The sequence below is a fragment of the Rhea pennata genome, chromosome 20, assembly GCF_028389875.1.
Source record: "Rhea pennata isolate bPtePen1 chromosome 20, bPtePen1.pri, whole genome shotgun sequence".
NCBI lineage: Eukaryota > Metazoa > Chordata > Aves > Rheiformes > Rheidae > Rhea > Rhea pennata.
Window position 1 is genome coordinate 1,304,712 of NC_084682.1, and position 108,753 is coordinate 1,413,464.

Below are 108,753 nucleotides of genomic sequence, written 5' to 3' on the forward strand. Positions count from 1 at the left end.
CAGCAGGGCACAGAGCAGCATACACGAGCTCCCTAAGGAAGCAAAATGCATTTCTTCATCCAGAAGCATAAGAAGTCGTTGGCATGATTTGTCAGACTTAGCTGCAGCAAAGCCAACAGGAGCAGAAGGTGCCTTCAACTTACAAAGTAAAGCTGTAAGGCATCGCTACGGAGGTCCCACTCCCTCTTGAGGCCAGAAGAGAATTTAAGGTAATTCCTCATTCAAAAGCTATCCTTCCCCCCCCCCCCCCCCCCACTAAAAAGCCTGTCATTATAGTCTTAATCCTGTTACTGGACTACAGGAGACAACATCTACAACAGCTTTTATTGTGATTTCTGTGCAGAAAAGGCCTTGACTCTGTCTTTTAACTGAAATCTAGCCTATGTGATAACAAACTCTCTTATCAGCAAATTTGCACTAGAGGAACTTAAACTGAGGCAAGCCAGAGCTTAGACCAACCCTTCTGAAGCAAACTGCAGAGCTCAATGTTTGGTTTGGGCACAATGCAACAGATCACTTTTACCTTACTAAAAGAAAAAAGTTGGTAACTACACCCCCTTACACTAGCACAGAGCCATTCGGAAACAAACTCGCTCTACTTATCTTACAGAAAACAAATGCTTTGGAGGCAGAAGATAGCTCCTATTTATACCATAGATACAACAAGAAATTAGAAAGTTCTTTTTTCAGTGCTGTTTGAATGGCTGCAGTTAAACTTGATTTGCCTTTTATTATGCTTAAAAAAATAGAGTTCACACAAGCATAATGTAAACATTTTTAAGTAGCTGCTGGTGCTCAGGCAGAATTCAGAGTTTGCAAACAACACAGGACTGAATTGATGGTTGTGTGGCTTTCAGGTGTGGCTGCACCAGTTTCATAGCTTGGAAGATTCTGTGAAGACTTCTGATGCTTTGTGGTCGTAGTAGGTAGACAACATTATCACAAGACATTTACACACCATGCTATATCTTTTGATTACTTGGTTCCAGGATTCCCAAGCCAAATCTTTCAAAACGCAGGACAACTTTGCTACTGTTAATGCTGAAACGAGTGAGGAGGGAGAGGAGAAGGGAGGGGGAAAGAATTATTTTTAATTCCTTTTACAAAGCTAGAGTCCTATAAAAGGAAATAAAATGGGTTAGATTCTGATCTTGAACAACATCTGGTCATCTGGCAAAGAGGTTTAAGTAATCATACAGCAAACAACAAACTTATTCATGCTAACCTTTCATCACTGGAAATGCAGCACAAATCTGTTTTGCTTCAAACTGGAAAAGTACAGCCTGGAAAACCAGAGATTTCATTGCAACTATTTTCAATGGGCACTGGATTCCCTTGAGGTAGAAGGGAAGGAAAAAAACTTTACAGAATTTCTTTAAGGGAGAGGAACATTTTGACAAGATGCATTAGTTGTTTAAAAAACAAAAAGGCTCCTCTTCAGACTGTAGCAAATGCACAGAGATGTCATTTTTCATCTTAAAAAAAAAAAAAAAAAAGTGCAGGGCTAGAGACATTTTCACTTGCGAACTGCCTTTCTACTACATGAACTCAGGTGCCAGCAAGGCAGATGGCCTGAGTATGAGCTCTTGCAGGAGACTCTTCTCATTGTGGCATGCAGGCACCTGATTTTCTGAGGGAGTGAGTATGGGTGTATTTGTCCTTGCTAAAGTCAGTTAAACCAAACCAAACTGCTTCTTGTTGCACTCTCCTCTGTCCCCATCCTTTTGCCTCTGAAAAAAGTTTTTTTCAAAGTCATGAATCAATAAAAATGAAAAAAGGTCTTTCATAAAGGCACATGTTTGCTGTGCTACGTACAATTCTGCAAAGCCCCTAGTGCCAAGTCAGACGTTTTGCTGAACAGAAGATGCAAACAAAAGCAAATCATAAAATACAAATAGCTGGATTTGCAAGGAAGGGAGAAAGAGTAACAGAAAGGAGCTCTTGCTTTATTCCTCCTTTAAACAGCAGTGTAGCTGGTCCTAACTGACCCTCATGGGGCAGAACGACTCTCCTGACTGTTGTCGCTCCGACTTTGGAGCAGCACTGGCAGCCTGGCCCCAACTAGGCTAAGGGACTACGGGCTGCCCCCAGCAGAGCAAAGACCACCCTCCTCTTCGTGCATGAGTCACTGATGCTTCATCCAGCCCCTCACAAAATTGCCACTGGCTCCAGTGTAGTGCCAGCCCTGCTCCCAAGGGAGATGTGGCATCATCCAGCCCTTAACTCCTGTTGGTTTGCAGTTCAAGGTGTGCTCAGTTATCAGCTGTGCCCAGGGAAGTGCACCTTTTATCTTCTGTCACAAGCGACAGTCTAGCTCTAAGGGTGACAGGCATAACCTCAGACAGCAACTAGAAACCGTACCCTCTGCTACACGAGACTTGCAGGACATCATAAACAGTCATAACAATTTCAACCAAACCCCCGAACTGCTGGGCAGGACACGTGCAGCACTGTCGCTTACACCTTACTAGTTAGAGAGCAGGTTACTAGAACATTTTCAGGAAGAAGTTACAGCCCGCTGAAATGCTTCAGAAGTTAAAGATGGCCACGTCGTTAGACAGTAACTTCTTGCAGACAGTTGGTTATTCAAGCTAACAGCCCACACCAAGCAGAAAAAGGCGGAAAGGAGAATTCAGATAAAGTGTTGATTATGTCCATGGGTTAATTTGGTTTGTTTTTGGTGAGTTTTTTGTTTGTTTTAAATGGAAGGTGATTGTCCAAAGTTGCCGATTAGGATACAACACATGGAAGCATGCAAGGTGGAGCCCATTATTGCACCAGTAGCTACAACCTACAAAGAAACATGGGAGGGAAGGGAAAAAGACACCGTGAGAGTTAGTTTTCAGTTATTTAAAGCAAGCCTTTGAAAACTACATATTATAAAGTTTACAGCAAAATAAAATGCAGGGTTAGTGCAATGTCTCTTGAAGGATTTATCAGAGGGGATGTGAACGTATGTCTCTAGCTGTGTTAGCCAGAGACCTAGTCAGAACAAAGCTATCGAGAACCACTCATGTGTGACTTGACTAAAATACAATTTGTGGGGGATGAACAGTGAGCTGCCTGCCCTTTCATTTCAATGGCTGCTAATTCAGCTGTCAATGTTGATAATGAATACTGACATTTAAAATATTTCTCTGCTCAAAGCATACAAGAGGGGGGGAAGTATTAATATATGCAGATTTACATGACCCACTGGCAGGGAAAGAGTATCTGTCTACCTAGGAAAAATAATCAGGATAGCTGCTATGTTGGACATGATCCCACAGTTCCACAAGCTGTTCAAGAATAATTCCCTATAGAAACACTAATCCGAAATAATCACTTGGCAAATTACTCTGGAACTGAGCATTCTCGTGAATGGATGGCCCAAAGGGGAAGCATTACTTCAAGTTGATTTCCAATGTGATGTTAGAGGACGATGCAAGAGTATGACTGCCTACAGGGGAAAGTGTTGGCAGTCTGGGCTCTGTCTGCTCCGTAGTGTCTGGTTAGGCAGGTGAAAAGGTGCCAAACCAGTTGTCAGAGTTAATGACCCAACACAAGTGGCTCTTATTGCGTAGGGAAATGAGGGTGTGAAAGTGTTGGCACACAGAGCACTGGTCTTGCAGCACAGTGTGTTTCTGTTGCAAGGAAAAAAGGCTTCCAAAAGGACTCTAACATACTACATAAATCTCCTAGCAAAAGAATTGTTGTGTAATGTTTTGATAAAAACTTAAATACAATTATCCTCCTTTGAAAGAATGGAGGATTATTAAAAAAAAAAAAAAAAAAAAAAGCACAGGTGAGGCTGAATGACTTATGTGACTCGATAGTGGAGCTGAAAAGCACGTACTGAAGGTAGCTGGTACAGATATGGTCAGTGCAAGTTGTGTTCAGAAATATGGTTTAAGCGCACGGGCTATGTGGAATAAGCGTGCCTAGGGAAAAGCCAGGACATGTCTTCTGCTTCTTCAAATCCCCCTCAGCTGGCAGACCCTGCCGCCTTTTCACAGCCAGGCTGCACCCGCCTGAGGATGCAGACCAGGCAGGGCCCCCCATTCCTGCAGCTGCCTCCAGCCATGCAGCACAGCCCTGTCTAACCTCCCGCTGCAGAGCCACGCGTCGCTCCTCGGGCTTGCTCCTAAACCTGCCGCTTGCATCTCTGCTTGCCAGCAGTTGCCATTAAGGGCTTTTGCCTGTTCCTAAGCTAAAGGATGCAGGCAGGACTCAATTACTCTTCACAGGTGAAAATGAAAAAAAACTTGCTGATCATCACATTTTGCAGCCTATAGGTTGATGTCAAAAGGTCACAGTAATTCATGTTTTATTCTTACATTTAATCTTGTTTAGCCTCATTGGCATATTGGACCAGATTTTGTGACTGCTCTGGGTACTTCTTTCCTTCTAAGTGCTCTGAGTGTAGCATCACTTGCTCTTTAACCCCACTACCTGCCTGAAAGACTTAAGTTCAAAATGCTTTAGGCCAGAAGAAGAAAAAAAAAAAAAGAAATGTTTCTTTTAAATTACAGCTGAAAAAGAGATGAGAAGGAGCAATTGCAAACAGCTACAGTTTTAGCTCAGGCTTTGCTGGTTTCTCTTCAGGTTTTATTTATTTTCATCCTGACAACTGAAATCACAAGGACTGACACTGTAGATACAGTCTTGCTGAAGTAGTAAGTATTCAGGGTACAGAGAAACACCTTGCTTCTCAATTATATGCTACAACATAGAAGCAATAATTGATGAGGTAAATAACTACTGTCAAATGTAAGAATATTTTACATCTCTACCTTTTTGATACATCTTTTTAAAAGGAGTGTTATGATTTGCATATGCACTTGTCCACGGCAAGGAAAATATCTAGTTCTATTTATGAGTGACTGGATAGTAAATGTTGAAGCTTTTGCCAACAGTAGTGCCCTTCTGTATAAGGATGATGCCATGGTCTTAGAAGCATTCCCCATCTTAAAATTATTAGACATCACAACGTAATAAGGATTTAGTAATAGTGTTAGGGAAACTGCACAGGAGACAGAAGGTGAAATTTTCAACCAAGGCTCTGGACAATCCACATCTGCTAAAGCACAAAATGTCATGATAGTTGCCATACAAGTAAACAAATGTATTTGGGTAGTTATGGTAAGCTATGCAGGAAGATCATGAAGTGTTATGGGAATGAAAGGGGTAGATTAAACATCAAAGGAGAGAAAAGAGAAAATAAGCATTAGAGGTTATGCTTATATAAACACTGAGAAAACTATTCAGTAAACGTGCACTGGCTGCAAACATTTCTAGTTTCCTATAGATCTTACTTTTTAAGGAAAAAATCCACTGAGGTCACCAAAATGTAACATTGTGCCTAAAGGAAATGCTAAGGTGTTCCTGAAACTGGACAGGCTTTCCTATGCTGGGGCTTGAAGGCCCAAATCCAAAACCTCCTTGCAGTAGTGTAGGGTGTCGGCAGCAGAGACTAGAAAACTGACACAAAACTGGTCTGGAGTGGGGTGTGGGTTTCAGTCTCCTGGCTCCAGGACTGTATCTGCTCTGCTTCTACTTTAGTCAATAGACAGACTTCTGCTGATGTGAGTAGAAATAAAAGTGGGAATCAACTTTGACTGGGAGACAGGCAGGCTATCCGTGAGAGAGAGGCTGAAAGTTATAGGCCCTCAGACTTCATGTTAATGCAATCTCAACTAGAATGCATTTTATATCCTGATCTGATCTATCATCACACATGTTATAGGATGCATCAGCCAAGTGTTTTTGAGGAGTCTCTTCTAGTTTTGACAGTTTACAAATGCTTGATCTTATGAAACCTTTCTTCCCCAATTGCAGCAAAGAACCTGACTTTGAAAATATAGTGAGCTGACATGAATTTATGCTGATGTTTCAGTATTTATCTTTATTTAGTCCAAATCTTGATATGACTCCAACTTACATTCAGTCCAAACACTGCAGCTTACTACTAACTGTCAATTTACTATGTGTGTCAAGCAATTTAGAGATTCTGAAGATAATTACCACTTATTTCAGTTTTCTCCAAAGCCAATTATTCTGCATCAGCAATAATGCTGCATTTATTTATCTGCCTGTGCAAACTAGGCATTCTTCTATCTTCCATAAAAAGGAGGAGTTTTTTTTTTTTTTGCCTACATGCACCTTGAAGAAGGCTGCAAACTTAAGATTCTTCTGCAATTTGGTAGCTCAGGTTCAAAGGCAAACAGTGGCGTGCTCTCTAGCCCTTTCTTTTTCTCTGTCTCCACTAACAAGGGAAATTCTAACTACTTTGGGGTCAATGCAGGTCATTTCCAGTACTGCTGGTAAATATTCTTTTGGAAACCAAACATGCAGCTGAGCAAATAACTTACTGAAAGAGGGAGGTGAATATACTGAAGTAGAAATTTAACTGCGTGAACTGCGTGCATGTTTTATTGCATAATCTCGTATTAACTAGAAAAGCAGAACAGTACACTATTACCTCCCACCAGAGGTTTAGTAACTCCCAGGAAAGCAAAATAAAGGACAGACATGATTATTTAGCAAATTCTGAGCAACCGGAGCATTTTAAGTAGTAGTGGATACTCACTCTGCAGATTTCCAGAAGTGCCCTGGGTGGGAGAGCCGGCGATTCAATTTTGGCAGTTTTTCAAGCATATCCATAAGGACAGTGAAGCTTGGTCTCTCACTGAGATCAAATGACCAACACGCTGACAGAATTTCCTGCAAAGGATATTTGTGACCCATTTATCTTCAGTCATTTCACAGGTTAACTAGCCAGACCAAGCAACTGCTTGAGCACTGTGATTTGTGGCAGCCCAGCTAGGGATACCTTTTTTAAAAAAAGGTCTTAGACATTCTTATTGACAAATATCCTGGGTACTTGTGGATGTTCACTTCTGTATGACAGTTCTGGGCAGAGGCTCGGTGCCAAATCTCGTATCTAGCTCTAATACACTCTCTTGCCCTTTGAGAGTTGTAGTAAGATAAACCTCTTTAAGCAGCTCCCTTTTTCCCAGCATCCCTGATAAATAGCTATCTGTAAGGATTCCTGCAACTGAGGTACTTACATTGACTTCTTTCCCCAAACTAACTGTTGAAAGGACTTGTTTCACTCCTTCACCACTCCCGATTTGCCAGATAAGTGCCTCTGCAGGCTGGTTTTTGAAAGGCCATTCTCTTGCTTGGAGCTCATACCACACAGTCCTGAAACATCAACAGACATATCAAGGCTTGGTCTGCTGCTAACAGGAAGTTAGGAAACCCTGAAACAGCTGCAATTGCTTCAGATGAGCTCTGGAAAGTGCATAAAGCTGTGCAGCAAGTCTCTTCTACCACACCCCCTCCAACAGACTGTCATGGCTGTGTTTTCTGCAGTAGGTAAGGAAAAGGCATCCTAGCTAGAATACCGAGTCTGTGAGAAGACCACCAGTCACCTGCACAGCTCAGGCCTGTAACAAATCTAATTTAGCAAGCTACCATGATACTCTTGGCTGTTTCTTACCCAAAAGCATAGACGTCTGCAGCTTTGGAGAAAGGCAGCTTGTCTTCATCTTTCCCAGGGGCCATCTCACGAACGATTTCAGGGGCTAGGTAGCATAACCAGTCATGAGGCAGCTTCAATTCGTTCTCCCTCCTGAGTTTGAGAAAAAGAAGTGGTACTGGAAAACTACTTCAAGTTCAAAACCCATATCTGTGCCTCACCTAATACCTTGACTTTATTTACTCGAATGTTTTGCCTGAAATTTCTTTCCAAGTTTCTTGCCATATTAAACAACACACACAACTTGGCCTGACTCTCCAGCTCGTTCTTGGGCTTATAGTCATCTTTGTTCTGTGTTTTGAGCCTTAGTCCATCTCTAACTTTCTAGCCCTGTCCTACTGGAAGTGTAAGGAGGATTGTTTTAAAGTGCGTATTCCAAAATGTATGTATATAGCAAACTAATTGACATTCCTTACTTATAGCGTGCAATGCATCCAAGTAAGATCCCGTTTGTTCACTACTTATCATTCTAGAAGTGCACCAGTCATTGAAGTCTCTGCTTACCTCCCTTCCTGAACCACACCCGAAATTCCAAATAATCCAAAGTCAGTGATCACAACTTTCCCGTTGTCATAGAAAACATTCTTGGATTTCAGATCCTTATGTACAATCCCCTTTGCATGAAGATACCCCATGCCCTGGAAAAAAGTTTATATTTAAAGACGTAAATTTTTACTCCCAGCCCAACTCTGAGTGTGCCTTGCCTTCAGATTGCTTTTACAAATTTACCCTCATTACTTGCGCATAAGTGATTACTTGCAAGTGGGAATGCAGCAGCTGTTTGGTTTATGCAGGGTGCAAGGGAAGTCTGCAAGGAAGCAGATCTTAGTTCAGTGCTTAACCTCTGACTTGTTTTTCATCCCCTGCATAGTAGGGCTGCTGGAAGGCTGAGGAGGGACCCTTAAAGGACGCATTAAGTGGCTGCAGACCTCCCAATTCCTAGGAAGTCTGTATGTATAAGAACAATGAACTGACACAAGCTTGTTCAGTACTGGACTAAATTCACATGGTGTTTCTGCCAGAAGAGGAAACAGCAGTTTTGAAGATGCTATTTTAATTGAGCAATATTCAAAGTGAGCAGAGAAAGCACTGTGCAAACATAGGAGAAAATGGCCTCTAACTCAGAATGCATTAACTTAGTGGCAAGTAGTTATAAACAGCAGAAACTGGAAAAGTAACCTGTCCTGCATGCATTTATTCATGGTTCCCTTTATCTAAATTCTTCATCCCCAGCCCCTTACTGACGAGCAAGAGGCCTATTTCTGATCCCGACAGCCCCTTAGCTTATTGCCCACTAAATTAGCACTTTTCTTTCAGCCAACTTCAAATTTCTCCTGCTGCAACACCCTGTTGGGCTGTTGAGACTTACAGACCCCCTTCCCCCCAGCTGAGGCAATGCCCAGAAAGCAGATGCCTCCTCTGTTAGCATAACCTACTCTTACCTTAATGATCTCCTGTGCTATCTGCCTGGTTTTGTTAATATCCAAGGATATCTTGGGATCCCTTACAAATGAATGGAGGGTCCTTCCTTTGCAGAAGCTATATGAAAGAGAAAAAGAGGAAAATAAAAAATTAACAGAAGGTTCAGTTGGTTTTCTTGTCATGCTGATGGAATCTCATCCCTCTTCCACTGCTAAGAAATGCCCCTTTTAAGAACTTTAAGGACCTGATCGATTTACAGCTGGTGGGGGGGAGGGTATCTGTGTGTGTACACATGTACAGGACACCTGTCAGAAAAAAAGCATTCAGGGATATGTAACATGCTCAAGTATTTCTTCAGGGGCCTGCTTCTCATGCCATTCTGACTACTGAAGTCCAGTTTTCAAAATCTGAGCACCAGACCCTGCCTTTGGTGCTAGTAGTGGCTTGAGCAGGAAACCAGTTTTGGAACTGGGACCTAGAAATGACTAAGTACTTCCTTCCCAGATCACAAGATAGTTGCCTCCAGCCTTAGTTCAGTTCAGCCTGCACATGAACATCTCAAAGCTGTTACTTGGAGGCCAAATGATGCTAATACTGAAAATGGAAGTTAGGAAGAAAATTGTAACACTTTTGCCTGATCAACAGGTGTCCCCCAAGAGGAACAGAAAGGAAATGCAGTCAGATATTCTCAGCCCTTGGAGCTGATGCTAGCAGTGTTCTGCTTTTGAGCATCTACTTCCCCAGAAGAAGAATGGCTTTCTGAATGCAACAGGATGCAAGAGATTAATGACTTTACTCTGGCTTAAATTTTGTACACTGGTTTTAAAACCTACCAGACGATCCACAGTTGGTGTGGGGACCTCAGCTCAGTTGCAAAAGAAGGCCCAAAACTAAAGTGTTTAGTGCTACATTTGCAACAGAAACCTCCTGCAGCCCTAAGGGCTGTAATAGGATGAGAATTTATTGGTTTGTTTTGTGTTAGTTATTCTAGAGGCTCCCTCAGTCCCCTGCCCCTCTCAAAATACCATCATGCATAGAGTTGTTTTAGCGTTCGACATAACTGAAGGGCAAAAAGCCCCTATGGGAAACCTCCTAGAACAAACTGGCAACAGATGAACAGAAACCTGTTAGCAACAGAACTGCTGTGTATATATCCTGCTGAGGCAGTGACCTCAAGCAGGGGAAGGCTTCATGGTGATAATTTGCATTATCAACCTCATGCGTATTGCTTTATTGCTACCGGGCTGAACTGAATGACAGAAATGCAGCCTACTCCAGCTTTTTCTCTTCCTGTTAGGATTGCTTTTCTTTCTTTCTTTTTTCCTTAAAAATTCATAAATAGAGGGAAATTCTAAAAATTATTAGGTACTCCCTAAAAGGAGGAAAAAGATCTTACAGAACAGTAGTGCAAAAATAACATGGTTGCAACAGGGTTATCCCCTATGATGGCTGTGTCTATTCCACTTCTAGTATCTGACCCTCTGACCAGCTTCCAAGTGTATATGTGTGTTTTTTTAGGGTTTTTTTTGTTTGTTTCGTCAATTTACGTCATATGGCTTTTCCACTAAGCATGAAACAGTTCCCTGCAGTTCATGGTCCGAGACCTAGAAAGCCTAAATTAAATGAGGCAACGACCCTGCAAGTGTAAAGAGCATCTGCTCTGCCACGGTTACAGCCAGGTGCACAAGGCTCTCTTAGGAGAGCCAGCATTCCTTTGGGAAAGGGCTGTCAGGCCTCCACTGGGGGTGTTCTCAGAAATGCTCTGTGTAAATCATTTCTGTAAGGGCCAGGGTAGTTTTGTGTTTCAGTATCTCAACACCTCAGTCTAACACAGGAAATACGGAAAGGGGCTCAGGAACGCAACTATCACCACACAGCTTTTCATTTCTCTAATTCAGACCAGGATCCAAACTGAGGCATGCAGCCTGTACAAATGCTTGAACCTATGCTTTCTCCACTCTTTTTGGTGAGGGAAACACACTTCGGTAGGGATTCGTTGGTAAGCCTGTCCTTTCTATAGTCTTCAGTAGAATCAGCTGGCTTCTGTTTCAGCCCAGAGTGCATTCCTGTCTGCCACCTCCTGACTACAGTGAGACATTTATATACAGTAATAGTGAGATAAATTATGTCTTTACCTGGTAATGATTGCTAAATGAGGAGGGTTCATGCATGCTCCCATGAAAAGTACCACGTTCTCATGTCGAGTCTGTCTGTAGTTCATCACTTCCTTTTTAAAGAGCTTGAGATGATCCTGATTGTTCCCATCTATCTCCAACAGCCTGATTGCCACTTCCCCATGCCATTTTCCTTTGTAAACCTTCCCCCATCGTCCTTGGCCAATAGGATCCCCCAGCTCAATCTGCTCAAAGGGAATGTCCCACTCTTGCAGGTAGACACTGGTCTGGCTGGGTTTGCGATAGATCATCCCTTGCAAGTGTGGCCGTCTGTTTGGCAAGTCTTCCACCTCATCCTCATCATCTTCAGGTTCTGATTTATTTGTCTCTGGTTCTTCCACCTGCTTGCAAATAATAGGAAGGAAAAATATGTCAGAACCCTATCGAAGGGGCAGGATCAGCCTACAAGCCAATAGCAAAGGCTGTTTTGAGAGAAGGACTTTAATGGGTTGGTTGTAATGGCTTGGATGCTGCAGGAATATGCCTCATATGATAAGGTTATCTCAGAAGGCTGCAAGATGTATATCATGCATGTCATTCCATGCAGCTGAAGACAAGAAAGGCTTTATTCCCCATAGAGCTAAACTTGTAGAACAAGCACTGACATCTAGGAGCCCAGCATCTCTCAGGATTTGGCCTTAAATGTGTGTGAGGGGGAATCCTATAGATCACTTCAGAAGGAAGAGTCAAGAGCAACCGAATTTCTTTTGAGGTTATTAAAATTCTTCCTTTGGGCTTGATTCAAAATGTAGTAATTTCTGCTGAAATCATGGAATCTACCTTTCTTGGTTCATCCATCCTAACAGAAATCCATTTCAGTGTTTGATTCCAGTAGTGCCTAAGCACATGTTCAAGTTGCAGCATGAACAGTCTTGTGGAAAGCTACAAAAAGCTTTTCTTATGCAAAACGTAAGCATATATTTGCAGGTGTTGCTTTGTAGGATCAACCATGAGCCAGTCTGACCACTAGTAGCACCTACACATGCATTACTTGCGGACTTTGAAGTCTGCAAAACACTTAGACTTCATAACTACAATAACAGGCCTACACCTCTTGTAATATTAAAGATGGCTGTGCCAAACTGAATGAGCTAGAAGTTTAAAAAATATCATCCTGGCCCAATCAGAAAAAGTTAATTGTTAAAAGTACTTCTTTGTTTCAGCCTACCTTCTGAAATCAGAAATTTTCAGTTTATCTTTGCAGTACTAAGAGTCTGGTGGGACTGAGGTAAGGCACAGCTAATCTGCACTCACCATGAACTTCGGCTGTGTGAATCCACAAGTAATTTCAGGGCCACGACTTTTTTATTGCACTTTTAGCATGGCATTTGTGATTGTACAAAAGAGTAAACCAGAAAACCTACAAACCTACCTCTGCTTCACAATGAACTCCATCTGTGTCTGGCTGATCATCAGCACTAAGAAGAGAAGACAGGTTTACAATAAAAACAGTACTTGCATATACACCTGAGTTAGAAAAGTGGGCTGCTGCATATACCACTAGTGGATTGGAAAGAAGTAAACAGAGAACAGACAGTGACAGCAACACACTAAGTCAGAGAAAAATACAATGACTGCTCTGCTTAACAGATAAGGACTTTTTAAGCATTCTTTGCTAAATGAAGGACAAAGACTTTGAAGTGATTTTCAACAGTTAAGTGATATGAATTGATTTGGCAGCAGTATGGCTACAATATTAGTCTATTCCAGTAATGGATACTCCTATTTCTACTGCTGAAACACCTACAATGGGTCAAGCAATTGTGAGTGCTAGCAATGTAGGCTAAAAACTTTTGCGTGTGCTACAATTCAGACTCCTTAAAAAGATGTCTGCTTGCAGCTGAGTACACTATGCTCTTTAAATTTTAAGAAACTTGTAACTTCTATTTCCTTGGATGGTTTTGATCTGGGGAACTTGCACACCAGCATAACAAGGCATTAAAGGTACAGACTTCTCTCTCATTTGAAGCAAATATCACATTCAGCTTTATAAAACTGGCAATAGCAGTATCATCTCTGCTCACTAAAATATAACCCCTAAGTCTTCAGAGGATAAGTTCAACAGGCTACTTGATTTTTGGTCAAAACATACTGTTTTCATGAAATGATCTGAAAATTATCAGTTAAATGCTATGCAAATAAAATAATTAATACTTACTTAGCATTTTCAGCTGCTTCGGGATGCTGTGCTACTTGTGCAAGACTGGGAATTTCTAAGAAAATTAAAAAAAAAAATCTGTGAGAAAGACTTTATACTTTACTCCCTTACAGATCTGAAGTTTTAACACTTAAAATAATGATTATTTGCTTATTATTCAGGAATTACAAAGTAAACTGAACTACAGACTATAGGATTTTATACCTTTATTCATTTAAAACTGTGCTTTATCTTTCACAGTACTTACATGTCTGTATATTGACCAAGCCTAATCTTCTTCCCATTCACTGACTTATCTGTAACATCTTGCAAAATCAGTCCTTGTCTATAATCTGCTTGTACCCCTTTAAATTGCCTTAGACAATCAGAAATATTTAAATCCTCACAGAACTGGGACATCATCTATGCTGCAGGTTATGTATTCCAACTTTATCTGGCGTGAGTGGTGTCATCAGTGTACAGGAAGTTCAGCTTGGGTTGCAAATCCACCCAAAATTCCAAGCAAGTGTTCTGTACCTTAAATTCTACATCACCAATTCTCAAGTGGGAAACAAACGGTTTCCAAAGATTCCTGAGCAGTGACTGAGAAAAGAGTTTGTACTGCCGATCCACCTATGTGACGCTTCTAAAAAGATCACACTTCTACTGGCAGCTTTTTTAGGCATTCACATTGAAAATCATGAACATTGCTGCTTTAAATGCATTTTCATATGGCTTCTAACTGTCTAAATGAATAGATTTGCATCATTCTTAAATCCCATAGGCAAGAATTTCAGTTTATATAGGTTAGCTCAGAATTCCTGAAATTTCCTGAATTAAAGAGTGGCCATTTGTACTAGCTAAGTAACATGAACCTCTAGAGGCAGGAAAACTAGTTTTTTAAAGGAAGAACATGGTCGTATATAGAATCCCATAGCAGAAATCTGCTGTTGCACAACTGAATGTTATTAGGAGTTTCATCCTAGTACATAAATCACACTACATTAGGAAAGAGAGGTCTGAATGGTTATAATTTATATGCTGAGATCAGGGAATGCTTGCTTTTAAATATATTTTTGTTTGAAAGCAGCACGCAGAAGTTAAAAATAGGTTTAGCAAATAAGCACAAGTTATACAAGTTACAAACAAGCAGCCTAAGCTGTTAGTAGAATTAAAACAATCAACTCACCTGGGAATATAAATTGTTGTCTATGCTGAATGTAGTAGGCAGCTTTTCCAAAAAAAAAAAAAAAAAAAGGTGTTGGGGGGGAAGGCGGGGAAAAAAAAAATCCAGAGGGAAAAAAAACAAGTTAGAGGGATCATCAGCAAGTGCCCACACGCATTTAATGAATTAGTCCCAACTCTGTGTTGGGAAACAGATTAGTAGATTATCAGCTTGCTTGAGGGGTGAATTTCAGCACATGCATTTTTGGAAGACTTAAGATGATACGCAACCATCAAATGAAAGTTATATTACTGATAAACAAACTGGTGGGAAAAACAATGCATTCAGACTTCAGTACATAGAGAACCCAGGGATGCTAAAAGGCAGATCCTCATTAAAGCATTTCTGATTCTTCAGTATTCTCCCTTGCCTCTGGTTTCAGCTATTCCAAAATAAGAGACTGAAGCTCATGAGCCATCTGCAAGCATTTTTTATTAGGCTTCACTGTTAAAATTCAGTGAAATAAAGTGATTTCAGTACAATTCTTATACTAAACTCAGGCACTAATTCTGCTTCATTTGAGGGAGATAAAATAGTGACTTTCACTCACAGATCAAAGGCTTGATGCAAACTACAGCTACGTCAAAGGCTGGATGTGCCAGCTGTGGAGCAGCATGTGATTTAATTTCCAGATAGAAAGAATTAAATTATTCTCATTATGTAAGTCTTTGCCCTTGTCAGGGATCTTTGCCTCCAACAGCTTGGGGCTGGTGATGTACCTTATCCCAGTTCTTTTCACATTTTGCTCTAGCAGCCAACTTGCTCATGATTTAAAGCCACTGGTGACCAAACACAGCAAGCAGCATGCACTTTGCACTACAATGAGAAAATGGAAGTGTATATAATTACAAAGGAGAAATTTGGAAGATCAGATCATTTAAGAAAGGTGCTAGCACTCCTAAGCTCTCTCCTGGACAGGTATCTTCTATCGTTGATACCACTTACAACTTTAAAATTTGTAAGAATAGACTCTCTTCTTTTACCAGATAACTGAATCACCTTCATATACATTGCATAAACTGCAACCAACTTTTCAGAAACCTACAACTACCTAGGAGGTCTTGATCAGCCTCTTCTTGTACAGAGGCCTTTCTGATGTCGGCAGTTCTCCTGAAAAGGATGGGTTTACCTGGGAAGTTAAACCGTCCATCCCTCTGGCCCATGGGAGATGGGTTTGGGGGAGGTGTTGCACTTGGAGGGTTGGAAGACTGAAAAGGTGCTGGGGAAGATGGTGTGGAAGAGGTTGTAGAAGAAGGGTTACTGCTGGAGTCCAGATGATTTATTGCTGGTGGATGCTCCTGCAAAGCAATTAAAGTCACTGATGAGTAAAGTTCTCCTCAACATTTATTGAGCAGAGAAAAGAAGGCTGTTGCTAGCCTGTTATAGCATACTTTTTCTAAGTGAGCAGGGGCTAGAACTGTGCATGACCTATTTTTTTACATGCAGAAAATGTCACATGTCAAAGTCTCTTTGCAAAGTGAAGGCTCGCAAGCCAGCGTGTTAGTAACAGTGGGGTTCTTGCTCCAACCAGCAAGGTACTGCTGGCCACCTGTCCTTATGGGAGCTCCTTAGTCACTTACAGACACAAGACTTGCTTCGGTCACCAAGTACCTTTTTAGTTAGTGCTTTGGGAAGAGTTCCAAACTGCGGCTCTGTTGGTCTGTCTACTGGGTTATTGATATCAGAAGGGACTGACTCTGTCCTCCTTATTTTTGTTACTGAAAAAACAGGTTAAGAGATGGAAAAAAAGTTTTAATCAGGCTTATTATTCTTATGGTACCATCAATTATACTGAAATACTAAGACTTTGTAGAAAGCTTACTGGGAAGGAAGGATATTCTACAAGCAGGTGCCTCTTTAGTGCATTTGTTATGACATTTTAACCTGAAAGAGAAAGATTACATGTTAAATAGCCAGTTGTTCATTCCCCAAAGGAAGAAGCCTAGCCTTCACTTGTTGTGCTTATGCTAATCTCAAAGAGAGTTCTGGAAAGCTCTGGGGCTCCACTGCAGGCCTGTGCATTCATGACAAGAATGCTACTGTGTATGTCACTAGGCTAAATAAAGACAGGTATGTATCTTAGCATCTGATATATTTTTAATACAGTTTCCTTTACTGATTCCTGTCATGAGACGGAAGATTGACAAAAATCTTAGTGCTATGGACAGACAATCCAGTTAGAGAATCAAAAATTAAAATCCTCACAGCTAGTTAGGTGTCAAACTCCCACTAAGAGAGTTGCCCATGACCAGGTAGAAGGCTTGTGGCAGGGAACTAAATTGGTTCCTCTGTATGTCAGGCTCCATTCTAAGTACAGGTCATGCCAACACATCCCAATGCCAGTTCAGGAGCTGACTGAAAAAATGATGGCACTGTTAAGAATGCATCACATCAAGAAATACATTTGGTACTGGGAAACTTTAATGAATCAATTGTAAAGTGTGCTCACCTGCAGTATTTACACTTCACCCCGAACATCATGCTTTTCTGACAGACTTGGCAAATCTGAGATAACCAAGACTTTGTAGAGAACCTAAGCAGAAGAAGGGGGGGGGGGAAATGATGTTAAATAGTATGTACAGAAAATGCAAAGTTTGTAGATAGCTACGAACACGCTATCCTTTTCTAAGGAGCGTAAGCAGTATTGTGGAAAGGGCTTCTCGCTTTTCTAATTAAGAGCGATTTGAAGAAGGCTGGCACCTACTCTGGCCTCCTGCTAGCTCCTCAGCTCTTGCAAGAGACCTGAAAGGTGTTCAGAGGTGATTCTGGCTATGGAGACTGGATATGCATGAATAAACATCTCTAGAAGGTCCTCAACACTGTAGATTAGCAAGATGCAGCAGATTACAGATCTGAAGCTTTATGCAGTCAAAGACACCTGAGTGATAGAGGATCTCTACACAAAACAAACTCAACCTGGAAGTGACCTTCACCTCGTGCAATAAGCAAGTGCTCTGAAAGGGAGCAGCCAGGACATACTCCAAGTGCAGATCCAGCCTGCACATGTGCTGCTGCTAATCAGTCATTGGTGTCCCTCTTCAGGGCAGAGGGACAAGTCATATTGTGCATGTTAAATGCACCTGAATGTTTCTGTATAACTGAAACACAATTTATGGTTGGTGTGTGTGTGTGTGTGTGTGTGTGTGTGTGTGTGTGTGTGTGTGTGTGTGTGTGTGTGTGTGTGTGTGTGTGTGTGTTGGGGAGGAATGGGGATTTAGCCAGTTGCAAGGACAAAAAAAATGAAATATATGCCCTTTCCCCACAGGGAGGAGTAGCTTCCCTTTTATCGGTATCAGTCAAAGTGTTTCAGGAAAGGCAGTGTTACACATCTGGGGGACTTAGTCCTATCACCCTGGACGTGACCGCCATACAAAACACTACTACTGCTGACAAACTAGTCATCACAGAATCCCAGTCAAATGGCTTTGTAAAAAAAAGGACTACAGGTGCTGGACTCATCAGTGGCAGGTTAAAAACAAATGAAGCTGAAATATGAAATTAAAGCTGAACTTCACAAATGAGGTACCCAGCCTAGCATCAAGCCCTTCCTGAGTCACCACTACTCCAAACAGCACAACAGGGTGCAGTCCTGGTCCAACCTGTTTGTTTCTTTTTGTGGCTCACAGCACATGCTGCTTACCTGTGTGTTACAGCTAAGCCAAAGTCTCTCCGTACCATTTGAGGGGATCCGTGGGAGAGTTCTGATGGAGAACAAAAGGATGTTTTAGGGAAGCTTTAGTAACAAGTGTGCTTACCAATCTAGACAGAAACAAAATGATCACTATTACAGCTCAGGACTAGTAGCTATTACACTGTTAGTAGCACAGCTGAGATTAGTTTGCCTTCCGCTGTAAAGCTACCAGATATTGCTCTTTTATTTGTTACAGAAGCCAAGTAAGATAAGATTTGGTGGTGGAACCAGAATCCACTCTTCTTTTTGTTAAATGATGTTCTTTTTGCTTTATGTTTATGGGTGACAGAAGGTCTACCCCTCTCAGAGATGCAGTCATTCCAAAAACAAAAAGCCTAACCAAACTTTAAACTGATGCTGCCCAATAGGTACTTCTATTTCTCAATCTGTTACTCTTCAAGGAAACTAAATGCAGTACTGAGACTTACTTTTAGAAAAAGAGTTAATTTTTGATAAATTAGATTTGCAAGTCAGAATAGCTCTAGCCATATATCTATGCAATAGTTTTAAAATCAGACTGAATGTGTGGCTGAGGAATCAGGAAAGAAGACTGCAGAAAAGAAGGTAAACTCTGTTGCTTCTCATCAAATATGATCAGATGCCCATTTAAGAGAGCAGATTTTAAAAGCTGGAAGTCAGACAATTGTTTACTCCAAGTTGGTTTATCACCAATACTATCACTCAGTTTTCAGGCAATGTCAATAGATTTCGAAGTATTTTTTAAGATGAGAACTGTATTATCTCTATTTTATAGACAGAGCCAGTGTGACCCAGAAGAATAGACACTTGTGTGGGACCACTTAGCAAGCCAATAAAAGCAGAAAAGGAGATCTAGACTCCAAATCTGTTCAGTGCCCCAGTAGTTCCTAAAAACCTCACATACTAAGATTCCGTTTCTGTATTAAATTTACAGCCATGCTGCAAATCTGGAAAACACCCAATCTGTAGGCACTAACACAGCTTCCAGGCTGGACAGTGTCACTATTTACAAAAGGCCTGTCCCTCTCTTTGACCATAGATGGCACCATTTCTTTTTTATCGTTATTCCAGTGAACTTTGTATGGCATCTGTGGTCTTTAGCATCTTCAAGTAGGCTGTAATATTGTTTTTCAAAGGAATATATTTGCATGAAATTGATCTAGTTTGACCATCCAAACCTACACTGATTTGATCATATTAACATCAGTTAAGACTGCTAAACCCTTACTGAAGAATTCTAATGAATTTAAGAGAAAAAATAGAATTGAATGGGACTTCATTTTCGTTTGAATTCTTTATGCCTTTTTTATTTATTACATAAATTATATCACTCTCCATAGAGAAATGTTCAGGTTTCTCCTTCCATTTTCATTTTACTTTTTTTCTTTATACTTTTTCATTTTTCCAAGTAATTCCCGAGATTTTTGTTATAAAGGGCATTAAATATACATGTAGTGTATAATGTCCTTACAGTTTTTTATACTTAAGAGGAAGGTGAGAAGCTTTCAGTAAGCCCATAGCTCTTCACGTTAGCTTCAGAGTTACATGTTCTGTGTCTGAGATGGACACACATAATCATATTAGGAGAGCTAAAATACTAATACTAATATGAGTCTATTACCTTGATAAAAGCACAAGTCTTAGTCCTGCAAGCCCTTAAATATATGAATAGTCTCATTTAAGCACATGCTGAACTGTTTCTCAAAAGAGTGCATGCAACCATCTGACTTCATCATGCCAAAAAACTTAGCATCGCATATCCAAAGAACTGAAGTTACAGTATTTCTAGTACTAAGAGATACAAACAGCTGTCTGACATCATAGACAATCAATTACAACCAAAACCAAAACCTTGCTCTAATCCTTAAAATATCTGTATTCCTTTTTGTTGCTTTAGTCATCTGAAGAAGTACCAGGTCAAACAAGGACCTTGTAAGGATCCTGCAGCTTTCCAACAGGCCAAGCTCCTGTTAAAGTAAACAGGAGCCCTGTTGAGGACCTCCCAAAGTTGCAGAGAAGATGATCACACTGCAGATGATTGACAAGGATGGGTTCCTCCCTCTCAGGCAATGAAATGAAGACAGCCCTGTAAAAATCTCTTACCGAACCTAGAGGACAGAAAAAAAAATTTTTTTTAGACATTCATATTCATGTGACAGGATACAGACTTTGTTAGAACAGAAACTCTTTCCTGCAGCTTTTGATGTCAGATTTACAAACATCTCTGTTTTTGCACAGGCTCCTGAAGTCACTATAGAGCCAGTATTTCTCTACCTACAAACACTAGACTTTGCTAGGTAGCGCTCCAGCCTGTGAGTGGAGCATACAAGATAACACAAGAATTCTGGCTTGCAGACTAGAACTGTTAATGGAGCTGAGAACCCCAGTCTGCTGGAAGGCTCCACAAAAGCATCTGAATCAAGGAAGTGCTATATTTTGCCCTTTCTAACAAACTCATTCAGTAGGAGCTGGATCACAGCAGGACCAGGTCTTTACCACTGAATTTCAGAACAAAGATTTGTTGGCCACAGGTCTTTTCAGTTCAAGGTCACCCTTTTTACTCATTCCTAAATGGAAACTCCTTACTTGCTGCATTTAGAGGTCTAGCAGTTTGCAGGGTTTAGTACATACTTCATATGTATTCACAGTGTGAAACAATAACGTACCGCTTACAGGGCGACACATTTATAATGAACTCTTTCACGTTCATCAGCAAGCAGTGCAGTACTGCAGCATCAAAATTACAGCCCTTTGTTGTTAACGTTCACACCCAAAATCTCAACTCCATTCTGAACTGCGCTAGTTTCCTTTATGTATAACAATGTAATTTTTGCAAAGAGGTCCTAATCAACACGCTCTTTGAACACTTCTAGGAGGTCAGAGAGTTAGTTAAGATACAATGGTCTTGTGCCAGCTACAGAATTTGGATGCTGATCTAAGTTTCTGCATTGTTTACGGAAAGCCAGGATCTGCGGAAGGCAGATCTCTCCCAGTTCCACTTGTTACTTAGATGTTAGATTAATACCTTTCAGCCCATATTCCCCCAAAAAGCGTATCTCAAAACCTGCATCAGTCCAAACAAAGATAAAGCCTGAGACTATTTGTCTTCTTACGGAGGTGAAGTTGTCTATACCATAATAAATGATGGCCGTTTTAAAGCTCATGCTAGCAGCTAAAATACGTCTTAAGATAAAAAGAAAAAAAAGTAACAGCCACTTGAACAGTGATAAACACGAAAGGATAGAAGAGAACTGTTGTAGGTGAAACTGATTACTAACCACTCAAGGAAAAGTTGGTCAGAGCCCTTTACTAACAGCAACTATCCCAGCCTCCCCAGCAGGTGCAATCTTTAATAAAGTAGACACTCTTAACAAGGAGGCTTTGTGGCTATTCTAGAACATCGTGCTGATACAGGTTCTTAGACTACAGTGAAACCATGACCAGGCAACTAGACACTGGCTCTTTTACATGGCATCAAAACTGGAGCATTGAATACCCTTTCATACGAACACAGCCCACCAATCCCCATAGGGAAGGAGAAAGTGTCATGCTTACTTTATTGGAGGAATTTCATCTATCCTGTTTCCCAACTGTGATTCATGGGACTTGCTCCTTGTGAGGGTTGGAAAATTAGGTAGCAGCTGAAAAACCTTCCGGCAAGGGGGAGGAGGAGTCCGTGGTGGCTTCAACTTATGTCGTCTCTTGGCTTGAGGAGTGGTTGGTGGAGTGATGGTGATGCTATGAGGAGTCCTTGGTGTTAACCTTCCACTGTGTGCAGGGAAGGCAAAAGGGTCCAGGAGGTTATCTGCATAGACAGAGGGTCCGTGATTCGAAGTAAGAGAATCTGAAGATGGGACTGTGGATACTGATGCAGAACGTGCCTGCTGGCTGGTACCCTTGGGAAGGTGCAATGCAGTGGGAGTCCACGTGGGTGCAGAGGAGCAGGGGGGTTCTGTCGGGTTTGTAGAGCTGCTCTCTCGGCTTGCCTCTGGTAGATTCATCAGCACATCGTCTTTTAACTCCCCCCCTGTTCACAACCATAGCAGTGTTAGTGAAAACGGCCACCATATACAAACACACCCCATGATGCAGTTTTAGGCCGTGAAGTGGGTTTTTTCTCTCCTTTGCACCAAGCAAAGCAATTGTTTCTCCTCCTCTAGAACCCTTTTAAAACATTAGTGAAAGTTACCTTTAAAATGAGGGCAGTAACTACTCTTCTTCCCGATCTGTAGCCATGTATTTTAAAAGCTAAAATCAGGTCTTACATTCTATAATGGTTTGAGTTTTACCAGATTGGGCTCTATTGACAAATATGGAATATACTTAAGTGCACAAAACAGGCACCTACATCCTACTACAAGCCTATGTGGTTTTGCTGCCAACTGGTTTAGACAAATCTGTCACTCTCTCTATTTTTAGAATGGTCCTCGGTCAGGAGGGGGAATTTTATTTTACTAGCCAACTGAACTCCTAAATACTACCTTATGGAACTAAGAAAGGTCATGGAATTGGGTGGGGTGGGGGGAGGGGGGAGAAGAAGGGTGTCTAGAAGTTCTCAGGCACTGATTTGTGCACTTCTCTCTCTGACATGTAACTGCTGCCTAGAACTTACCCGATGCTTGAGTACTGGGGCACTGCTGTTCAATTAGAGACAGCAGCAGTGCTCAGCACAAAATCGCTATGTTTGTTCAGACAGTTTTAATTGGAGCTTTACCAGGGAGAGGCAGCTGGACAAAAAGATCACTAGATCACTGTGGGAGCCCAGCATTGCTCTCTACAATGCTTATCACTGTAGTTCAGAATGGTCCTGTAGAGCTGGCACAACAATTCTGGGTTTAAAAGGGGAAAACAAGTACAGATGCCTGCAGACAGTAGAGTAGGAATGCACAGATTATTGGAATAATCTCAGAGGCATAACTCAGCAGAATAACTTTTTGGCTTAATTTTAAGTATGTACTTAATCACTTAAAAAAAACAAGGTGACACATCAAGGCTTCAGGCCCTGAAGTCATATTGACAGTCAGTAGTTGAACGTACACCTAGTTTTAAAAATAGTGATCAGACCTCTAAAAACACAAAACATTTTTTTTAAAGGAAAGGAGACAAACAATAATATATTTACTTAAATTTGAGTCAGATGCAGTTTCCTTGTAATAAGTGAATGGCATGCCTCCTGAACAATGGCTGGTTTTGCCACAGTACCCCTGGAAAATATTTGACAGGCCAAAACAGAAAGATTACAAAAAGGAAATATGAAATTGAGCTGTTTTGCTGGCTTTTCCATTAACTAGTCTTTATGATTTGGTGATGATATGAACTGTTATAATACCAACAGAAAACATTACCTTTCAGTAACAGATTGGTAACTTCTACAAAGAAAGATCCAATGCACATTAATGCCAGCATGTTGTGAGAAACACTCTCATACAAGCAGAATTTACAGTACATTTGAAAACAGCCTGGGAAGGAGGATAGGGATGATGGTGAAACAGCATTCTGAGAGTCTAGAGTTTATCTTCTAAAATAACTTGTTCAGATCCACATGCATGCTGAACATGCACATTTCTAATTACACAATCCTCTTTCTACAATTTCAAGGTAAATCGGGGTAATTTCTAGCTCTTATATCTGCTATTAGTATTTGTCTAATGATGCTATTGATTCTAGCAGCGTGTAGAAAAAATAGCAGGTGGCAAATTGTTTTAAACAGGAGTGAATCAACTGGCATGCTACAAGCTATGCAGTGCTAAAGGGTTGTTAGTGGAATGTTTTGTCCTTCCAAGGCATAAAGATGAACAATACTCAGACTTCTGAGTCAGGGAAAACAGAATTACACCTTCTCTCTGGGTTGGCAATATTTGGGGAAGAGATTATGAGAAATCAGGTTCCATTCATTAGGGCAAGGGTGTACTGAATGCAGAGTAGTAACTGGAGCATCAGACCCAATTCTTAACATGGAATAAAGAGTAACTCTTTTGAGCTGGAGGGAATATTTCTGTATATAGTTATTACCAGAGCTAAACGTGTTGTCAAAACCAGATCCTATCCACAGCTCTATGTGTGTCTGATCACTGCAACTTCATGTATATCTAGGAGTCATAACCTAATATGGGTTACAGAATGTATTTAATGATAATTTTCAGAGGTTTTTGCAGATTCTGTCATATGAAAGGAAACAGGATAGGTGCTGAGTTACTGAAAAGTGAATCCCATAGAACAAGGCAATTGGTACCTGATTCAGTCACCTTCCTTAAGCAGCTCAGTGCCCCATTGAGTCTGGAGCACTCATCATCTCTGGCACCACATCTCTTCATGGTTTCCTTTACCTTTGACTCATTCATTTCTAGTAAGGCATCTAAGGTTAGCTCCTCTGGTATTCTCTGCAGAAAAGAAAAGATGATGCATAGTTATATATACACACACATACATATCTATAAATATATATATACATACACATATATACACATACATACTATATATATGTATATATAAAACCACTGCCATTTATTGTTCTGATGTATTTTAAGTAGTGCCACTGTCTTACTGCCTAGTCTGACTCATGATTTACTCATTTTGATAGTGCCTCTCTCTTAAGGGTCACTAGGTTAGTCGTGACCGTGCAGCAGACGACAGCAGGGCTTAACAGCTGCTCTTGCCTCTCTACACCATGGGAGAGCAGGTGTACACTGGAATGTGCTCTGTACCACAAGCATGTTATGGTCGCTCCCCACCACTAAGTTATGATTAGTTGTGATTGAAGTGGAAAGCTTTACATACAGTATTTTTTGAAAAGTTACTAATGCAAGTTTAACTTTTTCATTAAAAATAACAATCGCAAAACAAAACTGGTAAGAAAACAGAAGTCAGATAAAGAGTTAGATTTTCAGTAAAGAAATGAAAAGTAAAAACAGTAAGGGAAATGGCTTCTTTCATTGAAAAAATTAAATGTTTTGACACAGAGTTTCCTCCTTGAGCAATTTTTTCTCCGCTAGAGAACCAGCCTTACCCATATCTTGCTTGAAAAGATGTTTGTGCAGAACTCTATGTACTACTTCATATGCCAGAGTCCCAAAAATAAGGTTTAAGTCAGGCAGACACAAAGGATACAGGAGACGAAAAAGCATGAAATGATCTGGTATTTCTAGATACAGAGTTGAGCTGTGTTGCCTCCCTCCTCCCCCATTCAAATGTTTCCAGTACAAGTGTGCAGCAATTGTGGTTCATAAACAAAACCAGGATACCCAGGAATTTCCCTGAAAGTTTTGCCTAAACAAACCTCACTGCTGCCTACTCTTGCAATGAGATCACAAATTTCACAATATTTGGCCTCTTTCCTGAAGTTCCAACTCCCGGAATCATAGTATGTAATACAAGTTTTTAGGCTTTTAATTAAAAGGGGAAATATTGTCTCACTGGCAATAAGAAGTTTGAAATCCTACAGATACTTAGAACTCCCTTCAAACTCTAAAAGGCTATACATCAAATTTGAATGAGTGCCGCTGAATGTCCTTTAAAGATTACATCTTTCTTAATACAACTGATGCCTTTGAGACCTGGCTCATAACTTTTAATTTCAGCTGTGACTGTGCTACAGACAGACACCCAACCTTTGGAGTTTTGCATGAGGTAATACAGAGTAATCACACAGTTTCCATTTTAAGTGACTGTTATCATGGAGCAAAGAAAAATAATAAAGCAAGAAAGGCCCAGAATAAAGTGTAAGAAATGCATCCTGTATCTTCGGTCACATGTCTTGTCTGGATGAAACACAAAATGCAGCTGACTCAGGAGGGCAAGAATTTACAGGCTCAGTAAACATAAAGTAGTTCCGTAGAGCCAGAGTTCAGAAGTTGTCAAAAATTTTTCTTTTTCTTTTATAATCGACATTAGTGGAATAATACTGGTACAGACAACTTTCCTGTACATCTGCACTTCCAAGATGCAAGAATAACCAAATCCCCCCAAGAAACCTTGTACTTGAATTACTTCCACTTGGATAAAAAGCAGGAAGCACTAAGCTTCCAGTGAGAAAACAGTGTGAATTCTGCTTTCCTGAGATTCCTAACCTGGTATTACATACTCCAAAAGGCCAAAGAGAAATCCAGGAGTTCAGAATATCTGAACTGGAACTAGAATAATTTTATTCAAATAGAAATATTCTCTGAGAATAGAAGTAAGTCTGGTTCCTAAAATGAAGAGATGAATCAAAACTGATTTGGTTGCTTTCATACAGGTAACTTGATCTCAAACATTCTGAAATGCTCAATAGTTACATTGAGTACACATAACTAAATTGTATTGTAATTTAGTAGTGGTCTACCAAAGTGATTGAGGGATAGAAATAACGTACCCTAATTCAGGCATCTCAGTGTTAAACACCTAAGTTTGAGCTAATCATCCTAAAATCCATAGCTGAAATTTTCCAGCATGAAGACAGCTCGCAAAAAGCCTCAATCAAAACTGGGCTGATAACAGCCAAGTTAAGCCAAATCTATCTTAGAGGTAGTTCTTTCCTCGCCACGCTCTGAATTCTTCTCCAGTGCACACAGACTAGCAGTTCACAGAGGCATCTTTGTTCAGCAGCATCACAAGGGCAGCGCTAAGATGCAAGTCCGCTTCAGAAGTCAACAGTCAAAACAGCTGTGGGACGAGCAAAGTGACACCACAGTGCAGAAGTGTACACTGGGTTAGCCAGTGTTCACAGGGGTACGGAGTCAGCCACTGACATCCTTCTACTGCCTGCCCCGACCCACCTCCCAAAACGGTTGTTATAGCACAAAACAGAAGAGGGCCTGCTAAACCACCGCTGGTGCCCTTGTGCTCTGAAGCATGGACATTTATGCTTCCTTTAAGCATATGGGAGAGCCAATGTTTTTTACAAAAACATTTTCAAATGTTTTTTGAAACATTTACAGAATGTTTCAAAACAAGAAAAATCCCATTTCATGTAGGTGTTGCTTTTATAGTTTTATAACAACCCGGATTGCAACTATGTCACTCTTGAATTATCTTGAAACATTTCCCCACCACCACTCTACTCCAAGAAAACAACCCGGATTACTGAGCCACTGCTCTAGGTAACACTGTCATTCCAGATCCCAGTATCGCAACAACTTCCTTATCCTTTGCACAACACAAGTGTAACTGGTAACCTATTAGAGCTATTAGAAAGTGAGTCAGTCAAGTGAAAGATACTGCGGTTCCCTTGGCAAGTAACACACCTCAGCCCCAGCCAGTGCCATCCACCCAGGCTTAAATGGTGAGCACCAGCAGCTGGACTGCAGGGGCACCTGGGATGGGCTGCTACAGCACAGCTGGGGATTTGGTTTCTTTACTGCCTTCTCTGTGGCAGGGTCCAGAACAGCCAGGTCCCACTGATCTACAGCATTAATGCTTCAGGTCAAGATTGATACAGGGGATATCCCGACTTGGCATCAACCAGTATTTGGGCTGGCAGAAAAGTCAGCCACAATGCTTTGCAGAGGCAGGTGTGGTATCAGATACTGAAAAAGGTTCTGTCAGTGCAGCTTAAAAATCACAGGATAGTCAGTAAACCAAATCCTAATAAAATATTTTTTTCTTGAAAATGCAGAGATCAGGAAAAAAAAAAGAAATCAGTTTGCTCTGCAAGTGTGTCTACTAAAGTAGCTAAGATACAGTTAGGTTCTATCTGCTCACCTTTTTACAAGAAAGGCAAAGTACAGCAGTTACCTAGTAGAATAAAATATTAGGCCTTCATACTGGAAAAAAAAAAAAAAAAAAAAAAAAAAAAAAAAAAAAAGACGATATAGTGAGTGTGTGCTTCAAGCTGCATCAATTTTATGGACTATTTTAACTTGCCCTAAGTTAGCTCTCCAGGTTTGACTAGTATAGACAAGGCTTAACCAGGGAATTCTCACTCCCTACTGGAAGGGATATATGGAGCGGCATACAGACTTAACTCCAGACTGTAACAGCAGACAGATCAGCACACCCAAGGGACAATTCACAAGCACAAGATTCTTGCACTCATAACCAGTGCAGATGCCTGAGAATGACCAGGGGGCAATAGTCACGGAGCAGGGCTGGGCCTTGCTCAGGAGCGTTCAGAGCTTCACAGGCCTTTCTCGCATTCCCAGAGGTGAGCACAGGCTTGCATTTTCCTGAGAGAATTTAGCTCTCATCCTCATCCCACGGCAACCTGACGGTTAAATGGTTAAACTCCAGGATTATCTGTTCTTGTAAGTCTGAAAGTATTAAGTGCTTTTCTGAGTTTTCTTTTCTTTCTTTTTTCTTTCTTTCTTTTTTTTTTTTTTAAGTTCAAACCCATGTAACCATAAATCCCTGACTTTCATTTTAATTCAAGCCTTCCTTATTGCAGAGAAAGACATTGAAAACAGTTAAAAAAAAGAAATCCAAACTAGTGAGCTTTTTAGAAGTGTCAGGACATTTTTTTCCTTAAGTCTCATTAATTTGCCAGACAATTCTACGGGTTTCACTTCCTTTAAGCAGGTCTGTTTGTTACCGAACCCAGTGTGTGGCCTGCTATGAAAGGCTTTAATGGCTCGCACCAGCCATAGCTGAATAGCGAAGGGCAGCCCCGGTTCTTGAGTGCTAACTTTGCTCTGCATCGCTTGCACACAGACACGCACCCTGACGAAGGGTCCAACCTGCTGCTGGCTTGCCTCCCTCCTGGACCTGCACAGAACATCCAATCCCAATCTACTCTTTCACTCAATAGTTTAATTTTAGAAAGATGGAATAGCAAGTTGTAGGGAAGTATAAGTACAGAAAAGGAGATTATATTTAAACAATCCCAGTGACCTTGAGCTGGAAGAGCTCAGACTTTCTGAACCTGCTGCCAGCCCCTATGACACGCGACAAAAGAAATAAGCTGCTGAAGAAGGGGAAGGAGGGGAAGTAAGAGGCTTTCTTTAAACTGCCACTCAAGTGCAGCACATATGTGGTGGCTTAATATAAAATTGCTCAACCTGATCTCTGCAAGCCTGGCTTGATACAATTTATCTCTGTATTAGACCCTGGCCAATGCGATAATGATGAGGGTCACTAGTTTAAGACAGTTCTTTAAACTGTCTCGGTTGTGGCTGGTGCTCTTACTCAGCTGCTGCCCTGAGAAGAACATTCCCTGCAAACTTCCCTGCCTGTGGCCATCTCAGAGGACCATGTGGAGGGCTCCAACCTGCTCAGTGGGCTGCAATTCTGGGCTCTTGCAAGGCAGTTACTCCCAATCTTCAGCACTGATGGTGAGAAATATGGGTCCAACAGACCTCTCTCTACCTGCTTCTCCTTGAGTGCTGTGGCTTTAAAATAATGCAGCTTACAGACTTGCAACACGGCCAAGCTAAGTACCATCTCCCTGGGTACACCTTGCCTTAACTACAGAATCATGTGGTAGGGACCAAGATATTCAGATACTACAGCAACAACAAGGACTTGGAGGTGGGGGGAAGTAGCTGCTGAAATACTGAAAGTTTGTCTCCTACCAACAAAACCTAAAGCCTTACTCACCACATGTTGCTCAGTAGAAATGATGCTAAAAAAAAAACCCACGCCAGGGAATCATTCCTTTTTAGAAAAGGTGAAAGGACTTTTCTACAAAATCCATCTGCTCATCACACATAGAGACTGTGCACTTCACAGCATGCATGTTTAGAAGAAAAGCAAACCACAGAGTATCCAAGAAGCCATTGAGAGGGTACTCTGAATTAGCCATGAAGAAGGGTTCATAGTAGTGTAAGGGCTTTAATCTTGTCTGGTATCCAACTTAAATCCTCAAAACGAGGCAAAAATGCTGCTATCTATCTAGCACACCAGATGGGATATTTTTGGTAAAGATTCATTCCTGCAGATAAGCCTACAGAGCTAACACTACTGCTAGCACCCAGTAAAATCAGTCTGACCTGTCCCTCATCTTAGAAGACATGGCTGTTCCTGTAAAGCCAAACAGTTGCCAGGGCCCTACATGCCTCCTTTTAAATCAATACCCTCACCAGTCATCCGCCCATAAAGCAGCAGATGCTAGAAGAGAAAGCCCATTACATAAGGTGCTTAATTTCCTGCTCATAGCTCTAAGCAAAGCACGTAAGGATGTGTTCAAGAACATCTTGTGCCTGCTAGTTTTTATTCTGCTCTGGCTTTCTAGAACCTAGTGAAGAAGGTACTGAAAAATGCTAACATTATTAAATTTCTGGAGAGTTTGAGCGTTATGGAAAGCCTCTCACATGAAATTTATAGCTTGCACTAAGCCTTGAGTATACACAGAGTTTTGCATAGCATCTCCTCTTCACTGCTTTACCTCTCAGAATACATGCAGATATTCCTTATGTATGGAGCTAAAAATCCCTTACCTGAGTTGCAAATGACAGTGCAGTAAGAAATGACCTGATGGATTGTGGCCTGTATTTTTCAGGACCAAGGTACTCACAAAACAGCATAACAGTGCCTTTTAGATCATGGAATTACACAATTTTATTTAATAGCGTGAGAAATCACGTATAGGGAAGTAGCGTATTGTATGCAGAAAAAGGGTTCCAGGCAGTTTCTTATCCATGCATTTTAGTGTCACGGCATCCCCATAACTAATACTGAAACATCAGACATTTTTCAATAATGGCATATTCTTTCGAAGATGGTAGCAACAGGTAGAAGCAAACTGAATCCCTGCCTGGAATGAGTTCTGAATTCTCTGAGGGATCAATTCAATTTGTTCTTACTCATACTAAAATAAGCCACGCTGTCAGAGGGGGGAAAAAGGAAGCAACTATTAGAGCCTGGCCATTCTTCTTAGATCTGTACTCTGGACGGATACAGCAAGCAGTCCTTCCTAGGGGCAATCTGTAGCTCTAAAGGTTGTGTCTTATCTCCCAGCCTGGCTTCAAGGAAGTAGTGGGTGTGCGCTCTGAGAGACCAGAGATATTCCCTCCTGCTCTTAACAGCAACTCTACACAGCAGGTGGGCTGGAGAGGAGCTGACAGTCCTCAGGGGAAGCCCATTCAGACTGCTCTTGGTGGACAGGGGAGCTCCTGTTTTGTGGGGAGGCAGATGCCACATTTTAAGTGTTTCACTGCAGATCTTGAGGGGCGGCATAAGCATCATGCTGAACTCATGGCACAAACACCTCACAGCGAGCAAGGCTGCATAGGGCACCTGGCCCCTATGGCAAGGGGAGTGAACCCAGGAGGCTGGCAGTAAGAGAGACATTAATATTTTCCAACAGCTGTTTACCCTTAGGAGGGGCCCTCACCTGGAACATAGAGAGAAAGATCCAGGTGCAGGAAGCCTGCAGGACAGAGTTTATTTGCACATACACAATCAGCACATTCAGGATTTCTGCTATTTAGCAGTTCAGTCAGAGCTGCTGCTGCCAGACCCACAGAAACCCCCCACAAATGCCCTAAGTCCTCGTAGTCTGTTCATGTAGATATCCTGACAGAAGAAGATGAGAGGATACATCTGTGGAAATGCGATAGGCTTAGGCAGATCTGTCCCTTCCATCCCCCCCAATGAAAGTAAGGAGCAAAGCACAGAAATGCTCCAAAAACTGATAGCACAATCTGCTACAAGCTAGATCACAGACCAAGCAAGTCAAACCACGTGGCATGGTTTAATATTGCCACCATGCCAATGCCATGTCCTCCACAGACTTCCATAAGAGTAGTGGGAGACTCTTAACAGAGGATTCCTACTCAGGCACCCACCTTACTGCTCTGCTCCACAGTGCGTCAAGCGCCGTCCCCAGCTTCTCGGTGAACTACTCCTGACTATTTGCAACAAAAGGCACAGAAGCCCCAACCTCACACTCCCATCTCTGGCATAAATGCTAAATGGGGAACAAGGTCCATTTCACAAGCAAGCAGGAGTTACTGAGGGAAACTCCCCCTATACCCTGGGAGTCGCATACATTCTCCAGGCAGAACTGCCATAAGCCAGACCTGACACTGGTGAACTGTTTCACCTGCTCCCAAACATGCCCAGTGGTGGCAAAGATCTGCTTACAGCCAGCAGTTGCTAGGATAGGATTTGCCCCTCCCTGTACATGACAGTTAACTACACTAAAAACAGCTTTTCCAAACTTGATTGACTGGAACCCCTGCTTTGCAAAGAGTGAGACTAGTTCAAACATGTTTCAGAAGATAAGGAGATGACTATGTTCTTAAATTACTTTTTAAGATGGTGACAAACTATATGCGAGAACAAACAGAATACTGAAGTTTCTGGAAAGCACAAGGGTAAAGGCAGAGAAGAATTCTTTAATGCATCAGAGAAAATAAACCAATGGAATATTTTTATTCCTCTCTTGATTTTGATAGAGAAGTCCCAAGCCCAGAACCAACTAACCTAGAGGTACAAGCGACCCCTTCAATCAGCCTTAGTGTGGGGATAATGCTCTGTTTACATACTCTTTCTCTCCCACTCCTCCCCTCAAGTCTTGACCCCAGTTGTTGGAGGGAGAATGGCAATCCTGAGCAGTGTATTTTCCTAGGTACATTTTCAGAGCAACTTTCATCCTTTGGAGACCACTACATAGCTTAAATGCATCTCATCTCCCTGTCTGCATGGTTCCTTGTCCTACTTTTTATAGTTCTCAGTTCAAATATCTCCTTTCCCAGTTTCACTCCACCATATTTAAGTATTTGTGCATCATTTTCTGTGATGAGCTACACATATACAATGCTAATTCATCTCCAGAACTCCTAGTCAAAAACAAGGACTCCATCATTTCCCAGAAAATACTTTATAAGAAAATTACCGTTAGTATTAGTCCACCTCCAAAGCAGAACCAGCTCCATGTTAGCCCCTATGCAGTATGATAAAAATCTGTGTGGTAGCTGATTAGAGGAATAGTAACAAAGGAAAAGAAACAGTAAAAGGTGGGGGGAATTCAAAGTTTCCTTACCCCTCAGAAGGCGTATTCACAGAGAGCAAACGGGAGCACAAACCAGAAGCTTGTATGCACCACCTACCTCCAGGTCTGCTAGGTCCACACAGAACAACTCTTTCTCTCTTCGCAGCATGACTTGCTGACTGTTATCCATGTTCACAGGAGTTTTAGCTGTTGCCCAACGCCATAAACAGTGCATTGTTATTACTACAATCTCTTCTAGACTAAAGGATTTTACAAGCAATCATTATTCCTGTTTAATATATAGATTTTTCACAGAAAGACAGGAGCCCGCAATAATAACAGCGAGAGCTTTCAAGCTTCACAGTGTCCGCAGCAAGTCACTGAGTGAAAAAATAGGCTTCACTCTGGACTAAAGGAGTCAGCAGATACTCTAAATTAGAGTCGGTGCTCTATTTCTGACGGGAAAGCCTGGGAGCTTCTGTGCTTCCCCACATGGCAGCTTTATTTGGGAGCAGGCTGGGGGGAAAGGGGAGGGAGGAGGGGGAGGGAGAAAGAGGGAGAGAAAGAGAGCATTGTTTCTCTAATTGGTGAACTAAAGAACTCCTTGCAATTAGGCTGTTTTTCAAAGGTGTTATATCACAGATTAGCACAATCTTGAAATGCTCCTTCCAGCAACTGTAGAAATGCAAAGGAAATCAGAATCATTTAAAAAAGGAACAAAACATGAACTCAGGCCTTTCACCTGACCTTGGACAGGCAGCAGTCTCCTACACAGGCTGCAGGAGAGCCTTTCAGCTGCACTTGCCTCCTGTTTTGTACCTGCTATTTCTATCTAGCCCCCAGAGCTGGCCAGAGCAGGGCTCGGCTCTGTTGCAGTTGGACACTTTTGATGATCATGTAGGAGGAAAGTTTTCAAAGACTCTACAAGTATTTAACAACTTCTCCAATTAGTCTGAGAGCCTAAAAATCTCACAGACAAGAGGGGTCTAACATCAAAATGTTATTACAATATTTGTGGGGTATTCCCTCTCCCTGTAGCACTCTTTGAAAGTGTTAGAAAAGAAACCCAGTGTGATTGTTTCAGTTTCATAGATGAACTAACAGCACCTCGGAGAGATGAAGTCATTCCCCAAGATTATCTTGCATGCCAGCAGCAGAACCAGGTATGGGACTCGAGTGTCCCAATTTTCACTGTCCACCTACAAAGCCATCTCTCTGAAAGCTCCCTAATCACCTCTCCCCCCAGTCACGTCACAGGCAGCATTCATAAAGCTAAGAGCAACCATTATATATTTCACAATAGTTAACCTATTAAAGCTCCTTCTGTCAGTAATTTCCATTTTCAAAGCATTCAGCTGAAATGCAGCTCACATGCTGTATGAAATCTGAGCTACAGCAGGAATGATTCCATGATACGTTTAACATTTCTGGCAGACAGCTCATCACAGACAAACATCTCCTGTGCACTGTCTGCAACTCATATACCCTGCTGCCATCTATGCCACAAAAAACCCAATAGTGGCTGCATTGCTATTTTCTAAGTAGAGAAACAATAGGACAAAGAATCAATGCAATAAGTACAAATTCAATTGCTCTTCACAGCCATTGTTTTATTAGACCAGCTATTTCCATTCTCACAAATTAGAGCCTGTTCTGGGATGCCTAGTCAAAAGCCATTTTGACAGCCCAGTACACATTGCAATTCTCCTGTACAACTAATCCGAATGCTACGCAAGCTGACTGCAGCTGCATGAAATGGATGCAGAACTTAAAAATATAACCATATATTTGGGATCACAGAGAAATTTAAATAAATGCTTTTTACACCTGTAATACTCCAGCTCTAGGAACAGAAGGAACATAGTTTATTACACTAGTCATTGGTTTGGAGAGGGTGGTAAGAGTGCATGAATAAAAGTAATAAACAGTTGGAAAATGTACTCTTCCTGACTTAGACCGAACATGAATTTGTTCACCCTTTTTAGCGACCACACAAATGGAAGGATGGACCGGACAGTGTTTGCTCTCTGAGTTAGCAGGATGTAGTTTGAACTGTTCTTCCCCATCCTCCAATCCTCTCCACCTCTTCCCTTCCTCCAGTTCTGCAGGCATCACAAAGGATTTCAGAAAGAGCTACAAAGACATTCTTTTAAGCTCAGGCAATTCTAGTAACCCTAGAAACCAGCAATAGCTGGGAGCCTGGCAGTTTGGCCACAGCAACAGGCTGCTATTCTGTTCTCTCCTTGTCATCCCTACACCTCTAGCTGTATTACCCAAACCCTAGCTAGGCTGCAAGGCAATCTCCATTTAAAGGCATCACATCCAATATAAATGTTAGTAAATGAAAGGAAAAATTTAGTCTTGAACTCATCCTATTTCACCAAAAACTACTTAATTAACATCAGCATCAATATGGAGTAACTTCCATGGAAATGTGCTGAATTCAGTCATTCAGTCTTCTTACAAGTAGGTTCCTGCTGAAGTCCAGGAAAATCTTTACTTGTGTAAAGATCAAAGGAAACTGAAAGAGAACACTGGGACCTGGTCAGCAAAGCCAAAAATGGGAGAAAGAATGCAAAAAGCCTTTTCTTTGTGTAGCCATCAGTGGACTAAGCTCTACTTCCACTGTCATTAATGCTACACTGAACTGAACAGTCCCCAGTGCAGAACAGCATGGACCCAGACCCCAGGGAACAATCTGGTAATAGTGCCCTGCAGTGCTTGAGTTTCTAGTAATCACCTAAACATGGACATGATTTCAGGTTCTTCTTTAAGTGCACCAGAGAGAGGAGCTAGAGGTCTTGGTCTATTTGGTTACTTTTTATTTTAGTAGAAGTGTAAGATTATTTTGTGCAGTGAAGAGATTTGCAGTGGTCAGGAGTTATTTGCATGTTAAGAATTAAACCATAAAGAATTTGTAAAGATCAGAAGGAGCCATGGTCTATGAGCATGAACATCAGATGCCTGACACCAAACAGAACACCAAAGGAGAGTTGTTCATTCCATTTTTTTTACACTGATGCAATGCTCTTTGATACCAGTCTGAACCAGAGACTTTACTCACAAGGCAGGGGGATGTAATGAAAAAAAAAAATGTTTCTGAGCAAAGACTCCCCCCCACTCCAAATTCAGACCACAGCTTCCCACCTGTGCATTACTGGGGATACAGGGTACAATCCATTTGTTTTTGTAGTCTGAGTGCTGTGTGAGCTGTACGAGTTTCTGAACCATCAGTCTGGACCAAACTAGTAAACTCTGAACACTCTTAAGTTGGTTTAAGTTTAGAGGGAGATAATGCTACTGGCTGTCCTTGGATCTTCACTGATTTGTAATTAAACATACATCTTTCAGAAATGAGAAAACTTTTAAGCTTTAACAACTCTTTAACATTTTTGTCCATTTGTTGAGTGTGTCAGCATACAAAATTCTAACTCTAGATCCCCTTTTTTGGCCAGTATTGCACAGAGAAAATAGTACTATACAGTACTATTGTTATCTAAAACCTAGCAAGTGAATGAGTTATGGTGGCATTTCTGGACCTATCAGGCAGAAGATGAGGTGGTCCTGGTAATGCTGGATCTCTGTCTCATACTCATACCAAAAATAGGTATGAAGCTCTGCTTCAAATGCTATTATAAGACCACCTCTACCGACTCTTGGAGGAGAACAAAGCGAAGAGAGTATTTCACCACTCCCTTTGTGTGATTGTTGCTTCTGGGAGAGAAGCACCCTTTCCACCAAAGGTCCACATTCATACCCCCACGTTTCTACTTTCCCTGAAAATAAGTTGAGGAAATTAACTCACACCCAGCAGGCAGCTGAAAAGGTCAGACTTGACATGGTAGGAAGGCTCTGTGATGAGGGCTGTCTTCTCCTTACCTGTACAACTTCTTTCCTCACATTGACAATGTCTAACCAGTCGTTGAATCTTGGGTAGCTGTTGAGCTCTGCTGTCCTGTCATTTTGGGGCACACTCAGCTTACACTGCCGTTGTCTGTGAATGTAGTCAATCAGTTTCACCTGTTGGGATCCAGAAAGCAAGCAGTTAAATTCTCTGGGATAGGTCATCTTTCTCTGCAATGTTTGCATGTACAACACTTAGCAAAATGGGATGCTGGTTGGTGAGTGGGGCTCTTTCACGCTATAACAATAACAGATTCTTACAAGCACTCACAGAAATTCATACAGTGAAGCATTTCGTACCGAGTATCTTTAGTCTGCAAAATTTCAGCAGAAGGCAGGACCCTGCAGGGTCTAACCCTGCAGGCCCCTTCTTTAAACTCATATCAACAAAAGTTCTCTGGTGTTTGAGTTTGATGCCAAAATACGAAATGGCAACGAAACCAAATCAGTTACATTCTGTTTTTAGAAGTGATGCACACGTATATGCAACTTCATTCTAGATACTGTGGTATTGCTAGTCTAACCTGCAGGACTTCCTGTCCTCCATCCATTTCTCCCATATGTTTGTTATACCCTTTTACATCTGGTCTTCATTTAGACAACAAGTTCAGTAAGACAGGAGTAGCCAATGGAATTCAAAGACTCTGAGACATTATCTGACAGGCATTTCTGTCACAAAGCCAACAATAAAAACAATGATCTTAAAAGAACAAAAACTAAAGCTTTTATTACCTGACCATCTCATGCCAAAAGCACTACATAGAAATTGTCACTTCAGGCATAGAAAAACAAAACCACAAAAGGAATATTATTTGTGCCTTATGTTTGCTTATCAAAAAAGAAAAAACCCTCAAAAGATTTCTCACTATGTCACACATTCCCACTGGGCAGATTTAAGCTTCAAAAGCTTCTTAACAAAACAATGCCTCAAAGCAAGTTAGCTGATCCGTGTTTTATAAACCAAAACATGTCCTTAGTCAACTAAGAATTTCAGCATTTGGGATAAGATCAGACTACAAAATGAAAAAGGAAAAAACAAACATGAATTCTTTGTTCACGATAGTATCTCTTCTCTCACGTTTCTGCTCCAATATTTTTCGTCAGTGCATCTGAATGACGTTATATTGACTTGTACACACAAATTCAAAGTTACACGCAGGAAAGAAAATTAGATCATCTCCTCCTTCCCCAGATAAAGAATGTGTCAGATATTAAAAAGGAAATGTATATTGCATTTGATCTCAACTGAATGACCGCCACACTGAGCATAACGCTTTTGAGCTGCAGACCAGTTTGGAAGAGTTACTGCCTCCTAAAAACCATCTTAGAAAAACTGCAAATGCTAACTTGACAGTATATTGTAAGCACAGTAGTTAATGCTATTTGATGCACAGTTTGATGACAGTCAGGCTAGAAGTAGTGCAACTACTGATCAGCAATCAGAAGACCTATACTCACCCCTGAAATCCTGAGGCCAAAATTCCAGGCAATGGAATTAACCATCTCTGGAAGGGACTTAAAACCTCAAGGACCGAACCCCACTCACTCTCTCCATTTATCTGCCTTTTACTGAAAAGAGGAAATTCTTTCTCCTTCTCAACTTGTGTATTGTAACCCAATCTCACAAATGTCTAACTTTTGCATGCTTTTGCATGGCCACAACCTAGTAGTGAAGAGTGCTCTCCTGTGAAGTTAGCTGAGTGTTTCGTTTTATGAGCAATCTATCTACTCGCAACCAGCAGTACAACAGCAAGGTTCGTCTCTGCCCCCACACTTCTGAATTCAGGAAGCAGTGCTATGAAGTTTGAGATTTATCAAAACATGGATTGATGCAATCAAAACAGAGGAATTCAGACACTTCATACAATGCAGAGAGAAATGCAAAGCAGTATCACTCTTAAGAGAGGCAACTGTGCATTAAAAGGACTGCTGTATCCTAGAATACTCAGCCACTGCTTTGCATTTACAGTCTGACCACCCAGCTGAAACCAGAGGAACCTTCTAAGCATAACTTCCTAACGTGACTTTGGAGCATAAGACCTAACAGAAACTATCTTGGAAATCCCACTCAATCTTTCTCAGTCTCAGTACCTCTTTTTATAAAAAGAGATGGTGGTGCTTCCTTTTTTTCCCACCCTTTGCCTACTTTCTCTAGTCAGACCCAATGATCCAGAAAAGTGTGGGGCAGGTCCCTGCAGGCAACCACGGTTTTGCCGAGGCCAGCTGAGTTCCAAACAGGCTGGAGACCAGCTCAGCAGAAGCCTGGGCAGCCACGGTCCTCTGCCTTCACTTTATGCCAATTAGAGACAAGTCATCTCACTCTCTCATAGCACCATATGCTAGTGTGACTACATAACTTTTGATAAATGACGCAACTTGTTCTGCCTGTACCCATACTCTCAAGCTTGATTTCAGCTGTATTCTAGTGCATGGTTGTACCTTCAGTTGTACACACCCCTAAATTAATCTGTCTCTGGTCTAGGCATGCTCTGTTCCTTCAGAGTTGGCTCAGTGCGGACAACGGACATACACGATGTGGTTGGCTGGTTAACTTAGTCATGACCTTCTGCTTTCTCATTGTCATATGCATCTGCTCCTAACAGCCTATCCAAGGAGCTCTCTCATTCATTAAAATCACACTCAGGAGAGAAATGAACTTGAAAATGCTTTTCAAAACATCTCCCTACTAACCGCTCGGTTTCAATTTTCTCTTCTGCTCACTGGAGTACTTTTCCCCTAGCTCGTGCCTTGGCTTTGCATTTATGCATTCTGACACAGTACAGCCAGCTGGACTGCACTAGATGCATAGCTACTATACAGATCTCCCCAGCAATTAAAAATAAGCCAGTGCACATCCTGGGGGCAACTTAACTCGCATTTATTAAGGAGAAGAGCCAAAAATACTGTCTCACACAGTTAAAGAAATTGTTTTACAGTTTAGACTGAATGCCGTCATGGATTTCAACTGTGATTTTGCCCATCTGTTATATAAAACCTTTTTAACAAGACCCACATTCTCATCATCAGAGATTCATTCCACTCAAGGTACTTGATTCTGTTCTTACTGCACACAAACGTATCATGTTTGCATCCTGACTTCTTCCTTCAATAGATGTTAGGGAGAAAGAGAGTAGAATGAGAAAGGGAGACCTTGGCATGGGTGAAGACAGAAACAGGATAGTCAAAGTCCTGATAGGAAAAATGAAGGCAGTACATCTTTCCTTCTCAAAGACATGGGGATCTTGGCAACCCACAGGCTAAAAGTGAGGTTAGCAAGGAGCACAGAGCGAAAAACAGGGCAACAGGAAGGGAGAAGAACTGGTATGAACAGAGAGGGAAAGTCCCCTAATAAGGGACACAAAGAGGAATCTGCTGGAATTTTGACGACTAGCTAGAGCTCCCAATACGCCAAAAGCTCAGCCTATGTAAGTTAAAAGTACTACAGCCTCCTGGCTGTGCAATAGATATGTTGTGGAGATGGGAGGGAAGGCAGAAATCACCCAAGCCTTCCCTTTTCTGGAGGCCATTCCAAGTAATACTCAATAGCTATATGCACTTTGCTTTGATATACAGACTGCAACTACAAAACCCAGCCAAGGGCAAACAACTCAGCTGCACATTTTGAAGCCAAAGTATGTTGAATTCCCAGGGTGCTGCAGTATATTACTGCTTCTTCCCCCAGGTCACCTTACCCCTTCCCCATTCCTTGGCATACCTCAAGGTTGCTGAGCACCTAGAAAAAGAAGAAAGGTTGTTTGCACAGTAATTTTGAAACTGGTACAGCCAGCTGTGACAGGCCTATGTGTAAAAGTAACAGTTTGGTTCCCCTACCTGATTGTAATCTGCTATTTTAGTGCAGGACCTCCTATCAAGCAAGCTTTATTTTCCTGGAAGAAGGACAAGATGTCAGCACATTCTCTAAAGCTAGAGCTCCAAGCTTAGTTATATGTAGCACTAATGATATGCAAATCCCTTAAAAGTAGCATATGACCCAGTACAAAGTAGACAACTTCACACATTGACAGTGGCAAGAAAAGGTTAGGGAATCTCTGTTCCAATACAATGGTGGAAGGCAGAATGGACTTAACATCTATTTACCAACAGAAATCACAATATAAATAAAAGAAACTATCCATAAAAATGTATGACCCCACATAATCCTATTACAATCTCCACAATGTCAGTAGGAGGACTGCATTCTGCTTTGAGGTAGGGTATTCTGGAGGTACTAAGAGCCACTATTGTTACACTCCCCACAAAAGTTCTCCTCACCAGTTTCAGTGCAACACTGGGGAAGCATCCCATTTAACGGGTAAGGCAATGGAGCTGGACTCCACATTCACCTCTGTTGCTGGTCTGCTGCATGACCTTGAACAAGTTAAATAATCCATTTCCTCTCCCATGCTGCATGTGTCTTGGCCTGTTTGGACTGAATAAGCTCCCTGGAGTAGGTGCTGTTTCAACTATTTTTGTTCTGCTTAAAATAATAGGGCTGCAAATATTTGCACTTAATGAGGCTCATCCATAGCACAAACTCCTAAAAGGACACTTCAAGAAGGTACTCAATGCAACACGGATTTCAGTTTCAAACTTTTCTCCTTCACTGGGCTATAGCAAAGATACAATGCTTGAAAATGGAAAAAGTAGCCTGACAGCACAGATCTAAGTATCTTAGATTGCCAAGTCCAGTTTTCCCATGCTAACTCCCTTCCATTTACTCTTCATGTCTAAAGTTATTTTCCTCTATTCCTATAAATAGTATATCTACATTCTCTTCCCACCCTAGATACACCACGCTTCTCCCCTAGGATGAATCTCACTTTGTTATTTCCTGCCCAGGCTTTTAACTAAACTACATGGCTTGGCTTTAATAGCTTAGCTGTTACAAAACCCTTTTCTGAGAATATAATAAAACTTCTGGGTTCAGTGACGCACATAAAAAACCCACAAGCAGCATACAGGTCTCCAACCACACACTAGACAGAGAGATAAAGCCAGTAGTAACCTTCTCACTGCCTGGTTCCAAACAGCATATCTTACACATACAAAATAGCAAACCCCACAGCAGAAGCAGTGATACTCCAACTACCTTAAATCCACAGAAATGGGAAAGAACAAAAGCAGTGAGAGGATATGGAGCAGCTGGAGCATATTACTACTTGCAGGGGTGCTCCATTAGAGCCCTCCTTCTCTCAGTCTGGTGCAGCTGATGGCCAGGACCTGGTTCTCATTTGCTGTAAGAATTACACATGTTGGAAGGTATGGTCTTGGATGCACATTCACCTCCTTCTTACAGCACTGTTACATTAACATCCCTTTACAGCATATGTGAGAAACAGACCCAGAATCTTTCTGAAAAACAGCCAAACTTATGTGAGAAACAGACCCAGAATCTTTCTGAAAAACAGCCAAACTTTTTTTTTTTTTTTTTTTTTTTTAATACAAAATAACCAGCCAGGCCTCCTGAGTTGTGAGTTTGCCTGTACCCATGACCTCCAACTAACAGCTGGAAGTTCTGATGACTACAAACTACAAACAAAATATCACTCTCTCTCTCCTCCCCTAACACACCCCCACAGTCCCCGCACACGCACACACACCCTAGTTTTTCAGTTGGACATCTGCAGATATGACACAAGGAAACAACGGCATCTGTAAAACTGATTCAGTGGCATGGTACCAAAGTACTACCTGATACCCTTCAGAATATCAACAGTCTGAGAATGAGTTTTATTCAGACTTGACAACCAGATAACATATTTTCACATTTTCTCCCTCAGAGCTATAATGTTCTGCTCACCAATGCCTAGGACTTTTCTTGACGACTTGAAACCTATCAGATACCAAGTTTAGAAGAGTTTTTTTTGCCACCTCCAAATCAGACAGTTGTTATTGCTTAATCAGTGAATCAAGCACATGTTCAAAAGCAGAATATGCGTCCCTATCCCAGCAGATGAAATCTGACAGAGTCTCAGAGCACTTCAGAAGATAATAAATATGAGCGTACACTACTGCTTCCAAGCCTACAACCACTTAGTGCCTTGCAGTTTAACAAACTGGTCCCTGAAGTTTTAAAAGAACGAGATCAATGTATGACCCTGCTGTTACATGTGGCTAAGAGAAATGCAAATCATCTATCTTCCTTCAGACAGGAATTAATCAGGAAGGAACTGCTCTATTAACCTCCTGCCAAGAACAGGGCCCAGAGGGCAAGGGTGCACGCTTTGAAGCATCAGACAATAGCTACTGCTGGTAGCAGGACACTGGACTTGCTGGATCAGTATCTGATACAGCAAAGGAGGTTCTGCATTTCTACCTTCTGAGACAGAAGACAAAAGTCCTGATCGCAGGGTTTATGCACAGGGACACTGGGGGAAGTAAGATGAGTCATCTTAAGGCATTCAGTGAAAGTGGATACACTTCACACCTTTAGCTGACTTGTATCTATTTTCCCCAGTGCCATTATATAGGCAAGCCCTAAGTTAGACCAAAAAAAAAAGAGCAACTTGAGCAATGAAGAAAACACAGAAAGTTCAGAATCTGACTTGCCAAAATTAAGTATCTCTAGTCATGCTCAAAAAGCATGTGAGCAACTGATAAAGATCTCCACAACCACTCAGAGATCAACAGCAACATGAGTGCATTTCAGGACACTTTTTTCAAAGTCATCTGATCTGAAAAAGAAAAAAGGTGCAATTGAGTTGGTCCATGCAAAGGAAACAGCTAGTATTTCATTTTTACAGAGCAAGCTATGCTCTATGCTAGGCTGCTTCCTTTGAAGTATGAAGGCAGAGAACTGGGGGGAGAACCTGTGATCTGAACAAGAGCTCAGGACACCCTCGTGCAGATGGCTGGCACAACAAATTAATGAACACCTTCCTCACTTAATTGGTGCAAAGCACTGACAGTGGTTTACTCTGCAAGTACAGCCTAGCTAGGAGGGTAATTACTTGGCACTTCTGAGACACAGTTGTCACCATCTGCTCTGCCTCAGGTTCTCATCTTTGAAATAACTGTAAGAACAGACTTTTTCACAGGCTTTTGGAAAGGTGATTACAATAGAGCTGATAAGGCACCTGGATACCAAAGTAACGGACCAAATACCAAAGCGGCAAACACCAAAGTGGTGTAAATGCTGGTTGGTTTCTCCAGTTTCTCCTTAATTAGCAGAATATAATTAAGGCAGATCTGTACAGTTTGTAATCAGAGTGTTGTTGAGCCTAAAAGCTGATCTAAGGCCAGAAGAGACTCAATGAAAAAGACAAGGACAAAGCACCCAACCAGAAGAGATAAGAGTAAGGCCAAAGAATCACTACGCAGAAATAGCTTTGTGGTCTGCCTGGTCCACCCCAAGGACTGTGCACAGAGGTAAGGAGCAGAGGCATGGAGGATCACAAAACGTGGGTTCAACTCTCAGCTCTGTCAGGGATCTGCGGACACAAGGCAATCCAGTTCTCATGTGAGCCTGTGAGTCAACCATCCTAAACAGTTCTGCTTCAAGAAGTTGTGCTTTGCAGTACCTTTCAATTAACAACAAGTTAACTATATTTGCAAATTTTTACTCCACATAACTGAACTGTTCCTTCTGTACACTTGTTCTAAGCAGCTGATTCATGTGAACAGCTCCCAGCTATCTAAATGGTTATCATCATCAAGTAGCAACTGAAGTCTTAGAAACTCTGATTTCTCCTCTATGTTCAGAGGTCTAGCTTGTTGTGATGGTCTAAATGAACTGTCCTTTCCAAACAGCAGCAAAACCCAAGTGTACCTACAGGTTTGTGACTCAGCTGATTCTACATCACTCCGAACTGGTACACAGCCATCACAAAAACCTCTGAAAGGAAGCCGCCTCCATCTTCTTCTGAGCACTTAATGCTCCTTGAGGCCTGACATCAGTTTTAGTAACAGTGTAACTAATGTTCCTGAAGAGATGATGTGTCCCTCTAGCTGAAGCCCAAAGTGTGAATTAATTATTTAGGTATAAGAATATCTTAAAACAATGTAGACTATTCTCTTTCCAGTACTGGAAGACCTAAACCAATGCAAGTTTTCAAGTAGTTTAACAATATATGCCTGGTGGAGAGTGGGTCTATACCATTTTAACATTACATATGCTCATTTTGCAATGACAACTGCTCCAAACTTGTTCATAGCACATTTCCTTCGAACAAACAGAAAACCATCCTTCTCATCTGTGCTTTCATTAGGAGTGCTCCGTTTCTCTAGTGAATCCTGATGACATAGGAGTCAACTGGAGAGTCTTATAATCTCATGTACTGCAGAGCTACCTCAAATCCAGCATGAATTTCAAACAGTCCTTTTCAAGGCTGGCACAAGGGCTGCATAGGGCAGAGCACAGAACCCAATCTAAGAAGAAAAGATGCAAAAACAGGCAAGGACCGTTTCAAGGTATGATCTAAATCCTGCAAAATGAGGTCACTAAATCTCTCACCCATATAGTTTTACCCTCCAAAACAACATAACTGAATCCACTAAAGGATGATATTTTGATATGTATGTTCATCAGACAGGGAGAAGGTGAAGATAGCAGATAAAACAGTACAGAGAAATATTTAGTAGCAGGTATTTATTGGAAATGGTGCCTAAGAAAAGGAGCTTGTACGCATGGCCAACACTGACTTGCAGCATGTGCAATTTGCAGTCACATATTTGTACCAGACTGACTTATTCAGCAAGGAAGCATAGTCGAGCAAGTAGGACTCTTGTCCAGCATACGAGACCTGGGTTCTAGTTCTGGTTCTGCTGCCGCCTCAACAGACCACCTGTTTCCTCGCACCTGTTTCACATTCACCTCTCTATATAAAAGTTCAGTCAAAGGCACAGGTAATGGAGACTCCTACTATCCAAAACCACAGGCACAGACCCCTTGCAAAAAGGAGAGCAAAACAGTGCTGCTGTTTTGAATGCCAAATATAACTTCTGAATGTTAACATACTCACAAGACCCCATGCAGTAACATCTTATTAAAAATAAGAAAGTAAGAGAAAGAAGGATTATAAGAGATTTGCACAAAATGAAGGAGCAGTTCTAAACACAAGTCATGAAAAATCTAGTTTTTAGTTGTCTGATCTAACCACTAGATCACAGCAGCATTAACTGCTATAGAGCTTCTAAAAAGCAGATGAAATCCGGACTATTACAAGGATGGGAATAGGAGCTCTTAGCAACGTCAACATTTTGCGTGCACAGCTCCACAGGTTGTACCATGCTACAGTGAGCATGAAGCTGTGCTAATTTACCTCAGCTGAGTATCTGTGCCTGGAGTGTCCATCCCAGCTTATTTGCAGCAGCTACAAAACAGAAACATCTGACAGCCTCCTTGTTCTGCTTTGGTGTCTGAGTTGGCTTACAGACTTTTGGTTTTTCTCATTAACGAAAAGGAAATAGTTTCTCAATGCATTGCTAAACAGGACCCAGCACAAAGCAGCAGTAAAGTGTACAACCAAGGTAGACTCAGTAAAACAAACAAAAAATAGTTTTAAGAAAAAATAGTAAGTATAAGCACAGAGAGAGGTAGAGAGATAGGGAGAGATGGAGGACCAGATGGATGGATTTTCCTTTGAACCTTCTGACTGAAGGCTGTCACAAGAACAGCCACTGCCTAAACAGTACAGTACGTTATTTCTGTTTTGTCAGATCATGTAGACAGCATCCTTTCTGGGTCACTTGGAGGCCATGTACCACCCCTTTTCTCCCTACTTTTTTTTTTCCTTTTTTTTTCTTTTTATTTTTTTCCTCCACAATCCCAGAATCTGAGAGCTGTAAACACTCAGCTGGGGCCTTTGCAGCTAAGGGTGCGAGTGGGAGGGACTCACTCAAGTGGTTCCCTGTATCCAGTAAGGCGACATTCTTCAGAGATTTCATCCTAGGGAGGCACACGAGCCTCATGCAGTTGCAGGCATAGTCCTCCACTTCAGTATCAGAGGTTTCACACCCAGTGCACACTAAAACTGAAAGTTCTCCCCCTTTCTTTATAACCTGAGGACATGCAACTGCAACAGAACAGTTACGAGAGCTCTGCAACACTAAGAACTGCACCTACACTCTTATCATTTGTTAAGCACAACCATGCTGCTGCCGCATCTGTCCTGCAGCTCACCTTCCTCTCAACTCAGATTTCTCTCCAGCACTCATCTAGCTCAGACTTTGCCTCTTTAGCTCAGCCATGTTTCATTAAGCTTAACTGTATTTCGATATGGAGCACAGAAAGACTAATTCCTCTCCCTGCACAAAGATACTGAAGGATATCTTTAGTTGAAATTGACCTAAAGACCCGTTAAGGTTTCACATCCAATCATGAAATTAATGCATGAGTCACTCAGCAGGCTCATGGTTTCACCCTGCTATGCAGAATGTTTCTGGCCAAACACAGAACATCTCCTGTTCTCACTTGTTTGGTTCCATCAGCAAAGTCCCCAAATTCTGTCTCTGTTCACATGCAGCCTAATCACAACCAGCTCCAAAAAATTTGTTGGCAATCAGGGAGAATTTCAGTGTCAGTCAGCAACTTGGGCCTCAGCAAAGACTTCACAATGCCTAGTTCAACAGAAACTTGGCCCCCAACCAAGGTCTTTAACAAAATGATAAACAAACATCTGTCAGAAATGGACTAGCAGAGCTAATCCTGCCTTTGGCAAGAGAGCAAAAAGAGGATCCCCTGAGATCCATTCCAGGGCCTTTATGCCTTAAAAAGGTAGAGTGGTCCAGTGCCTGTGACACTGACCTTCATCACGCCACTGAAAGAGAAGAAATCTGGAAAACTTTAAGAAATCTAAGATTTCAATCTCCCTGCTCCAAGAGAAAATCAGCCCCCCAAAATTATTCTTGACAGCTGGGAAAACCTAGACTCAGATCTTTGCTCTCCTTTATTTTTCCTGCATGTCTCTGAGTAAAACACTGAATGCCAGATCCACTACAAATTTCAGTAACGAGTTAGGAACCTGTGTACTTTGATGGTACTGCATCATATGGTCTTTAAGTCTCAGTTCTTGGTTTGTTAGAACGCATCATGGTGCTACACTACTTCACCAAGCTGGGGAAGAGAGGGAAGTCTGTGAGGTGCTCAGATCCTAATGTAACAACAGCTTCTCAAGGTAAATCAGATAAAGAATCACTTGTTCATGTTATCTGCTGTAACTCATGAAGTTATACAAAGGTAAATGCAGCCTAAAGATAATACTAATACTATGCTTCTCCCTATAATTGTTCATTCTCTCAGCAAATCCATTGCATCTCCTCTCCCAGAGAGGAAACTACCACTCTGTTCCCCCTGCCAGCTTTAAAATAACTGCAGCTACAAAGCAGCAAGTGACAGGGAGAAAATTATAAATGGTTTATAATTTGGAGAGTAAACACAGGTTCATTTTTTATGAGAAAGTGTGTGTGTGTGTGTGGGGGGGTTACAATCCACAGAAGTCTTTGTAAAATTCCAAACTTATAATGTTCTCTATCATTTTTATGATGACACTACTCCTTCTCACACATCTGCAAATAACTCTTAAGTATAATCAATCTTACAGGGAGGGAGATGAGAATTAAAATAAATAAATAAATAAATCTTGTGCATTGTAAACTTCCAGTGCAAATAAAAGAGTAGAATTTACAACGAAAAATATAAAGCCTGATATTTCCTTCAGCAAGGTCAGGAAGGGAATGACTAACCCTAAGTCTCCTTCATAGTCTTGCACTTTCCTTTCCTCCTCATTGCAAGCCTCATCCTGCATGGTACTGAACACCCACAGGTCTCATCTTGTGTCCCCAAGACCAGCTATGCTACTATAATTATACTGATACTTAACAATAAAAATGTAGTTTACTATTGCTGTAGCGTTTGAAATTTTGATTTGGAATAAGAGAGCCTTTGACAAAGAGAATCAGACTTCACATCATTAGAGGGGCAGGTAAAGAAGCCTTAAAGCAATGGAAAGATGTTGTTGGATAAAATCTGAATCAAGCCCACAGTACTTTTTCATAAAAGCATTTGCAGTTTTTACATCTTTTATGCTCCATATTCTCCTTAGGAAACATTCTTCCTACTTCTCCTCTGTCTCCTCCTCTGCAATATGTATACTTAATTATTACTTTCATCTTAAAGTAATACTTCTGATTATCCAGTGATGAGTAAGTTTAGCAGTCTCTAGGGTTCAGAATTTCTGCTTGATCTCTTGCTTAGATGACTGCATCAGAGCAAGGATACTGCTGAGTGAGAGTGATCAGAAAAGAGAAAAAAACAGGCATGCTTGGGAGAAAATAAAAAGCCATTGTTACAAGTCTGCATGCTATTTTGTAATGGAAATACCCCCCTCCTAAGGGAGGGGGGAGGAAAGACAAAGGGATTCTATGTTGTATTTCTCTGCCTGTGAACTGACGATTCTCAGCACTGGATACAAATTCATTCCTTAAGCCTTGAGATTTTTCACTGCAGCCAACAAACACTTCATATTTCTGCAAAGATCACTCATGGTGTTTTCAGACTCTCTTGATTTACAGTACAGTATTTCATCCTGAGCTTTTCAAAAGAAACCTCCCTAAGTTAGGCATTACTGAAAATACTAACTTCCCTAGGATGTTTTTGAAAATGCAGATCCCACATCTGTACAATCAAAGATGCTAAATGCTATTGGTATTCTGCTACACCTCCTGCTACGTGTGATACAAAACACTGATGGGGGTAATTCTCCCTATAGTACTCTTCTAGAGTATTAAGGCCAGAAATACTGCGAAGGCCTATAAATGCTTGAGAAATTCAGCAGTGCAGCAGATAGCTTAGTATCTATCTCCTAGACACCAGGTTTGTGCCCACATAAGGCTTTCCTAAGGTTTGGCTCAGATAGTGGTTTGAAAGCTAGACTACATCAGATTTCCTTCCAAAGCTCCGCTGTTCTCAAGATCTCCACAGAGGTGAACTTCTACCCTGCTCAGCCATCACATGATGAGTGAACAAAACAGCAGGATCCCCTAAGTATCTGCAGTCTTTCTTTAGTATCCAGACTCTGAATCCCAAACATCTTGGGTAGGAAAAACTCTCTACCTCTACCTTCTTTATCCATTGCTTTGTTTCTCTTGTGTTTTGGCAAAGCAAATTCACAAATTCCACTAGATTGTTTACAGTATACTCTTGAAAGCACAAATAATAAACAGCAGACTATTATTAGCTTTCCAGCTGTGACCTGATCCAAAGAATACTGAAATTATTGGAAGTTTTCACTGATTTCCAAGAATGTAGATTAGATCCTGTTTGTGTTGTCTGTTACCTAAACAATACCCTTGCCTGGGCTGGCATTAGAGCCCTGCCCTTGGTTAGGTTAGAAACACAGGCAGCTGTGAGCTCAATGCAAACAGTTTGGCTAGCCAAGCTGGTCAGCTGGTTAGTATGTCATGTTCTGGAGTCTATTTTCACAGACTACCTGCAAAAATCTTGCATGATGAATATTGCCACTGCCTATCATTGCAAAATTGGAACACAAAACCAAATTAAAAACTCACCCCAGGAAAAAAGTAAGACTTTTGATCCTTATAGCACAACGGGTCCCAATTTCAACCTCTTTTCAAACCACAAGGCTAGAAACATTTTTAATGAAAGCTGAAGTTCTCACATAAGCCAATGACTACACATCATGAGACTTGCAACAGGCTCTGGCAGCTGATGACAGGGTGATTCCTCTGTTTTTGTACATCCTTTTCCCACAGCCACAAGCCCGTTGTCCACAGCCTCCGTCACAGAGACACGCCTCTTCAAATCTAGGTATCACCAAGCACTCTGAAGAAAAACTGCACAGAGAGAGAGATGCTGGTCACAATTAAGAGCGAAGGGAGAAAAGAGAAACATCAGTAACAGGGCTTCTTCAGGCTAGACTGGGCAAAACACATGGAAAAACACCAAACAGGCAACACAGAAAGAAGTATGCGTATCAGAAAAAGGAAGTGCCTGGTAAGTCTCTACAATTGCTAAGAGAAAGGGAGAGGACAGAGCACAGTCACCCAATAATAGGAAACTACAGCATTACTCACTACTTTGAGGACTTGCCTGCCCTTCTCCCATTCAATCTACTCAGTAGATGGCCGAGTTCTTAAAAGCACCTACTAAAACTAGATTTCTCAGGACACATCCACCCACTAGCTCAGCAATGCAGTTACTGCTATCCTCTGCTTCAGTAAAAAAGCACATGGCATTTTAAGCAAGTCTTTCTACCTTAAACTGTAGCAGGGCATCAGTTACAGCACTGCTGCTATGGATGTGGTTGCACAGCTACGTTTGTTGCCCTACGACAGGATGACATCTGCAGGGGCAGGATTCCCAAGAATTCCACTGCTGAGCTGCTTTCAAAGTCTACTGCAGGAAACAAAAGCAAATCTATCCACATGAAAGAAAAGACAGTTCTTAAAAAAAAAAAGAAAAAGAAAAAGAAAGAAAGAAAAGAAAAGAAAAGGTTTGGCATGTATGTTACAATCACTAGTGCCAAGGCTGCAGGTTTTCTGTTCTCACAATGAGGGCAAGTCAAGTTTGTTCCAAGCTACTGCTACCAGAACTGCTTCTACAGAAACTTCTCAGCAAAAAGCAATGGATTTTTTGAATCCATCTGAATATCTTTAGAGAAGATTTGAGGATGAGCCATGTAAAATGGGGAAAGAGAAAACAAACAATTCACATACAAGCCTTTACTTCTTTATGTAAAGATGTTTGTACTACCAATTGTTTTATGTCTAAGAATTAACATCAGTTATACATCAGTAACACTTTGCCCTGGGGAAATTAAGAAGTATACAGCTATGGAAACTTTGAGACCTGCAATAAAACTATTTTCTAAAATAGTAACTCATTCAGAAAGAAAAAAACAAGTGTTAAAAGATAGTATTTTTATTTACAACCTATTCTATTTCAAATCTTCCCTACCATTCCATATTAACATCTGTTTTTAAGAAATCAGAAGATGTTCTACTACACAGTGAATCAAAATGCAACAGCATGGCACGGATAGACATCAACCTTCCATGGTTTTCCAAAGCGCTATCACCTCCAATGTATAAGTAGGATAAGGGTGGGGCTGGGGGGTGTGTGTGATGCAGTGGCTTTTTGCTTCTTGTAGTGAAAGCAGAAAAGGGAGATGGCTGAGAAAAGCACTTTTTGTAAAAAAAAAAAAAAAAAAAAAAGCGAACTATAGGAAATTGCTTAACTGAAATGTGGCAAGTTGCCACATTCTCTGAAAGTATCTTTTACAACAGCTGAACAGCTTTTATTTCAAAAAGCTACTATGAGATTATAGTTTGGGACTGTCAAAAAGAACAAAGAATACTAAAAACCCTTCAGTACAAAATGCTTTTGAGTTATAACGCTCAAAATGCTCGAACACTACAACTATTTATTTCATATTCTCAGAGGAAAAAAAAATGATATGTTCTGCCATGCAGCAGGGATCAGAGATTTTAAGTTTGCTCATCAGTTTTAGAGTAAGCTTCCTGACCTCTCTGTACAATGCACTGGGGCCAAGCCAAAACAGGAAATACAGGAACGAAAAATCTTCTCTGGTATCATAGCTGAAATTCAGTTGCTAGAGAGCTGGTGATCCACAGCTCAGCTCTAGAAAGGCGAAACAATTCACAGATAAGATGGAGTCAATGGACTGCATGAGTTTTTCCTTTCCCTTAGCACTGGATGTGTCATTAGTAAGTGGGTATGCTACTGAGTTTGCTTCCCCGGCCAGCTCTCCTTCCTTCTCAGAGAGCAAACAAGCAAACCCACACAGCGAACCCTTCCACCTCCCTCTGGCTCTGCAAGTCCGTGTTTTCTCAGGGTGGCTTCCTGCTGCCTCAAAAACTTAAACATTATGGTTGCAGCCACACTTCTGTGAAGTGTATTTGACTTAGAAGTGGGAAGACAATGCAATGGGGACAGAGCCTTTAGATCTGGGACATACCTTCCCTCAGGCAAATATCTTCAAACCAAGTCTCACTGTACTACATGCGTAAGCTCAGCTCACAATTATCCTACAGGACACTAAACAAGAACACTTAAGTAACACCTGAAGCAGCCTCAGTTCAGGAACCACTTCTCCAAAACATCCCTGATTTCCTAGTCTAGAGGACAGCAGGAGTATTCACTTAAGCCTACTGTTTGCAGAAAGCTAATTATTTGTGAAATTTAGGAACCTGTGTTTTTATGGTGTTTGAGAAATTTACATCTATGCAACTAGGAACAGGGAGAACACCTGACTAGCATTCTGGATAGTCAGTCAGTCACCCCAAAACAGAGGGAGGGATTTTCCTGTGGCACATTACAGGTAAAAGGTCCTCTGTAAAACCTCAGGACCATCTCTCTGAAGGAGACAGTGTTTTTGTAAACAGAATGAAGGATTTGTGGAATAAATCTAGACTTAATGCAAGCGGGAATTGCTATGAAGAAGGAAGAATTGTGGTGCAAAAGGTACTGTTTGTTGCTTTTTCCTGATTTTGTCCCGAATTAACTGAGGTGAATTGTATGTAAATTCTACTACTTTACTCTAAGATTGCTATTCACTTGCTGGGTTTCTGTGACTTTGTGTTGGATCAGTTTTGTGGCTTCCTTCCTACTCTCCTGCTGTTCTGCAGGGAAACGAAGAGAAAGAGTGAGATAACAGGAAGAGTAGGAGTCCTTATTCCTGTACAGAGATAAAGCAGGATGTGACCCTTATTCCTTAAATAGGGTAGAAGTGGTTGGAGCACAAGATCCAAACTGATGTCTCCCTAAAGCAAAGAAAGAGTACAACAAGGACCAAAAATGAAGCTGCTAATCTTGGGTTAGGAACTTAATGACATCAATGGTGCTTTGTAGGAGGAGCTTAATTAACTACAAAGAACTTAGATTAATGGTTACTTCTGACTGTTTTTGCTAAACAAAGCTTAAACACTGGAGCACTTGATGGGCCTCAAACCCTCCTAACCTTTGATCTTACAACGTATTGGTGCTGCTCCCGGTTGAGACCATGCAACTACTGCAGCATTGATGCTCCGCTTTCATTTGACCAGATGTCTAGAAACCTGTGTGACCCGTTTGTCCAGCTCAGAGGCAGCCCTTCCCTGCCCTCACGTTGTGCTGCCCTATTAAACTTTGCCTTTAAATTTAACAGCCTCTTATGACACTGGTTCCAGTGAATGCCTGACTCTGTTTCCCAGAGCAGCATACAATTTATTACCTGGAACAGGGCAATGGGAGTGAAATACCACAGGGTAGTCTCATGTCCAAGTACAGTTATGGAGCAGCATCTGTTCAGTCTGAAATCTCAAGCTGCTGTACTAACATGCAGAAAAGCACAGTTTGGGGAGGATTTATTGCAAGTGGTTGATCACTGTTGTCACTGCCACTTACGTACTCCCATGCTAGCTAAGGTTACAATCAAATCGCTGTTGCTAGGGCTGTATGAACAGGAAAGATGGTACCCCCATGCCAGAAGTTCATAGTGTACAAGTAGCGATTCACCTCATTCAGCCTCTTAATCTCTAGTCTAAGAGTCCACGCCACCAACAACTGAACTTGTCTGCCTTCACAGCAAGAGCCTCAGGTGATCTTATCTCTGCAATAGTATCCTAGATAATAACAAGGAAAAAGAAAACACTGCAGTTAAGATCACTAGCTGGGTTAGAGGCAGCTATGCTGACTGAACTCTGAAGCAGCTACACCCACATACCAAGCAAGGTTGTAACAGCAGGTGGACCTGTTCAGCCCATTAAAGACCACTAGGGCCACTGAAGTCTGACTCCCAACCCAACAAGGTACTTCTGCATGTGTTTTATTCAGGTATGCCCGAACTCAGGAGTTTAAACATGCACTGAGGCAAAGCTAAAAATTGTACTCCATATCTCCAGTGACTAAAGAGAAACTCTCACTACTACTTGAGTTCAAGGCTCCTTGTCTCTCTTCCACTTACTTTAGTAAGAGTGACTATTGAACCAGCCCCTTACAGCCATAGACTGTATTTAGCTTCCTGTTTAGCTGAAACACTTGTGTATGAAGCTAAGTAAAACTGATGTCAAGTTTGTTTATGCTTTCAAAAGGTATCTGGTCTTTGCTGGAAATAAGTACCTCTAACCAGACTGACTCTGTACTGCAGTAACTGGAAATGAACTCTGCACCACTGACTTCCAGCCATTCAGGGTTAGATCATGTTGCATAAATAGCAATAGTCAAGTTTAGGGGAGGGGAAAAGACAGACTGCAGCACTCTATGTAAGTGACATGGAGCAACCTGCCTTCTGCTGCAAAGGCAAATACTCTCCTAGCAGCTGCAAAAAACTCCAGACCAGTGGTGATATACATGAAACCAGCAAATTCAGCAGTGGGAGAAGGATAGAAGAAAAAGTTTGGGGGTTAGACTACACAAAGAGATCACAATCTGTATGAACTAGCAAAACTGATAGTTGTGGACAGTAATTCAAAAGGAGGGAACAGCCTACAAAACAAACCACTGTATAGTTTCACTCAAGCTTAAACCTTGAGGCTAACAGGTAACCTGTCAGGAGTTTGCTTCAGGCATCTGATCCAGATAAGCAATGCTAAAGTTCTGCTCATCTTGTGACCATGCCACCCATCAGAGCCATTCCTGTGTAGGAATTACAATGCACTAACAAAGTTCCTTCTTGTCTGAACTTTCACCTTTGTCCTGTCTCCCAAATACTAAACAGCATCAGGACTGCAAGTAGTTTCTCTGAAATGTATCTGCACTGGCTGCTTGCTAAGAGAGACTTAGCTGTGTTGGAACAAATGTAGCTAGTAAAAATGCTCTCATGAAAAGGAACTGAAAACAGTCTGCCTATCGACTGAGACTATAAAGTGTTTGGCTTTCACTTGAAAACATAAAAAGCCTCCCTTCTTGGCTATGGCCCTTCTGGGGAATGAGGAAGGATAAAAGGGCATGGGTTGAGTGTAGGCAGTCTTTCCCTTCACTGCAGGGGGAACTCTAGAGTATACAACTTCTCACCCTGATTGCCTATTCTGAGGAGCCTTTCAAAACATGCTGACATTCAGTATATCTATAAAAAAGATCACAAACTAGTATTTTTCTTCACAAAAAGCTCATGACAACTAACTATCTCCAAGGTGATACAATAACCTGTTAAACTGTCTGTCAGTCTTGAGGAATTTCCAGGACCTTCCTGAACACCACTTCTCAAAGTCAAACATCTGCACTTATCTACTGAAAGGATGCACCGCTTGAGTAATGCTAAAGTCACTTTGCTGCACATAACTCCTAATTATACTAATACTTGATTTTAAGCCTTAGAAAAAGGTTCTGGCTCTTAAAAAGGGACAGAACTGCAATTATAATGATGGCACAAGTAATAAACTGTTACTAGAGGAAAACATTCAGTTTCAGAAACTGTGTTTATGGCTACAGTATATACTTCTGACTGAGGTATCCAGTTGATCAGAACATATGTCTACACAGACAGCACTGAACCCAGTCCTTGGCAAGCAAAGACTTCTTTATCTGCAGGTATTTATTTAATTTTAGTGGAGGTGAAAAATAGAATGTTTTCAGTAACAAAGTATTGCCTAGATTCTTACTGTCTAGCTAAACAGGCCTAAAAAATCATTACTACAGAACTGTTTGGAGATGTTCTCACTTATTTTTCGTTGCTTAACCTTTTACTGGGATGTTTACTGAATGGACAATTAAATAATTGGGTTACTGTGAAGAGTAAGTTAAGGCAGCTCTAAATCCCTCATCTTTGGTACCCTCTGAACAGAACAGAATTCTGATACAGGTCAAGAGCAAAACCAGCTACTTTTCTGGGCTTTTCCAGTCCAGAGGAGAACCCAGAGAGCTTCATACAGCCTCTAACTCTTCACTTTTTGAATAATGCAAGACAATATAGGGCTTTTGTCCAATGGAAACCATACTCTTGACTTATGCTGTTGGTACAGATGACTATTTTCTAGGGACCTTAAAAGTAAGAACACTTTAAGGCATTCTTGTTATCATTTTAGTGACAGAGTTTTAAAAGTAGGTGTGAATAAATGAAATATTTGTACAAAACAGTGAATATTACTTAGGTTGTGATCAGCAATAACAGAGCTTTATGGTAGCATGGGTAAGAGCACCATGCAACACATCCCTTGCTACAAATACAGTTCTAAAGCAGGAAACCCAAGCATTGGTTCTGGATGCTATGAAAGGGCTGAAAGATTTGGAGCAACAAAGCTGACATCCGGGGAAAACAAGCAAGAAAACAATAGTTGAAGGTCAAAAGTAAGATGCCGGCTTCAGAAGATGAAACAGCTCTGATATACTATCACTGTCAAGGTATTATGCCAATTTAGTGTGGTATTGGTCCTATATGTAATACAAGCAAAGTAAGCTAAAAGCCCTTCTCACATGTTCTTGTAAACTTGAGCAATTCTCTGCCCTCGTGCAGAGGGCATGGGGAATTATTAAATTGCAAGTTAGTGCAGATGATTAAAAGTTTTTATAGGTTGGAAACAAGCAATGGCAGAATAACAGTAAATAGGACTCTGACAATCGGTATGTTCACCTTTAAGTTTTAAATACTGTGCAATAAACTACATCAAATCTTGCACTTGGTTGCACAACTGCAAGTCTGGGTAACTTCTGCATCAACTTTCATAAATCAGATGCACAGAATATAAGTCCATCCAATTCTTGTTCTTCTATCATGCTTAAGAGAGAAGTAAAACTAGAGTGAAGACACTGGCCTGATGTCAGGTATGGCCTTCACAGTGTATCAGATATCCTTTCTCCATGCACTCAGTTGAGCTTTGTGCTGCAAAATGAAGGCAGACTGCTGGTCTCAGAGCTTTGGGATCTGATTCTAAATAAACTGAGCTGTATTCCCTCCACCTCATCACTAGAAATCCATCAAGTGAAGAAAGACACCACCAAGAATCTGCAGAACTATTCCTGTAATTCCCACACTGGAAGGAATTTGACAGAAGCAAGAAAGATTAACCCATCTTCAGAAGTTATTACCCATTTTCCAATAATGATTAGGAGTTGAGTTGCATCTACAGGCTATGCACTAAATGCTAGAAAAAGAAAAGCCACCCAAGCTTGTTCTCATTGTAAAAACTGAATAAGCAAGTCACCTACCTGGAATAAGATTCCTATAGGTGATGGTTCTGTAACAGTGACTGTGTATTCTCAAACATTGTGTTTGGCCTTTGGATCTTCCAACTTTTGCAAGTTGGAGGCTAACATTCCCTGTTACTAGGTTTGAGTGTCCAATCAAAGATTAAAAGAGGGCCTTTGAATCTAAGATAGTTGACCACTTTTGGAGGAAAGGCTTTTGGAGACTTTACCCTAAGGTACCAACTTGGATCTTACTCTAGCAGAGTCTTACTACTAGAGACTTACTCTGCTAGACTCCCCAGGGACTAATTTAATCAATCTGTTGGATTGTATGCTGCCCTCTTTATCATCTTGAGAATAAGATCAACCTTGTTTTTCAGGGTTAAATACAAGTCTTGCTAACAACGTTCATGACAATACCTGTTGGGTCCTAATTATGCTGAGTGCAACAGAAAGGATCCCTGCCTTACTTTCCACTAGCTTTCAGCCTAACTTACAGCATTTCTCAGCAGCAACATTGTTGGTCTGTGCCACTTAGATCTAGCCAAGGGGCTTTTAGCCCTTATGCTAGCAAAAAACATTCATCTCTTCAGGGATCTTGACTCTATATTGCTTGTTGTAATAAGTATTTGCTTATGTTGCATCTCACTCTGTCATGCTTATGGCATGGTTATTTTATATATCCTGTGCTCACCCTAGCTTTGTAAGGATGATACCTAATAAAACGGGATGGCAAGGCTGTTGCATCTTCTTCAAGGAAAAATGACCCTAAACCATTGGAAACTGTTTTGGCTGCATTAGGCTTTGTGGTAGGAGTATTAAAGATTATTTTAGAATTAGCACAGAATAAGATGCCTTAGATGCTGACTAAACACAAAAAATGTAAAAATTTCTCCTGAAGTAGAATAAGGGATTTAAAAAAAAACAAAACAAAACAAAAAAAACCACTCCATGTAGGACAATATAGTGCTTCCTGCATAACAATGAGCTGAAAAATCACTGAGCCACCAATAACAAGTCTCTGACATACTGGAAGCTGTAGAATATTGAAAGCGTTAGGTGGAGGTAGCTTGAATATTAAACAAATACATTAGCTACATGAATTCATCACTTTATAGATTTTACCTTCTGTGCTGGAAGGGAAAGTGGCTAGGTTTTTACTCCAAGATAAGCATACTCAAAACTTCTAATTTGCATATTTATATTCTTACAGCAAAATTATCATGTAGATACCATTTTTACTGTAGGGGAAACAGTGAATTGGGTTAAAACCCAGGAAGCCCTTGCCAAACAGCTACCTTTCCTTGACAGCCACCAGGCAGGAAGCCTTCAGCTAGGAAAAGGAAGGGTTGTGGATTTGGACCAATGTTACATTTGGTAAGTTCAATGCTAATCACTTTCTCTGTCCAGAATTAGATCAAAAGTTAAACATTCATATGAGTATACTAATAACATTTGTGCTGATCTTAAATCAAAGCCTACTGAAGTGGAAAGAAATTTGTTTGCACTCTGAATCAGCCTCGATCACTATGGAAAGTGGCACAATAGTGCACTATTATAGCAGGCTTCAGCATGGTACAGGTTAATCTGTTTATACTATGGGCCATCCAGAGGTCATTCAAATGAGCTAGGAAACTTGATAGGATGAGTCAGAGCAATATGTGTAACACTTACTTACTCATGTAGTTAATAAGGAGTAACATTTATTTGTCTGAGCTATAAGTTTACAAATCCACCTGATCATGCATCTTTCATTTACCTTCAGAAGGTTTGGATCAGACACCATTTCCAAAAGAGTTAGTCGCCTTCAAAAATTCCTGGCACTCGCTTCCATCAATAAGACACAGAAAGAGTTCTTCTGCAGTCTAAAAATATCGCTTTCTCAATTTATTATCCTTTGTCTTTCCTGTGTTGTTTTTTACTACCTTTCTCCTACAAAAAGCACTTACATTACATCAAACTAACTCTGAAAACCATGCAAACAGCATTTCTGCTGAAAGAGCTGGAGCTTTAAATGAGTGTCCGGGCCACACTATTCAGGGTTTTCAACCTCGAAAGGCAGTTATAGAAGAACTAAGCCAGCAGAGACTACAACTAAATTCGGCCTTTACCCTAGTGTTACACTGCCTCGCTGCACTGTTTTCAGTTCAGTCATATTCAGTTTCTTTTACTGTAAATGAAAATGGGCTCACATAACCTGACATGCATCTAATGTCAACTGGATAAACCAAACGAACACAAGTGGGTCCCTAAGATAAAGACAGCTGTATTATTTGCTACAGATATGTCACTTGACTTATGTGATGGCTTTGGAGCACCAAGTGTTCCATTAAGTGATATGGCTGTAAATAATTTATGAGCAACCCCATAACACTTGATTAAAACCTACTGAAAGAACATCTAATTAAATTGGCCTCTGAAAGAACAGATAACGATATGATGAGTGTGTAAAGGGCAGATGGCAAGTAGTAGCTCATCAAAACATGAGAGATTAATATAGAAAAAGGTACCTTCATCTGTGTTGCACTCTGACAATCTCTAGCTGCCCAATGCTGGCTATTACAGAGATAATTTCTTCATTCTGCCTTTGGGTATTTGAAGTGACAGCAAGAGTACTGGCTGTCCTCTGTGGCATAAACCACCTTCGAGCATCTGCAGAATAAGTACCTAATCTTTTAGGCAACCAGATTGGAAAGCGCTTACTGCATCTTTTAGTGATCATCAGCAGACAGCAGGTAAAGTCAGAAACCGTGAGAGTGAAACCGAACTGGCAGCTTGCTTTTTTTAATATAAGGGCCATAGAGAAGACTGCTGGTAGCAATCAGGCTATTAAAGCGTATATAGTACTTGGTGGCCAATACTAGAAAACTTCATCTTTAAAAGAAATACATTATAGGAAAATACTGACAATCTTGATGCAAATCACTTGTGCTTCAAGATAAAGGAACACAGCTCACAGCAGGCATTCTCCATGCCTTTCAGCCTCTGAGGAAGTAAAGAGTTCTACTTACTTTGTACCTAAAAACAGACCTGTACATAGACATAACATAAGGGATGTATGTATAAACGTAGAATAGCCCCGAAGTGTAAAAGCATATCACTCAATTCAGGGTTTTGCTTGGAAATTACTAACAAACTTTGTACTTTTTTTAAAAAAAAACAAAGGAAATACATAAGAATGGTGTGAACCATACATACACTGCTTTAATGCTAATGTCTGTCTGACTCCTGAAAGGCAGACTAAAACAAATGAGGCATTTCTTTTCTATCAGCTGAAGTGGAGTCCAGAGTACCATCAAGGCTTTTCTCTTAAAGGAGTGCCTATTTTTCCTCCCAAATCTCACATCTGAGTGGATTTGGTGGGGTTTGTTGTTGTTGTTGTGTTGGCTTTTTTTTTTTTTTTTTTTTTGGTAGCACAAAGTTAGGTTAAATGTAGGGATTGGTGACAGTATAGAAACTGCTCCAATATAATACTAGATATTTAGCAGTGCAGACACCTCAAATCGTAACACTTTCCCATAATAGCCTATGTTAGTAGGTGAAATAAATCATCCCTTTCTGATGCAGAGTTCATGCCAGCCCTGAGACACAAATGAGACAAATGCGTATTTACAGCCCAATTTTCCAGTACCTGGAAACAGGTTTCTTCTAACAACCTTCCCCATATCTCCAGCAGCCAAAGACAAAACAAAAGTGGAAAATGAAAGCAATATTAAATGATATTAAAATCAAAATTTGGCAGGTCCCCAACTACATCATTCCTAGATAGATTTGGCAGGCAGCCCTTCAAGTGGACAACAGTCAGTAAGGGCAGAGATTTTTCCAAAGTCAGTCACTTGGAGTTAGCTACTGTGTGTAAAACTGCAATAGCAAGTTGCAAGCCCAAATAGCAGGGGCACTGTGATCCCCAAATTATAAGACACCAAATACAAAGTGCTTCCTTCTTTGCAGTCAGACTCTTAACCAAAGCAAGTAAGTCCTATTTCTAGTGCATCTATGCCTGAAAGCCCTCTATACTTGAACTCTCTAATAAGAAACAAACAAACAAACAAACAAACTTCTAACAACTTGCATTTTACTGACTTCGAGGCTCTTCTAGCTCTTTGAATAAAAGTATGTATCACCAGTGCCATGGCTGAAGGAAGGGTGCTCTGACAGTATGAAGTGTCACTGCTCATCATTTACAAATAACCGTTCTATATCCCTGCATTTCCCCAAGTGACCTGGAAATAGCATAAGAACTGAACCAACCATCCTGAGCTGGGACATTGACCATTGGATCAACCTGTCTCTCACTTGGCCTCAGATTTTAAGCTGTAAAAGGTCATACAGAGCTTAGTTCTCCTCATTGTTTTGCAACCTCAGAAGAACAAAGACAACAGCAACTTTTCCAGCAGCTGCAGAAATGAAGATTCAGCTTAGTTTCAGAGCTTGTCTATCACAGCAGTGGTAAGGGAATCTATCGCTTATAGACAGACTTTAAAAGTAATTAAACATGATTCTGGTGCAGCTCTGTGAGATCAGAGCAAAGTTTTGCCATGTTATCCAGGCTATGTACAGTTACAACGGGTTCAGGTGTATGTAGTCCTTCCTTAAGGGAAGAGTTACCGGACTATTCCACACTTTGAAAATAAACTGTTGCAAAACTCAGTCCTCTCAGTGGTGGTTCTCGCAACTACTACTGCACAGGGTAACTTGAAAAGCACCTTTCCCATTAGGGTGAGTTTCCACTCCTACAAAATGCCTATCACCTAAAGACAAGAAGGTCACACATTTTAAGAATGCCTATCCTTAGAAAACTTGACAACTATCTGCACAGCAGTATGGAAACCATATTACAGTATACTGTGAATAGAACGTGCTTTGGACTGTTTTAATTTGTCAGTACTGCCAAAAAAAAAAAAAAAAAAAAAGAAAGAAAAGTGAGGGGGTACCCGGGCTTCTTAGAAGAACTCTCAAATTTCTTTCCCAAAGAAATGAGCTGTTCTCACCAATAAATTTCACAACCCCTCACCCATCGGGGTGATTCTCCCGTTTTCCCCACATCTTCTGCTGCAAAATTTGAGGCCAGACAAATCTTAGAGCCACAGTTACTCGCAGTTAGTGGCTGAAGATTGAGCTCAGCATTTCAAAGAATTCTAAAGAATTCTAGCAATGCAAAGACCTGCAGTGCTTGCTATATTGTTCCCACCCATAGATGCTTTGTCAGGAAAGACTGTGCTGCTAACCAGTCCTGCAAGATACAGTTTGAACATGGAGGCTTCAATCTTTGCAATACGAAAGGAACATTTGCTGTAGTGAAGAGACCTCATACCAGGCTGGAACACAGGAAGAACAAAAAAAGAAAAGAAAAAAGAAAAAAAAAAGAAAAAAAAAGAAAGAAAGAAAAAAACGCTGAGCCAGCCTATTTATATACAGGATTCTTAATAAGTGAAGGGGATCTGACAGGGATCAGATCATGTGTTTCCTCATCTGGTTTTCCCTCCCCCACACGTTGGTTTTATAGTTGCAGGGAAGATCAAGCCAGAACTGTGGGAAATTGCTAAGTCAGGATATCTCTGTGGGGCCCCAAAGAGGTTGTCTGCAATGTTTAAGCCAGAGGACAAAGCCTTGCGATAAGGCAGAAAGCTAAGCAGCTGGAAAGATCCTGCAGGGTAGAGGCAGTCAAGGGGTGTGACGCACCCACTACAGAAAAGAACAGAATTCATTAGGCGGAAGGTAAAGTTAGAACCCCATCTGGGAAAAATAAGGAACCAGAAGCATTTTGCACTAATGGAATAGAAAAGAGGATGCAGGTTAATTCTAGTAGAAGAATTTAGCTAGCCCTGACTAAGCTAGCTTAATAAGAGACACAGGAACAAGCACAGGTGCATCTATGGGCTCCCTAGTGGTCTGCTCAAAACTGCTCTGATGCAGAGCAGTACAGTCTTTAACACTGGGAACGACACCCTGACATGTGCTCCAGGCATTTAGGAGGACTCTGTCACAAACTTCACTTTGCCACATCACAGACACTTCCAGTCTGTCTGAATAGGGGTCTGTCTTTACCCCCACCCCACAAGAAACAGCTCAAGTCAGAACTTCAGCTACCTTAAGCAGATGCTCAAAGCAGTGAAATTAGGGTTAAGAAAAATCACCTTCTGAAGCTAGGTAAGTAACAGGCATTTTACATCCCTCCTTTCCCCAAAGACCTAGCAGATTAGCAGAGTGTTAAACCTGAACTCTCCAGGCAGAAGTATCCACAACTAGTGTGTGGTCAGCATGTTACACAACTCTTACTGCACAGTTGCTCCAGGACTGGGCACATCACTACAGAGACAACAGAGCAATTGGCACTGGTCACTGCTTTCTCTCCTTACTCTTCCTCACCTCCTGATCCAAACAGCTTTGAGTTGTTACACTTCACAAGAAAGCTGTTGGTCACAACAGTGATCAAAGCAATTTCTGTAGGTGGCTTTAAGAAAGAAATGCATCTCTGCACTGTCTTCCTAGTGCTGCCATGGAAAACTGGGTCCTTCAAGGCCAGATGTCAAGCCTCTCTCAGCTCACCCTTCTTGGCATAACTCCTCATAAGACCACCAAGAAAATGTTAGCGAAATGCTAAGGACAGAATCTGATCCTTCACTAAGGGACATGGCAAAGGCAGTTTGACTCATACTACAGAGAGCAGCTGTAAGGACTATTCTGTTACTACAGCAGACTTCTGCTGAGACCAGTGCTGCATCACCACAGGGTTCCTGCTGCCAAAGAACTCATTTCTCTCAAATTAATACACAGATCCTGATACCTTTAATTTTAAGACGTATATTGTAAGGAGTCCATTAACTTCAAAGCTCTTAGCCTCAGACCACAAACTAGTTATTCTTGACAACTGAGGCAATTTGAATAGCATAGTAGAAAAAAAAAAAGGGAAAGAGCACATCAGAGGAACTAACGCATGCCTTGGCAGCAGGATATTGCTGTAGATTTTGGTTCCATAAGAATCAAAAACTAAGTATTAGTGTTACCCTAGGAGAAGGGCTTATATCTTGCTAAGTTAGCTATGCCTCCAGTTATAGATTGGCATATGATAACTAATAAGGCCATTTAGTTAGATGCAAACAGGTAATGTGTGTTCAATGCCATCATAAAAATAATCTTCCCCAAAAGAAGAATTGTATTTTCTACAAATTTGGCCTCAACACAAACCCAGCCAATGTTTAAATGCAGTAACTAAAAACCTGGGCTTACAGCAGCTCTCATTTCTCCCTCCAAACCTTAGTTTCCACAGATTTCACTCAAATCACTAACCCTGACTGCAGATGGCCCAGGAATTTTGGACATGCTGAGAGGGGTCCCACAGAAACTGTTTCATTATACCCATGCAAAAGCCACTGATACAACAGTGGTTAAACCAGGCCTGCAGCAGTCAGCCAGTGGTTCTGTGAATATTAAGTTTCACCCACAAAACAAGATTAAACCAGTTTTAACACACGCAATACACTGGCTTAATACAAGACAAGCCCTTTGACATCTGCTCTGGGGTTTCTCCTAGATCAGTTGTGTAAGCAAATGCTAAATGTCGTTGGTGTTCATGCTCACTTCGACTTACTTCAACAACACCATCTCCTCCCTGTTCCAAAGAGCTTACAGACACTCTTGTGTAAGACAGCGAGGAGAGGTAAAGAAATCCTTTTCCAAAGGAAGGAGGTTGAAAGCCTATGGAAATTCCTGCCACCTTGACTGGATCATTTCATTTGGTGCATTTTAGTCAGTTATTTCCTGAAACAAGGATTAAAAAAAGACATGGCTATGGCTTTCAGAAATCACTACAATGAGAAAAAAAATACTGGATCAGATCCACAGCTGCACTAAGACAGCCTAATACTACTGTTGGCACTGGTCTGAAAGCACTCACAACTGCCTGTATCAAAATTGTGGGAAAGTTAAAGTTAAAACTCTTCTTAAGAAGTGTTTTACTCTGTGGAGAGTTTCAGTTTTGGTCAGAAAGACAAAAAGGCCTGTAAATTGAAACATTTTGCTTGGCAGAGCAAGAACAGTTTTTAAAAGGGAGACATCTGAAAGTCAGGAGTCTTCCATGAAAAGTTTAGTCTAAAGCAGTTTCTCTTTTCCTTGAAGCTTTAAGGAACAAAAACTTACTATTGTTTATTTCAGTGGAGCTATGCAACTGTCCATTAAATCAGGATTTACCCCTCTAACATACTAACAAGTAAAAAGAAGAAAACACTGCTCTGGAAGATGAAGAATTATAAAAAATTCTCTATGCTTTGAGAAAGGCCAGGTGTGTAAATGTTCTTCTTGAGGACTCTAGGGCAGCATAAGGACACTGACATACATCTGCCACCAACTGTAGCGACATACACGTCTGCAGATCTAGTATCTTTTAGAGGTTACTCCTGGTTAAAGCTCTCAGTCTGGAAAAATACTAATTAAGTTGTCTTTCCAGTATGTTCAGCATCATTAATAACTAAAAATAAAACCTCACACTGGAATCTGAAAACTTCAGTAATAGCCCACATACACAGCAGCAATGAGAAGCTCAAGACTTCCTTTCTAAATTTAGACTGCTTCAAACAGAAGTGAAAGTTCTTTGATAAATCAACAAATAAATCTTTCAGAAGCAAATAATGAGACTAGAACTGGGCAGGAAAGTGGTTGCCTGTCCTTCTGAACTTACTCACAAAGAGCTACTGAAGAGTTTTAGGGACCTAAACCCAAGGGGTAGTAAACTGCCCTCACTCTCCAGCTCTTGGCTGTGTTGTGAGGCCTGCAGTCAATTACCTGTTTTGGCAGTGCCAAATCAGACGGGACCAGAGCCTGCATCTCCTGCATCCGAGAAAGATTCCTCAGCTATCATGTTAATTATTGCTCTGAAGTGAATCTCACAGTTTCTGCTCTTAGAGCTATTATGTTTAGAATAACTTATGATGATCAGATAAAACATACTCTACAGCCCCTAGTCAAAGCATGATTCCTTAAGGGTCCTGTGATTCTTCTCTGCTTCCCAGAGATGCAAACAGAGTACAGATTAGATTCCATCTCTAGGCAGCGAAGGAATGATGGAGACCTGGCCTCTGTTCTTATTTTCATTTTAGAATACCTTCCCAAGAGAAAAGATAGCTATATTTAACTTCAAAGCCTCATTAAAAAGCAAATTTCAAAGAGCAAGATGGAGGCATTGGGCCTAATCCTACCTTCACAGCCCTGAAAGTATATAAAGAATGGGTGCAAAGCGGCTTCATTGCAACTGTTCTGCAAGTTATACCAGCAAATATCCAGGGGGTTCTGCAGAGGATATTTGTAACTCCATTTACACTGCCTTAAGAAGAACTATTGTTTGACTATTTTCTGAACAGTCACTTCCCTAACGCAGAGCAAGCTAACATTTCCTGGTAGTCACATGCAAACACATGGTAGCCCCAGTGGTAAGTCATGGACAATGTAGAATCAGTCCTCTAAAATGCAGAGCATCAAGTTAAGTCCTCCCTGCTGGAATTTAAAAGTAGGACATCCTGATCAGTGGCTTGTTTTGCACTGTGACGGGCCAGGACATCTTTCTTTAAGGTGAGGGGACAGAAGACGACATATACACAAAAAAATTAAATCAATGAGCAGGAGTGACCAAGTTTGTTCTTAGAGAATTCTGCAATGGATAGAGAAAGGCATAGGCCTGCAACAGGGCTCAGCCCCCAGCCCCCAACACTGTCCCCCACAACAATCTTTTCCTGCATATCCCGAAAAAAAGACACATTAAACTCCTTATTCTCTCCTTTTAGGAAAATCGCTGCTAAAAACAGGAAGCTGTTCTTTCTTCTCATTCATTAAAACTTGGAAAGTATATTTGAGCCACAGCCACTAAACCACACATTCTGCATGCACCATCTGCTGCACATCCCTTCCATGAATCGATTTTAACCAACCAAAAAAGATTGCTAGTCAGGTTGCAAAATCCACAGCTCATGTTTAGGAGGGGAGATTCCTATTGAAAAGCCAGCTGCTTTTACCTGCCATCACTTTAACATGCAGGAAGCACGACTGATTTTTAGATACTGCTAAACAATATCCTGAATAACACCCAGTGAGGCTCAAACAAAGTCAAAGCAAGTCAATATTCTGGCTCTGAGTCCTGTTCAACTCAGCCTTTTCTGTAATAAAGCTGAATCTTTTCTGCCATCATGTGCTTTTCCCAATACGCTGAACACAGCAATCTCACTCCTAGGCTAAACTTGTATACTTTTGCAGCCAGCTGCACGCTATTTCCATGTTGTATCTCTTCTTCATCCCTCCCCTCCCCCCTTTTTTTAACCACTCACTTCTTGGCAGCAAAAACACTAGCTAGCTCCTCAGCTGTTGTGTACTTGCATAACCCCTTAACTTTGACAGAAATTAAAAGCATCCTGGTATAGGTTCATGTTGCTAGTTGAACTGTCTTGAGCTCCTGCGCACATGCCCAATGATGTTTGTGCCTTCCATCCACACACAGCCTCTGTAGTTCAGACTTATGATGTACTTGTAGAGCTTAGAAAAAGATGAAAGACAGACATCCATTGGCATCCTTGGGCTATGATACACATGTGCCCAGAGAGATTTGGGCCTGTGCTAAGGTCTGAGTTTCCACCTGAGGAATACCCCAGCGTTCAGTCTAAGCTTGTCTTAACTTGAGCAAAAAAGCAGCTTTACAATGTAGATAGTGGGTTCAAACACAGACCTAGCAAACATCAGCTAGCACAGGTCCACATGAATGCTATGGCTGCACCAGTGATTACTTCATGATCTTTGGAAGGAGCAAGGTGGGGAGACAGCTGAGCTAGGAAATCCCTTGAGATCTGTAGGTGATCAAGGAGCTCTGTACAGCTCCGCCTCAATGCAAGAGACACATCTGACCACCTGTGTATTTTGGTGGCTGTCAGCTGTTTTCCCACCCATCAGCATTAGGGAGTTGCTGTAGTTTAACTTGGACTAATCCTGTCCTAAATTCAGACACAATGGATTATAACCTACTGCCAGCCCTTACCCAAGCTGCATCAAGTGCAGCATAGATGCAGTCAGAGTCGAGTCAGAATACCAAACCGTTTCTTAATCTTTCAGAGCTAGTCTCTGGCTGCATTCAGGCTCGCACTAAGAAGTAAGAATGCCCAGGATACTTTTATGCATGACTGCCCAGAAGCTATATCCTGGTAGAGACAGTTGATGGGCTGCTCATTCTTCTTCAAACACGTGTTTCAAGACTCAAAGAACCTCTGCTCCCCAGTTTGCTAGCCATGGCAACTAAGCCACTGTGCTGTTGACAGCAGTCAGTTGTATGGGATTACTGTATAGGAGCGAGAAAAAAAAACAGGGAAGAAACTTTCTAAAAGACGTTGGAGTCAGTATCTCTGGGTGGTGTCATCTATACATCATTCTGAGATTTACACTACAGCACTAATCTAACCAACACATAGCCCAAGCCCCAAAACAATAAGAGGTAGCCAGGTGTGTTTCATTACAATTCTTCTTTTAGCAAAAGAAAATATTCCTATTTACTGAAAAGAAGGATAGGAAATCTTAGTCTGAAAGAAAAAGTTAAGGTTTTGTCTCAAGCATCTGAAAGATTACTCTGTCCATGCTGGAAGTAATTTTTTATGCATAACTATTCCCTAAATAATTTGGTCTGTCACATGACTTCATTTTGTTAGGTGTTCCTATTTATGAGCTACAACAGGTGATTAATTTGTGTACTACAATAGCTGACTCATATGTGTAAATCTGTCATTAGTATGCAGCTGCAACATTAATAGGGGTTTTCCGTGTGTAAAATGCAGTTACTGGCAAGTGTTTGAACTTGAGTAGCAGATCAAGTTCTGCTCAGGTGGTATCTGTGCAAGCCTGGCTTAGCCACAGGTTTAGCTATATACAGCTGAAGTTCAAGTCAGGCTACTTGATTGATTAGATCAATTCTAAACATGCAACATACATCAGAATTCATATGTGGAGACTAAGGCTTGTCTGGCACGACAGACTGTGGGTTCCTGTTAACGCATGTGAACATGCATGTACAGAAGTCTCAACTCTAGGCTTTGCAGAACTTCTTTATTGGAGCTCTGTTGCTGTAAAGGATCTCCAAGCTGATTCTGCATGAAGATGAACAGGAATAATTCTGCTTTAACATAATTCAGTGGCCACACAAGCAGCCTTAGAAGGACACAGGCAGCATAAAGCCTTGCTCACGTGCTTCTTTTCCTGCTTCCTAATTAGCACATCACAGAATACAACCCAAGAAAAGAAGTATGTACAAACTTTGACAGAAAAGTGAAAAGAGGCCCATTTCATGTGCTCATCTTGATGACAACCTACTCATCAGAGTTCGTCCTGGAAACTCCAGGTAAGCTAAAATACTGCTGCTAACTTCTTGTGCAAATATTTATATAAAATCAGTAGCAGGAGATAAGTTAAATTCCATTATGATTTGGAAATTCTGATCGCAAATAGAGATGAGGAAAAGAAGGATTCTACAAACTTGGTAAGAATATATAGTTCTACCTCCTTCCAAGTCAAGCAGATTCTCTTTGGAAGTATATCTTGTACAAAAAAGTGCACAAACTTAGGAGAAAAAAAGACAAGTCTTACAAAAAAAAAAAGACAAAAGACAGCCACCTTTGAGAAAAAACACATATGTTGCATATATGCAAAAAGTAAGATGAAATAAGAGAAGATCTCTTACGTAAGACCTGCTGGAAAAGGAAGTCTTCAGCTGAGCAAGGTTCATAAGCATGTGGCTACAGGTTGCAGTTTGGCCTGAAAAATTCATTACTCTTACTGCTTACAACTTACAAACAATTGTCTTCCCTTTGTGTGCACCACATGTTCAACTTCCAGTGTGTAAATCTGGACTACTGCAATTCCTCCTCCTCTCCTCTTTTGCTCTCCCTCATTTTCAAAGCATTTGTTTCTGCTTAGAGATTGCTTGTTAAGAGATAAGCCTTTTCTAGACAATTTGCCAAATGCATCAGGATCTGTCAATGCAAGTTCAAACATATTAGTTCACAGGTATCATTCAGCCAATCTGAAAGAGTGATTTGTGGATCAAGCTTTATGATCTGGTATCATACTTTCTGGAGGTGCTGAACAGAAGGTAGTCCTGAGGAAGAGGTCAAAGTGATCTTTGCACATTAGGCCAAGAATGTCTCTAGTCACAGACATATTCTGGCCAAACTACAATGAAAACAGTTTTTCATAAAGAACAGGCAGATCTTAGCAATGTGTACTACAGCCTCCCCCACCCCAATGCTCCCACCATAACCAGTTTGGAAGCTGCTTCCTTGACAGAAACATAGTTCTTATGATGTAAATAACAAGCTAGAAGGAAAATACTTTGGCAATCTAAACACACTTTAGGACTCCGTTCAGCCTGGTCCTTCTTCATGTTTGTTGCAGTTAAGTTAAAGATGAACAAAGTGCCCTACTTAGTTTTACAAACTGCAGAAATTGCCAGACTATCTATGCTGTCTCCAGCAGAAGAGACTGGGAAACCAAAAGAACTCTGCAAGCAAAACACAGAGCTATTCTCTTCCTTATCTCCAACAGATTGGCATGAGCTATAATGTTGGAGGTTTCATGTGCCTTGCTACAGATTGTAAAGTCTCGTCCCGTCATCAGCTTCCCAGCCAGAGGCACAGATCCAGAAAGATACTACTTTCACAAAGAAGTATGGCTAAAAATAATATGCTTATAACTGTGAAAAAACATTTTAAAAGCCATGCAATGGATTAGCAAAGAGACAGAGTTAAAAATTGTCAAGAGTTGCTTCTTTCCAAGGATGTACATAGAAATGTTGGTGCTTACCACATGGAAAGACATTTTCTCTCTCTTAGGTATGGTTTAAGATTACCATTATTTTCCATTTCATTTTGAAGTCTACTTGAGAAGTGAGTAAACCTGCTAGGACAGAACTGAAAGCAAGCCACATACTAAAGTGCTGGGTAAAAAAGAAAAACACTCAAGCACTTATTTGGCAGAACATATAAAAATCAAAAGATACAAGACCTTGTGGTATCAGAAAGCCTGCTCTGTTAATAACCAAACCAACAGAGTCTACTTTGCCCCGCAGGGAAACTCCCTGGCCTTCTAAGAAGCAGCTTTCCTACACATGAAACAGGGTCAGCTCGTGTAACACATCTACACTCAGCAAGTTATTTGCAAGCATTTCCCACAGCTCTTTATTCCCTCTTCTTCCTTCTATATTATAGAAGGTTCTCCCTGCAATCATTACATTAGTATGCATGCTTATTTTTACCTGTCAAAGTCCCAGTTTGACATCCTTACTGACTGTGTGCTCTAGTTTGAGAAGAGCATATATACATGCCTAAGAGGAATGAGGAAGGGCTTAAAGCACTTCAATATATTAGAAAAAACATAAGACACTGAAATACCTTTGCTTAGGTTTATGCTCTTGACTTTGAAACACACACACACTATGAATCATATGGTATACATGACAGCTTAGTTGTGAACAGACTCAGAATGAAGAAATGGGCAGAAGGACCAAACTATCATGTTTAACACAAAAAAAAATACAGAAATTAAGATTAATTTACACTAGTGTTTTAAAGTATTGATTCCACGCACATTAAAAGTGCTTTCAGAACTTTACTTCAGGGGTTTGCTAACCTTGGGACTAGAAGTGGCAAACAGCACACAGTGCTGTCTGATCTGCGCTGCTATAAAGTTTAGGCAGCCACATACATCAGACAGTATCCACCCTCACACACAGGTGGTCAGAATGCCTGTGGTTCACCGAGATACAAGTCTCCCTTCAAGCAGGTATCCCTCCACCTGTAAGTTCACACTTTGATACCAAAACCAGGCATCACAAAACTTTTGGAAATATATGAACTATAGTGAAAGCGTACTATAGACACTCCCTTTTTTTGTTCCTTCAGGAAAAAGAAAAAGTGGTATCAATAAACACTGATTTTTGACATGATATATTGGACTGTCTTAAAAACACACACGTGCATCCTCATATTTGGCTTCAGGAGCTGCTACTTCAGTTTCCAAAGTCAAGTCCCCTCCCTTCCCAAACCAGTACTTCCTGCCTCCAGTTTGCTCCTTCTATCTCATTTTTTATCATATCCTTGTGGCTTTGCTACACAGTTTACCAGTTACAATGATATAGCTAAGTTTTTTAAAAAAACTTTTTTCCATGAAAAATTTCCACATAAGAATACAAAACATGAACAGATTCAAATTCAAAGTACAGATGGGGCTTGTAGGCACAGCAGCCATACCACTAATCATGATCCACAAAGGCATTCAGTGACTTGTCAAGGCCACCCAGAGAATGGCAGCAGACACCAGAAATCTTTACACTTCGAAGTCCTGGTCTTTGGTTAGAATTACTGACTAGTGAGACTTACCTACGGTATGCACAGTAACTGTGCACTGCAGTCAGATCATCAGTAGCACTCGACCTGTGCAATATTGAAGCATCTGTCTGTACTGAGTTGATCTGATATGCAAGTGTCTATGACCATACATGCATGCATTTCTGTCACATTAACCAGTGCACAGTAATTACACTGCATAACACCACAAGCAGACCACCCGCTATTTGAGATGGCAATGCAGCCCACCATCCTCTGAGTGTCTCTCTGGCACACCATGGGAAATTACAGCTTACAGAAGAGAACACAGACCCTCTTCTCCTACAGTTTGATTCTCTGCTCTGTGGCTGTAGACAAACCCGCTTCAGACTGGTACAGATAGTTGTTAAGCTCAACACTTAGGCTATTCTTGATAGCACATACTTTGGTACAAGCGACCGATCAGAGTGAATGGCAGAGAATCCATCCAGTCCTTCCCTGTGGCTGTAGTTTCGTATGTTGGCAAAGATTTAGTACTTGGTTGAACTCCCAGAGAAATCATATAATAGTGCATCAGAGAGAAATGTTTGCCACTAAGGGATACATTTGATAACAGTCAATACATATATACATTTATACCAGTAGATGTGGCACCCATTTGTTTATGCAGTTAAATGTTGAAGGCAATATGGGCACAGGTGCTAGACAAGTATCACTAGAAACAGTTTTTGTTGCCTTAAGAAGAATCTGAAGACCATAGCAGACCTTCGTTCCTTGTAAATAAAGGTTAACTTTTAGAATGGGTCACAAGCAAACTACTATTGATGATTTTCCAAAATGATGCTGATCGTTATTGTTCAAGTATTGAAAAAGCAATCACTAGAGTTGCAAAAAGTCTGCACAAATGTTGTTTTAAAAGAATAGCAGTGTTTTCTTACTTTTGAAGGCTATTTGGAGGTGGTAGCACGAAAGAGTACTACAAGTTAAAAAAAATGCAGGAGAATGGAGAAGGAAAAATGGCACAGTCTCTTAGAAACCTATCAAGAGTTACTACCTATTGTTTCACAGCTCTTTTCCCCAAACTTCATTTCTTACACAGTGGATTTTACGGCACATCGTTACAGTTATTCTGTTGCAAAAATCTTTCTTCTTAACAGCTTGATGGTCTAGGTCTACAGCTCCTACTATCAGACTGAAGAAAAGGACTATTAACCTTTATATGAAACTTCTGATCAAGGATGAGTGTGAGGTACCTTAGAGCAATATCACCTGCACGCAAGATAAAGGAAAATGTTATTTCAGTTTCTAAAGGTCAAAAGAACCAAACAAAAACAGATCTAAATTCCTTCTCTCGATACTTATGCAGACTTGTGTGTGACTGTATGGATTCTGCCCTTGTTTGCAAGCATCATGCTCTGCGCATCAGGAGTTTCCTACAACCTCTCTAAGCAATGGAGCATCTCTCCAGCCTGAGCTGCGGTGCTGCTGCCAGCCGCACAGACGGAGCGAAAAGGAGGATCAAATTAGATCAGTGAAATTGAGCCAGGAATAGAAAGGCAGGCCTGGAAGCACAGGGCAGGAGCCATCAGGAGCAACGAGCTGGATCAGAGGGAAAAGGTGAGTCTCCCCAGTTGTCCAGGGACGCCTGGCGCAGTGTCCCGGCTCCCGCAGCGGGCAGAACGGGCGGCGCAGCGCCCGGCCCGCAGCCGCCGGGGCACGGGCCCGCGGGCCGCACGCGGCCCTGCCTCAACGCCGGCTCCCGCGACGGCCCCGCCGCGGCACGGCGGCCCCGGGCTCGCCCCGCGGGGCTGCCCCGCGGCTCCCCGCGCACCTGCCCCTTCTCGGCCGCGCCTCCACCCTCCCCCTCGGCCCCCGCCGGCGCCTGCCCGCGTGTGGGGGGACGCGATGCCCCGGGAGCGCCGGGCCCGCGGCGCGGCGGCAGCCGGCCGCGCCCCACAGGGCGGCTGGGGGCAGCGGCGCGGCCCGCCGCCCCGGGGAGCCGGGAGGCCCCAGCTGCGAGGCCCGGGGCTCCGCGCCGCGGCTGCCGCCCCTACCTCCAGGGTGCGGATCTCCTGCTGAGTGAGGTCGTTGGAGGCGGCGCACTTGGTGCGCAGCCCGCGCAGGTTGGACAGCGAGATGTCGATGAGGTCCTGGAGCAGCCCGCACTGCTGCAGCGTGCTCCGCGCCGCCGGCGCCGGCCCCGCCGCGCCCGCCCGGGCCGCCGCCTCGCCGCCGCTCCGCTCCTTCCTCTCCAGCATGCCGGCGGCTCGCAGGGCAGCCGCTCTATCCATTCCTCGGCATCAGGGAGGCCGGGGAGGAGAGGCGGCGGCGGCGGCGGGGGGGGGAGGAGGGGAGGCAGGCGGGCGGCGACTCGCTCCGCTCCGCCTCCCCGACCGGTTACCGCGCATTAACATGCACGACGGCGGGCGCCGCGGCCGCCCCGCGCAGGCGGCGGGCGCTCCGCGAGGGGGCGCGGGCGGGCGGGCGCTCGCCTCCCGCCTCGGCCCCTCCGAGCGCCCCACAGCCCCGTCAGCGCCGCCCCTCCGAGCGCCCCACAGCGCTGTCAGCGCCGCCCCTCCGAGCGCCCCACAGTCCTGCCACTGCCGCCCCTCCGAGCGCCCCGCAGCCCCGTCAGCGCCGCCCCTCCGAGCGCCCCACAGTCCTGCCACTGCCGCCCCTCCGAGCGCCCCACAGCCCCGTCAGCGCCGCCCCTCCGAGCGCCCCACAGCCGTGCCACTGCCGCCCCTCCGAGCGCCCCACAGTCCTGCCACTGCCGCCCCTCCGAGCGCCCCACAGCGCTGTCAGCGCCGCCCCTCCGAGCGCCCCGCAGCCCCGTCAGCGCCGCCCCTCCGAGCGCCCCACAGTCCTGCCACTGCCGCCCCTCCGAGCGCCCCACAGCCCCGTCAGCGCCGCCCCTCCGAGCGCCCCACAGCCGTGCCACTGCCGCCCCTCCGAGCGCCCCACAGTCCTGCCACTGCCGCCCCTCCGAGCGCCCCACAGCGCTGTCAGCGCCGCCCCTCCGAGCGCCCCACAGCCCTGCCACTGCCGCCCCTCCGAGCGCCCCACAGCGCTGTCAGCACCCCCCGGGCGCGCGCCGCGGCACACCGCCCCCCACCCCGCGGGCACGTCGGCACTCGCAGCCCGCCCGGCCCCGCCCCTGCGGCCGCGCGCGGCGCCCGACCCTGAGGGGAAGCGCCGGGGCGGCGCCGCCCGGCGCGAGGCGAGGCGCGAGGGGAGGTGCGAGGGGAGGTGCGCGGCCCGAGGGGAGGCGCACGGGGAGGTGCGAGGCGCGAGGGGAGGCGCGAGGCGAGGCGCGAGGGGAGGCGCGAGGCGCGAGGCGAGGCGCGAAGCGCGAGGCGAGGCGCGAGGCGAGGCGCGAGGCGAGGCGCGAGGCGCGAGGCGAGGCGCGAGGCGCGAGGCGAGGCGCGAGGCGAGGCGCGAGGCGAGGCGCGAGGCGCGAGGGGAGGTGCGCGGCCCGAGGGGAGGTGCGAGGGGAGGTGCGAGGGGCGAGGGGAGGCGCGAGGCGAGGCGCGAGGCGAGGCGTGCAGCGCGTGGCGCCGAGGTGAGCGCGGCGCAGTGTCCACGCGGGGGAGCGGGGAGGCCGCCAGGGAGCGAACCCGCGTTAAAAGCAGCGTGGAAGGGGCAGGGCGCGTTGCCCCACCGTCTCGGGGTGCCTGTCCCACGGGGACAGCCAGCCGCGGTGAAGCCGGAGCTGCTGGGGCCAGGTCTGTGGTGCGGCATGAAAACAAGAGTCATGATTTAACCAACTCTAGTACTATCTGTGGAATTACACTGGAACAACCCAAGAATTAGCCTTATCTGAGTCGCTTACTAGAGTCCATGAAGTGTTTTTCTAAAATAGCCTTCCCCAAATGTCCTATAAATGATGTTGCGTGTTTTATTTGACATAAGCATTTACTCAGTAAAGAATAGGCGCAGGTCTAGAATGTGAAGTGGGCATTATTATAAACATCTTTTAGTGAATGTAAACACTTCAGCACGGTAGATTCATTTGAATCAGGCTGAGGAGGGAAGTTTATTAGCGTATCTGGGGCCTCGGTGGTTTCTGCTTTCACAGCGGAAACACCAGAAGGATGATGAGACAGGTAACTACGTTATAGCCGCGTGTGATTTCATATCCTGATGGAGTCACACTGAACTGCAGTTTATTAACGCAGTGTGTGAGGTGTCAGTGCACACAGAATACGTTTCCAAACTGTTTCCAGATGTGCTTGTTTGCAGCGAGGGGTTCAGAAAGACAATTCGGTTGCGTGCTGCTGGCAACAGAACAGAGACTGCTTAATGAGGACTACATTGACATCGGGTTTTAAAAGCTGGAATGACATCTGAGCCACATGTGGCAATATAGGAGCGAGTTTTATGCAAAAAAGAGGGGATGAATATGAGCATGGGATATGAGGCATATATACAGTGTAAGTAGTCTCCACTGGAGCAGGGTAAATTATTTGATGCTGAGCTGCTTTCTCATGGTTAGATGGATACTGGTATTCATGCTAGTTTGGTGGCATTTTCATCAAGTAGAGTGGCATATACTGTTTTGTAATTTCCTTAAGCATGTGGATCAACTAAAGTATTTGATTTCATTGTTATTATTCACATACCGTAAATATCATACATGTCGTAAGGGCTTTATTGGATTAGGGTTTAATTAGTTTGTCATCTGATGAGTTCTTTGGTTTTGGGACAGTCACTTATTTGTTTTGCTTATTATTACCTCCGTTTTCCCAGCTTCATAAAAAGATCTTTATCTGCCCTCCTCCTAGGAGAACTGGAAATCCAGCAAGTGAACTTTTAATTTCTGAAAGTCTTGCACACTAAAATCCTCAAATGCAGGTGACTGTGGAACTGGCAAACATTATTACAGGGATATTATTCTCATAGATATCCTCTGTATATCCACCTGGAAACATTCATTTGCTAACAGAGGACAAACCAGGTTTGTTGCATAAGAAAGCAAACTGGGAAAAGAGTGGACTGTGCATCACAAGACATTTGGCATTCTCAGCAAGGGTTTGTGCATCACATGGGGAGTGTCGGCCTAATTAACTGCCTAGCATAAGCGGGCAGCATTCCAGCCTCCGGCATCCGAGACTGCCCTCCAGGCCAAAATGGAAAAATGTGCTGACTAAACATTCTGCAGTCTCCCTGCATTCATGTCCCTACTCAGCATTGCTTGCGTGTTCGTGAGGCTGTCGCATTCGCAGGAGAAACAGAGAATAGTCTGAATGCTCCTCTGTGGAAGCAGATAACACACAAGTGAGCTATTCTCTTACTGGCTGGCTGTTTTGACTCCAGTAGCGAGGGTGAAAGGGAGAAGCACAGAGCTACACGCGCTGAACCACAGGGAAACCATTGTTTCGTGCTGAGGTGGACCCCAGAGTTGTTAGCACGGGACTGCAACCTTGGGTGTCCCACAGAGTTGCAGCCTGCGTCATACAGGGTGAGCGCTGAACAGACATGATATTGAGATGCCAGGAGCAGCCATTTGTGAAGATGGGGGGGAAGAGGGAGCGTAATTTTTCTGATTTCATGGATGTAGCCTGCAGGATTCCACCGTGAGCATATCCCTTATTCCAGCCCCACCAAAGCAGTCGTAACAGAGCATCTCCATATACTATTCATATGATGGGACACAAATTCCATGAATATTTTAGGGCTTTCATTTAATTTCTTACACATACTGTGTTTTATGTGAGGCCTGTTTTGAGAATGTGTATTGGAAAACGCAGCTCGGGGACAGGGTAGATGATTCCAACTCCATTTGCTTGGTACCTACTGAGCAGTATTTCCCCACAACTTGTACCTTACACAGACAATATAAAGTTCTACCATGTTGACTGTGTTGTGATTTGCCATAGTCTTTGCACTGAAAATAAAAATACAGAAAAAATGGGAGAGAAAACATGTCTGTTGACAACTCAGTTTGGGTTCCTGTTTTACCACAGACTTCATATGTAATCTTGGATAATTTTTCTGGAATCTCAGTTGTCTATAAAAAAGGCAATAAAAACACTGCTTTCTCAGAGGTCTTGAAGAGGGAAATACAGTGGTTAGTCAATGCTAGAATAGCCATATGAGCACTCTGAATGACCTGTATTTTGCCCAGAGATTTAGGAAAGTAACATTTTTATGTCATGTATCATACATTTGTTGATATATTCTTGTTAGGACTTTGCTTGAATGTACTGCGTGTGTGGTAGACCTAAGAACTGCATTATATAGAGGAAAGCAATCTTTTTTTCCTTTCTGGGTCAGGGGAGCCACAAGTACATGGTGTACATCATTCATGTGGGAAGAATACTGTGGCCTTTTTTGCATATAGAAGAAAATAATAGTTTTGAAAACAACGGTGGAATGTTGAATGCCTAAACCAGGTCAGAGAGAACTGCTAAATACTTGGTTCAGCCACTGATCTAAGAACTGAAAAGATTTTTCCACCACCACCCCCAGCCTCTTGTCCACACAGACTTAAGTTCTCTGGGACAAGGATTTTCCTTTGCTAACTACCATAATAAAGCCTTAATCTCACTAATCGCCTCTAGCAAGTCCTGCCCTATAGACCATATCTAGAGTCTTCAGCTCAGTAACATAAGCACACTGGAGAAAAGCAGAGACTTTCATTTTTCTTTTTTCTTTTTTCTTTTTTTTCCTACTCAAAGAAAGAAAAGCACTGATGCATTTCACATGTTGCTTTTAAGAAAGGCTTCTATTACCTTTTTAGCTAACTTGCCCCAGTTTCACTCAGCTATCACAACACTGAATTTAGATGATGAGACTGAATTACTCAATTTGATGTGTTTAACATAGATAATAGAAACCTGTTTTAAGAAAATGCAGTGTTGGGATTTGAAGAGCTGAAATGTTAGGTGTTTCAGATAAAAGAGGCCTTTATTATTGATGATTTTCTCCTCAAAGGCTTCTTCCTACACAGACAGTATGAGTATTCCTTTCTCATTTCAGCACAGCAAAATAATTTACAGTAGTTCTGGCATGCTTGTCTACTGTGAAGTTGAGAAACTTCAGTCCTATTTTTAGACATGCTGCTGCATATTCTTTTTAGGATATACAGAGAAAGTGAAGATGGTGCGATGGTGGCCGTGGAACAAATCCTTACTGTTTTTCTCAGTTTAAGTATCTCCATTGCCTTCAATTGAGCCAAACCATTTTGCATCAGTTTAAGATTTGGTCCTGCACCTTTAAGAAAATGATTAGGATAGGTCCACCTTTTCACACACCAGCTTCCCCTTTTGGGAGCTTAACCAACTAATTACATTAGAGGCCCAGTTGGGCAGGCAAAACACCCACTTCTTTATATCAGCTTATTCTTTCCTCTTTCGTATCACCTGTCATCAGAGAACCCAGGAATTTAATAGGGGTCTTCTACTAGTTAAAATGTCAGAGTCAGAAATAAGGGAGGGAACAGCAAATTCACAGTGTTGGCAGTAGCATTTACCAGTGAGACCTTGAATAGATAAAAGGAAGCGTTGAGCTGAGATTCAGAATAGTAGAGGAAGAGATATTAAAATAAAAAATTAATACTATTCTTAAAACTATTTGCATGAGTGGAGGGGAAAAAATGTTGTGCTTGGGCAATACAAGAGAAATGATTCCTGCTCCACAAATGGAGAATGAAAGAAACGAGCTGCTTAGCTGTGGTCAATGTTTTGTGTAGACAGGCCAAAAGAAAGGAATCTTGAAGCAGGCCTAGAAGGAGGACTGTTAAGATGATGTATCCAAAGACCTCACCTTCTGGAGTCACGTGAGTAAGCAAGAATCTCAGCTGTTACAGCAAACAAAAACTTTAAGGGCTAAGAAAGCTTGAAAAGACAAATTTTAGTAGTCTATAAAACAAATTAAAAAGATGTCAACACTTATTTTTAGAAAATCTCATGTGTTTTTGTACGTTTTCTTAAACATTTGCTGTGTTGCAATAATACTGCCTTTTCTCTGTCATTTATCACTGGTCTCTTCTGTTTAGACTATAAACTGCTTAGGGCAGGAAATGCTTCTTATTCTGCTTTCACATCAACACTTGAATCACAGAATGGTTGAGGTTGGAAGGGACCTCTGGAGATCATCTAGTCCAACGCCCCTGCATCTCAGCTAGATGCCTCTAAATTCTGTTGTAACATAAATACTAAATAATGATAGTCACAGAGGACTTATCCCCTACCCCGCTTGGAAACCTGCCAGTGTGCAGTGCTTGTACTAGCAGCAAACATACTAACAGTGAAAAGTGACAAATTTTGTTGGCAGAATATATTCATAGGTCTAACAAGAATAAGATGCACCCGCCTCTAGAAACACAGGCTTATGTCTCTCCATGTATAAACACACCCAGGATTGACTCATGCTGGCATAATCCCCTTGTGCAATTTGTATATTGGCATTAGATGTGTGCGTGAGGCAGAAAAACAAATATTTGGTTAACAAAACAACATGGGGTAATCAAAATAATTAGATGGCTTTACCTCAAAACACAGCAACAGGTGAGCTCCTGATAGTCCCCTCAGACAGTCATACCTATCCCTGCAAGCAAAGCTCCTCTGGGTTTGCTTTATCTGTAGCAAAATAGACATATTATTTGGTTCAATTTTATAAGAGTGTGGGGGAAAAACCTTCAATAACCCCCCATCTGCCAAGGTAGGGGATATACTGTGTTGGAAAAAGCCGGCTCATGTTCCACAAGAAGGCTTTGTCAAGTGTATTGCATAAAAAGATCAGCCCTGAGGCTCAAACACGGCTGAAGGTTTTAATTATTTTTGCCACTACCTCTGTCATTAGAACATTATGGAACTACATCACAACAGCCCGTCTTTCATCTGTATGAAAAAATCTCAAAGTCCATGGTTACATTTTTTCCGAGCTGTTATCCCAGGTGACCATTAGCTTTGTTTCCCGCAAGACCTTGCTTGTTGTTGTTCTTAAGTAAAGGAAAGGGAGTTGAACAGGTTAAACATCTGCTCACATTATACTCTGTACTCTTGGAGTCATTTGATGCGACAGACCTGTACAAAGGACATGAGGCCAGATTCTATTGTGCACAGCCTGAGTAAGGCTTGTTCTGTACTTCAGTGTTTTGGCGGTATACTTATGTTGACTAGCAAAATGAAGAAATTCCTCACATCTATGTGCCGTACTTCTACCAACAAAACTCTAATCTTAGCCCAGTTATACTGGCAAAACTAAAACTTTTCCTGGTGCAGCCCCTTCTCTGTGGACAGAGATTTTGCCAGCAGTTCTCATGCTGATATGTGGAAGGCCTTGCTTCTTGTTTTGCAACCCTACTTCTACACCTGTATATGCAGTGCCTTAGAGGGGGGATGGCCATGTGCATGTCCCAAACAATTCATTGTGTCTCTTACCACATACCTAGCAGCGGAGCTGTGCAGAGATCAGCTGGGGCTGCTGGATAATCCATGTCCCTGCTATGGGAGGAGCAGGATCACAGAGACCAATGGATCCAGCATCCAGAGTCTTCCCAAGTTTCGTCTGCATATCTGGCATAGCTATGTCCCTGTGCATGATGGGATCCTGGAGGAGTTATTGACATCTTCCACTTGTAATACACCCCCAAAGAGTCTTTTCCGCAAGCACTCTGGTGTATGTCTCTGGGGAGAGTCAGGATAGACCAACACGCGTGTTTCAGAAGAGGTGCAAAAACCCCACAGTAGATAGACATCGAAGCATCCGGCTTTCAGAGCTCCGTAATAATTGAGATAGGGAAAAATAACTCCTATAACATATGCTCTCTCTATATATATTTTTTTCATTAAAGTAAGTAAGTTTTGGGTATTCTGAATATTCTGATAAGTATCTATGATTAGAGTATGTTTTGCTTGTTTTAACCTATAGTGCTATCTGTGTAGCTGAAGGCATAGCATAACTCACCTGTCTAGTTAGTTAGTTTCAGCCAGCATGAAACAGACTGGGTCAAGTTACACTAATGGAGGATCAGCTCAATTGCATCTGACTGGCATCGCTTGCCAGGTTTCTTTATAGGAGGTGGAATTCTGCAAGCGCTACCTGCATGTACAGATGCACCTATGGGCCTCACAGCATGCTCCTGCTCACTGAATCAGGCTCTTGGAAACCAGTTCTATGAAAAGCCTGCAGATAATCTAAAGAAAAATTGGAACATTATTATGAATGTTAAAAACCTCAAACCTGTCTCCTACAAAAAACCTGGCTCAGCTCTAAGTTATTACAGTGATGACAAAAATTACATTTTATTCACTTGTCAATCATGCTGGCTTTTGATCAGTTGAGTATTGATCTACCAAAAGAAAAACAAACGTAGATGCTTTGTTTCTTGCAATTCAGTATTCTTTAAAATCAATGTCTTCCCACAACGTCTTGTGAGTTTTGGATTAGGCCCTCATTACAGTACCATGAAAATTCAGGCTGTTTCCCTTTACTTCCTTTTTCTTCATAAAACATCTAATAGCCACCTGGTGACCAAGATGCCGTGTGTATTCAGGCATTTTCTTTATCCAGGGCAAGTTTGAGAGAGTATAAGTGGGTATATAAGAATGTAAGTCCCGTTCCTGCTGCGTCCTGGTTAGTGTATGGCATTTCTTCATTCACAAGGATTTCTGTAGCACCAGGTTGTTTGGTGGAGAAATGTATTTACGGTGAGAATATTAGTTTCTTGTCCTACTAGATTTTATGGCATTATTTAAATGTTCTTAGTTAATAGTTCTATATAAAAGTATAATAAATGTAATATGTATCAGAGATTTTAAAGGGAAAAGGCAAATGGGAGTGTATAGGAAGTACTGTATATCCTAAACAACTGCAGTCTGGATTCATTCTCACTTTAATTCTGGCTCACAATGACACCTGATTTTTCAGAACTAACTGAAAAAAGGTAACTCCTTCCTTGCCTTCTGTATATCATTCTAATATCCAGTATCCAGAAATCAAAAACTGCAATATGAACTATGTGCAAGGCTCTGTTAAAGTCACTGATGGTCATCGGGGAACAAGGATTCTGTATACCAGGCTGTGTAAAACTGGGTAAGGCCTCAGGGTAGGCAACAGATTGAGATTCAAGTGTGATTAGGAAAATACTAAAGGGTGCATGGAAGCCATCAGAGAGCATCCACTGGATCACAGCATTAAAAAAGAAAACTAGAGAGAGAGAGAGAGAGACCAAGTCTGAGCCTTACAGAACTTGGTTTTATGCCCCCTGGCTCCTGGGAGCAAAATGTTGGAGAACTTTGTTTTTCACTTAGAAAAGAAAAAGAATAGTGCATGTTTTGTGATCCTCGCATCATAGAGAAAAATCTTAAAGATGTGACTTGCAGTATATATAATCATTCATAAACTAGAAGGCAAAAAAAAAAAGAACTTCCCCATTTATTCTTTTATGCGAACCAGGCAGATTCTTTGACTTGTAGACCAAATTCTTGACATAGAAGAGGTTTGTGTCCTGATTGTGAACCCTTGGGAATTGCAAATTATTTGTTATCCTGATAGTGGTTGCATGAAGACATCCCAGTAAGGTACTGTTACAGACAATTACTAGACATTTGTACCAGGGCCATCTTGGATGGTGTGTCTATATATAGTAAACAGCTTCAATCAAAAAGGAATTTGTCAGATAAAAGAAGTAAAAAGAGACATCCTTAAAATCCCTTTGGATCATCCCTGTGCACCTTAGTTCTCAGCAAAAGGTATTAATAACTTTTTTTTTTATTTTACTTTTGAAAGTCATCTTTAAGAGCATGTACTTCCTGAATCCCTGCTTGAATTCTGCATACAGTCCGGACTCTGGATTATGGTAGTCATACCACCTTTAAGTCACTTAGTGCGTCCATAAATTAACCAGCTAACTTCATATGTTAGCATGAGTGCAGGAAGTCAGGTAATCCAAACTTGCTATGCAAGATTATGCAAAGCTTCCTTTAAATAGAAACATTTGTCTCAGCTAGTGTAAAGACGTAGGGCTTCATACATGTACTTAACTTCTCACACAGCAAATAGCCCTACTCACAATGCACAAATGTACATACAGTTAAATTGTTTTCTGATAATGCTACAGAAAATGGTGAACTACATATTTTGCATTGTACTTAAAGCATAGAGAGATTTTCATTGTAAAAATCTTTATAAAAGCTAAGAAGCTTGATTTTTACATTAACATCTCATTTTGAAGGCTTATCATGGTATAAATGCACTTTCCTCTTGTTCTGATTATCATATATATATATATATATAATATATATATGATATAATATATATATATTATATATATATATTATATATATAATATATATATGATATTTCTAAATATGTAATAATGACAGTTGGAATGAAGTCTTGCAGAATAAAGACTTTCCAACAAATAAAGGCAATTCAAAACTATATATACAGAAGGCCTTTTTGAGCCCTAGCTTTTTGATGGCAAAAATCCTTTCTGCCACTGCTGTTTGTGCTCACACCTTTTACTAATTTTGGATATCCTGCATATCTTGCATATCCTTTCCCTGCAACAGGTGCTAGCAGACTGTGTTAATCAGTTATATTTATGGCTGATCTTTGTAAGTGACGCATGGTCCTTCTGGTCCAGTGCTGTGGATCATTTTAGGGAGGCAGGATGGGTATGAGCTAGGCTATCTGAAATTTGGGACTGTAAAAGTGGGATTTGCAATGTTACAAAATAGCTCCTGTTACTGGCTCTGACTCAGTCGAGATCTTTAAGCACAAGTTGTCCGGCTAAAGCCAAGCTTGGAGATATGCTTCTGTGTCTTGCTGAATCAGAGTACGTATAACAAGATGATTTAGAAATTCAGCTCTGAACAGCCTCTCATTTTGCAGTGGTCAGACTTTTGTTTCTGAGATGAGTTCTGAATCTCTGGTCCGTGTCCAGTGTGGGCACATCAGATTCCCACTGCATTCTCACTACTGCAGCCCCCCTCTTCTGCCTAGTTCCCAGCAGAGCAGAGCCTGCTTACAGAGTTTGTGTGGACACCTGGAATGGGTGGCAGTGCTCTGATTTCCAAAAATCTCTCTAAAGTAGAAAGGTACTAGGAAACACAGCCAGTCTCACTACCCTGTTTCTGTCAGTAGCTGCTGGTGTGATAGGGCTCAGTTGCCCCAGTTCTGCACAAAGACGTGCTCTAATTTTGCTGATAACTTCTGGAGAGAGAATGGTTGTGCTCAGTACTTGTCAGCATTTAAATCAAGTCCTTTAGTTTTCTGCTAACTCCTCTTCCTCAGTTTCCATCACAGTCATTGACTTTCTCAATAACATTCTCTCTGGAAATGGTTTGCCCCGGAAGCAAGATAAGCAGAACATGAATGCTAGTGGGAGCAGAGCCAAGGTTTTGAAATTCTGGCTCTCACTCCACAGCACCAAATAGGAAGCCGTTTGCATTCATGGCAGACAAATGTACAGGAAAGGACAAAGTAAACCCCAAGCACTTTCCCTCATATTTGAGCTTAGTTTTAAAGCGTGTGAGAGGAATGATGTTCCTGATCCAGCAGCCCACAAGTTTCTTTGCCTCTGCTGTCATTGTGAACTTGGAGTTCAGCAAGCTGAGTAACAGTCAGCAGGCCCTGGCTACTGCCTGCTTCTGCAGATCGCCAGGTAAAAGTCCCCTCTGTTTTCTGATGGGGAATTCTGTCTGACAAGGCCTCGGCACTGGATCAAAATAGGGATAGAGGTCCCAGTGCAGGGAAGTGTTTTTATTCAGGACGTTACATGAGCAGAGTTAATTTAAAGTCTTATTTAAGTGCTACAACAGTCAATAGTTTAGTCTTTTGCTAAACCAGAGGCTTCTACAGTTATGTTTTCTCAGTCTGAGTAGTCTCACTCCATTCTGGGAAAACAGCTGCAGGAAACCCAGCTTTTGCCATTGGAATGACCCCTCCGTACACCAAACTCTGTGTTATTTTCTTTAGAAGAAAAGAATGAGTTGAAAAAGCTAATACAGAAAACCTTGTACTTCTGTAGGGTTATGCAGACACTAATCTTTCCAGTGCATCGGTAGGTAACTATGTAGGTTCAATTCAAACCAAGCAAGGAACTCACTTTGATTTCAGTTAGATCATAGTCAGGTCTGAAGATGGAAGAACAGAGACCATGAGGGTAAATGACATACTCTTCACTAAATAGCAAATGATTAACACCTTGTGATTGAAAAGGCAAGAATTCTAAATGCAGGTCCTGAAGTTGGTGCCCTGGGCTGTATTTTCTGTGCCTGTTAACAGGGAAGAGGCAAATCTCCATGATGGCAAAAAAATTAAAAACACATAGAAAATAATTATCTTAAGAAAATAAGCCCTTCTCTGTCTCCCATGTAGCAGATCCTGTAGGAACTTGGACACTCATCTGAAGGAAGGAGGGAGGGAAATTTTATCACTAGCTTGCTCATCATGAAGAGGCAATTGGAAAGTTGGATCTGTTTGTATGTGGGGATGACAACCAGTTTACACAGGCCTTTGCCTGGAATGTGGTCTCTCATCCTACTCACAGATAACAAACCCCCAGTGTCAGGAAGTAATACTAGCACATCCTCTTTGCAAAGCTATCTAAAAAAACAGAGAGGAATTTGTTTCTGACTGCAGTAGAGAGACATGAGTACTACAATAGCCATCTGCATGCCTCTTCTCTCCGTTTCCTTCCTTGTTTTTATTCTTAAGTCTTTTTACAGCTATAGCTTCCCAAACAGTCTATGGAACTGCCAGCTTTTGCAGTTTTTAGTTGCTTGCATTATCCTAATGCAGCCTACTTGCAGCAGCTCTCTGCATGTAGCTTACCAGCAGAACTGGAGTAATCAAAGCAGAACACTATGCTGTGCAAGGAAAAAGCTGAGTTAAAGCTGGACTCTAAAGAACCAGTGGATTGGCATGGTGTCTCTCACATCTTAGATGCTCATGTTCCCACCACTCAGTGCTTTCTTTCAAAGTGTTCTATTTATTCTTTGCTCAAATGAATCCCCCTTTTCCCTCAGAATCCAATAGTAGCTATAGGGAAAGGAGACATTGGCAAGAAGCAGCCTGTTGTGTTTCTTTCCCATGGGGAGGTTCAGTTCAATAAAAATTGAAGGCTGCTTTCAAAAAAAAAACAGATTGGTAACATCGTGGTAAATCTGTCTTCTCTTCAAGCCAGAATATATTTTTTATGCCCTGAAGGAGCAAGGGAAATATTCTGAAGCTCTTTTCAGGCAGTGCAAGAACAGAGCCAATTTCTATAGCTTGTGGTTTACTGAGAGTACTTGTTTCCATTAGTTTGGCTTCCAGTCTGTATAATCATGATTTTGGAAACAATTTCAAGGAAGGGAATGATGACCCTGTGGTTGAGAAGCTGGGCCAGTCCAGTTCAGTTCCTGTATCTTTCATAGTGTATAGCCCTGGGCAAATCATCTAATCCTTCTGCGTCTCCTGTGAAACAGAGATAATAATGCTTCCTCTGTCTGACATATCTATTTAAACTACAGCATTTAGGATTAAAAATTATAAGGAGGAATAAGGTAGATGTGATCCATGCTTCCCAGAATCCTTTTTAATAGGTCAGATTTTAGCCATTACAGTGTCATAATAAAAAATAATTCCTCTGGTTTAATGGAGTTACTCTAAATATTCATTAAGTTAAATGAAGTCAGAACTTAAAATGTTAGATCTAAGTGCTCTATATTGTTTCATCTTCTTTAATGGGTTTGCAGTTTAGCTGTTTAAAACAGAATGTCTCCAACTCCCACCCATCCACGAAGTCTGTTTCAGCCTGCTAGCTCTGTAGTTCTGCACCATCTCTGAGTTTTGCAGACTCCTCCAAACTCAAAGTATGCTCAGTAGTATTGACTATCTTTTATCAAAATATGAAACCAAAAAGATAACCTCTCCTCAAAAGCAAACATGGTAATTTACCTTGATCAATTCACCTTTAATTAGGAAATCTGAAATACCAATACCAGAAGCCTTCTCCCTAGTAATCTTTGTACCAAAGACAGAGAACTACCAGTGTTCCCATGAAGGATAATCAGGATGTTGGTCTTGCTATTAATTTTATGTGAGTGTTCAAGCTATGGGAGAATTCATGTGATCCTTTTCAGCTTTTTATTTCTATTATGCAGCTGTATTTCTTTAAAGAATGAGAAGTTTCACCAGTTACTGGCTCTCCTATATGTCTTCATAATAGCATGGATTGTTAATCTGTGCTGGGATGATAGGAATTTTAGCTGACGCTCTCAATACTTTCTCTACATCCTAACCCCCTCCGTGCCCTTTAAACTGGGAAAGTTCCACAGACAGGAGGGTCATAACAGAAATTTGTCCAGTTCCACTTATCAAGGTTGGCCCGTCTGGAAAACAACAGAATTGGAGCTGTAAATGTCTTTCTGCTTTTATCTTTCGCTTTCTTACGTGCCCCAGAGCTATGCCGTGAAGAGCTGCCACTCAGAATATAGGAGTGGAGTTTTGCCTGCAGCTTTATGCTGAGCAAATAGAGCCATCTGCAAAGAATTCGCATTTCAAGACATGCTGGTTCCAGTGTAGCTGAAAATCACAACTAGTCAGCAGGAATAGATGCAGTCTGCTAAATGCTTGGGTGCACTCATATAATTGCATAATTCAGCGCTGTGAACTACCTCTCCTCAGACAATGTGTTTTAGATACTGACTGCGCAGAAGGTCAGCTTGTGCTAGAAAAACAAACAGGCTACTTTGCTTAGTATAGCGGTGTAGGGAAAGCTGGGAATAGGCTATGACAGGAGACATTTAGCCCTGTTAATCACTGTTACTGTGATGTGGTCAAAGCATTTCAAGCTAGTTTTTAGTAATACAGACTTATTGCTATTTTTTCCCTACAGTGATATGTAGAGGGATTAGTCAAGATTGGCTTCTGATTACATTAGTCATTATACAAACAGTTCTCAGTCCAACTTGCCAACTGTCTTAGTGCATAAGAGCATATGGGTAAGAGGTGCACTGTGCATTGGAGCATGCAGCAGAGACCCCTGAACTGCTCTTCCACATGGTGCACTGCCTCTCCTTATGAAAATACTAGCTAGATCAAGGAGGCTTGTGTGAATCTCAAATAACCTGTTTGTTGATTTGAAGCAAATTTGATAGAAGAGTGGATAAATTAGAGGTAAGAAAATCCCTACGTGTTTGGGGAAAATAGTTTTGTGATAAAAGTGCCAAGCATGAGCTCATGGGTGATTAGACACATAAGAAAAGTTCTCACAAATGTCCTACCAATAAGAAATACTTCATCTAGAGCATGAAGCTAACCATAAAAACCAAATCACTAGCTCCTCACAAAATTACTTGACATATCTGAAAGGTTATGCATAGGCAGGCCAACTAAGTGTCTGAGGCCACATCATGACTCGGAGGTAAACTGGAAATGAGTGGCTGACCCCTTCTTCTGCCTGTTCCTTGATTATCCATACTCTTGCAGGCTGCACAAACTGGCATCCACAAACAAAGGCACTTTGCTCCCAGAGAAGCAGTTGGGAATTACAGAGGGGAAGAAAAAGTAAGGTTATGCTTAGCAACTGAGCTGAGGAAAGAACTTGAGCTTTGACTTATAGTTGCTATTTCTATAGCATCTCTGGCCTCAGATAAGGGCCCCTGCATAATCCTGAGAACTGAAATTAGAACTGCATAAGAAAGTAAGAAGAAAAAGAACACAGACAATATAGAAACAGAGAGCAAGTATACAGGGATTTGCCCACAGCATGAGCAAATTTAAAGCAACCATGTAGTATTATGGATTGCAATGTATGGGGTAGCTGCATAGGTGTTAGGGCCTTATCTTCTCTAGAGAGTATTTCAAACTTTCTAAGGCTCTAGGTATGCACAAATATATTTTTCACTAAATGGATGCAGTTAGAATGATACAACCTTCCATCACTGTGCGCATGCGCACACACACACATACACATGCACATGCAAAGAAAAGAAGTGCTTAATAAAAGTGTGATTTTTTTCTATCTTCTGCAGGGGCTCCCATTCTTCTGTGAGGCAGATAATGCAGCGTGTTGGAAAGATGTGTAAATTGTGCTGCCAGGGAGACCTGACTTTCTTCTTGCTTTTTTGCTTCCTTTAATCTTATGTAAGGCATGCCTGCTGTGAGCAGACGGTACAAGCCTGTAAATAATGGAGAAGCATAACACTTAGCAAAGTCATCCCAGTGTGCATCTGCTGCACAGAGTATTTTTATTTAACCCTTTCATTTTAATAGGCTCTTAACAGATAGATACTTTGAGAGTGAATCACATGCAGATCAAAAAAGAAGATACAAAAATAGTTGATACCTCTTAGGGTTTCCTTACCGCCCCTTGCCATGGTATGTATTTTCTAGGATGCAGCCAGTTACAAACATGTTAAAACAGTTGTTTCTCCTCTCCCCCAGGAGAGGTGAAAAACTCTATCTTACTTATGTGATATAGGGGAAGCACTACCTGAGTGGTCCATCACCTCAACTTTACATCCTCTAGAAAATGCGTGCCTTTATACACTTCTCAGGAATCAACATGTCCTGTTGAATTAAGTTAACATATTTCAGGCAAAAAAAGATACACAGGCGTATTAGTTATTTCCTCTGTGGCAGGTGTGGTGGTGGGGACGAAGGATGGAAATTCAAGCAGTATGGAAAAAAAAAAGACTGGAAAATAACAGGGTGTGGAGCCCTGTGCACTTACACCTGTGGAAAACAAAAGCTCAGCAAATGATGAGAATTTTCAGCTCAGATCTTTACAAGCACCTGATTGTCATTAATGCTCTGTTAAACCACCTGAATGTGGAGGGGGTGCTAGGAGAGCTTGTCCATCCCTGGGTAGTGGGAGGTGAGTGTGATTTGATGTGGCACATGACTGTACATTGTACCAAGGTGCAAGGCAGGTTTAAGTAAGTGTAGCAGTTCCCTGCAGACTAGTATGGATCCCTCGCAGTCAAGTACAGTTCAAGTACTAGGACAGCCTCTTTCAGCATGCTTTACAGAAACAGAATCTGTGATACAGGAAGGTGAGGAAAAGATCAAACTCTTGCCAGAGCCTGAGGCCCTGATGAAAGAAGACTGGATTTAGAGGTGGTATACTCTCTGGAGATCACAGTGTGGCATTAGGAGAGAAATCCAGTCTGGGCTTTCCTTCTGACTCTCTGTGGCATGTTGCTTTGAGCATATCTCACAGATAATCTCTTGGTCTGTTTGTAAACTAGGGCTGATAAAGTTTATTTAACTACATCTTTCACAATGTTATTGAGAAGGTTGATGAGTTAATGAGGAGTAATTTATCAGGATGACTCCTATTTAAAGCAACTTTTTAGAGGCCCTATTAGGCTAGGTACCAAGCAGAACTGAGAGACAAGTGGTGTTCAAAGCCTTGTAGAACCTAGGAAAGAAAGGAAGGAAAGATCTTTATGTTGTGGGTTACTGTTAGAGCTGAAAGTGGAACACAACTGTTTCAGCTAGTAGCCTGGGTCCATATCCTCTGGGATGTGCTCTGGAAGTGTAAAATGATACAAGGAACTGTCTGGCTCATTCCCCACTTGCCTGCAGGCGCTCCCTGTGATCACAATGGCAAAGGACAGGAATGTAGTCAGGGAATCGCAGGAGAAGGCTCTGACATGGGCTGTCCAGGAGATTGTGCTGAATGGTCAACAGTTTCCTTCTCTTCCCAGAGGCTGGGAAAACTCAGATGAAAAGCAATGAAGCATGGTCTAACTCCTACCCCAGCTTTATAGGCACATAGAACAATTGTTTGTAGGTCATGTCTTTACACCATTTTTGTGATTCTAAAACTATTTGGCAAAGGAAAAATAAAGAAGTGTTTAGACACACATCAAATCTACCTGACCTGAGTTGTGGTATATATGATTCAGTAGAGAGATTCTATTTACCGTGTCTAAATGCCAGAAATAATCGCCCTTGGCACTCTGCTTGTGTTCACCGAGTCAGCTGATACTGTGTTTGGGCAGGTAAATAGATATTGGCCTGCATTTTAGAGCACAGGGATCTGAGGAGATGCAGTGACCTGTACACAGCTGAATAGTAGGAATCAGAACTTGTTGGATGAATCCTTTATTTCTTGGCAAAACTTCCTCTCCAATTTGCACTGGTTTTCCAATCTTGTAACAGAAATTGGATCCCTGTTATCTTTGTTCTAGGATAAAATCTTAGAACAAAAAAAATCCTAGGTTCTCTGTTTATTTAGCTCAGCATGTAAAAGATGAAGGACACTATTCCCATGTATCATGCAGTAAGCTCACAAATCAGTGTTTTCCAGGGCTGATGCAGAGCTGTGTCCCGTTTTCATCATACAAGGACCTTGGTTCCCAGATTCTGCTCCACAGACATCTGTAACAGAGAAATATTAGATAATTGACAATATACCCAGCCTTCAACCCACTCTGTAGGGGAAAAGGCTGTGATATTGCAATGTGTGTATGCACACCAGCTCACATATGCAAGTGAGACTTGCAAATTCAGGCTCTGGGAGTCCCAAGGGCAGTACAGATTCCACAACTAGTTGTTGTGGAAGGACTTGTGATCACTCTACTTTCCCATGCATGAAGAACAACCTCATAGTGAACTTTCAGCCAGTGCTACCCCTATTTTACATTAAGAGGAGGAGAAACAAAAAAACACAAGCGAAAAGAGAGAACAAAAACCTCCAGGAGACAATCATCTTTTCTGCAGTTTGTGCTCAAGTAACCCAAAATAGCTGTTTATCTGTAGCAACAATGGAGCGCTTATTGATTTAAAAGTGGGGGAAAAAAACTCCAAAAAGCAACCCCCAAAGGCTTATCAAGTTACTTAGGGAAATATTTGGCAATGATATCACAAAAGGAGTAGGTGATGAACTCATAAGGAAAACACAGTCCTTTTCCCTCACTGGTAATGAAGGGTCTCATCAGCTAAACTCAGGTGAAGATTTGAAACATTGGCAAGTTTGGGATGTTCCAGGCTGGGAGCTTAGCCCTTTCCCGCTTGGAATTTGCAAATAAAAGTTCAAACAATTTTCACGCATTGTAGGGATATTTAAAGATGCTGGGTAAAAAAGTACTGAGTATAAGCAATTCTCCACAATAAGAGTAGTTGCAGGACAAATGCTAGCTATCTATGGAAGCTCCTAAATATGAAGCATTGATGTTGCAGATAATAGTGCTTATATCCTGTTTCTTATGGGCTTGATCCAGTGTTTCTTGAAGTCTTTCAAAAGGTTCTCAATTGACTTGTCTCTGAACTATTGCTTTTCTGCCAAAACCAAATGCAGTTCTTTAGTTCATTTTCCCACTTATCCATGAAAAACATCTTCTAGTAAGCCAGAGACATGGATACATCCACTTTTTTAGAAGCTAAAGAATAGCTATGTGGAGACCCAAACCCTGGAAAATGAGAGAGAGCAGAGAAGATGCTGCTTTGTAACTATAGTCTGAAATATGCACTGGATACTTGTAGACTGATGGTAGATGAGCACAGACTAACCACAAAATACTGCAAAAAAGGTGTCATGCAATGATAACTTGATCAAGCAAGGATAATATATTGTCATAGACATGCCTCTAAACTGGTATTATGGTCCAGAAAGACAGACAAGCATGTCAGTATAAGTTAGTACTACACTGGTGTAAGGCATGTGGTGGAATCTTTTGTAGCTTACAAATCAGGGCTATAAGTAAGTGGGGACTATGCAAAAGCCAAAATATCCTGAGAATGAAAAATTTCAGTAACATGGGGATTTTGGAGATGCAAGGCATACAGTCTGAATGCACTACGGTTTGGTTTTAACCCTACTTTATCTTCAGTTTTCTTTTATTTGTATTTAGTCTATTGATTACTTTAAGTAGACAGAGGACAATGTACCATTTTTGTTGCAACTTTGGTACATGTTTTAAAAAGCAGTGAATGTGGGTTCCCAACCCCTAGTCCATCTTTGCAAATTTCATGAGAGCTTTTATTCATGTCTATGTCAAAATCGGGGACCTAAGTGTGTCAAAGCCGTGGTAAGTTACCTATATCAGTGTTACCTTTGCTGTGAAGGTGAACAGCCCTTACTCATCTCTGCACACCTGAACTTCACCTTCCTGAATGTGAAGGCCATAGTTTACCTGCAGCTGCCAAAGCTTCATCAGCTATCTCAGAGTCAAGCCACATACATACACTGCTTTTAGACACATCCCCTGTGCCTTGAGATGAAAAAAATATTGAGAAAACAACTACCCAATCACATTACTCAATTCTGCATTTTCTCTCAATCCAGGAAATTACTTAGGTGAGAAATTGAGCTAGTTAGGGAAATGTATTTATTATTACTGTTCTTATATTATTACTATTATTTATTACTATTATTTATTATTACTGTTCTTGGTATGGAGGCACTGACCAGATGAACCACGTTCCTCAGGACTGTAAATCCCCCTCTCTCCTCCCTCGCACAGTGGTATATTCTGTCTTTCTCATACCACAGCCTCTCTACCACGATATCAGCAATGCCAGATGGTCCTGAAGCAGCAGCAGTATTTCATAATAGGATTTAGGGTATTCCCATGAACACTCCATAGATATAACTGGAAACTATGCAGTAGGAGCTGAGCATTGTCCCGTGCTCTTCTCACAAATCCCCCTAGCCCCAAGCCCCCAAGAAGACAAGCGGTTGCCCTGGCCAGGGTGAGGTTTCTTCCCAATGCTTTGGTGCCCCCTGCAGCCAGGCAAGCCAGGTGGCTGCCAGGCTGCCAGCGGGCAGCAAAGCACCTCTGGGCTTTGCATCGTCCCAGCATCCGTCCCAGCATCGTCCCAGTATCTGTGCTGGGAGCAGCGCTGGAGGCAGGGCTGTGTCGCTGCTGGGGCAGGAAGTGAGTCACTAGTGTGGCTGGTCGCGGGGCAGTGTTGTGTGAGTGTGAACGCTCCCCAAACAGGAACTGCAGACAATTGCAGGAAATGAAAAAATGTAATCCTGCTGGGAGACAGTTATTTTCATTAGATTAATTTAACACGCTAGTGTTCCGGGTGTCTGAGGCTGCCTTCCTCAAGGAAGAGAGTTATGCAGCTGGGGAGAATTGCCATGAATATGTACATACATGGCTGCAGGGTGAGGGTGAATATATTTCTTTGACCCTCTTATATTATGTGGTCCTTCTACCCTTCCATCCATGAATTTTGTAAAATACAACTCAGAGATTTCTCTCTGTGCTTTAACTGAACCATATGCAAGATGCAGATAAAGGACCTACTTTCTTTAAATATGTACAAATAAAGAGCAGCCCTCTTGCAAAAAGTGGAGTAACAGAGAAGAGGAGAGTCAGGCCTTTTGCTTCCTGTCCTCTTGCCCCTGGTGTCCAAGTATTGTTTCATACACAAAGAATACTTACAATGTAGGCAAATGCAAGCTGCTCTCTCCACATCCATCCCCTCCACATATACAACCCTCTTACATCTGCTATGGTACTGTTATTCCTGAACCTAAATATACTGTTCTTCATAATGCCATGCACTTACGTTCTTGTGCTAGGAGCTTCAGTCAGGGACTGGCTTCCTACTGTTCGAGTTGCTAGGGAATATAGATAGTGACAGATCCAGAATAAGCAAATGGGTCTTGCCCCAAAACATTTGCAGTATAGTGTGTGTTTGTGTATATATACATACAATGTTTTATATATATGTAACAACCTCAGGAGCAAGAGACTCCGGGGAGATTAAGAAAATTGAGAAAATATAAGGAAAACATCCAGCCCATAAATCAACAGTGGACTTAACAAACCTGTTGCATAATTGTTGTCAAAACTACTTTCTTCTCAGAACTGCTTGTGAGAGGATGGCTTTTCCTGTTGTGGACATGATGAAATAAGATGTATACCTGGTGATTTGCACCAGTCATGTTGAAGGGAATACTACCTTACCCTATGTGATCCCTACTGATAACCAAATGTAAAGGTAACATACTCTGGGGTGTGACCTTAGACTATCCACAGTATGCAGTAACAATTTGTAAGGGTTTGTCACTCTTATGTCCCAAAGAAGTACTTTTTCAGCTGTCTATTTTAGTGGTTTGAGTCTTACCACTCTATTCCCATGCTGCAGCATATTCTGTTTTGGAGCACTTTGATTTCAGTTCTTTCCTGCCTTTGTTTCCTGTTTTTTGAAGTTTTTTTTTTTTTTTAAACACAGCTATTCTAAAATCATTGCTAATGTCCTACATAAGTGATATCCCACTTTCCTCAAAGGTATGGTTATCAGTTGAAGTTGACTTTGATGTTCCTGACACAGCCTTGCCTTCAGCTCCTGAGGTCTTAGAATTGCTTATCAGGAAAAGCAACTCTTGATGTTGGGTATTGCTTAAGAACAGGTGTTGTGAGAGCTCAGAGGAAGAGGATGTTGGGCCCAGTTCAGAGCTTTGAAGTCATTTCAGGCTGGCGGCCAGCTGTAAGCTCACTCACTACTCAATGGGTTCATCTGAAGTCTGTTTCTGGCAGGCAGATGTGTCATTCAGGAGCCACACGGGTACTTACTTTGAGAACGGAGCTTCCAGTTTCTTCCAGCATCCCTCCCTTCTCTGATGACAAGGGCCTGTGGCACCCTCCGTTAGGATCCTGGAGTGTAATGGCTTCTCTGTGTCCATGGTGGCCATTGCACAAGGCCCCTCTTCCTCTGCTGTTGCTGCATTTGCCCAGTGCTAGAAGGAGTTCAGGCTCCAGCCCATTGCATTCAGCACACAGTAAAGGAGGTGATACCACGCGTAGGCAAAGATAGGGTGATTGAATCAAAATAGCTTGTGAGCTGAGGTAGTAACTATGCTGGCACTGCACCAGGGGATTTCTGTCTCCCAGGAGACAGACCACAAACCCTTAATCTATCCTGATGTAAAGATTCATCCAGAAATGAGCCTTGAACACTTTCCTTGACCTGTTGCTTCTGCTGAGCTGCAGTCTAAGCCAAACATTCCTACCTCTTCTGTCAGAGGCACAGAGACAGTTAAAATAGCTCCTGCTGCTAGGGATGATTTCAGAGGCGGTATAAATAAATGGGGAAAAACAAATAAACCATAGGAGAGGCACTTTGTGAGGACAAAACATCCCAACAAGGAGACTCCAAAATCAAGGAGTTTTACATATATCTTGAGGCAAATTCTGAGGGAGGTTTGACTCCTGTGAAGGTGACTGGCTCAGCATAACTCTGGGCCTCGTGTACATACTGAGAATTCCCCAACGAATTTCCCGATTTTGTAAAACGCAGATAAGATCTAATCTTTTGCCACAACACCAAAAGTTGACCATTGTGACTAGAAAGTGTGTTGAATGTAGTAGTGCAGAAATAGTGATGCCAGCTTCGTAGGATTAAATTTCCCAGAATGCCCTTTTGGCACCCAAGAAACAATTTTTTTTATACGGCTCAGCACCTCAGGGCACATCTGTACCCTTGAGGTGATCTGCAAAGCAGGCAGTGAGCTGTAACTCAGCCTTAGCTACTAGAATCCTGTGGGTACGTTCAGCACATCCTTCACTACTCAGTTAAAAGCGAAGTAGTACTCTAGCAAATGAATTGCAAGGAGGAGAACCCAACAGCAAAGAAGAGGACAAGTATTTTATTGCATACTAAACTTCAGGGCAGTTTTGCCAGCCAAGAACACTGACCCTGCTTAGCCATCAGGAGATTTTGTATCCTCTAATCCCATGCTGATCTGGATTACTTTTTTATTTAAAGAAACTGACCTCTGGCAGTCACATCAGGTCCTTCTGATTCAGGAAGTGAGTACTGAACCTAAATACAGAAACAAAAGTTCTAACTAAAATAATTTGGGCTGATCAGTATTGGTTCTCAATTAAAAGGCCAAGGAAAGCAGAGGAGCATTACCTTACATAGAGCTTAAACTTTTACTAGTAGATTATGTACTTTGATAGGTCCCGTTAATTCTGTTCCTCAATAAATTAACAAATTAAGGGTTACCAAATAATCAGCACATTTGCTAAAGAAATAAGGCATTGTTAAAACTCTGGCTTGTTGTTACTAGTGGCCAGCCTCACTACTTTTTTCTAGGAAGGAGTACACACCTCTGTAATATTAGTGACATAGGAAATCTGTATTTACACCTCTGATTTGACAGAAGCTTCATGCATGTCTTTGGGCAAGTCCTCCAGCTTCTCTGTGCTTCAAACGTACCCCAGAACTTCCTTGTCTCCCAAAGATACCATGATATGGAAGTGGGTGGGTGCTCAAATGCTTTTTAATGAGGCCATTATAGTCATTCTACATGCAGAAGTAAATAAAAGGTAAGAATATCAAGGCATAATAGCTGCTCAGACACTATTTGTTCTGACTCTCAGTGCATGTCATGCAAGTTTTTGAAGGCCCCTCCCTCTGTAAATACCATTCTAATGCATTTTCCTGAATGTTCTCCCATGATCTTGCTAATTTTAGCCTCTGCGCTCCACTGAAAAGGTCACTTTGGTAACCCCAGGTATTTCACGTGACTGCATAAACTCATGCAGTGCTCACTTAACTATCTGCATCTTAAAATAGTAACAAGCCCTAAAAGACCCAGTATTAAACTTCCAGTTTAGGCCTCTTCCTAAAAATAGTCCTTTGATTACATATGAGCTAGTTATATGATTTCATACCTGCTGTTCCTGGAACTTCTTTCCTGACCGTAAGTACTGCCCAGTTATAACCCTTCCTAAATATATATCCGTAAGGAGACTTCTAAGAGATAAATGATGGGTGTGACGTTGCAAGCTTGAGATAACAAGAAAGAGGCCTTTGGTTCCCATATGTAAGTGAGATAATCATTAAACAAAACACAACATCATTGACACAAGTAGCCCAAGTGGCTCTGTATTCCTGCCACCTCTGTTTTCCATTTGCTGCCTCATAGTGCTGGCATTTCCTATTATTGCTTTCTTACCAGCGCTGTAACATAATAGCCCCATGTCTATAAATCTGGTAAAAAGCTGAACACATCCATGCTGTCATACTAGAAAAACATACATTTGAAAATATAGTCCTAATGATTCATGCAGATAATTCTGCCATTTTAGGCCACTGAGAGTTAATAAGCCTGGCCAAGGTACCTCATACTAACAGGGAAGATAGGCTACTTAGGGCTGTACTGGAGTGCCTCTGAGGAATACAAGGACCATGGAGATAGATAGGATAATTATGAACAAAAAGATCTCCTCTCTGATTTTTTGCCATGCTGTGCTAGTAGGGAGAGGTCCTCTACCCAACTCTGATTGCAGCTACATTCAGCACAGACATTCTGGCTTAGGTCAGATCAGAAAAATGTCTGTTTTCTTTCAGATAACATGTAAAAGGAGTATTGACATTACTGACCACTTAAAAAAAAATCTAGCCTTTTTCAATAGAAGCAAACGTTCTTGCCCCCTGTTTCCTGGCAGAATTCCAGTTGCTCATCCCTGGAAGGAGTTTGATATCGAGATCCAAGTCATGGTACCCTTTAAAGAGCAGAAAAAGCATTATTCCTAGAGCTACTACTGAAAAGCTATCCTAAAGGAAGAAAGAGGAATAGTGTCTAAGTATGAGATATATTCTTGATCTACAGAACTGGCCCTTGTCAGCTTAGTAACTCAGCCCTTCACACGCATCTGTAAAGAGTTGCCTGGCCTCATAATCTTACAGTTAGTCTTATGGTGTTTTCACTTAAAAGCCCCATTTTCTGGAGTCACGTGGTTTCACATAAACCTCAGCTTTCACTTTAATAATAAAAAACAAGCAAATTCTTTGTGACTACAGAAAGAAGAATAAAAGAAGCTTTAGAAACATGACTGCATGGGTCCCAAAAGATATTACCCAGAAGATGATAAAGAATGCATCTTGTTTTTATTTAATGATTTCTAAGGTACTTTCATATCTTTTTCAGATGTTTGAATGCATGTGGTTAACAGTTCATATATAAGGTAATGAGATAGGATTAAGAATTGAGGCACCAAGAAGTTATAGCTACATAAAAAAAGGAAGATGATTGCAGAGATGGAAGTGGAATCCAAAGTTACCTGTGTCCCAATCTTAAATTCGTCTTTCCAAGGATGGATAGAACTGCTGGAAAAGGAACTGCTAGAGCAGAGAAAGATACTATTTGCCAGGTTGAGACTGGGGATGGTGAACAACACAGAACAATAAGACATGAAAGCTGCAACAAAACATCAGTTCTTTAACGAAATGTCTTCTGTATTTGACAGAGGAACAAAGTCTTTATGAAGCTGGAAATCTATAAAGTGACAACTGATGGTTTCATTGTGTTTGGGACAATTTCGGAAAGCAGTCCCTCAAAACTTGCTGGAAGGACAGTTTTTGCATTCTTCCTTAGGCTAGGAGCCAAACAGTTCTTTCCCAGAAGTGATGAAAGTAAGCAGCTTTAGTTGGACTCTCCTGACACTTTTCAGCAAAAGGATTCCTCCAATACAGTTCCAGCAAAGAAAAGCATGATTGTTTGCAGGCCCATAAAAATACTGCTTACAGATGTCAATGAGCAACTGCAGAAAGGGGAAACCAAGTTTTGGTAGATGCCAGTCTGTAGTCCCCATCAAGCTGCTGTCATGCTTTGATGATTCATACACAAAGTGCATCAAGAAAGGCCTAGAAAGCTGTACATAATGTATGATTTCCTTCCTCTTTCTCTTAGAGGGCAGCAGTTCACATGTGGCCCAACTCAGCTGTAGACTCAGAAGGGGTATTTCTGCAAGAGGGGTGTCCTGAAGGAGCTTATAGAGGTGTGTATTCAGGAAAAGAAAGAATTGAGACTTGCAGCTATTTTGTTTTCCGGGATTGTTTTGTTTCACGTGTTAGTTCTTTCCAAGTTAAAGCAGGGGAAACAAAACAAGTCAGAAATTTGTCTCCTAACCTTGGCAGAACCCCTTTTGTACTATGTGCTGCTGCCATCTACAAGAAGTCAGGACACTAATCGGTCAGAAAAATCCTGCACAGTTTGCTTTTCTCTCTCTAGAATCAGCAAATCCTATTTGCAGTGGGATGCATTTGGCTGTTAAGATGCAGAGCAGAGCTGCTGCAAGATTCTCACCTCCAAACCCAGGGCAAACTGCAAAGCCCTGTGTAAACACACCTTAGTGGTTTTATTGCCTGTTAAAGGGCTACTTTCTCTGCTCTGACCTCAGAGTCTCTACCTTCATGAATAAACATAGAGAGGCCACCAGTGAATATCAGGACCTTCTTCGAGGACTGTGTGGAGGTCAGCAGGCATGCTTGCTTAGGGGAGCTTATAGCTGTCACCACCACCTTCCCCATGCAGAAATTCACTGCCTCAGATTATAGTCAAAGATAGGTGGTGGTGCAGAAGAGACGAAGGATCTTGTACCGATGTTAATGTCAATGCTCTTGCAGTTACTGAAAAGCCTCTGGAACAGGAGTTGATTGGACCCTCTCATGCTCCCTCTCCCTTTCCCTCGTGTCTTCAGACGTAAGAGACTGGACTATCTATCCCTTCATCTGATCTGTATGGCAATCCCTTTGCTCTCAGTTTAGTCTCAATACCTTTTGAGGAAAGCCAATATTATAAACGTTGCAACTACTGAAAAATTAAGTATTGCTCAGTAACACTAAGTAATGAGTAAATGCTTGCAGGAGCCAGGAATACACTCCAGGATCTCTTGCTTTCTGGTCTCTTGGCAGTTGACCCCAAGCACATCTGATGAAGGAGAATAGCAAACATTTGCTAACAACAGAATGCTGTATTTTCTGCTATATTTTTCTTGTTTGCAAGAAATGGCTGTAGTTGTAGAGCAGGTGGCAACTTGAAACTTGACAACACAGAGTTCACCATCTTTTCAGAATTATCAGCCAAGTGATTTACTTGGAAGACAGTGGCTACCTCAGTTTCTGTGGCAGAGGGTATTTCCACTTCAAGCTAGGTGACAGCAATACCATGTATCACCCAGTAGAGAGCGCTACGTACCCAGAAAGGATTCCATCCTGGATAGAAGACAAATATTCATGAATTTGTTATAACAAATTTTTTAATGGATTTCTTTTAACAGTGTTTCTACTTCTTCCTCCACCATGCCTTTTTTTCTGGCAACAGAATAGAGCAAAAAATAGAAACAATTCCCAGTTTCTCAGAGGTCAAATACACCACAGCCAAGGTCACACATGAATGTGAAAACTCATCAGGGTACACACAGGATCAGAGCTGGTGTGTAGGACTACCAGCCCTACACATTTGAAGTGTGAGGGTCAGTATAAAATACTTAGTCTGTCTTTAAAAGGCATGTGGCCTTAAAAATAACATACTCAAGGATAGTCCTCTTGGTTTTGGTATAGAAATAATTAGAGATCTAGTTCACAACCTTTTTTTCTGGAAATATAAGAAAATTTTGCTGCTCTGTCTCTGAGATGAGACTCAGCTGAGATCATCTTACTCTAGCAGTTGAGCTTTTAAGAATGCCAATACTTGGTATAAAATGATAACAGTTAGCAGTAATCTGTTTTCAAAGAGAAGAGAAAATCAAGCCAGCAGCCAAGCAGCATCTGCAATGAATGGAGTAAAATCTCCAGTGTCTCTGTAAACTGACTTTAAAGAACTGTATTTACTTTTTATATTTGTTCTAAAGCGTAAGATAAGCATATGCAAAAGGTACTGTCTTACCACATCAGAGATGAAAATTCTATTCTAAAGTTTTGCTTGGACTCCCTTTCTGTGCGTGATTTATTTATCTGTAAACGAAGGTAACATTTTCTGTTGTTCACAGCTCTGTCTCTTGTTTAGTTAGATTAGTAGTTCTCTGGACTAGAGACATGTTTGTTAAAAGCTCAGATGCTACTGTATTGTACTAATATTGATAATTCAGATAATTTACAGATTTCTATAAACATCCTGAAAGCTATTGTCTTTACATTTCTCCATACATGCTACTGACTTACATTTTGATTGAAGCATGATTTGAGATCATTTGTTATTCAAAATATTGGGTTATTTCTGAATAATTGGTTAATAGCATCTGCTGTTGATGCTGAGAACTATTATATATTCAGGAAAGAGTAAGACTTAAAATCCCCCACAACAACACATTTCTTGTGAATTACTAGGCAGAACTAATTTTAAAATAAGGAAACCATTTTCTACACATCACATTGCAGAAAACGTCCTCCCAGCTGTATATAAAGATCTCTGTTGAGTGGAATCTGGGGTCTGGTAATGGCTTAGGCTTAATAGTAAGTGCTTTCTTGGGCAAAGAACTGCATAGAAAAGGGTAATTAAAATAAAAGGTGGACATCTTGAATTCATTTCTTTGGAGTCTCTTGCAAAAGGAGCTCGTGATCTGGCCTGCATACCCTTCTCCGGACAGTAGCAGTTTTGTTTAGGTCAAGCCCTCCAGGTCTGATGATGCAGATTAGCAGTAAACAGACACTTCCTTGCAAAGGGCAAAGATGATTGTCCAATGTGTATTCCATGGCAGCAGTGAGTATTAAGCCAGGGCACGACTTTACCTGATAGTGAGTGACTTGGATCTTACCTTTGTCACAAGAGAGTCACATTAGAAGATGCAACATGTCTTGGCTTTTTCTTCACCAAACAGAAGCCTATAAGCAGCCCACTTCCAGCTTCCCTAATGTCTCACTGGCCAGTGGGCACAGGAGATTAACTTGTGAATCCCAGGAGTCGTTGCTGCTTCCACTGGACACCACAGTAAATGCTCATGCAGTTGTTTTCTCTCTTGCAGTGGGACGGCCGTGCCAGTTACATCACAAGTCCCGAGTCTTTCCCAGGCTCAGGAAAGTCTCAGGAAACACCCCTCACGGCTCATCAGGGCACACCATTGCTGAATTACACTCAGACATGCATGGATGGAGGCACGCCTCCCTGCACCTGCCCATCTCACACCAGAATCAATGTATCAGACTTCCTTTTCTTTACTGGAAGTCTTTCTTTGGTATTAATAGGACGCGTTAGGATCTGATCAGTCCTTTTTCAGCTTCCTGTCACTTTGTACTCTGTTAAGCTAGATTTTCATTTATAATGTTGCGTTGAAGTGTATTCAGAAGTGGGTTCTCTAGACAGTAGATCACAATCTCCTTCTGTGATAGCAATGCAGTCAGAGAAATAGCATAAGCAAACTGTAGGGCAGTCTAGTGCTGGTTAAAACAAAAATGGAAAAATGTGCACCCACCTAATTTTCTGTTTCTCTCCCCAGTGTGCTAACTGTAGTATTCTCACTCGATTAACTGGTCTAAGTGAACAGTGCCTTTGGAGTGGATGTCAAGAGAATTACTTAGCACATTAGAAGCCTGTCCTTGATACCAGGTGGCCTATAGCCCTTCTAGGATTTTGTAGACATGTTGCTGAGGTTTGTACACAGGGAGGCAATTTCTCAGCTACTTCCATTCCTGGAAGGATCCTTGTTTTAGAAATGCCAATGGCCTAACAAGAGACAGAACAGCTTTCTGAACTGGGGAAGCAGCAAACAGGTATTTCAGTCTTGTGACGTGCCACATCAGGATCAAAGTTCTTTCCAAACTAAGTCTTCTCACTCCTCTTATCTGCAGTGGACTTTAGCTTTTTTTTTTTTTTTTTCCTTTTGCTTTTTTTTTCTTTCACCTGATGCAATTAAGATGAAGCAATATTTCTTCCCTCTGGACATGTTTCTTCTACTGTGACCACAAGGAGCTAGTGAATAATTAATAGTACCACCAAAACATACCCTGATAGCTTGTCTACATGGGGAAGCTGTGCAGGTGCACAGTAAGATTTGAATTTACATTGAAAATAGTGCATACCAATTAATTTCTCGATCTGGATATTTATTCTGGTACAAATTGCTTTTTCCGGGCTGAGGTTATATCTTTGGAAAGCAGGTTGCGATAGTCTCCCCACATAGTTACTTGTTGTTAGGAGTAATAGGTGACAGAAAAAGAAATAGTATCAATATAATTTTAGTGGTTTAATTGTATTTTTATAATTAAAAGGAAACCTGTTTCCACAAGGATCAGTTAACATGATCTCAGATACTGAGCTTATGAGCTTTTTGGTTTGAATTTTGTTAGTTGCCATATATACATAGCACAAAGTGATTTTTGTGGCCTAACATAATTAAAATAATAATAAAATGTCATAAAAAGAAGCAGAAAAAACTCTTATTCTAATAGAACAGTAAATTATACAGAATATATATATATGTTCTTCTTTTCAATTCACCTTTAAAGGATATGTTTGAGTCTGTTTCCAACCTGTTTGCTTAATGAGTATTTAGCTATTTATCTCTTAAACTCTGACATTTATTGACAAAATAAAAAGGAACACAAATCTGTTTGGTGGCATGGCTGCTTCTCCAGTTAACCTTATCTGTACTGAACTTCTGATCTGAATAGTAAAAATGGTCTTAGTGAGTGATGATTTTAAATTGAGTAGTATCCATCAGAACAAATATTTCTGCCTTTTTGCTTTCAAAAGATTAAATGTGAAATCATTCATGGCAGAGACCACTTGGTATGCCAAAAAAACCTATGTTTTTCTGTGGAGTGGACAAGATTTAGAAAGATTATGTATGGGAGAAAGCAGAGATAAATCTGGCAGTTCAGATTTTACAGGAGTAGAAAGTAAGGAGAAGTTTCCTATCTGTCAGAAACACACTGTGACAGCTTTCTTCTCCCAGCTTTAAGTCGTCCTGAACCCCTGTCTTTGATTATCATTCCTAGTATGCCACCTTAAAAACACTAGTTTGTAACTAGTAAAGTAGTTAAAAACTAGTAAATTTTGTAACTTGCAAGAGGAGCATGATATGACAACGTATCATAATTTATAGCAATATAAAACTCATTTGTTCGCTATGATGAATGGGATCCGTAGGGCACACTTCCGTGACTAATACCATTCATTTCAGTGGGACATAGGCCAGGTCTGCTGTTTGCCAGTGCAGCCCTCAGTCAGAGTTTCTTTCGAAGGTAACAGTTCATCCGTAACTCTCTCCTTGTACTTCCCAGCTGCAGAAATTTCTGAGCACTGGCAATGCAATGATACTTTTTGCTATAGCCCTCCTTCACTCTTAACTTCTTCGGCATCATACAGCTCTCATATAACAACTAAACTCAGTGCCCAAATGTACTTCAAGCTTTGACCTTTCTGTATTAAAAAAAAAAAAAAAAAAAAAAAAAGTATGCATGCATTTTACCTGTACCAAATTACTTTAATTTTTGCCAGGCTGAAAATTATACTCAAGGCCTTACCGGTTCAGGGGATGGACTCAAAAATACATTTTATTTTAGAAAGTGGATTTTTTAGAAAGTGAATTTAAAATCCAACAATCCTATTATCAGTTTGAGTAGTTGCAGCCTGAATGTAAATAGACTGGCTCTTTCCCAACTTAGTTGAGATTCTGAAACCACCATGGATTTGAAATATTAGTTACTGCCAGTTAAACGCTTCATAATGCACAAAAATGCATTCCTTTGCTGGTATCTCACTTCATATATTGTAGTAACAAATTTTTTTATTTTGTTTTTAGGAGTTCAGTTTGCGTAAGTTCTTGATAGTAGGACTGTTACTCAACTAGCCAGAGAGCAGATCTCCTTTTCTTCCCCAGAGATGAAGTGTAAAATAGGTATCCTATTGTAACAAAAATCAAAATCTATTCTTTATCTTACTACCAAAGAGAGAGAGCATCACTCAGGATGTTATTCATTATTCATTTCTGCCCTCTGTGGGCTAACTTTAACAACTAGTGCTATTTCTAATTTAAGGCTGGTACAGAAAGGTGTAGACACAAGCAGGGATATTTAGAGAATGGGGAGCTAAGTTCAGAAAGATAGTGTGCTCCCACATGCCAGGATCCAAATCAGCTGTGGCAAGTTGGAGCAACTCATGAGCTATGTTAACTTTTGACCTAGACCAAAACGCCTTTTTGAATAAGAAAGTCTTAAGAACAGCAAAGATGCTTTTCTTTCCAAATGGCACTTAAGTGATGAGTGATGGCACCTGACGTTAGTCCAGAGGGCATGTATCCCTTAGAGTTCTCATTCTTACACGAAGACTCTTGGAGGTTTAATAAAACAAAGATCTCCTGACTTTTATTGTCATGACCCAACCACAATACCTTCTTTCAATACAGTCCTTCCGTCGCCCTATATGAGCTCCAGAAAACACTATAATAATGTCTGTGAGTTAGAAAAGTCCTTCATGAATGTGTCAGTCACCATTTTTCAATACAAAATTAATAGGGAGCTCTAAAGTCCCTAAGCAGGAAGGCTGTTCCTTTTACAGATCAACTATCTCTTTGAGTGTTTACATATGTCTACAGAAGGAGAAATGCATGTAGGATTTTAAGGGGAGTTCAAAATTATATAGAATATTAGTTTTTGCTGGAAAATGATGTCTTTAGGAACAGCTGGGGGAAGATGTTAGCCAAGACATTACTTCTGAACTAATGCCGAACTTCTAAACTAATTCTGCATTTACCCTAGCACGGCTTCGTACTCAAAATGAATTTCATCCCTCAGATCTGTAC

At 41.6% G+C, this 108,753-nt stretch overlaps 1 protein-coding gene and 1 long non-coding RNA gene across 6 annotated transcripts; both read right to left on the reverse strand.

The window, feature by feature from the left end:
- Nucleotides 1-621: 621 nt before the first annotated feature.
- On the reverse strand, nt 622-75,609 carry KSR1 (kinase suppressor of ras 1). Of its 4 annotated transcripts, XM_062592631.1 has the most exons (20): nt 75,373-75,609; nt 36,875-37,015; nt 24,383-24,530; nt 21,706-22,177; nt 20,254-20,258; nt 18,121-18,181; nt 16,930-17,013; nt 16,303-16,364; nt 16,092-16,198; nt 15,610-15,778; nt 14,445-14,486; nt 13,277-13,331; nt 12,491-12,536; nt 11,080-11,459; nt 8,965-9,061; nt 8,027-8,160; nt 7,484-7,615; nt 7,050-7,185; nt 6,569-6,702; nt 622-1,041 (listed from the first exon to the last, which is right to left on the reverse strand). In XM_062592631.1, exons 1-20 carry the CDS (start codon nt 75,607-75,609, stop codon nt 963-965), a joined length of 2,721 nt encoding a protein of 906 aa, XP_062448615.1. In that variant the 3' UTR covers nt 622-962. The 4 variants fall into 4 exon arrangements, with proteins under 4 accessions (XP_062448615.1, XP_062448616.1, XP_062448613.1 ...); XM_062592632.1 differs by lacking the exon at nt 14,445-14,486; XM_062592629.1 differs by lacking the exons at nt 20,254-20,258; nt 21,706-22,177; nt 24,383-24,530; nt 36,875-37,015; nt 75,373-75,609 and having other exon boundaries at nt 11,080-11,462; nt 18,121-18,176.
- A 17,873-nt stretch (nt 75,610-93,482) lies between these two features.
- Nucleotides 93,483-104,975, reverse strand: LOC134149466 (uncharacterized). 2 transcript variants are annotated; one of them, XR_009960435.1, is made up of 2 exons: nt 104,770-104,975; nt 93,483-93,646 (listed from the first exon to the last, which is right to left on the reverse strand). It is a non-coding gene; the product is annotated as an uncharacterized LOC134149466 (long non-coding RNA). The 2 variants fall into 2 exon arrangements; XR_009960434.1 differs by lacking the exon at nt 104,770-104,975 and adding an exon at nt 97,798-98,137.
- Nucleotides 104,976-108,753: the final 3,778 nt, after the last annotated feature.

Excerpts from the sequence above, each read along its gene's own strand:
- KSR1 (XM_062592631.1), bottom strand. The coding sequence starts at position 75,609 with ATGGATAGAGCGGCTGCCCTGCGAGCCGCCGGCATGCTGGAGAGGAAG. Across the intron at positions 17,014-18,120 it reads GGCTTAGCTGTAACACACAG|GTTCTCTACAAAGTCTTGGT; the intron begins GTAAGCAGCATG and ends TCTTCTGCTTAG. Across the intron at positions 12,537-13,276 it reads GAAGCAGCTGAAAATGCTAA|TGCTGATGATCAGCCAGACA; the intron begins GTAAGTATTAAT and ends TTCTCTTCTTAG.